General features: G+C 37.5%; 5 protein-coding genes across 6 annotated transcripts in view; 1 reads left to right on the top strand and 4 right to left on the bottom strand.

Moving 5' to 3' along the window:
• The window catches only part of LOC112049437 (60S ribosomal protein L36), a 2,661-nt gene extending 2,254 nt beyond the window's left edge, over positions 1 to 407 (bottom strand). Inside the window, exons 1-2 of one of the 2 annotated variants that reach the window (XM_024087312.2) lie at positions 281 to 407; positions 9 to 132 (exon numbers count right to left, since the gene is read on the bottom strand). In XM_024087312.2, the coding sequence (XP_023943080.1) occupies positions 9 to 131 (123 nt within the window). In that variant the 5' untranslated portion in view covers position 132; positions 281 to 407. Of the gene's footprint in view, positions 1 to 8; positions 133 to 217 lie in introns of both variants that reach the window. The other variant, XM_024087313.1, reaches the window with a different exon arrangement.
• Positions 408 to 632: 225 nt separating this feature from the next.
• LOC112049439 (serum response factor-binding protein 1) lies at positions 633 to 3,841 on the top strand. The gene is made up of 3 exons (XM_024087314.2): positions 633 to 918; positions 1,344 to 1,505; positions 2,563 to 3,841. The coding sequence occupies exons 1-3, from the start codon at positions 880 to 882 to the stop codon at positions 3,784 to 3,786; spliced, it is 1,425 nt and encodes a 474-aa protein (XP_023943082.1). The 5' UTR covers positions 633 to 879; the 3' UTR covers positions 3,787 to 3,841.
• A 12,847-nt stretch (positions 3,842 to 16,688) lies between these two features.
• On the bottom strand, positions 16,689 to 33,203 carry LOC112049445 (organic cation transporter protein). The gene is made up of 6 exons (XM_024087322.2): positions 32,887 to 33,203; positions 30,227 to 30,440; positions 26,267 to 26,522; positions 20,071 to 20,703; positions 19,156 to 19,334; positions 16,689 to 18,530 (listed from the first exon to the last, which is right to left on the bottom strand). The coding sequence occupies exons 1-6, from the start codon at positions 33,057 to 33,059 to the stop codon at positions 18,303 to 18,305; spliced, it is 1,683 nt and encodes a 560-aa protein (XP_023943090.1). The 5' UTR covers positions 33,060 to 33,203; the 3' UTR covers positions 16,689 to 18,302.
• Positions 33,204 to 53,787: 20,584 nt separating this feature from the next.
• On the bottom strand, positions 53,788 to 82,331 carry LOC112049435 (organic cation transporter protein). The gene is made up of 7 exons (XM_024087310.2): positions 82,078 to 82,331; positions 68,826 to 68,999; positions 64,796 to 65,015; positions 63,497 to 63,752; positions 61,998 to 62,618; positions 58,858 to 59,036; positions 53,788 to 57,594 (listed from the first exon to the last, which is right to left on the bottom strand). Exons 2-7 carry the CDS (start codon positions 68,984 to 68,986, stop codon positions 57,430 to 57,432), a joined length of 1,602 nt encoding a protein of 533 aa, XP_023943078.1. The 5' UTR covers positions 68,987 to 68,999; positions 82,078 to 82,331; the 3' UTR covers positions 53,788 to 57,429.
• Positions 82,332 to 89,009: 6,678 nt separating this feature from the next.
• Positions 89,010 to 127,187, bottom strand: LOC112049444 (organic cation transporter protein). Its single transcript, XM_024087321.2, has 6 exons — positions 126,767 to 127,187; positions 110,813 to 111,017; positions 104,258 to 104,513; positions 97,602 to 98,261; positions 93,101 to 93,282; positions 89,010 to 91,100 (listed from the first exon to the last, which is right to left on the bottom strand). Exons 1-6 carry the CDS (start codon positions 126,919 to 126,921, stop codon positions 90,936 to 90,938), a joined length of 1,623 nt encoding a protein of 540 aa, XP_023943089.1. The 5' UTR covers positions 126,922 to 127,187; the 3' UTR covers positions 89,010 to 90,935.
• Between the last annotated feature and the right edge of the window lie 10,923 nt (positions 127,188 to 138,110).

The following is a 138,110-nucleotide window of genomic DNA, read 5'->3' as shown; positions in this document are numbered from 1 at the left end:
TTACTTACACCCTTTAGCCTGGCTGGTCTGATTTTGATGGCTTTGTCTGTAATTCCTTTTTTACCAGCCGATATTTTGGTTGTTTTGTGGCCTTTTCGCAGGCCCACTGCGATCTCAAACCGGGGTGCCATGCTGAAAAACACAAATAACCACTTTCTTCAAATAAAATATCTCGATTTATAACACTTCAGTATAAAAAGAAAACTGATTTTATTACTATTAAATGAAAAAATTAAGGGATTTTAAAGATAATTTCGAGTTTGAAAAATATTTTACGTACTTTCCGGATTGACAATTTTATCGTAAAAGAAATTGTCAAACTGAAATGACAGCTACTGAGTACTGACATTGACAAACGCACAGATTAATAGATACCAGATAAAAAAATAACCTGTGGACGTTCAAAATTTCTTTAAAAAAATTGTAAATCTTAAATCTAAAAATAAATCGTTGTGATAAATTAAAAATTAATGATTAAGCCGCAAGCAAATGTAAAGAATAACTCCGTCAGGAAAAATTGTGGCTGTGAGCGTGATGTCAACCGTTACGATAATACATTTTACTCTATGGATCAACCCTATACTTTCTGTCAATACTCATAGTAAATCAAATGTCAATTATCAACACTCAACTGTCAAAAGAGTAAAGTTTTGAGGTTATTTTGAATTTTCCATATTAAACTTCGTATTTCTTATATTTTTAATTTTAATGAATAAAAAGTCAAGATAAACACTTAAGTTTATTCTTATGTTACGATCTTAAAGTCCATATATAAATTATCGATTTACTTTAAATAAACTAAAAAGTAATGTTCAAGCTTTGAAGGATAACCTTATTCCACACTGTAAACTTTATTTGTTTTTGATTTTTTGAGTGGAAATGGAAGTCGGTGCAGTGAAACAAGCCTTCAACAACGAGGTAAATAGGAGTCACGTGTTTTAGATAAGTTTAATTGTTGTAATTTGGAACATTTGGAAGTCTCTAGTAGTTCCCGGTTTAAGCGGCTGGAAGGCCGAGAGTTTATGGCCCAAGGTTCGATCCTCAATTCCTCATTCATTAGACTGTTGTTGTTGTTGGGCCTGCAACTTAATAGATGCAGAAATGCACTTCGTACATTGAAGACCTACAACAACCTTACAAAATACAATCAAAATAGGGCCTACCCTACTTAAAAACTTATGCACGCCACTGCTGCCTACTCTTGGCAAAGGTATCACTTACTTTAAGGGGAAAGTGATTGTGATTCATGTTGAAAATATAGCTTATAAATAATATATATTATAATCAAAATAGAATGTATGAATGTGTACACTAAATAATGTTCAATGACTTAATGATTACAGATAATATTGCTGAAAAAGAATCTAAATCAAGCTAAAATACAAATCATACACAAGCTTACAAGGAAAGCTAAGACATTCACAGAGAAGAAATTACCTGAACCGCATAAAGAAAAATTAAAAAGAAAAGCAGAGTCTGCAATCAAAGAAGTTTTAATTATAAAGGTAAAAATAGTATGTCAATTATTCATGAAATTGCATATTTGAGGTAAAAATATTTAAGAGTATTTAAGTCATTCAATACTCTTTAGAACTATGGTATTTTATGTCATCTAGAGATTTACTAAACATGTATTATTAAAGTGTGGATGACAAGAGCATTTTTTTATAACTGTGTTTTCTTATGTACTAGCCAACTGTATCTAATTTATAAAATTCTCATGTCACGATGTTCATTCCCACACTCCTCTAAAATGGCTTGAACAATTGCTATGAAATTTTTTATGCATATTCAGTAAGTCTGAGAATTGGCTACTGTCTATTTTTCAAACCCCTAACTGATAAGAGTTGCCCACCCATATTTTTCTATCATCATCATCATCATCATATCAGCCAATGGATGTCCACTGCAGGAAAAAAAAAGATCTTAGACTACTAGAGCAGGCTAAAAATTTAGCACATACTATAATTGATACCTGAAGATCTATTCTTAAAGTTTCTTTACAATTGATTTGGCTGTTCAGTCCTTGATAGTAGCAAGAGACAAAGTCAGAAGACAGAATAGTTATATGAAACTGAAAAAAATTACTCAGCATTGTTACACCTAGTCAAATCTTTTACTGTGCACTAGTTCTTCAATCTTCTTCTCTTGTCTGACAATGGTCTGCATTGAATTTGTACATTAATATGTGAACTGACACCATTCCCCTCAGTCTAGACTCTAGATGTATCGGTCACATATAATATACTCAGAGCCAGAATTATCTACCCACTTTAATATGACGCGAGTATATTAAAGTGGGCGGATAATTGTGCCTCTGAGTATATAATCCTGAAGGCTATGTTGAATTGTGATCCAACAGTCCGACATGGCCATCATCAGAATTGATTTCACACAGCCCAATGATGTCAGTTCCATTCGTACATGCAATGTGTATGGATCTTATATGGAAAATATGCAAACTAAAAATGTTTGGTCCAAGCCTAAATCTTACCATTAAAGTTAAGCAAAATTTATTGTATTTTGTTGTAATTTAAATTTATGTATTTTTTATTTTTACAGAAAATTAAAGCAAGGGACATAGCACGATTTATAGTGACACACAGTGGTAAATTAAATGATTTTCTAAACAAGCCTACAGTAAACAATGATAAAGCATGTGCAAGATTACTCCTTCACAAAGCCTTACAAGAAAAATACAAACACATAAGAGAAAAGTTCTCAGACATATCAATAAAAGATTTGTTTATGTCCAGACAAGAAAGAAGGAAGCTTAAACAAGAAGCAAGAGAGAAACAGAAGAATAAAAAGAAAGGAAAAGACAATAAAAATAAATCTGATGCTGTTAATGTTCAAGGAGAATGGGATGTAGAAATGACTGATGATAAAAATGTTACACCTGGTGATGATAATAAAATGAGTGATGACAAATTTGAATCAGAAATTGATCAATCTGATGACAGTGACGATGAACCTGATGATGAAATTGAGAATGATGATCACAAAATTAGAAATGGTAGTGAATCAGAATCTAAGCAGTCAGGTAGTGAAAGTGATGGTTCTGAAATTGATATCAAAGAGAAATCTTTAGTTTCTGTAACAAATGATAGTGATACTGAAAATAGCAGTAATGATGAAACAAACATAACAAATGTGTCTTTTAAAAAAATAGATGAATCAGTGAAACCCATCGCAAATGATAATTCTAACAGAGCAGTTAGTAAAAAGAATGATTCACAAACTAAAATCATAAATAAAAAACTTGGTAAAAAGGATAAAAATAGTAATAAAAACAAAAATCTTAAAAGTAAACTTGAGAAAAGAAATTTCCATAAAGAAATTGATGAAACACCAAATGCAGTTACCAAAATGGTTGATCCGTTTTTTATTACATCATCAGGTGATAATTATATGTCACTCGTTGAACCAAGACAACCAGATGAAGTGAAAGAAGTCCATAAACAAGGCAATAGACAATATAGAAGAGCTGTCATGTTCGGACATGTCCCAAAAGTAAAACCTAAAAGAAACTTTGAACCTAGAAATAATAATTTTAAGAGAAACAATAATTCAGAAATGGACAATACAAATTCTAATAATAATAAATTTAACCAAAATAAAAGAATTGGTGGAAAAGAAGATTTTAATAGAAAAACAGATAGAGGTAATAATATCCCTAAAGTTGATACATTGCCAGAAAAACTGCATCCTTCGTGGGAGGCTAAGAAAAAGCAATCAGGTATTTTACCATTCAAAGGTAAAAAAATTGTGTTTGATGAGAGTTGACATAATATGTAAATTAAATATTAATTAATTTAAATACAATTTAAATTAGCCACTACTAATTACTTTAATTTTATATATCCTCACAGAATAATCAATAATAGGCAGATAGAGCGTACGGAACACGACAGTGTCATAGCCGCTCCAAATACAAAATTCAAAAACGAATACATTCTCGAGTCAGTACGACACGAAGCGTCGCATCAGTAACTTTCAATATTATTGAAGAATAATAAAAATTTTAATAAAAAAAAATACAGCCGACTTCAAAACCTATAAACGTACCCACTAAACTAAAAAGTGAAAAATAACATCATAATATGTTTTACCTGCTGATCAGTATGAAGGCGGTGTTAAGCCGGTGATGTATTAATTCAAGCCATGTGAGAATATCTTATAGATTTAGATTTTGCAGACAGTGTTGTTTCATGTGGTCCTGTCAGAAATGGCTTAAATTAAGACAACACCGGCTAAGCACCGCCTTCATACTGATCAGCAGGTAAAACATATTATGATGTTATTTTTCACTTTTTAGTTTAGTGGGTACGTTTATAGGTTTTGAAGTCGGTTGTATTTTTTTTTTATTAAAATTTTTATTATTTTTCCATTTTTAGTGTAAAATTTCATCTCAAACGAATACATCAGACCCCTAATGACAGTCACAACCTATCTATGTGGAAAGTTCTCATTAATACAAATTAATCAAGCCCAAACACAAGATAACTGCTGTAAATCGCCGAGGAGTTCCCTCGTATGTTTTATGGCTCCATCATCAGATCAATTTGAAACCTTCATGAAATTGTAGTGCTTAAAAGTGCTAAATGAAAAAGTATACGAACACACTAGACACCCATATAATTTTCGAAACTTCCCCTCAATTTCTCCAGGATTCCATCATCAGATCTTGACATAATGGCAATGGGACCAAATGGGGGCTATACCGTTTCAAACAAAAAAATAATTTTTGAAATCGGTCTAGGCGTCTTTGAGTAATCGGTGTACATACATAAAAAAAAAAAAAATACCGACCGAATTGAGAACCTCCTCCTTTTTGAAGTCGGTTAAAAATGGCGTCTTATGTTTATAAAAATTTTTAAAATCTGTTTGCAAAAACTAAAGAAATAAGAGGAGTATTTATTTATTGGTAATTATTGATTATTATAATATATTACGTAATTGTTGTTAGTGTTAAACTTTGACATACAAATTATGAAAAAGTTTGTATATGCGGATGTTAAGGAGACGCGATGCGTGACGTTTGTTTTTTTTATGGGTTTTGCAGGCTTCACAACGCTGCTTTTAAAGACTCACTCTGTATTGTATATCTTTACCCTGTGTATGTCCTAAAATTATTTGGACAGGTATGGTAAATTAAATTTAATTCCCATTTAAACTATGAATTATATAATCTGATAACATATTATATCTACCGGTCGAGCACATCAAGTTATTGCAGGGCGCTGCTCGAGACTTTTTTGTTCTCTGCAGATTAGCCCTTGACTAAAATCTCACCTCATGGTAAGTGATGATGCAATCTAAGAAGGAAGCGGGCTAACTTGTTATAGTATGAAAGGCGAAGAGGGGATTTCTGCAGTTACTCGAGCGAATATGATGATCATAAGGCAGTATACCTTGCATGTTGTTGATTACCTCCACCAAGTACGAGCCCTTGATATTGTTGGATACGCTTAGGGCAACCAAAAACAAACACTAACTTCAGAAATACTCAACCAGCACGTCTGATTAAGATAAGGTTCGAAATGCACACCTTTTAGTTGATAGCTAAAATGTGCATTTCGAAAATCTGACGTGAGCGAAACGTAAAGTTATGTTAGTTCTAAAGTTATAAAACAAAATCCTTATAATTCTGTTATAGAGCAATTAGCGCGGTTAATTTTTTACTATTTTGAATGAACTAATCTCCTGAATAATCGCTGATGTTGATTTTAGTAAGCCGAAGTTATAAAAAGTGTCTTTAAAGTCTGTAATTTTTTTTCCCACCGCTGAAAGCGATAATAGTATATAACCTTCTTAAATTCATTCTATCATTTAATCTACCAAATCCAATCAATTCCAATGACGCTTTTGTAACTTAGCCTTTCGGTTTCTACACATTGTACTACAACGCTAAATCGTTTGGCGGTCTGTACGTCTTTGTTGGTAGGGTGGTAACTAGCCACGGCCGAAGCCTCCCACCAACCAGACCTGGACTAATTAAGAAAACATCATTCAAACCTCAATTTCATAAAGGTTTGGAGTCGGTCTGTAATGGAGCCGGAACGTTAAACTATGAACTATTAGTTTTGTAACTAAATTACTAATACTAAAACGATTAGAGCAACTAGATTCCGATTTGTAAAATGGAATGTTCCACTTTACAAATTTCAAAAATTTTTAAATTTGTTGCAGATTTACAGCCAGTACAAGTATACAACGTGAAGCGCCCGTATACTTATACTATACCCTGTATTTTTACCCTGTAACTTGAAAATAATCTGCATTGAGACTTTAGGATATCGAGAAAGCTACTCATTAGCGCGGGTTGTTGTACTACTAGCGCCATCTATATTACATTCGCGTAATATGGCGTGAATTTCAACCTAGGCGAAAGCGAAACGGCAGATACCGTGCAATGTCGATATCCGTGTGCCCGTCTGATTTTTAAGAGAGTTTCATGCCCATCCATGTGATCCATCCATCCATTTGATAGTGTCTTTGTTCTGCAGAAGATAGCTGTTCGTGCGATAAAATGGGGCCTAGAGACTCGTTAAGGGAAAAATTTAAAGAAATAAAAATATTTACTGTGCATAGTCAGTATATATTTGAAAATTTAGTAAATATACATTAAAACAGCAGGACATCTTAATGGGATGAGATACGGCATTTTTTTGCGTCTTAGCCTTGGCGGCGAGTTTGTTTCTTCCCCAACAACACGGGTTGTTGGGGAAGAAACAAACTCGCCGCCGAGGCGAAAGCAAAGCTGCGAAAGTGTCATCAGATGTGATTCGTCAGGCAATGGAATATTTTATTCCTTTTTCTGACGTGTCACCAAATGACAAGGTTTGTCCTTGGTATAACGATGATTGCGCCGCTGCGGAATTTAGGCATCCTAAATAAGGTTAAGTTAAGTTAAAGAAGGTATTTCACTTCTAAACAGCTTCTTACCCTATATCAGGCACAGGTTAGAACAAACATGGAATACTACAGTCACCTATGGTATGGGTCTGCTAGATATCAGCTTTCTGCATTACTCAGTTGATCGTCGCGCTAGACGTATCATTGATGATGGATCTCTTACTGGAACGAGTCTGCAAAGTCTTCAGCACTGCCGTAATGTTTCGGTTTCTACCGGATATATTTCGGAGGTCCATAGTTTCGACCAAGTTTGCTTTTTGCTTAGTCGCTAACTATGGACCTTATTAGAAGGCTCAAAGTCACTCAGCGGGCGATGGAGCGAGCTATGTTTGGAGTTTTTATGCGTGATCGAATCAAAAATTAGGAGATCCGCAGACGTACCAAAGTCACTGACATAGCTCAGCGAGTCGCGAAGCTGAAGTGGCAATGGGCAGGCCACATAGTGCGAAGAGCCGATGTACATTGGGGTCCCAAAGTGCTGGAATGGCGACCTCGCACCGGAAAGCGCATTGTTGATCGATCCCCCACTAGGTGGACCGAGGACATCAAGCGGATTGCAGGAACCGTTATGCTTGGAGGTCCATGCAAGAGGCCTATGTCCAGCTGTGGACGTCCATCGGCTAATAATGATAATGATAATGATGACGGAGAGTGCGCACAGGATTTCTTTCAATCTAGCCCCTCCACCCCATTCTACCACAGAACAGCGAGACACCATGCAAATTGGCATCCTTTTGTTGTCGATGTCCAGTCGACTCGCACAAAACGTTACGCATCGTTAGAACAGCGAAGATGTGGAATTCCCTTCCGAAGTAATTGTTAGTTCGATTTTAAAGTAAAACTTTTTATTTATTTCGTGGACGTAAACGATCAAACATTAAGGAGTGTACAGCTCGTGCGAATTAACTTACAGCTAGCTCGAATGATGTTTGTACTGTTGTTTTTTTTTTCATAAATATCAAGCTAGCTTTTAACCACGATCTCACCTGATGGTAAGTGTAGATGTGGCCTAAGGTGGAACGCGCTTGTCAAGAAGATGTCTATTCACTCTCATCTGAAGAATGCCCAATTGCCCAGGTTGTAAGAATTAGGAAATACTGACTTTGAGAAAGAGTACCATACCCTAGCCATGCATATAAGAAACGGAGAATGAAATCGCTTCGTATGAGTTCTAGGCATGTTAATGACGTAGGGATGGACACCTATCCGGTGTCTTGCAGTGTGTTTATTTGGTTGTGTTTGATTAAGTGTCAAGTTAATGAGCACTAGCTATATACTCTACAGCTCGCAGAGGGACGGCGATTTATAGCGTTCATATTGGGTTGGTGACGCGCGTGACGTATGGCGGCCATTGTTGTGGTGTTAACCGCTCAAATTATTCACCGAGTGAACACCAGTTTGTGTTGCCATGTTATTGTGTATTAAATAATCAGAACTATTATCATGCTATTACTGTTTAGGTTATTGTATTATGATTGTGATCTATGTTAGACGGGGTATATACAGGGTGCTGGGGAGTATTTCCCATAACTTTGGGGTTATATTCTTTATCAAAAATTAATTAAAAATCTTCAAGGAACATGTGTTCTACAATTATTATTTTCGGGGTAAATAATATTACTTTCGTAAATAGATCTTAAAATGTGTCTCTTATACATACACATCCTTGTAATTATGACATACCCAAGTTTTACGTATTTTAAAATGAGTATACATAAAGGCGTGTGTTACATGGATAGTGGGATTATTTGAATTACTTTGTATGAAAACATAAAAAAAAATATTTTTTAGTTAAAAATATATAGTTATAAAGTTCGGTTCCTGAACTCGTCAACACTTAGAAAATACTCCCGAGCACCCTGTATATTTTTGCATGGAGGATATCGCTCCTAATTATCCGGCTATTTCAACGGATATGGCGCTGTAACCCACCATGTTGCTAAAATGCGGGTTAGCGTTATTCGTAACGATCAGAGATGTGGCACGTCGAGTCTTCGGGAAAAAAATCGGGAATTACATTTGCTATCGACAGACACGATCAAGTTGTCGATCGGACCTGTCATTCCCATATATGTTGCTAGTTTTTGAAGCGTTAGCGATTGTAGAAAGAGAATCGACGTGCCACATGGCTAGAGGCCCAGGATGATCGACCGACGTGAAAGAAAGAAATAAATTGATTGATTGATTGATTGACGTCTTAACATGCTCTCTCTTGGTCGGATGGTAACTAGCCACGGCCGAAGCCTCCTACCAGCCAGACCTGGACCAATTGAGAATACCTCAATCGGTCCAGCAGGGGATCGACCCAGGACCTCCGTCTTGTAAATCGACCGCGTATACCACTGCGCCACGGAGGCCGTTGATATCAAGAAAACTGTTCCTTTTTATAATCGACTTACAAGGATAATGGTCTATGTTCGACTTTCTTTGCTTGAAATGATATAATATTATTGTTTTATGGCTTAGTATTGCATTCAAACGAGTAGAGTTGTGTTTTCATGAAGTGTAAAAACTATATACACCATACTAATATGTAATGGAATTAAAGACAAAGTTGTGTTCGCTCAGTTGAGTAGCTAAATTCGGATCACTTTTTGCGGTGATTTTGTAGGCACGTAACCTATCTATAGTATAAAATTATCATTGACTACACTACATAGATGTCCTACGAAGCTAGCTATGTGATCTGAATGTTCCACGCAAACATGTATGGAGCTAATAATAATTAGGCGCAGGTGGAATTCGTAATTTCTCATACGCGGTCAGCTATTAATTACCGGGTTCACTACTGGCGCTTGATCTACATATTAATATCACCACTAATGACTTCATTGTTGATGTATCAAGTACCTACTCAGGTATATATAACGATAATCTATTTATCTAAAGTTATTCCAGTGGTATTTTGTAGAGACAGTGATAGTTCATCATAGAAAGTATCTTTAGCTTTCTTCAAGTTCTTCTGCTTTTGCGTAATTTTTGTTAGTATTCTAGTAATATAAAATTAAGAATTGTGGAATGCCCTTCCGACTTCGGTGTTTCCTGCCACTTATAATTTGTGCACTTACAAAGCAAGAGTAAATTGGCATTTTCTAGGCAAGCGCGCTCCAACCTAGACCTCATCATTGCTTTCCATTGCGATTGTTGTCAAGCACAAGTCTATTCAGAATAAAAAGAAAAACCAACTTTGCAACTCCGGGCTGAGAATTATTACTGAAAATTTCTTAGAAGAAAGAAATGCCCAGTGTGCATTGGCGTATCTAGGATTATTTCCTAGGGTGGGCCCAGGCAGGTGCACCTTAAGGGGTCAGCCCCTGACATACCACTGAACAGAGTCGACACTCATTATAGAAACATCGTTTACAATGTTTGTGGACGCTGGTTTCTGAAGCGGGTCGACTGATTTTATTGATTTTACTTTGTATATTTTGGCGTCCATCATACAATTTTAAATCGGTAGCCCAGAATTCTAGAGTGGGCACTGGACTATTCTAGGGTATGCCTATGTCAGTGTGTTTCCAGACCAACGAGGCAGTAGATTCTCCTACTTCTACTATCAGCTAATGAGAGAATTCAAATCAAGTGCCATAAAAGTCTGCACGATTTGTCTTCTAATGAAAACACATAACACCTTCCTGCAGTTATCGCGTATTCAAGAACGCGACGCTGCTGCCACACGGCATTCCTCGGGCGATTTATAGCCGCGGCTATATTGCAAATGCCACTTGCATAGCGGACGTATGAAATTCGTACACCTGCTTTAGCACTAGAATTGCACTGTGACAAATTGCCACAGTCGTATATCAATTGTTATTGCGGTAATACCATACTGAAGTTTATATTGCCTGAATTATAGTTGTATGCCGTGATGATTCAATTCTGTTGCTATCAAAATCAAAATCAAAATCAAAATTCATTTATTTCAAGTAGGCTCAATTTTTCAAGCACTTTTGACACGTCAGTTGACTATTTGTAAAGATTCTACCACCGGTTCGGAAGGCAGGTTCTGCTGAGAAGATACCGGCAAGAAACTCAACAGTTGCTCTTTTGAAATGAAAAAGTCATACAGTATTATAATATGCTATGTGACAGTCGAGGAGCTTTACTATTAGAAATCCCAGCTCGGGTCTATTAAAGGATATTAAAATCGACAAAACTCCTTCATCATCATCATATCAGCCGATGGACGTCCACTGCAGGACATAGGCCTTTTGTAGGGACTTCCAAACATCAAGCGGCTCAGGATCGTGATGTTTCGAAGTCCCTAAAAAGGCATATGTCCTGCAGTGGACGTCCATCTCCTGATATGATGATGATGAAGGAGTTTTGTCGATTTAAACCTCCTCTAATTGACCCGAAATTCCTCAATGCTTGAAGACGAAAGTGTTCGAACATTGCGTGTTGCCAGTGATGACCTACGGATCTGAGACTTGGTCTGAGACTGGGCCTTATTAGAAGGCTCAAAGTCACTCAGCGGGTGATGGAGCGAGCTATGCTTGGAGTATCTCTGCGTGATCGATTCAGAATTGAGGAGATCCGCAGAAGAACCAAAGTTACCGACATAGCTCAACGAGAAGCGAAGCTGAAGTGGCAATGAACAGGCCAAGGTGGTGGAATGGCGACCCCGGACCGGACAGCGCAGTGTTGGTCGACCCCCCACTAGGTGGACCCAGGGTATCGACCGGGTTGCAGAGATTCGCTAGATGCAGGCGGCTCAGGATCGTGCCTTCTTGTGAGGCCCATAGTTAGTTTTGGGTAATACTGAATTCAATTTAATAATATAATCTTTGTTTAATTTTGGAAGTAGGTACCTATAGGTACTTTTATACCTAAAGATACGAGTAGTTAAGTCTTTACTGGTATAATGTCCATCACATACATATTAATACAAGAGGGCAAGCAACAAAAACGTTGGCCAAAGGGTCGGAGCAAAGAGCAGAAGCGCAAAAAACAATTTATAAGTTTTTGCGACTTTGCGAGCCCCTCATGCTGAATACATGAATAATAAAGAAATCTCGCTTTATATCCCTTATTATGCTTGAACGAAAGTTTCATCAACAATTTATACGGCTCTCGGAAAAGAATAGCTTTCAATTAAGCGAAACCTTGTTTATTAAGGCAATATTGCTTCATCAAATGTGGAAGACAACGGAAATTACTTATAGTAGAAGAGCCGTATTAGAATAGATCTTCACCCATCTGTTCATGTGATGAAAAGTGTATTTTATAAAAGGAGATGGTCCAAAATTGTATTGTACCATGGCGGAAATAAAAGCAAAAATTTTTTTAAACTATTTTTGATTATATAAATGTACGAATTTACTTTATTTCTTTCGAAATAATATTCTTTCCCCCTTAAGAAATACAACATTATTTATTATTATTATTATTCAGAAAAACGGAAAATAAACTGATAAAGTGTTCCGTTTACTTCTTTTTGGGGTACGGAATCCTAAAAAGCATTTACGGTTGTAAAATATTTTAGGTTTTTATCATGATAAAAACCCTCGTTGCAGTATAAAACAGGATTTAGATTTTTTTTAGGTAATATTCATATATTCCAAGTTCCAGCAAAACGGACAGAGGGTTCACAAAAACTGATGGAAATTGTTTTTGCACTCATAATGTCTGGCTTTTCCTTTGGAGATTTTGGTTTTACCTCTCTATTTGTTTATCCTTATATCATGGGTATACTTTTATACTTCTTTCTTTTTAGAGTTCGTTTAGTTTTTACACTTCCTGAACACACAACTCGTCATTGTAGACAATAAATATTTAGGTATTACGTATTGAACTACGGCCTAAACCCTCTCATCCTGAGATGTGACTCGTGCTCAACAGTGAACCGGATTCATTGTGATGATGATGGCAAAGCTGAATCATGTGCTGGTAACTCTTTGCGAGCATGACACGAGCCATGGCCGAAGCCACCATGATGCTAGAGTGATAAGACAATTTGATTTAAGAATGCAAACTTTCCTTTGGACAGTAACAAATTCTATTGACAAATGTCAAAAATATGGGATGATGATAGTTTTTTAAATTGTATTTAAATTAGGAGTATGCAATTTTGTAAAAGTAACAGGGTATCTGTGATCATTACTTTCGGAGGTACAGGGATTTAAAGGGTCAGATTTGCGGCGTTGTCATGGATCCCTGAAAAACGCTCCATACAAAATGCTACGATTTAATGACGTCATAGGTCACAATGATCGTTAGATTTCTATGGATGTTGAAACAAAATCTATACTAATATTATAAAGCTGAAGAGTTTGTTTGTTTGTTTGATTGAACGCGCTAATCTCAGGATCTACAAGGTCCGATTTGAAAAATGTCACATTTAGTGTAAGGAAGCTAATACTGTATGAATTCATCTAATTATGGTAAAAGATTTTTAATAGAATTTCATAATCTTATTTATTTTGCAAATATCCAGATAATCTTTGCTTTTTATGTAAGCATAAATTAATTAACATATTTACCCAAATGAATCATAAAAATCAATATATTCAAACCTAGTCATCATCCCCATTATGTAGGCTACCAATTCTGCCAAAAAGTATCAAACTTTTTTAATCACTCTAGTTTCATTAGTTAACCCATTTTCCTCTGTAGGTACGAACTAGTATAACCATCCAATGTTATAAAATGTAATCAATAGTAAAAACAAACCCACATTCTGTGTTAAATTGGATTACGGGTCAAAACTTGGTCAGTAAAGTTTTCAATTCACATTTTGCTTTGTTATCGAATAGATAAAGGTCAACGCAGACGTTAGACTAGACTTAAATGTCGCATGAATTATTTTAATATAACTCTTTAGGTAAACATTACGATTTAAAGCCTAATTTCAAAGAAAGTAGGGCTTGCCTTTGTAAAAATTCAAAGAATGTTTTGTTCAAAGGTTTGTTTCTGTTGAGGATACATACTATAAAATTAGTAACTTTCTTCAAATACGTTATATTTTAAAACTTATTGTACTCTAATTCTCTACTATACTTACTAATATTATAAAGCTGAAAAGTTTGTTTGGTTGAACGCGCTAATCTCAGGAACTACTGTTCCGATTTGAAAAGTTATTTCAGTTTTAGACTTATCGAGGAAGGCTATAGGTTATATATTATCCCAGTATTCCTACGGAAACGGCAACCACGCGGATGAAACCCCGCTTCGTCAGCAAGTAGGTAGGTAGGCAAAACACAAGACACTAGACACAAGACACGTCTGATGTCTGCGCTGTATTTTCACGCGTTTGCATTTCGCTCCGGTTTTATTTTCAAAATCCTGGTCCAGTCGGTCACGTAGCCGGGAATGGGATCACGTTCTAAACGAATAATTATGATCGCGAAGCGCAACGTACCTACGAATTATTTTAGTATTATGTCACTGTTAATCCTATTTGAAAATTAAAAAAAAAATACGTGACCTGAGTTATAAAGGATTTTCCATTGCAGCGGACATCGTTTTTGACAAAAATCTCCATTTTTGCTCTATCGATAATTTAATTACTACAGCTCCTGGATACTTAGAAGATAAAATAATTTATTAAAAATCTATGGACTTAGCTGTATATTACATATGCTTGATATTACCTTTTGCTTTTATATATTTAGGTCATCATCATCATCATCATTATCAACCCATATTCGGCTCACTACTGAGTCTCCTCTCAGAATGAGAGTTGTTAGGCTAATAGTCCACCAATGCGAATTGGCAGACTTCACACACGCAAAGAATTAAGAAAATTCACTGGTATGCAGGTTTCCTCACAATGTTTTCCTTCACCGTTTGAGACACGTGATATTTAATTTCTTAAAATGCACACAACTGAAAAGTTGGAGGTGCATGCCCCGGACCGAATACATTTAGGTACCACTGTTTAATTACAGTGAATCATCAAAATATAATACAACTTCAAGAAAACCAAACAAAGAAATCGCATACAGTTGGAAACAACGATAATTTTAACAGTTATTATTGGTTGGAAAAGGTTCTCAAATCAGATGTTATCAATAAAACATCACATGATTGACTGAAAAAAAAGTGTCAAGACGTAATGTCAGCCACTGACGATCAAGTAAGCTCACATGCCTGCAGCGCTATATAGAGTGGCAAGTTCGGTGATGACACTCCCATGCTATGCGGGCGACGGGGGAAAGACTTGCAGGTGTGAAATCGTGCATGCGGGAAAGTGAGGTGCATCAGTTGTGGGGTTTTCATTCGTCACTACACGCCCTCCGGCCCGCGCGGACCATCGGGAGTGTTACGAACGAATTTGCCACGCTATAACGGCTTGACGTCCCACCACCTTCCATGGCCCACCCGACTTCGCAGTCATACCAGCCGATTCAGTGGGAGGGTAGCCCAGTACTTTCTTTTCGCGTGTTCGCGTGTTCTTGACTCCCTACAAATTCTTTACTCTTCGTCCTTGTGTCTTCGGCTTGACGTCCGATAAAACTAATCGTGTGTTGGTCGCAATGTGCATGACATCATGCCGATCAAAATCAAAAAATCAAAATTCATTTATTTCAAGTAGGCTCAGTTTACAAGCACTTTTGACACGTCAGTTGACTATTTGTAAAGATTCTACCACCGGTTCGGAAGGCAGCTTCTGCTGAGAAGATACCGGCAAGAAACTCAACAGTTGCTCTTTTGAAAAAGTCATACAGTATTTTAATTTACAATTGATAATAATTACATTTCTTATAGTTTTACTTCCTGTGTGAAGGTGGAAGCTGATCCAACGGCCTCCAACCATCTTTATCATTAAGGAACTCATCAATGTTGTAGTACCCTCGACTAAGTAAATGTTTTTTAACACATTGCTTAAAGCTGTGCATTGGCAGGTCCATCACAGTCTTGGGGATCTTATTATAGAAGAGTACACCCAAACCTACAAAAGATCGCGACCAACACACGATCAGTTTTATCGGACGTCAAGCCGTTAGCGCTGCAGGCATGTGGGCTTATCAGATGGAGAGTGGCTAGCTTATAAGAAATCAAGCGTATTAACGTCCAGTTACATGCACAATATTTTTGATAAATTGAATGTAAGTATGTTTAGATATTTGCACCTTTAAATATATATGCATTGTGACTGCATTTGTTATGACATTGACGTGTTTGCAAATTATTGAGTCGTGGTAGATTTATATATAAATGATTATTGATTTATTATTAATAAATGAAACTGTCACGCCCGGATACACAGTAAATATAAGGAGCCAGATATATTATACTTATTTAAATACACACATTAAATAAATAAACTTAAATGTGATACCTGTACATAAATAAATATCATCATCATCATCATCATATCAGCCGATGGACGTCCACTGCAGGACATAGGCCTTTTGTAGGGACTTCCAAACATCACGATACTGAGCCGCCTGCATCCAGCGAATCCCTGCGACTCGCTTGATGTCGTCAGTCCACCTGGTGGGGGGTCGGCCAACACTGCGCTTACTAGTGCGGGGTCGCCATTCCATCACTTTGGGACCCCAACGTCCATCGGCTCTTCGAACTATGTGCCCCGCCCATTGCCACTTCAGCTTCGCAACTCGTTGAGCTATGTCGGTGACTTTGGTTCTTCTGCGGATCTCCTCATTTCTAATTCGATCACGCAGAGATACTCCTAACATAGCTCGTTCCATCGCCCGCTGTGTGACTCTAAGCCTTCTTATGAGGCCCATAGTTAGCGACCAATAAATAAATATATTATCTTTAATTTAAATTTAGGGTGAAATAACACACACGTACTTTTTTATTTATATTTTTTTTATAAGTAAGTATTACAAAATTGCAGTTTATAGCTACTTAAAATATTTAAAATACTAAGGAAATGAGAAAGGCTTATAAGTATCAGTTAATAAGAACTCCATATAAATATATAAAAAAATAAACAGATTTCTTTATTTTTCAGCTATTTTACCCCTTTCAGCAAGATTTGATTCTAATAATTTTGTTATATTAGGCCACAGAATACAGAATGAGACAGAATGAGTCTTTACAAGTCGCGCAGTGAGGCCGGTGAAACCCAAAAAAAAAAAATGTCACGCGCCCCCGTATTTATAATCCGCATAAACAAACCTTTTCATAATTTGTATTTCAAGACAACACCTAAGATAATTACGTAAATTGATATCCTAATAGACCAATAAATAATCAAAATACAGTATACCTTATCCATAAAATAATAGTAATTCCAACTTAATTTTTTTTGTTTTTGTGATTTTTTTTTTAAATATTAAAAAACATAAGACGCCATTTTTCTTGAATAATATTGAAAATTACTGATGCTTTGTGTTGTACAGACTCGAGAATGTATTAGTTTTTGAATTTATATTTAGAATGACTGCCGTGTTCCGTTCGCTCTATCTGCCTATTATTCTTTAATCAGTGTATTAGGTACACATATTTGGATATCAATCGTACAATAACTATAAAATTAAACCATAGATAAACTCTCTGAATTAATTATAGTAGGTATTATTAGTACTCGTATTTAGAGTACCTATTTGTGACTCTTAGGGCTGAATGTAATATTCAATTGACTGTAAAAGGAATATTCCACATTCGACCCATATGTATTTATGGCTTCAACTTTTTTAAAATATGCTGACAATGATTATTTTATACCATAGATATGTTACGTGCCTACAAAAATGTTACGTGCCTACAAAATTACCGCAAAAAGTGACCCGAATTTAGTGAGTGCAAACATGTACAGTTTTGTGTTTACTTACATTATATATTTATGTGTTTATAGTTTTTACACTTCCTAAACACACAACTCGACATTGTAGACAATATTTAGGTATTATGTGTTAAAATAACTTTCGTTGTTTAATAAGCGACTAAATGAAATTAGGACAATTATGCACAGTCCGCCTCAGTTTCGATGTGTTAGTGCCCTATGATATAAAATACTGTTAGATGTATTACTAACGCATGAAAAATGAGGCGCTCAAAAGAGGAAATTTGCAGTCAACTCAATGTTAGTTGTGGTCAACAACGAACGTTATTTAAACAAATAATACCTAAATATCGTCTACAATGACGAGTTGTGTGTTCAGGAAGTGTATAAACTATATATACATAAATATATAATGGAATTAAAGGCAAAATTGTGCTTGTGTGCCCTCAGTTTTGTATTCGGATCACTTTTTGCGGTGATTTTGTAAGGACGTAACCCATCTATAGTATAAAATTATCATTGGCAGTGCCCTATCTCTAGTAAATGTCATTGCATGCTATAATATAAGTAGCAACCGAGTATTGAAGATAATATTGAAAACGCACTGCCCTATAACTTTATTAATTCAGTCTTTAAATTCACCAATTCTCTCACACAATGAAACAAAGCAAATCTTTCGATTCATTCATAAACTAGTCCTCTTTTCACCGTCTCTATGGTCTCTTTTTATTTCATCAAAATCTCCTTCTCTTTGACTCTCGTCTGTTTGTCTCTTCCTGTCTTGATCCTGAGCATCTTTTAGAGAGTCTGGAAGTTTTTGATTGTTAGTCTCCGGTAGAGTGAGTACAAGGAATCCGGACATCGCTGACATTACACCAAACAGTAAAGTTGGTAGGAATTCGTAGAACTTTGACTGTAAAAACAAAAATTATAATTATTAAACATCGATCTCCTAAAAATGGATGCACAATCAGCGACTAAGAAACGTCCCCACTCATGAGTGCAAAACACAACCTCATTCATACAGTTTTAGCTTCCTTACATTAAATGTGACATTTTTCAATAAATAAACTATAAACATAAACGCACAAATAACAAAGATATTAGTGATTTTGTTTGAACGCCCGTACAAATCTAACGATCAGCGAGCCAACGACGTCACTAGTTCCTGCCATTTTGTATGGAGCGTTTTTCAGGGATACGCGGCAGCGCCGCAAATCTGACTCTCTAAATCCCTGTAACTCCGAAAGTAATGATCGCAGATATCCTGTTACTTTTAGAAAATTGCTTTACTATTAGGATACTCCTAATTTATATACAATTTTAAAAACTGTCATCATCCCGTGGGTGCTACAGAAACGTGAGAATAATTGACCGTTAGTGGCTAGCATTAGACAACAAAAACTTCACCGATCATCTGTCGGTGAGTTCTTCCCCTTAATAATTAAGTTAAGATATATCTGTTATTTTGTTCCTTGTGTGATATTTGACTGTTTACTGTTTACATGTTTTTTAGTTTTTAGTGAATGAAAACTTACCAATAATGGTGTCTGCGGGGCGACGGCCGAGCCTATTCGTCCCACAGTGGAACAAATCGCTAACAATGTCGTCCTGTAATTGGTGGGGAAAACCTCCGCCGCGAAAATGTACAGAGAGTTGTATGCGAGGGTGATGAAGAATTTCCCGCCCAGATAGAAGGCTGTTGACCAGTTTCCACCTGTAAAAGTAAAATTATTTTATTTAAATAAAATAAACCTTCTGAATTTATAACAACGAAAGGTCACTCAACACGAAATCTGGAAAACCGCTAGACGAAAAAATATTAAATTTGGCAGGGAGGTAGTTTACAGTCACTAGACGTCCGCTAAGAATGATTTGGCAACGAGTAAATTATTTAATTTGAATAAATTAAATCTTCTAAATATATACCTAAAAGCGAAAGGTCACGAAATCTCGATAGCCGTTTGACGTTTATTGATGAAGAACTGATTTTGCAAGAATATTTAAGGACGGATGAAGTCGCGGGCGCTAGTCTATATCAATATAATAAAAAGTTGTTTGTTTGCATTGAATAGGCTCTGAAACTACAGAACTGATTTGAAAAAAATCTTTCACAGTTAGGAAGCTACACTGTTCCCGAATGCTATAGGATATATTTTATCCATGTTTTCCTACGGGAACGGGAACCACGCATGTGAAGACAAGTAACATCTGCTAGTAATTAATAAAGTAAATTATTAGTAAAGATTAAAATCTTGCCACTTCTATGATAATACTATAATTCATTAGATTTCTTTACTGAGCAACGTTGTAAATTCCTTGTTTTCTTAACAACTTTCGAAAATAATTAGCTAACTATAAAACTAAAATTGTCATATTAAGAAATTCCATAAAAAACTAACATTATCAGTTCAAAGAACATCGGAAGATTGTCAATGAATACTTTTATTTACCTGGTATAAATCCATAGTTGATAAGTATAGCACCAGTCAACAAATATGCAATCGCTATAACCCTCTTCCTTCCGAACCTGTCCAGGCAAACCAACTTGCAGACATTGGCTGGAGCTTCAATCACAAGAACCACGATGTAATTCAAATAACTATTCCCAGATAGTTCTATAGCATTGATGGATAAACCGTAGTAAACCAAAGTAGACGTTGTCCAGAGGAAAGAACAAGTGAACAATCTTTTCCAAATCATCGGAGACATTAGAAGCTGTTTGAAAGTGGAACGGTTAGTTGCAACAACTTCGCGTTTCCTCGCGTCTCTCTGTTTCATTGCTTCTTTCTCCACTTGGGCGTAATGGTCTTTGGGGACTGTGACATTGTTAATCTTCTCACATTTAGATAGAACGTTTATACCTTCTTCGTACCGTCCTTTGCTGAATAACCATCGGAAACTTTCGGTGAGCGACCACAAATAGAAGAACACTAATATTGCTGGTGTATAGATGATTAATAGGAGATATCTCCAACTCTGCAGCCACCAAGACAGAAGCGTGACAGTCACTCCGCCGAGTATGAACATTGTGTTGAATAGTAGACTGATGAACACTCTGCCTTTTGGACCAACAAGCTCCAACGCTGTTGAAGAAACAAATAACAAATGTTAATAAAGGGGAATGCCCATCCCCGTCCCAGGGCTATCCTTACCACCCGGCAATTTACTTGTAGCTAAAAAAATCTTAATAATTCTACTTTAATAATGATATCATTACTTTATCAAAAAAAGTTTGTTATAGGTACGGTTTTACAATATTTTTAATTTATCTTTCATTTGTCCACAATGGGAACAAGCTAAGATCGTTGACTATACAGCCTGAGCTTTACGATACTTTTTGAATACTTATGATTGGTTTGTTTGTTCATTTTCTTGTCAACCAATAGGCTTGTTGGTTACAGAAAAAAAAAAATACAACTTCAAATGTTACTTCGGCGCTTTGGTACACCGGTGAACATTTTGCCCTAGAAGAGTGATAAAAAAAATTTGTTTTTCTTTAATAAACATACTTTTACTAAGCCAATTTATTAAACCAGATTCTTATTTATACATCATATTATCATATCCATATACTTTTAAACAGGGGTATACCTGCCTGGGTTCCCTGGGCCAACGTTGTATGACCTTTAATTCTATTAGATTTATTCGAGACGTACCTAATAGCCCAATGGATTAACCTCTTCCTTCGATTCGGACGGCCGAAATAATACCGAACCGATTTTAATGATTGAGGTGTCAATAGATTCGTAATAATGGCCCGATACTATATAAATTTTATATGGCGGAATTTTTCAGGTCCTGGCCTCCACCTCATTTAAACATACAGGTATACAGTAGGAGGACCACGGCTTTACCTTTTTTGTACCTATGCATTTCTCTATTTCTGTCTGAGATATTTTCTTGTTTCGTTCTTTTTAGACCCCTTTTCGCATAGTCATGTTATAGTTTTTAAGTTATTTTTTTCAATACTTTTGATGAGCTACTTCACCCACTGCATCACGTTAAATAAATTCTTTCGTAGAAATAGCTTAACTAAACTTAACTTAAATCGCGTAAAATAAATAAATTATATGGTAAGCAGACAGTTTTATAAGGATTAACCACAGTTTTTTATTTTATAAACGTTGTTTTTATACTCTGCAAGTCACGCATGTTAGTAGCCTAGATGGAACACGGGTAAGAAAACAATGGTGACCGGAAACTCAACAAGAAGTTTAATTAATCGCTCAAAGTCGCAAAGAAGTAGTGAGCCATGTAAACGGTTTTACTAATGGGGCTAAAATTGCTATTGTTTCATCATTATCAGCCTATTTTAACGGCCAAGCCTCCCTTATTATAGGTGAGGAACTGAGAAGGATGCTATTAGAGCAGGCCCAGTAGCGTGCACTTTATAGATACCTACCCTAATGACTCAATACAAAGCTATGTTGGACCACAGAATATATAGTTGAACAAGGAATATATTTAAATTTTTACTTATAGTGCATATTCTAGTTGAACACCTTATGCACGCCACTGAGAGCAGCGTCTAAGCTCCATATCGTCTGTTCTTTATGAGGGACGCCTGCGTCCTTGCGGCTAATAAAATTACGATTGTATTCATAAATTCGTATTTATTAATTCACTAGCGGACGGAATCGATGTAAACTCTGAACCCCTATTTCACCCCCTTCTACTTAAATTTTCGCATAATTTAGGTAAAATAAATAGTCCATTTATTATTTTACAAAATTATAACTATATCGTTGTTGGTTTATATTGAAAACTTCAACCTTTTTTAACTATTTAGGAGTAGAATTTGGAATGACATTATTTTTGGTAGTAGGTACACCTAGTTACCAATTTTTACATAATTATGTAAATTGAAAAATGTAGGACTTCCATACAAACTTTCAACCCCTGCTTCTCCCTCTTCTAATTTATCTATCCTCTAACCATTTTAAGGTCTAAAATCGTGCCAAGTTTAATTGTCATTCAATAGTTTCAGCATAATGCCCGGTCAAAATTAAATACGGACAGACAGACAAACAGTCAAAAAATTATTAAAAATATATATTTTTTTAGTAGCATTGACTATATAATTTCCCCCAACAAACAATTTCAAAATATCTTCAAAGAAAAGTAACTAACTACTAGTAACTCTTAAAATATAGAGTTCACATTAAAACTTATCCAGTCCTTTTTGTGTTTGAAATAAATTACTAACTATTTAATTTTGACGGCCTCCGTAGCGCAGTGGTATGCGCGGTGGATTTAATGACGGAAGTCATGGGTTCGATCCCCGGCTGGGCCGATTGAGGTTTTCTTAATTGGTCCAGGTCTAGCTGGTGGGAGGCTTCGGCCGTGGCTAGTTACCACCCTACCGACAAAGACGTACCGCCAAGCTATTCAGCGTTCCGGTACGATGACGTTTAGAAACCGAAAGGAGCGTGGATTTTCGTCCTCCTCCTAACAAGTTAGCCCGCTTCCATCTTAGATTACATCATCACTTACCATCAGGTGAGATTGTAGTCAAGGGCTAACTTGTACAGTAGTGGACAATTTTATTATACATGCAATAGGCATTATATCGGCAAGGCCAGATTCACGTATTTATACGTGTTTAGTTATAAAATTAGTTTAGAAAGACACTTTTCATTGATTCGAACTACAATAGTTACTTTAAGACGTTTTTTGTAAATATACTACGAGCGATCAACTGGGAATGTACGTTTCTTCTGTTAGTATTTTTTATTGCGATTTTTTTATAAACTAGGTTTGAATTTAGTTTAAAGAGACAGTTATTTTCTTCATTAAAAGTATTTCTAGAAGCTTAACGATTTAAATTTGGATGTGTTCTTTTTAACCCATTAACAAAATCTGCGGTTAAGGTTTTCATCATCATTAACGACTCATGTTCGGCTCACTGTTGAGCACGAGTCTCCACTCAGAATGAGTGGGCTTCTACTAATAGTCCACCACGCTGGCCCAATGCGGATTGGCAGACTTCACACATCTAGATAATCAAGATTGTGATGTGAATCGTGATATTTCTTAAAATGCATATAAATAAAAAGTTGAAGGTGCATGTCCCGGACCGGATTCGAACCTACGCCCTCCGAATCGAATACAGACGTCATATCCACTAGGTTTCCATTTCACCTGGGGCAATTTTGGTACATCTCCTTTCGCTCTCTCCTTCGTCGCAACGCAACGAAAGTACCGCGTTAATGGTCGATTTGTCTTCATGTTAAAACATCGTGGGTCGCATGATAAGCCTATAGGACTCGAACTTAGGACTTCATTATACGAAGCCACATAGGCTAACCATTGGACAAACGAGGCATTAATTTTAAAACCCGCTACACATAAATGGGTTGAAAACAGAACCTTTTGACGACCCCCGTGGCGCAGTGGAACGCGCGGTGGATTTACAAGGGTTCGATCCCCGGCTGGTCCAATTTATGGTTTTCTTAATTGGTCCAGGTCTGGCTGGTGGGAGCCAAAGACGTACCGCCGTGCAATTTAGCGTACCTATACGCTGTCGTGTAGAAACCGAAAGGGGTGTGGATTTTCATCCTCCTCTTAACAAGTTAGCCCGCTTATACCTTAGATTGCATCATCACTTACCATCAGGTGTTTTAGTCAACTTGTAAAAAATAAAAAAAAACAAATAAAAAAAACCTACTTTTATGAACTCGGTAAAAAAAATAACAGTGCAGTTAATGTTTATAGCATGGGAACGACATAAATAAATAATTTGCACACGGAAGGTATGCTGTATTTAATTGTATTCATGCTATTTGTCTTGACGTAAACAGCTTAATATGGCATACGAGTTGGCGACCAGTTTTAGCTGAAAGAGCTGGTCAACATTTTTGGGTAGGTATTTTTTTTATTACTTTATATAGCAGGTACAAGTTAGCTAGTGTCAACTAGCTATTGTAGGTAATTCTTGAGTCCCATGATTTTGTATGTTCACTATTTATTTATTGCTAAGTAATCAAAATGAGTTGGACATAGTGAATTTCGGCTTTGCGGAATACGAAAAATGTTAATTATATTTGGTGACCACAGACTCAGAACTAAAGACCTGATGGGGGGCTAGATCAATCAAAATATCTTTAAATTTAATAAATAAAAGTAAAAAAATATGCCACTCGGGTATTTCTAAATAAAGATCAAATTAATTAAATGCAACATACGTAGTTTCGTCGACTAAATAATCAGGCTGATTTTTTTGCCTCCTTAGATATAAAAATAAAATTTCAGATTGCCCCAAGGATATTTTTTGCAAAAAAAGTCTACTAGGCTTTCGTCGCAACGACTACGGCGTTAAATGGCCGATTTTTCGTCACGAAAAAATGTAAATAATAATAAATGCTACCCCAGCAAAGACCTGGCTTTGAAGTAGTAAAATCAACCCTTTTAACTCTTGTTACATTTTTTCGTGACGAAAAATCGGCCATTTAACGCCGTAGTCGTTGCGACGAAAGCCTAGTAGACTAGAAAAGGTACAGTTCCAAGCTTGCCTGAAATATCTGTTATCGCCGCGTTGCAACGACGCCGCCGCTTTTTAAATTTACATGTTTTTAATAAATAGTGTAGGAAATACTAGTCTGTGACGGATATGACGTCGCTCGATCTCGTGTTGGCTTCAGTGTGCTCGTGGCGTTCGAGCCGTCCACATCTCTTGTTGTGTAATTCTTTATGGGTTACTTGGGATAGGCGGTGAAGGCGACTTGAGTGGAAAAGGGGAGTGTTTGTTAACAGTCAAAGGTACCTTTAACCCTACACACAACGTTCACAAGTGCGTGACTTCGCTCAAGATCATTCTCTGCCATTCTAGGGTCTTAATTTGGTTTGACATTAATTTCCTTTTTTTTGTAATCACTTCTGAGTCTGCTTAAATACCTAACCTAAAATGTCTATCAGCTCTCGGACCATTTATGTATCTAAAGAACCTTCCTCCGGGTTCTTAATGAACTGTTTCATCAATATTGATTAAAATAACTAAGTTAACATAGGAAGTGAGCATTTACTAGTTATAGAATATTTATATTGTAGTCTGAAACTTTTCCGCACATTTTGTCCTCTATTTTATTTACTTTGATGTACCTATCTTAATTTTTTTATCCACGACGGTTCGAAGATAATTTGGAGTAAGAGAATGATTCTGCCTCCGTGGCACAGTGGAATGCGCAGTGGATTTACAAAACGGAGGTCCTGGGTACGATCCCCGGCTGAGCCGAATAATGATTTCATAATTGGTCCAGATCTAGCTGGTGGGAGGTTGCCACTCTACCAGCAAAAACCTTTTTTCATCTTCATCTTCATCATCCCGACATCAAGTCTTTAGCAACTGTTGTAGTCTCTGTAGTAAGTGTAATACTATTCGGAGAATGATATTTATTTATTTATTTAATGTTACACTCGACTGTTTTGCGCAAGTCGCGGGAAGTGTCTGACGTATATATGCGCTTTCCATTACACAATGGTTACACTATTAATATACGTCAGCATAAACGAACTCCTAAAAGTCCATTATTAGTAACATAATAGAATTCCATATAGGTAGCCCAGAATCCTAGGGTAGTGGCAGAATTCTAGGATGCCCACGTTCCTCCCTCTATGTATGCTTATGCTAAAAACAAAAAAAAAACTTACCCAAAACGAAACAAGCAGTATAAACTCCACCACCCAAAGCAGGCTCCAGAAACTCAAGCACGATAAACATTTCGTAATTCAGAGAGAACGCTCGAATTACTCCGAACACGCCATTTGCAACGCTCGCGAAGACCAGTGCCAAGCGTCTTCCATACTTGTCGGAGATGAGACCAGTCAGTGGTATGGAGATGAAGAAGCCGGCATTGTGGATGGTACCCACCAGGGATCTCTTCCAATCTTGACAGCCGAGGTTAAACTGAAAAAGAAAGAATTTACCTATAAGGAAGGCAATGGTGAGGTCTTATTACCGAAACCTCACTGTTTCACCCGCGTAGTTCCCGTTCCCGTGAAAATACGTAGATAAAATATAGCCTTTTTTATTCTTTTACAACTTAGCCCTTGACTACAATCTCACCTGATGGTAAGTGATGATGCAATCTAAGATGGAAGCGGGCTAACTTGTTAGGAAGAGGATGAAAATCCACACCCCTTTCGGTTTCTACACGACATCGTACCGGAACGCTAAATCGCTTGGCGATACGTCTTTGTCGGTAGGGTGGTAACTAGCCACGGCCAAAGCCTCCCACCAGCCAGACCTAGACCAATTAAGAAAACCTCAACCGACCCAGCTGGGGTTCGAACCCAGGACCTCCGACTTGTAAATCCACCGCGCATACCACTGCGCCACGGAGGTCGTCAAAAATAATAAATAAAAGCCTAATGGTAAAAGTGGCTTTCTAATGGTAAAAGAATTTTCAGTATCGGTTCAGTAGATCTAGATATTACTCCCTACAATACCACAAACTTTACCTTTTTAAGATATTAGTATAGATAAGTGCTTACAAATAAGATACCATATTCATTCTTGCTAAACTATACTTAAATAGTTACTGTGTTGCAAGTAGACATAGACCAAAGTGTAACTGAAAGTTTCAGCTATGGGCTACATTTCATTAGGTATACGTACGTTTTACGGCCTCCGTGGCGCAGTGGTATGCGCGGTGGATTTACAAGACGGAGGTCCTGGGTTCGATCCCCGGCTGGGCCGATTGAGATTTTTTTTTATTGGTCTAGGTCTGGCTGGTGGGAGGTTTCCGCCGTGGCTAGTTACCACCCTACCGGCATAGACGTACCGCCAAGTGATTTAGCGTTCCGGTACGGTGCCGTATAGAAACCGAAAGGGGTGTGGATTTTCATCCTCCTCCTAACAAGTTAGCCCGCTTCCATTTTAAATTGCATCATCACTTACCATCAGGTGAGATTGTAGTTAAGGGCTAACTTGTAAAAAATAAAAAAAAAACGTAGAATATAATTGTCCAAATATTAAACGTTATTTTTGTATATTTTCTACGGGACATCATGAGGAGTCATGTCTCCAATACGCAGACCCTAAGCTGACAACTATTCCTTACGGACCCTTAAATGAAATGATGATTTGGTATCGGAGTTTTTCTAAAGGTCACAGCAAAGCTAAGTGACTTGAGACTACGGTGTTCTTCATATTTGGACGGGGATGGAAATCCTCCCCCCCCTCCCCCTCCCCATATACGCCTATGCTCTACACTCTACAGTCATCTACTAGGGTAGTAAAGTACGAAAAACACGTGTAAAAAATTTAAACGCTTTTGATTTGGTTGAATCACTTAAATCACAGCTAATAGCTATAAACCGCCTTGAAATACCGTGACGATAGAACGGAGTACAAAATCAGCTGTACATAAAACTGAAGTAAATATGTATTTAAGAAGTAAAATTTTTTTTTTTTGCGTTTGTTTTCCTTTTTTAAACGATCAAAAACACGGGGGTTCTCAATTCAACGCGGTAAAAATAGGTTGATAATAATGATGATGCTCGTCAGTAGAGGTCGCAACCATCAAGTTGTCATCTATCAAATAATCGATTTGTTCTGAGAATTTAATTATGGACCATACAAACCAATTTGTCAACCCTTGAACTTGAGAATAAATCATTATTATCGAAGTAAACAATAAACTCTGCTATACGAGTAGGTTTATTAAATCACCATTCAGAAATTAGTACCTAGATTTGATGCGAGATTTGATTGCAATTGGAAAGTTATTACCTACAGCTAAACTAAATGTAACTATGATTTATGTTACTCAGGCAAATGCCTCTCAGAGTGCTTTATTTATTTACCTATTTGTAATCAACAGCGTTACAATACATGATTATTAGAATACGTTAACTTACACATAAGGCCACAAGGATTACAGTATTCATGATATTGTAACTGTACAATACAATACAGTTTCAACTAAGTATAACATCCTACTAATATTATAAACGCGAAAGTTTGTATGGATGTTTGAATGTATGTTACTCTTTAACGCCGCTACTACTGAAGAGATTTGGCTAAAATTTGGAATGGAAATGGATTTTACTACTATGGACAGACACATAGGTTACTTTTTATCCCGAAAAAATCCATGGTTTCCCGAGATTTGCTAATACTGATGATTTTAATGATATGAATGTTTGTTACTCTTTCACGCCTCGACTACTTAACTGAATTAGCTGAAATTTGGTATTGAGATATACATTATAGCATGGATTAACACATAGGCTTTTTATCCCGAAAAAATCCATGGTTCCCGAGGGATTTGTGAAAAACTAAATTCCACACGGACGAAGTTGCGGGTGTCCGCTAGTAAAACTATAAGTAAAGATAAATTACAAGTTTTACAAATTATAAATTACCAGTTACCATTATCAATATTTTTTTAACTTACTTTAATAATTCACAATGTAAGTGTAATTATGTAAAAATATATGTGTGTATGTTGTGCGTGTGTGCGTGTTGATTAGGGTAGGTGCCTACCCTAATTTCTATGTGTGGTATGTACTGGTATGTATTGTGGATTTTCCTTCTTCCTTCTTCCAATTTAAGAGCATTTTCAAGGGAAACCTTTTTCCATTGCCTTATATTTTTTTGCATCTGTCTTATATCGCATTACAGCTGGTCGTGGTGTAGGCGAAAATTGTCAGGAGCTCGGCATAGCAGCCAAGGCCAACATGGCGGCGCCCATAATTTTACTTGCATCGATGATGATCCACACAATGTTTTTTTGAAAATGTATTTTCTATTTCCAAGTTTCCAACTTGTTGTTTGTATAAAATTTTAATACACATGTTGTTCTACGATGTTTTTTCACTCAATGGATAGCGAATGCAGTATTACATTCGCAAGGTCACTGTCACTTAGTCGTAATATGCTCATTATGTCTTATGTCAGGGTTATGTCTTATTGACATAACCCTGATAATTCATAATAATAGGGCTTAATAATAACTGGTTAAATTAGCCTGCTATAGCTTGGCGACTTCGTTCGTAACACTTCCGATGGTCCGCGCGGGTCGGGGGGCGTGTATGAATGAAAAACCCACGACTGATGCACCTAAACCGCACGCACGATTTCACACTCGCGCAGTCTTTCCCCGTCGCCCGCATATCATGGGGGCGTCAGCAACAAACTTGCCAGACTATAATTGCAAGCCTAGGCCGTACAGTAAACGCCGGAATTCCATAGGTTTCAATATTTCATAAATTCAGGTCTTTCATACAGTCAGTCTTTTATATTTGCGATATGATAAGACTAATCTTACGACAGTTATTTTTATAAGAAATTACAATATTAGCAGTCTTTAAAACAAGCCGAAATTCCCTTATCTCCTGAAACAAGCATTAATTCTGTTCAAGGATGAATCTAACCTTTTCTTGACTTCTCGGTGCTGAAGAGTTTGTTTGTTTGTTTGTTTGTTTGAACGCACTAATCTCAGGGACTACTGGTCCGATTTGAAAAATTCTTTTAGTTGTTGGTCGACCCCCCACGAGGCGGACTTACGACATCAAACGCTTCCCTGAGATTCGCTGGACGTCCATCGGCTGATATGATGATGGCCTTTGCTCGAAGTTACTGTTGAATTGAAGTTGGCAACTCACCTCTTTGACAATGGAATGTTCCTCGAAGTAAATATAGGAGTCGCACTTGACCTCCGTGGACGTGTCGAAGTAGTGCGGCGAGCACGTGTCGTTGGCGACGTGCTCCGTGGAGTTAGTAAAAGGCGCGAATCGCACGCACTTCGCGAGCGTGCCGTCCGCGAGATAAGGCGCTGTGAAGTTCGCCTCTTGGTCTTGGCATTCTGGTACTGCACACCTGTTTAAAATAGACGGTTATGTCGCGGTCACCTGGTTAAATTAGCCAGCGATAGCTTGGCTACTACGTTCGTAACACTTCGTCCGCGCGGGCCAAACGCGGGAAAAACCCACGACTGATGCACCTCACTTCTCCGCACGCACGATTTCACACCCGCGCAGTCTTACTCCCTGTCGCCCGCATATCATGGGAGTGTCATCAACGAATAAGCCGTACAGTGAACGCCGGTATTCCATAGGTTTGAAATATTTAAAACTTCCAATCGAAATTATGTTGGAACAGAGAGTGAGAAAGTCGTTGATGTGCGAGCGAGACAGCATCACCGGCACAATCGTTCAGAAACCGATAATATTTTGAAATTCAGTAATATAGGACACACCTACAAAAAAAGCCATATCTAATTTAACTACATTCCGAGCTCCTAATTCAATTACAAAAAAATTATTCCGTAATAATTATAATTATGACTTACATACTTGTATGTTACTCCATATACCTAATATCTAACTTTAATTTGACATACTATCACGTTCCTAGAAAAAGAAATTATTATCATAATAACTGATTTCTTAATTTTTATAACCTACGTAATTATAGGTTAAATATCTAGATGATTTACGTGACTTTTCATAAATTGATAAGCTTAGTGAAACGTTCTTGTAACACATTCTATTTTTGAAATATAGTCATAAATTATCTGCCTATTTTAATAGCCCACTGTAGGGCCATGTATTTTTTATTTAATGTCAAGTCTTGCCCATGATTGCGAACGCACTTCATGGTGAGTGACGATGCAGTATTAGAAGGTAGAGTTTGGCTAACGAAATTAGACTGAAATCGCCCGCTGAATGTAAAAAATCATCGCGGCATCGTACCGGAACGCTATATCGCTTGGCGGTACGACTTTGCCAATAGGGTGGTAACTAGCCACGGCCATGCCTACCAGCAGATCAGACCTGAGTCAATTTAGAAAATATAAATGTTAATCTGACTTGTGCTGGGAATCAAACCCAGTACCTCTCTGTTGAGAACCACAGCACTACCAATTGCGCCAGAGAGGCCGTTGAAAGGGATTTTGAGCGTGGGTCTGAAACCAAGCAGGCACGTATTGACGGGCTTAGAATAATAGTGTCTAATTCTTATCTGAAAGAACCATTATGATATTAATGGCTGAAATAGTCTTACTATGCTCTCTGAGGCAAGCCAACTGTTTCTCAAAAAAAATGTCTTGAAAAAGAAACTAATTATTTTCATTGCCTGCTGTCTGAACCAAGACTCGAAGCAAGGACCTTATGATCCAAAGCGGCTTAAACTAACCACTGGACCTTTACGATACATACTACAGACTGAGCTTATATGATCAGCTTTCCATAATACTCGTAGAACTAATTAGTGTAGTAAATAGAGACTGCAATATATCGTTAAATAATAAATTATCGAGATTGCGAATTCCATATTACAAGTACATGCTAATTAGCTCGCGCTCGATATCAAGGGGATGATGATATAATTATAACAACAAAAGTCACAAAAAATCAATGAACTTCTACATAAGGAGCATGATGAAGTATCTCTTACTCTATAAAGACTGCCTCTATGTTAGATACTATTATAATTACGAGTTAGTTTTAGCGTTCTAACGTTCTTTTGTACATTTTGTGATAATTAATAAGTAGATTTTATTAGGATTTTCACAGTATTTTATTAAACACTTGAGAAAAAAGCATGTTTTTTGGTGTTCAGAATTATATATGGTACCTATTTGAACCAAGGATCCGAATTTGTAACTTAAATGACTTTGATTTTTTTTTACTTTTGGCTATACCTACGAACTTTACAAAATGTAATCCAATCTATACTAATATATATAAAGCTGAAGAGTTTGTTTGTTTGATTGAACGCGCTAATCTCAGGAACTACTGGTCCGATTTTAAAAATTCCCCGATATATTCTCTCCGTATTCCTACGGGAACGAGAACCACGCGGGTGAAACCGCGCGGCGTCAGCTAGTATTTTATAATCGCCTATCGTCAGGTGACCGTCAGGCTTAAAGGATTAGCCTTGCCATCCAGAGGTGTAACCGTCAGCGTATTGGGTACCTACCTTGATTATGGGTTTACAATTACAATGATTTCTTGCAATTATTTTATTTATTTTATTATTTCAATTCTTCTTCTTTATTTTATTATTTCAATTTAGATTTTATTATTTTTTTAAATCCTTAGTCTTAATTTATTTTAATTTAAAATAAGAATTAGTATTCTTCAAAGGTATACATCCATTTCTGATAATATCACAATAAACTCTTTATTACTTACGAGTTTAATGAGAATTCATGCAAGAACAAAACAAACAGTACTGTAACAAATCAGCAGTGGACTTTCGAAGCAACTTGTTCCGATAACATTTTGCTCTATACTTCTATACTATAGAAATAATATCTCACCTGTATCTAAGATCCATCGCTTCGAAATTATACACAGACGAATACATCCCCGCCAATAACACGGGAAACAAAATAAGTAAATAATTCCAAACGTTGAACTTTCCAAACGGTCCCAGTATTTGTAGAATATCGTCCACTGACACCTCTTTTACTTTATTTTTCTCTGGATCCATTTTATTTATTTTCTTTTCTATCGATATTATTTTTGATTAAGTCTAATTTAAGCACATCACTATTATTGTTTGATGAAGTATTTAAAATTTTATTCCAAATTCGAATGTTGTGTTTGAAATAAGAACGCGACGTGATTGGCTCGCCCGCCAAGGGTATAGTGCGCGTGAGTTGTTAGATCGAACAATTTTATTGTAAAACATTTTTTTGCATTGCAATCGCTTATCGTGAGTACTCAGTGACCGAGTCATAATTTTCTTTTACCATAAACTTTCGTAATTGTTATAATCTAGTAGGTCAAACAGTTAACTGCTTTATTGGTATATTGGTTATGGTCAGCCTATGCGGTTTCAGGTCGTGAGGTTGTAGGTTTGATTCCTGAAATGGAATATGAAATTTTGATTTTTTTCCGAAAAGTTTTTTTTAGTAGAATTTTGTGGTGTTATAACACTTGTGTGATTCAGATAACACGTATCGGTTTTTATAATTTTCATCTTTAAAGAACTGACTGTGTATTTCTCGGAAGAAAGAGAAACCCACTTTTTTACAGCTCAGCTCAGCTTTTTTACATGACTTTTGACGGCCTCCGTGTTGCAGTGGTATGTGCGGTGGATTTACAAGACGGAGGTCCTGGGTTCGATCCCCGGCTGAGCCGATTGAGGTTCTGAAATGGGTGTGGATTTTCATCCTATACCTAACAAGTTAGCCTGCTTCCATCTTAGTTTGCATCATCACTTACCATCAGGTGAGATTGCAGTCAAGGGATTGCAATAAAGGCGGGAGGCCTGGCCCTACAGTGTGCCGTTGAAATAGGCTGATAATAATGATGAAGTAAAACGAGCCGTGATAGCCTAGTGGATATGACCTCTGCCTCCGATTCTGGATGGTGTGGATTCCAATCCGGTCCGAGGCATGCACCTACAACTTTTAAGTTGTGTGAATTAAAAAAATTAAATATCAAACGGTGGAGGAAAAACATCGCGAGGAAACCTCTGCCAATCCGCATTGGGCCAGCGTGGTGGACTATTGGCCTAATCCCTCTAATTCTGAGAAGAGACTCGAGCCATAAAGATGAATGATGCAGTCACATTGTAACATGTAGTCAGAGTTTAGCTAATGAAAGTAGAGAAACTGAAATCGCTCGGCAAAGTAAAAAAATATCTACTTAAAATAAAAAAAAAAGTATATGTGTGGAAACATTTAAAAAAAAAAATTAATTGCAATAGGGATGATGACAGTTTTTAAAATTGTATATAAATTAAGAGTACGCTAATATTAAAGCAATTTTGTAAAAGTAACAGGGTATCTGCGATCATTACTTTCGGAGCTACAGGGATTTAAAGGGTCAGATTTGCGGCGCTGCCGCGGATCCGTGAAAAACGCCCCATACAAAATGGTACGAACTTATGACGTCGTAGGTAATTAATGATCGTTAGATTTGTATGGGCGTTTAAACAAAATTACTAATATCTTTGTTATTTCTGCGTTTATGTTTATAGTTTATATATTAAAAAATGTCACATTTAATGTAAGGATGAATTTTCATCTAATTACGATAAAATATTTTTAGTAGATTTTTAAATTTTATAATCTTATTTATTTAGCAAATATTCAGTCAATCTTTGTTAACATTGACCTTATTTACCGGAATGTATCATAAAAAAATCAATATATTCAAACCTAGTCATCATCCCCATTATCAAACTTGAGTTATTTAAATATTTGCATTATTGTTATTGGAACGCCCTCCATTTTGTTTTAAAATTGCCAGTTGGTTGGTTGGTAGAGCCAATCTCTATGTATCTACATTGTAACAATGTTTCCAGTATCTAGATCAAGAATACAGACGGTCCGAGTATATGTGAATAAAGTATTAGTGCAGTTTTATTTCAATCCCCACTTTACCTATTTGGAGGCGCATGCGGTACTTCGGATAGAGATCCTCGGAGTCAAAAAGTTTCAATCCCACAAAGAGCTTTCTTTCGTTTACACGGGCGTAGTGTTGTGACGCTGTGTTATCGATTTTTGTGAATTTATCGATTTAAAATAACTTGTCGAGATTTTCTAGCAATAAGTAATATAAAATACCATGTGGTCTATGTACCATAAATGTAATGTGCTTTATTAAAATTACGTTAAATCTATCTACTACTAACTACATCATTATTATAAGGATACGTATAAATCCTTATAACAATGACGTACATAGACGTAGATAGATAAAGGTATGTTACATGGATAGTCGTTTAGTTAATAACATATTAGTTATGCAGTTTGGGACACATTTTAAGATCTATTTACAAAAGAAATATTATTTACTCCGAAAATATTTATTTTAGAACACATGTATGTTCCTTGAACATTTTGAATTAATTTTTGTTAAAGAATTTAACCCGTGGCGTGGCGCAATGGGTAGTGACCCTGCTTTCTGCATCCACTGCCGTGGGTTCGATTCCCACAATTGGAAAATATTTCTGTGATGAGCATGGGTGTTTTCCAGTGTCTGTGTGTATTCATACATTATATAAGTATTTATATGTAGAATAATTGTATATTATTATTATAATATCAACTATCTTAGCACCCATAACACAAGCTACTCTGTATGCTTACTTTGGGGCTAGATAGTGATGTGGATTGTTTAAGTATATTTATTTATTTATTTAAATGTTTTTATCGACATTACAATATCGATGTTAGGTTTCTGCAATCACTATACTTTTAGCCGGAAGTGCAATATCGGATACGTGGTCGGCTACGGGACAAATACACAAATCCTTATACAAAGAGTATTCTTATACATGATCAAATTTAAATGTGTGTTTATTCTATTTTCCTAGTATCTCGACCTGTTTCCATATATCGGTACGTAAGTTCATATTGAAGAGACTGTATTGTCATACATATGTTTAGGAATATAAGAGGTATAGTCTTTCTACTTATAGAAGATAGGCTTTATGTGGTAGACATTAGATTAGACTATAAGCTATTTAAGCATTTGCTTAGGGTATCCCGTCTAGAGGGGCATCAAAATTCGCGCGTTTTAAATTGATCTGGATTGATACATATTCCATCTACGGAATCGACGCTATAAAGAGTTTGTCGTTAAATCGAGTGAGTTAATGGAGTTTATATTCTCTGCAATATAAGATATATGTGACTGAAATCAAACCAATAATCTCCCAAACTGACGTCCGCAGCCATTAGAAGTAAATTTTTAAAATTACAGCAGTACCTACGTAGCGTAGGATACCAACGTAAGTGTTAAATCAAAATCATTAAAATAATCCTCTAATACAGAGGTGTTTATGTATTGTCATTTTGTTGAATTTAAGTAGCTTAGTATTTATCTTTTCCATTAATCTACTATGATTGCTTACGATTTATTAGATACTTAAGGCACCTAATACGTAATAGTAGATACATCTACTTACTTAAGATTAAGCTGCATAGCATTTTGAATTAATCTTCAATTTTGTTCATACTCGACGCATGTAAGTACCAAATATCACTATGTTATGCACTTCTAGCTTTTAGCTAAACCATTTGTTGGTATTCATCATCATATAATGACAATAAATATAATCTATACTAATATTATAAAGGGGAAATGTTTGATTGTTTATTTATTGCATTGAATAGGCTGAAATTACCGAACCGATTGAAAAAAATTCTTTCACTTCACTTTATTTTTTGATTCATCATCATCGTATCAGCCGATGGACATAGGTCTTTTGTGGGGACTTCCAAACATCACGATACTGAGCCACCTGCAGGACATAGGCCTTTTGTAGAGGTGTAAGGGGGAGGCTAGTACCAGTCAGTCTTCCCAACTGCCAACCTCACCTGCTCGTGGTGCACCCTGCAGATGGACCGACGAGGCTCTGGCGACCGACGAATGGCGGTATATCCATTCCCACAGGCTAGATTACGAAATGCCTCAGGCCGGTACGGAGCTCTTTAATCGACGAACACGATTACAACTATTTAACATCGATACTATAGAGACAATTTTTATAATCGCATTAGATCGTTGATCATATACTTCGACAGAAAAGTAACGTCTAGCGAGGCAGGTCCTATACAATAATTGGTCTGAGGGCATCAGCGACATCGGCGCGAGTAATCTAGCACTGCGCTGACCAACCCGCATTTCCAGCGTGGTCACAGGTCAATACTGGGCAAAACTTTGTATGGACGACAAAAAACATTATTAACAATGCATAGACGTAATAAATAAGCAGACGGAGTAATCTCGCTGTGTAAGTACTGAAACAGCCATAACATGTCGATATTAATGCGCTCCGACGAATATGGTGTGAAAGTGTCGACTTGTGCGTTCATGCGAATGAAACAATATGGTTGCCTCACTTTTTAGTTCAGTCTGCCTATTTATTACGTCTATGTAACAAAATTAAAAAACCCTGAAATCGAACCCCAGAACTGTAAATTGTAAGCCAAGCTAACCAACGCCAGAGTGATCATCAAAATTATCTTCAGTATTATCCAATCCAACAACAAAACATATAACAACACATAATAATGATGTACAAGGATGTCACAATGTTTATTTTACGTAAGCTTTATGCGACCACAGCAATCACGAGATTCATAATCAAGATAATCTAAGTCTAGCTCATCACAGAAACTAGGTATTATGTTGTCACCACAACAATACAGATAATACATTCTAAAACCTAAACAGATCTGCAGATCTATGTTTTTATTACGTTTTGAGTTTTGCTAACAATAATGGGGCATGTCCGCCGACCAATACAATGTCCGCCCCGGGAAGCTATACCCAGGTATAGAAGTACTAGCGGACGCCTGCGACTTCGTCCGCCCTTAGAACTCCTTAATCCGGCCCTCTCGCAAATCGACGGCCTCCGTGACGCAGTGGTATGCGCGGTGGATTTACAAAACGGAGGTCCTGGGTTCGATCCCTGGCTGGGCCGATTGAGATTTTCTTAATTGGTCCAGGTCTGGCTGGTGGGAGGCTTCGGCCGTGGCTAGTTACTACCCTGCCGACAAAAACGTACCGCCAAGCGATTTAGCGTTCCAGTACGATGTCGTGTAGAAACCGAAAAGGGGTGTGGATTTTCATCCTCCTCCTAACAAGTTAGCCCGCTTCCATCTTAGACTGCATCATCACTTACCATCAGGTAAGATTGTAGTCAAGGGCTAACTTGAAAAAATTAAAAAAAAAATCCTTTGTTAGCGGACCTCTACTAACAATAACCTACGTCCCTGCCAAATATCATCATTGTACGTTAAGTTGTTTTCGAGTATTCTTGATGAATCATTCGCATTTTTTTTTTTTTTTTTATTCTTTACAAGTTAGCCCTTGACTACAATCTCACCTGATGGTAAGTGATGATGCAGTCTAAGATGGAAGCGGGCTAACTTGTTAGGAGGAGGATGAAAATGCACACCCCTTTCGGTTTCTACACGGCATCGTACCGGAACGCTAAATCGCTTGGCGGTACGTCTTTGCCGGTAGGGTGGTAACTAGCCACGGCCAAAGCCTACCACCAGCCAGACCTGGACAAATTAAGAAAATCTCAATCTGCCTAGCCGGGGATCGAACCCAGGACCTCCGTCTTGTAAATCCACCGCGCATACCACTGCGCCACGGAGGCCGTCAAAATATATATTAAGATATGAAGGTGACATGAAATATTTAGGAAATTACGTAATAAATCGTACCCACACCTAGCCATAAAACTAAAAAGCAAAAAATAACATTACACTCGTATTATGTGCCGATCTGATCAGTTTGACGATATCAATCAAACCCAATAGGGCACTTACTGTAAACCGTTCAATAATACGTTTTCCTTGATAATTTTTTTCCTTAAAAAGCTTTTCATAATAGCTTGTAATCTTGTCCGTACATTCTTGCTTATAGTATTTTGCAACATCTAAGTAGTTGCGTGTAATAATAATAATAAGCCTTTTTATTTCCATAAAGAATGTAACAAATGATGTGCAGGCATAAAATAATAAAAGAATTTACAATTTTTTATTTTTTAAAGAAACATTAAAAAAGAAATATAAGCTAAATATTGTGAAATTTATTGGAGTAACTGAACGCAGTTGTATTTTAAAGTAGTTGCGTCTATGAAAACATAAGACAATATGTTATATTCCGGAAGTCTTTAGAAACAGCTCCGAATTCGATAATATTTAAAAAAAAAATACATTTATGTTTAGCAATATCTATGCTATTTATGTATAAATAATTAAAAAAGTTAAGTTTTGCCCAGTACTGACCACGCTGGGCATGCGGGTTGACACCGGCCTGAGGCATTTCGTAATCTAGCCTGTGGGAATGAATATACCGCCATACGTCGGTCGCCAGAGCCTCGTCGGTCCATCTGCAGGGTGCACCATATGAGGTTGGCAGTTGGAGAGACAGACTGGTACTAGCCTCCCCCTTACACCCCTACAAAAGGCCTATGTCCTGCAGGTGGCTCAGTATCGTGATGATTGGAAGTCCCTACAAAAGGCCTATGTACTGCAGTGGATGTCCATCGGCTGATATGATGATGATGATGATTGTTAATAGTCTATGGTCTGAGAAAGAGATATTTATCACATTTCGGTAAGTATGTGCAGAGTATTACCAACTACTATCACACTCTGGACTGCTGTTCACGCTACGCTGCCCCAATGCTGGTTAGTGGTTTTTTAAGGTGAAAAAGAAATTCTAATTCTAATGCAAAATAAATATTTAAACAAAGTATTTTTGTAACTTAATACTTGAAGATGTCACAACGGATTCTGAACCCATTCCCCGTTGTAAAAACGTTCTAAACCTTGTCAGCCCAGCCTCTGGAGAACAAAACAGGCTGTTTCGCATAATAGCAGGCTGACAAAAATCCAAATCTGGTGAATTTAAAGCTCTTCCGAGGGCGATAAGGGCGCGCGCACACTGTGAAATTAGATACGTGTTTAATGTTTAACACGACGCAGCACTCCGCCTTCACAGTGTTTGTGTAGAGTAGGGAATACGCAGATGCTGTAGTCTCCGTATCATCAAAAGAGCATTGATAGTCCAGTGGATCCAATAAAAAAAAAATCAAAAGTCATTTATTTCAAGTAGGCTCAGTTTACAAGCACTTTTGACACGTCAGTTGACTATTTGTAAAGATTCTACCACCGGTTCGGAAGGCAGGTTCTGCTGAGAAGATACCGGCAAGAAACTCAACAGTTGCTCTTTTGAAAAAGTCATACAGTATTATAATTTACAATTGATAACAATTACAATTTCTTATAGTTTTATTATCCAATGGCCTCCATGCGCTTTTATCATTAAGGAACTCATCAATGGTGTAGTAAACTCGACTAAGTAAATGTTTTTTAACACATTGCTTAAAGCTATGCATTGGCAGGTCCATCACAGGATATGACCTCTGCCTCCGATTGTGGCAGTGGGTGGGTTAGGATCCGGTCCAGGGCGTGCACCTCTAACTTTTCAGTTGTGTGCAATTTAAGAAATTAAATATTACGTGTCTCAAACGGTAAATGAAAAATATCGTGAGGAAACACGCAGAGCTCAATTCTCTGCGTGTTTCAAGTCTGCCAATCTGCATTGGGCCAGCGTGGTGGACTATTGGCGTAACCCCTCTCATTCTGTGAGGAGACTTGACCTCAGTAGTGAGCATGATGATGATGATGATAGTCACCGGTTCAACGCCCACTTTACGTTAGTGACGCTCGCAAAATATTATACAACCAGCGGACGCCCGCGACTTCGTCCGCGTAAAACTCGATGTAAACTTTCAACTCAATCAATCAACAGACATATGCTGTCGCGACATTTTTTGTAGAAAATTATGTGTTCTGCAAAGTTGTAGTACATTATTTTATTCTAACATCAATAGTTTTCGCAGCGCACGCCATGTAAACAAAACTTTTGTACACCTTGGGTTACATTATTGGAATTTCAGGAAGGAACCCTAAATTTTTTGAAAATATAATATAGCCTATAGCCTTCCTCGATAAATGGGCTAACTTTCACTCAAAGTATTTTTCAAATCGGACCAGTAATTCCTGAGATTAGCGCGTTCAATCAAACAAATCCTCTCTTTACAATAAAAGAATTTTTTCAGTAGAGACCCCTCACTTCAATACAATAGGTATAAAAGGAAAATCCTATACCTAAATATACAAAATTGATGCCTCCGATAAAACAATCTGACTTGAGTAAAGCCAAAAAAAAAGAAGAAAAGAAGCTAACAATTTATAAGTTAGGCAATATTAGGATGTTTTAAATCCAACTTTAACTTACCAAACTTGTATAATGAATTTAAAGTAGTGCCGCTAGATGGCGCTGTTTCAATTCCTTAGAAATTCGCGTTTACGTTTACGCGATGGTCACAGTGTGAGAACATTGATAACTCAGACAAGGCACTCAGATAGCAGGTATTTATCTATGATCAAAATGTTGTCAAAAAAATCCAATATAAACGCCATGCCTTAAAAACTTAAAAAACTTTTGCTTGACTGCTAAACTAAGGGTCGATTACAGAAATCCAGCGTCCAACGATTGACCAGCGGCTGTTTGTTTATCTTTATACTGAAACCTTAAAAATCCGCATTATTTTGAACAATGTTAAAAATTATGGTCAAAACTTATAAACAAAATAATTTTAATTAAATTACCAGCTCTGAGTGGTAGCTGCTCTGCGTGGCGTTCAGGATTTATTCACCGCTAGGGGGTAAGCATTAAGCGAAACACTCGTTTTCTTATGAACGTATTACCAACTTCATTCATATTCCATTAGTTTTATACATACCATGTACATATACCACAGAGTGCTTATAATTACAGAAGCCACATAAGAGAAGGAAAATGATTTATTTTGACGGCCTCCGTGGCGCGATGGATTTACAAGAAGGAGGTTCTGGGTTCGATTAAGATTTTCTTAATTGGTCCAGGTTTGGCTGGTGGGAGGCTTCGCATGTGGCTAGTTACCACCCTACCGGCAACGACGTACCGCCAAGCGATTTAGCGTTCCAGTACGATGTCGTGTAAAAACCGAAAGGGGTGTGGATTTTCATGTCCTACAAGCTAGCCCGGTTTCATCTTAGATTGCGTCATCACTTACCAGATGAGATTGTAGTCAAGGGCTAACTTGAAAAGAATAAAAAAAAATGTATAAATCTTCTGCTTTCTAAAAACCGTTTGGCTGTGGTTGAAAAGATATAGAGTGCCTAGTGGGAGTTTTCAATATTTTCATACTGTTACTATCGCGTTGACGTAAACGCGAATTTATATGGAAACGAAACAGTTGTACAGTAGAGCCAGTAGATGGCGCTGTTTCAATTGCTTTCAAACAAAAAAAAAGAATTATCAAAATTGTTAATAAATGACGAAGTAACGAGTTAACAAACATTAAAAAAAATATACGCGAATTCAGAACCTTTTCTATTTTTTTAAATCGGTTAAAAATGTATGCGACGACGAACCTAGTTGTACAACGAGGTTCTAACATGCAAAATTAATAATTCACTTCTTATTTAATTCAATCAATGAAAATTATAATAAAATTTGAATATAATCACAGAATACATAGTAAAAATATATAATTAAGTCATAAATCTCATTACTTAGTCATTTTAAGGTTTATGTTAATTATTAATGTCAAGTATAGATTATTAAATTACAAGCCAAGTACCTTCTTCTTTAAAGGCGGTCAATTATTCTCACGTTTCTGCAGCGCAAACAGCAGCGATTACGTTTCAAAAGTCGAGCCGTCCTGCACGCAGCGACCAATACACGGTCAGTTATAGTCGTGGGTGCTGAAGAAACGTGAGAATAATTGATCGTCAATGGCGTGCATTAATCCTTTTACACCTAGTGGTGCATTGCCGAAATTAATTGAAATTTCTCATTTGTACAAGCCAAGTGCATTCGATTGTAAAATAAAATAAACCTAATAAGAGACCACAAGAATTTTTTTAGTGATTAGGTTTTTTAGGAAGTAAAAAAATTTTTTTGGGGATTTTATTTTACCACTACGGATGTTTCTAGTAGATACTAGAAATCACAAACTCAAAAACATTAAGAAAAAAACTGCGGACACAGGCAGAGATACTCCTTGTATAGCTCGTTCCATCGCCCGCTGTGTGACTCTGAGCCTTCTTGTGAGACCTATAGTTAGCGACCAAGTCTCGGAACCATAGGTCATCACTGGCAACACGCACTGTTCGAACTTCGGGCATAGACCTATAATTTAATAAACATCCATAGTTCGAAGAGCCGATGGACGTTGGGGTCTCAAGGTGCAGGAATGGCGACCCCGCACCAGAAAGCGCAGTGTTGGTCGATTCTCCACCAGATGGACTGAAGACATCAAGAGAGTCACAGGTATTTTCTGGATGCAGGCGACTCAAGATCGTGATGTTTGGAAGTCCCTACGGTCTATGTCCTGCAGTGGATTTCCATCGGCTGACATGATGATGATGATGAATTAATATCTTCCTTCTTTCAATTACGTAAGTAAGTATTAAAAAACATTAAAATTGTCTTTAGATTTTACATCTAAAGACAATTTAGCGCGACGTACATCAATAACCCATCTTGATAAATTCGCTATCAGGCAAATCTCTTTCTAATGACATCTTGAATCGCTTTAGGAAACTACGCCACTTCGATGTTCTAAGACTTAAACTAGACTTAGGTATTGTAAAATAAATTATCTAGGAAGTATTAGCAAGAAGTTTATAACTGTCTTAGAGTCTTATGCTAGCCGCTCACCATCCGATAAGCACACATGCCTGCAGCGCAACGGCTTGACGTCCGATAAAACTGATCGTGTGTTGGTCGCGATCAGCATGATGTCATGCACATTCGACGACCTCCGAGGCGCAGTAGTATGCACAGTGGATAAGAGGCTTAGGCCGTGGCTAGTTACCACCCTACCGCCAAGCGATTTAGCGTTCTGGTACGACGTCGTGTAGATACCGAAAGGGGTGTGGATTTTCATCCTCCTTCTAACAAGTTAGACCGCTTCCATCTTAGATTGCATCATCACTTACCATCAGGTGAGATTGTAGTCAAGGGCTAACTTGTAAAGAATAAAAAAAATGTTCATTAGCACTGTAGTAGTTTGTTTATTACGCTTTCACGCCTAAACCACTAAACTGAATTCTTTTGCCAATGGAAAGCTACATTATCAGGGAATAACATTGTCTACATTTAAACCCCGTATTCCCACGGGAACGGGTACTACGCGTATAAAACCGTCGGGTGTTTGCTATTAAATAATATTTGTGATATCACATGTATACTTGGCAACTTCGTTCGTAACACTCCTGATGGTCTGCGCGGGCCGGGAGGCGTGTACCGATGAATGAAAAACCCACGACTGATGCACCTCACTTCCCCGCATGCACGATTTCACAACCGTGCAGTCTTTCCCCCCGTCGCCCGCATATCATGGGAGTGTCATCAACGGACTTGCCAGACTATAGGTATGTATTGTATGTAATAGAGTCTGTCATTACCATATTGTAATCAATAGAAAAGTTTCTACAGAGTTTCTATTGAAATCTTCTAGAATACAAATGCATATTGTAAAAATTCCAATTTTGAATATTCGCAAGCGAGTAGTCTATCTCCATAATAACCCTTCTCATTACCCAAACATGCACTGTTTAGTGAAAAATGTGAAAAGTTTTTTTTTTAGGTATTATCAGTCCAAAAAGACACGATACAGCGGTGTTGAATATCTTAAAATTGCTGCTTTCAATCACACAAAGAGCCTTTACAGTTTACTTGCAGATAGTGATGGCAGTCGAGCGTATCGATAAAATTATTCGATAAATAATTTTTAATATGTTTAGAAGTAGTAGGACTTTTTCTGGCAGCGCTTGTCAGCCGACAAGTATGCTTGGGTTGGGGATAATATTGGTATCTTTATGTGCATAGGAATCTTATAGGCAAACGCGGTTCACCATCGGCTGTGCATCAAATCTACTGGTGTTAAGAATTTCTGTGTTCCGTCTTAAGAATATGGTATGCCGGTGTAATTACTTATGTCTCGAGTTGACGGGCTGCGTATTTAAATATGTAGGTACTCGTAATTCTATTGAAGTTGCAGTTTTTCTTAGAGCTTGGCTACCATGGCTTGTTCCATAAACTACTTCTTATGTATCTACTTTAAAATATGATAAACAGTAATTAAACCGTACGTGGGTTGAAATTTTTAAAATGGTCTATTTTAAATAGACGGTAAACATGCATTTTTTAAAAATGAAGTAATAGTTACTTTACTACCAGTTATAGAAGTAGAGTCTACCGAGGTTAGCAGGCAATACCTTAGCAGCTGTGCTATAAAGTCGACAGAAGTGATACGAGTAAACCTGCTGCCAAATGCGTGAGAGAATTAATGGAAGAAGGCTGTAAGGAAGAAAGCTTCCGTGGTTGCCTCAAAACCTTATTAATAAAAATACATTATATTATAGAGGCAATATTTTTATAATTTGCACTTTTTTTTTCATTTTTATTCTTTACAAGTTAGCCCTTGACTACAATCTCACCTGATGGTAAGTGATAATGCAGTCTAAGATGGAAGCGGGCTAACTTGTTAGGAGGAGGAGGAAAATCCACACCCCTTTTGGTTTCTACGCGGCATCGTACCGGAACGCTAAATCGCTTGGCGGTACATCTTTGCCGGTAGGGTGGTAACTCCCACCAGTCAGACCTGGACAAATTAAGAAAATCTCAATCTGCCCAGCCAGGGATCGAACCCAGGACCTCCGTTTTGTAAATCCACCGCGCATACCACTGCGCCACGGAGGCCGTCAAAACACTAAAACAATCTAGGTATAATAAAGGTTCAAATTCATATAAATGTCGATATGTGTGCACATTTGTCGACATTTTATCGTATACAGATACATATGGTAAGCGCAACACTAGAAGGCGATCTAGAGAAGTGCAATATTTCGGCCGCGACCCGAGTGTTGTCTGAACAAAGGGGTCGAGCTCCAGCTTAGTTGCAGTTGGAAATGTCTGAAACCTACTCCTGCGATTGTATACCCAATGTCGGTGCTTGGCGAAAGAATAGCTACCATTGTAGCATTACCTGGAGTTTGCGTGTTTTTGAAATAGAATATGCATTTCTAGCATTTTTGCTGGACTTAATATGTGACGAAATAATGTATTTTTAAGCGACTTCCAAAAAGGAGGAGGTTCTACGTTCGGCTGTATGTATGTTTTTATTATTTTTCATTTATTTTTTTATGTATGTCCAGCGATAATTCCGTCAATTATGGACCGATTTTGATTTTTTTTTTGTTTTGAGGGGTTTACTTCCAGGGTGGTCCCATTTTTTTCATGTCAGGATCTGATGATGGCATCCTGGAGAAATTGAGGGGAACTTTCAAAAATTGTAGAGACGGCTAGTGCATTTGTTATTCTTATTTTGCAACGTTAAGTTAACTCAATGATAATTTTATACTGTACATAGGTTACGTCCCTACAAAATCACCGCACAAAGTGATCCCAATTTAGCTACACCACTGAGCGCACCCATCCATAATTTTGTATTTAATTCCATTATATATTTGTGTATATATAGTTTTTACACTTCCTGTGCTCGCCATTGTAGACGATATTGGGTATTATGTGTTTAATTAACGATCGTTGTATAAATAAACGACTAAATGAAATCTAGTCAATTTTCCACATTTGTCCGCCTCAGTTTTGAATTTTGATGCGCTAGTGCCCCATCTCTAGTACAAAATATCATTGAGTTAATAGTCAGGGATCCCTAAAACATTTTGTACACCTGACTTCTTACAAGCAAATTTTTCGTGAGTAGCTTCATCTCGATGAGACGATCAAGTTTTTTATTTATGAAAATTCTTGATTTTGGTAACAGAGTTACCAGGAAATGAATATTTCATAGCGTCAGAACGAGATAATGTACCACGCAATTTGTAGGACATTGTGGCTGTTAAGTTCTGAAATTTTCATTTCTCAGTACCTCAGTTAGCTACCAGAATCAAGAATTTTCGTTAATAAATCACCTTGCGCTCGCCGCGTGCATTGTAACAGCGTGGTGGGCCTAACCTTCATATCCTCTCTCTTATATCTTTGGAGTGGTGGCATTGGCCCTATTGTGGGTCATTAAAATATGACTGCTTTATTATTAAATCTATGGACTATAAAATGACGGAATTATCGCTGGACATACATAAAAAACATACATACAGCCGAACGTAGAACCTCCTCCTTTTTGGAAGTCGGTTAAAAATGGCTCTTATGTCCGGCATCCGTGATAGATAATGATTGATTTACATTTAATTGAAAGATATATAGATACACGAAGATTGTCTACACACACCCCAGGCTCGTAAGCGTAGCTTCAATGCTTTATGTTCTATGGTCATATACATACTCGTTTCTAATATCTATCTATACAGAGATGAGATTAATCTCTCTAGATCTCAGAGGAATTATATTATATAGCCTTACTAAACGTTACCTCTCTGTCAAAGTATAAGATCAACGATCTATCGTGTTTATGAAAACTGTTTGTATAGAATGTTTCATTGTTGTAATCATTTTCGTTGAGTAAAGATTTCCCTAAATATGCCGATTTGTGTGGTTGAATGGCATAAAAAACTGCCAGCAACTTTTAGTTTACTAAAAGATGAAGTTAGAAGAAGTTTCATGTGTAAGTATTTCTAACTTATTTATATCACAAATTTGTATTTGTAACGAAACAATATCTAAAAAGAATCTATTTTTCAGCTGGAACATAAAAACATCTATTAATGAGTCGATTATAAAGCGATGTGTCGATTATAAAGCGATGTGTTTATTAATTTGTATAAAAAATACTAGTCCATATGATGTAGTTTGTGTGAACTCTAGATATAGATAGATGGTGATAGGACAGAACATATTAATACAAGCTGATGTGTCTACATGGGTATAGACAACCGCAATCAAACGCACAGTGTTTGCGGAATTATGAACATCGTGAATAGGAACGTGAAGCGCTCCGTGAAACGAATACATCTTGCTCTTTTGTGCTCACACGTGTGCTCGCTTTCACACTCTGAAGGATATTGCAAAACCGAGCAACGTTTGTAGGGGAGACATTTGATACTGTACCTCTGCCAAAGTAAAAGACCAAACGGGCCATAATGATAATACTAAAGTTAGATATACTTACTCGTAAATAATAATAAGTTGCATCATCATCAATGATGATCAATGACATCCACTCTGGTTTGACATTGGATGTGATCATGGACACTAGATATAGGGCTTTTGTGAGTATTTTCAAATACCAGTGTCCAGCTCCTTACAATCTGCCCGATGTGATCGGTCCACCTAGTGGATGGTCTGGTTGGAGGTAGCTCGGCTCTTACGACTATGTGCTGCACCCATTGCCACTTTAGCTTTGCGACTCGTTGAGCTATGTCAGTAATGTAATGGTTCCACTGCAGATCTAGTTATTTCTGATCCACTCACGCAAAAATGATTCAAGCGTAGCTCTCTCCATAGCCCGCTGAGTTACTCTGAGTTTTTTTTGCAAACCATAATCGAATCGTTATTTTTTGAAGCATATGATACAATACTGATACCGTTTTGTTTATTTCTGCCGCCAAGCTTACAGTCTCATATTACACGCACCTCAGATTGAAGGGCGTATAATAGATACGACACGTTATAATAGTTGATTCTATTTACCCAGACTAAGTATTTTAATAGTAATAGTAATTAAGTAATAAAAAAAGCCATGTTAAAATTCAAAGATAATCATAATACAATAGGAGTGTATACCTACTCGGGAACGTGTTGCTTGTTGGTAACTTTAAATGAGACTGCAAGAGGTATATTATTTCCCATGTTTTAAAAACGGTTGATGAAACAGGAATAGCACTTGCAAGTATTATTTTGCAATTATTGTGCAATTTGTTTTTTTCTTTTGATAACATTTTTCCCTGTATCCATCCATCTCAATAAAATAACGCCAACTTTTTACCAACTTCCGGTACTGAAAATGTGTTAGAAGAAATAAAACCTCAGTAGGTAATTAATACATGCTCTAGGATTTCTAACCCTCCTCGTGATCCGAAGCCACATAGGCTGACTACTGACTTAACGAGATAACTAATTGTACTATTATGACGTACTAGCGGACCCGGTCAAGCTTCGCTTTGACCTATGTGCGCTTTTTATCTACCTACCCTACCCTGCTCTACCCCTACCCTACCCTACAAATGCTCCATACAAACACCCCCCATTTTAGGGAAGTGGGAGGTTAGAAAGAGACTAAAAGTAGCCTATGTCACTCTCCATCCTTTCAATTATCTCCACTTTAAAAATCACGTCAATTCGTCGCTCCGTTTTCCCGTGAAAAACGGAAAAATAAACAGACAAACTGACGGACACACACACACTTTCACATTTACACTAATATTATAAAGCTGAGAGTTTGTTTGTTTGTTTAATTGAATCTCGCGCTAAGCTCAGAAACTACTGGTCCGTTTTGAAAAAATCTTTCAGTGTTAGATAGCCCTTTTATCGATAAAGGCCGTATTATCTCCGTATTCCTACGGGAACGGAAATCACGCGGGTAAAACCGCGCAGCGTCAGCTTGTTTATTATATTAGTATGAATTCTGTAGTGCAGTGTAGTGCAGTGTTGGCCGACCCCCCACCAGGTGGACTGACGATATCAAGCGAGTCGCAAGGATTCGCTGGATGTAGGTGGCTCAGTATCGTGATGTTTGGAAGTCCCTACCAAAGGCCTATGTCCTGCAGTGGACGTCCATCGGCTGATATGATGATGATGATGATGATGATGATGATGATGATTCTGTAGTATCACTGCCGATTTATTCTACAAATGTTTGTAAAAGTTACGTCAAGTTTGGAAAAATGGCCGACAGAATAAATAAAAATTGCAACCACTTTAACGGTCAGTATCTAGTGCCTTTACTTGGAAACTGGAAAACTTGCCAATTTTATTTAAACCTCTCTTACTTGGAGCTCTCTACTTTGAGCACTCTTGCGAACTACCGCTGAAACATTCCGACCAGAAAAAGGCCGAAAAACTGAATTTCCCAATAAAACTGTGACAAGTTTTGTAACAGAGACTGTTCTTTTAGTAGAGGAGCCCAAGAGGGGATTTTTGCAGTTACTCGAGCGCGGCAGATAAACATAAGGGACTATACCTTACACTTTGTCGAGTACCTCCACCGAGTATGAGCCCTTAATATTGGTGGGTACGTTTAGGGCAACCAAAAAAAAAACTAACTTCATAAATACTCAACCAGCACGTCAGATTAAGATAAGGTAGGTGAGTTGATAGCTAAAAACTGCACATTTCGAAAATCTGACGATTTGAGCGTAACGTAATGGAATGGGAGGGTTTCAAAGTTACAAAATTAAACCCTTATATTTTAGTGCTCGAGGTACGAGTGCGATTAATTTTTTACTTATTTTTAAGGAAATAATCTCCTAATTAATCGCTAAAATTTTCTTACAATTTCAGTAAGCCAAAGTAATAAAAATTGTTTTAAAGTCTGTAGTTTTTTTTCCACCGCTAAAAGCGGAAAAAGTAAATAACCATTTATTCTTCCTATAATTTAATCTACCAAATGTAATCGGTCTCAATGACGCTCGAGTAACTGCAAATTTAGCATCCCGGGCTCCCCTACTATTTGATTCTTTGGAACCCAACTAGGTAACTATTTAAATGAAAAGTTTAAGCACTTTAGTCTGTAATGTAACACTAGTTAGCCCTCATTCGTACGAGGGTTTTTTTAACGGTCGTTAAAAAAGCGTTCATAAATAACAAATGCATTCCCAAGTAGGTATATGTTTACACGACAGCATTTTTAAGAGTGTGCAATATGTATTTTGGTGGTTACAAATGCTTCTGGATCTCAGATTCTGGAAAAGTTAGGAGCCTGATATTTGGTAAATGATATTTCAAAGTGTTAGCTTCGTTATGACTATACAAAATATACAATTTGTAAAAATTTTTTCGATAGTTTATTTTTTTTGAAAAATACATGTTTTGCTCACATTTTGCTTTCAATCTCAGGAAAAGCAAACTGATTTTCTTAAATTTTTGTTTTGTATAGAAAATTAGGTATATATCTTGAACATGGCTATTTTATGTTTCGTTATGTTGTTTAATTTACTTGCAATTAGGTAAAAATAGTTTTGGCACTCACGTCATAAAATTTGCGTCGCGCGTCAATCGCTCCGTGCTTTTCACTCACGTGAAAGTCATAATTCGGCGTCTCGTTTGCGCTTCGAATTTTATCAATATCGTACCGACGTGCTGCGCGCTCTTAATACACGACGCTTTTTTATCGAGCAGTGTTGCATTTTCAATTTTAGACGTTGGAAATGGACCATGAATAAAAGTGCTAACGCTGGGTTTTTAAAGTAACGCTTTTTTAACTCTCTTGCGAATGAGGCCTTACGGGTAAACTGAAAGCTACGATATTTTTTTTATTCTCATCTGTAGATCACATTTCATAATTCAAAATTAATTTATTTCAAGTAGGCTTAGTTTACAAGGAGTTTTGAAACGTCAGGTCTGTGGGCTTGTAGTGACTCTACCACCGATTCATGAAGCAGGATTTGCTGAGAAGATGATGTCGAGGATATCGATCTTGCGATGATCTTGTAGTCGTAATAACCAGCCCCTGTAGCCAAGTGAAACGCAAACGCTTCGACAACTAGAAAAATGTACAGGAATGACATGGCAAAGACCCGTGATCAAGATCTGTCATTCCCATTAATTTTTCTAGTTTTCGAAGCGTTTGCAATCGTAGAAAGAGAATCGACGTGCCACTTGGCTAAGTACAGGAGTTGGTTTCAGAGCTATAGAGAATGTGAAGTAGATACACCCAATGTACCTACACGTACCTCAGTCTTTCACCTTCGCATGGCTCACATACTGATGCGCATAGCTAAGTAATTACTTAAGCTCGGTTAAATATTTAGACTCGTAACTCCTGAGACGTGGGCGCTAGCTAACGTGCATATAATTATGACCAGTTTATATGTTACGATAAACTCGAGGTTTTGAACGACTAATATATGATCTCATACGATAAACTCGACCTTTGGAACGACTAATATATGATCTGATGCGATAAACTTGAGGTTTAGAACGACTAATATATGATCTCATACGATAAACTCTAGCTTTAGAACGACTGATATATCATCTGATGCGATAAACTCGAGCTTTGGAACGACTAATATATGATCTGATACGATAAACTCGAGCTTTAGAACGTCTAATACACTATCTAATATCGTGTTACGATAAACTCGAGCTTTAGAACGACTAATATATGATCTGATACGATAAACTCAGGAATTTTAACGACTAAAACACTACAGATGATACCACAGTTTACCTAGAGCGTGAAATAAAAATGAAATACACACTAAATATTTTTTTTATACCAGTCAGTAATGAATGACTTTAAATCCTATTGTATAAGAACTTGCAATCTTAAGCAATATTTATAAAACTACCTGACACTAGTAACGCCATCTCTTCTTTCTGATGTGTACTCAGAATGTGATAAAGTGACTGGTAAATATAACACCTAATAAAGCTGGGTCCAGACGTGTGTAACACGTAGTGTAAGATTACGTGTAATTTAGTGTCAACAGTGTGGACGACACACGAACTTAAAGCGAACTGTCTACGCGAATTTATTTCAAGAACAGTTTTCAATAGATCGAGCACTGCGAGCGCCTTTGTGTTCGCGCAAAAAACCGATAGCTGATGGATCAGCCCGAACGCCGCGCCGCGAGCGTTACATGTAATGCCCGTAGTGCCGTTCACACGTAGAATTCGCATTACATTACACGGTGGATTACATTACGTATTACACACCCACCTTTAAACTATTTAAGCCGGATTTATATTTGTGTGACGTGTCGTGTCGTGACGCGTCACAACAGAATCGGTATCATACATTTTGTATGCTAACGTTTACACTTATGTGTTGTGACATGTCGTGATGACTTCTCATGCGTTGCATTCAAAATGTATGAAACTTATTCTGTCCTGACGCGTCTAATACGACACGTCAGACAAATGTAAATCCGCCTTTAGTCGTACCGTGTAAAAGGACTTCACTACTCTTCATAGTAAGAGCTATAATAGTTGATACAATATGCATAAGCTTAGTGGAGTGTTGGCTTTAAAAAATTAACTTTATGAAGTAACATAAGAACACTTTAGATGTGTAAAAATTATGTATGATTTTTGTACAGTGAAAAGGATTTAATGCTTAAGATAAGTGGTGCGATTCGATTGTTGGTAAATGTGATAATTTAAATTAATATTATTTTAATGGTAAATTAAACTTAATTGTCGGGAAACTCTGCGACATATTTTCGTCGAAAACTCCTCATTCCCTAAAGATGAAAGTTGTCGAATAGTGCATGTTGCCAGTGATAACTGGTTCCGAGACTTGGTCGCTTACTAATTTACTATGGACCTCATCAAAAGGCTAAAAGACAACGGGCGATTTAGCGAGCTGTGTTATGAGATTTGCAGAAGGAGATCCGCAGTTTTTATAACATCATCATCAATTATGGTTAGGCCAATAGTCCAGCACGCTGGCACAAAGCGGAATATTCTCAAGTATGGAGGTTTCGTCACGATGTTTTTCCTTCACCGTTTTTATAACGTTCACAAAATAAAACATCTGATATATTTTTATGTTTATTTTATTGTGAAATTATTACATGTCTGTAAACAATGTGATTGGTTGATTAGGAAAATAATTCGAGAGTTTTAAAGAATAACTTAATAACTTAGACTAAATTAAAATCGTCTGGGTGCATTAATCTAGAGTAGATTACAATTATTTTTCAAGTAATTAACTAGTCTGATTTTAGTCTGAATTTAATTAAAATTAAATGCAGACTAAAATCTAGATTTAAATAATAAGTAATTTGTCACCACAGGAAAGGTTTTATAATAGCATTGACATTTAGGTGTACATACACAGAATAATTACTAAAATACTGTAGATAAATGTCTGTGTTCTTGAATAAGTGTGTCATTTATTTAGTTATATGACTACACAGCAGCGGCGTGCAAAAGGTGTTTAATTAGAGTCGGACATATATGTACAAATTGTACAAAATGGAATATTCCTTCTCGAATAGTCGAGTCCTTAGGGTAGGCAAGCATTTTATGCACATATGAAGTGCACGTCACTGCTATACAGTCACACAATAGGGATGGTGACAGTTTTTTTAATTGTATATAAATTAAGAGTATGCTAATAGTAAAGCAATTTTGTAAAAGTAACAAGGTATCTGCGATCATTACTTTCAGAGCTTAACAGGGATTTAAAGGGTCAGATTTGCGGCGCTGCCGCGGATCCCTGAAAAACGCCCCATACAAAATGGTACGAACTAATGACGTCGTATGCAATGTAATGATCGTTAGATGTGTATGTGCGTTCAAACAAAATTACTAATATCTTTGTTATTAGTGCGTTTAAGTTTATAGTTGATGTATTAAAAATGTCACATTTAATGTAAGGAAGCTAAAACTGTATGAATTTTCATCTAATTGCAATAAATTTACATTGACCTAATTTACCCGAAAGTATCATAAAAATTAATATATACAAATAATAAACCTAGTCATCATCCCCATTGACTTATTGTTCAATTATAGATTCCAAATTTTATTGAATATATTGTATACCTAATATTACTTATCTAAGTTACGTTTAATCTTAATACTTAAAGCTATTCAACAGCCCTACTCGATGTATACTGTAAGAACATACAAATTAGAAAATATGAAGGTAGAAAATGCACGTCATTTCATAACTTGTTAATTTCAAATTATGAATTGTTTGTTTATAAAAAAATATTCAAAATATATATGATTAATCGAATTTATTTTCATTAATTTAAGAAGAAGTTTAAGTAATATATAATAATATTATAATTTTGAATTATAATATTATAATATATAATGATACTATTAATCCCTACCGTCATTTATAATTTGTTTGTTGGTAAACAGTACAGATCGAGTAGGGCTGTATAGATAAAATATTAAACACATCAAAAATGCTTATAACTACTAGGATTCGAACCTGGATCTCGGGTAGTTACAATGTTTTCAAACTCGCCCACAGTCCACTTCTTTAGAGAGTTCCGGGTTCCATTCCCAGCGGTTTCAAAATATTTCAAAAAACACAAGTATAATATTAAAATTATTCTAAGTACATTTTTCACAGAAAAATATTTTTGGTTTTCACCCAGGAAAATCCTGGAATGATTTTATGAAGTTCATATTATATTTCATACATTTTACAACCAAATTAAAACTTGATTTGGTAAGTATTTATTCATTAATTTTAAGTAACTTTATTAAGAGCTTATACTTTTATACTGTTAATTAGAAGTTAATAAATAAAACGTTAAATTTAAATTACATTTTATTTTAAGTTAATTAAAAAGAAATAAATAAAATGCGAATTTGTCAGAGTTTCATTAACTACGAGTAATTTAAAATGCAGGCGGATTTGCTTAATTATGAACTTGTTCATAACATAATTGAAATATACAATTATATATCTGCCTATTAAGTTTTTAAACTACATACTACATTTATGAAAGTTTGAACATTTTTACTAGAAGATCCGAATTGGAAACCGCCTACATAACTGCCAACCCATAATAATAATAATATTTAATGTAAAACACCTTACATCCAATAAACAAATGGGTGAAGATAGTTTCTAATTGATAAATAGTGATTTTAGACTATTTGAATCAGTTGAAATTTCTGAATTTTCAAATAATACGCTTACTAACTTTAAAACTTGTATAATCTTTTTAACATAAAAATCGATCCGACTTCAAAACCTTATTTAATTTATTTTAATTTTAACAAAACCGATTTTCATGAAAATTAAATGGGACCAACCTGGAAGTAAGTATACCATTTCAAAGAAAAAAGAATTATCAAAATTGGATCATAAATGACGAAAAGCGGATGCCTACGTCATAACATCTACCTGCATGCCAAATTTCAGCGCCATCCGTCCAGTGGTTTGGGCTATGCGTTGATAGATGACTATGTCAGTAATTGAAAAATCAGAAATTTCAACTGATTCAAATAGTCTCTTTTTAACGTGAAACTGTAAATAGTAGGGTAAATAGCTGCTAGAATAACATCCCAGATGTGTTTACTTGTTTACTGAAAGATGAGAACATTGTTTAATCATAATTGCACCCACAACAATATTGCAACAATAGAAACTAGTCTGAATTGCTCCATTGTCGACTTTACGGGCAACATAAAGAAAAGATAAAAACCCCATTTGAAGAACTTATTAAATTGCCTTTGAGTGAGCAACTGAGAACAAAGGTAAATGAGGAAACTAAAGCTTTATATCATTGGTATACAAGAACATATAAAAGCTTTGTATGGTTAATTCCATTTATAAACCTTTTTTGACTTTTTCTGAAAGGGAATTTCTTTTGCCATTCAACATAGCGCGTACCCTATATGTGTTTTAATGTATCGTAACTTTTATTTATAGCTTTCGACTAATTATTATCACCATTATCTATTAGTATTACCTGATGTTTCAAAAGTGCTTGTAAGCCTAAATTGAAATAAATAAATTTTGATTTTGGCTTATTTACTGTTAGGGATTTAGAGATTGATTTTAGCAATAAGGCCGCCTTTGCCTGCTAATTTTTAGTTTTAATTATGTTTTATAATTTTCAATTTGTTTTATATTGAGTGCAATAAAATATTTCTTCTTCTATTATAATACTTTTTAATATTGACTCTATTTCTCAGCTAATTACTTAATACTTATGCCATTTTCATAGCAGAATTTTCGTAGTAGAAAACTACTTCTTTTTATTTATACTATATTTCTAAATAAGCTTGTACGGGGTGAGATTTTTTCATTTGTCATGACATAAAAATGGGCTTTGAAATGACAACACATAAAAACCAATCATACATAGTCATCAAAACATAAAAATGCATTAAAAACCTTTTGGAAAAACTGTTCTAAAATTCAGTCTATACTTGGCCCAAATTGGCGTTTTTATCTATTGTTTTTTTTTTTTTTTTTGAAAAGAATATTTAATATTACCAATAATCCCACCCCCCTATAATTAGTCGGGAAAGATTGTGCTAGGAGTGGGTATGACAATAGATCAACGGAGCGAGGATCGAACCACCACCTTTCGGTGATGAGTCCGACCGCTCCTACCGTTGAGCTACTGAGGCTCTAAAAATAAAAGTTTGTAAAAAGGAATCCTTTTGAAGTAATCTAATTTTATCAACTCTTCTCTTCTTCACATAGCGTCTTCTTTTGTCTTCTTTCTGGATAGTGCTTCGGCCTCTTCTATCGTGTCGGGAAGTCTGACATTCCTTGTTTCCGGCAGCATTAGCACCAATAAACTGGAGATGCAGCACATACCCCCAAAGAGGACCGTTGGCATCGATTTGTGGTACTCAGACTGAAAATAAAGTTCTTTTTTTTAATTTTTTGTGCAAAAAAAAACAAATAGATTTCCGGCCAGTTTCTTCATCGCAAGTAACAGTCAAAGTAACGTCATAAATCAAAAGTGACGGTCTTATTCACTGAAAAATAAAGTCTTCTTTACTAATTACTACTTTTACTGTTACTTTAGCTTTACATGAAGAAACTTGCTAGTCTGTAAAGCAACTATGACAATATGCATCAGCAGATAGTCTGGAAAGTTCGTTGATAACACTCCCATGATATGCGGGCGACGGGCGGAAAGACTCCGCGGGTGTGAAATCGTGCGCGCGGTTTCGTGTAAGTCGTGTAGTCGGTAAGTCGTGCATCAGTCATGGGTTTTTCATTCATCGCTACACACCCCCCGTCCCGCGCGCAACATCCTGATTGTTACGAACAAGGTTGCCACGCTTATAACTCACTAATTTTGACGTATGTTACTTGAGATATACGAAATTAAGATTCTGTGTAACAAATGTCATCCAATGCTTACTGACAACTCATATTGGATATCATACATAGGTAGATGACATTTCTCAATTGATTTGATGTTTATTTTAATATGTTGATAATAAAGACCAAAATAGTAAATAGTCCAGCAGATAGTTCGTCTAAAAAATTGTCATTGATAGTTTCAGTGGTTTCGAGTTTACTTGCACTAGGCCACGTCCCACGGTTTTATTTGTTCGCGTAGTTTACATCCCCGTGAGTATACAGGGATAAAATATAGCCTATAACACTCAAAAATGACGTAGCTTTCTAGTGGTAAAAGAATTTTCAAAATTGGTTCAGTAGATCCAGAGATTAAATACCACAAAAATTTCCTCTTTATAATATTATAGACACAGAAAACATATGTTAGATGGACAAAGTACTTTGAAAACGCTTATTTAGGTACCTATATTTTTGCGGCCGGCTTATTAGGCGGCCTCCGTAGCGCGGTGAATATACAAGAGGAGGTCCTGGGTTAGATCCCCGGCTGGGCCGATAGAGGTTTTCTTAATTGGTCCAGGTCTGGCTGGTGGGAGGCTTTAGCCGTGCCTAGACGTACCGCAAAGCGATTGAGCATTCGCGAGCGATGACACTCATGCTCCTCCTAACAAGTTAGCCCGCTTCCATCTTAGATTGCATAATCACTTACCATCAGATGAGATAGTAGTCAAGGGCTAACTTACTTACCTAATTACAAAAAATAGAACAATCTGACACTTAATCATGTTAGTTCAGTAAAGAATGTTACCAGTAGCGGAGTCAGTGGTGCGATCAGCGATCCTATCCTGCCGGCAGTAGAACACACGCTGATGAGTGTTTGACGCATGTTCGTAGGGAACACCTCTGACACGTAGATGTACACCGAACTGTACGTCAGTGTGACACTCCATTTGCCGATCAGATACAGGGGGATGGACCAGAGATCCGCTGCAAAAATAATAATTAATTCATTTAAGTTTATCATTTCAATCAATCAATCGATCGATCATTCACGCGACTCCATAAAAATACAATCTGAAACTTAATCTATCAGTTACATTCTAATTTATCATAATAGTTATTTATCATCATCATTAGCAACCCATATTCGGCACGAGTCTCCTCTCAGAATGCGAAGGGTTAGGTTAGGCTAATAGTCCACCACGCTGGCCCAATGCGGATTGGCAGACTTCACACACCTAGATAGTTAAGAAAATTTTTAGGTTGCCTTTCTTGATGAGTACTGTTTACTAACAAAGAAATTAGAAATGAAGGTAGAAAACACATGTTATTTCATAACTTATTTATTTTAAATTATGTTTGTTTATAAAATGTTATAAAAAATATATTAACCATATCATATATATATATTTATCATATCATATATATATTATTGTTCTAAGCTATGTTAATTAATTTAACATTAAGTTTATTATTATTAAAAAGACTAGCGATTTATACCCTCATCTTTAATTTGTTTGTTGGTATACAGTACTCATCAAGATAGTTGAGGACTCTGCGCTCGAAATTCTACATGGTAAATTTTAACGACCGTTGTGTTTGGATATCTATGCAAGAGGCCTATGTCCAGCAGTGGACGACCATCCATGATCAGCTGTTGATGGTGATGATGATTCTCAAGGAAACGGGATCTATATTTGCATTGAAATTAATATCAAATGTTACCATTAATAAAAGTATTACAAAAATAAAATTATGGTAAAATCAAAATCCTCAGATAATGTTATCAGGTTTGGTGTCACTAAAAATAGAGATAAAAACCATGCCGTCTGAGAATGATCGGATATGTATCACACACGTGTAGTATCATTTCACAAGAACAAAACTGGGTCAGACGACGCTTTAGTCACAATACACTAGTAATCAGAGATCCGTTTGATAAAAAACCATTGGTTCCATATAGCACAACCGATTTTTTTCACTTTTTGTCTATTACCATAGCAATGTGGCTTTGAGTAAACGCAGAAGCTCTGCCAGAGTCAAGCCTAATGGCTAGAAGAATGTAGTAACAGAAAGGTTCTTTAAGGGTGTTCCCTGTAAGTGAGAATTGAAGTTTTAATTTGGAGATTTTGAACCGACAAAGATAGCGTAATAATCAAAGATCCGTTCGATAAAAACAATTTTTAATTTTTTGCATGTGGTTTACCACAGTGATATCGCTTTGAGAAAGCGCAAAAGCTCTGTCAGAGTCAAGTCTAATGGCTTGATAAATGTAACAGAAAGAGTCTTTATGGGTTTCCTCTGTGAGCGAGCATTGAAGTTCTATTTTGGAGACTTTAGACTGACGGGGATAACGTAGTCAGCCTAATAAAACAATGCCAATTACCAAAACCTGTGGCAATTATTGTAAAGTTATGAGAAGTTCACAACGCTTTCTTAAATCAGTAGTATATTGTAGTGGGGTTCCCTTTACAGACAGGAGAAAGAAAGGGTCGTGAGTCAATAATCTTCAGTAAAACCACCGTCTCATCATTTAGACAAAGTTTAACGGAAGAGTAAAACTACCTGCCATCGCTTCAATATCGTTTGAGATAGTGTTTGAGATGAAGTTTGTTCAGCTTTTTTGTTACTTTATAAGGCCTCTTTCTTACAGTGCATTGCATTAAATACATGTCATATATTTCATTCAACACATGACGGGGCATTAGATATAGACCTCTATACAGCACTGTATATTATACATAGAAAGCTTACTTTAATATATTCCGTTCCTTAGTAGAAAAGGAATAAATTGCTTATTACACAACCTTCAATACATTGCTTCAAAATCATTGAAATTCTTAGCCATTTCTAACAGAAATCTTCTTAAAAAATGTGTACGGAACCAAGCTAATTACAGTATTATTCTAAAAATAGATTGTAGTCATCAAATTGGCGAGTATTCGTAACGAGATCGTGTCACAACAGGTAGCAGTAATACGTGGAATGAAAACGCTTGCATTAAAAAAAAATATGTAAACAAGATAAAGTTCGAACGCCCAGACTGCTACTGATTAAATTCTTGTAAAATCTTATTAAATCGGTACTTTGATAGACTATTAATCTACTTTGACTTCCTCGAAAGTAGGTAGTAAGGTAAGGGCGGCAGATATAAAGACGAATCGCAGCAGCATTGCCTTTGTAGCATTTGTCTAAATTTTCAAAGGTGTCAAACTTTTGGTTGTCGAACATAGAAAAAGCATGGTTGCAGGATACACTATGTGCGAGTACAATCTGTACTTAGTCTAGAATACTCGGTAATTATTACTTATTTTCCCCATAGACCATTTGTATTAAAATATTAATATAGAACAAATTAAATTCGAAAGATATAATGGTTTTAAGTCTTTGGCAAGATCAAGGAAATAGGCGTAGACAGAGTAATTTATTGGGAACGTTGTTTCAATATTTTAATGAATCATAATTACGTATCAATTAAATTCCGAATCATGTATGAAACTCAATGACATTGTGAAACTTGATTTAGCTTATAGAAGATATATAGAAGTAGAAGATCTGAATTAGAAACGACTTTTGCCCATCACGAAATGTGTGTAAAAAGTCAAAAAAATCCTGAGCAAACTATAACTTTATCGATAGTCAGCTCCAGATGGAATTTTTGGGCAACACCTACCCACAATACCATTGCTAAAATTTGTATAAAATACTTATCATCCATTAAACAGATGGGTGGAGTAAGTTTCTAATTTAAATCTTTTAATAATTATATTTATAAGTTAGGCTCGTATTAATCACTGCTGAGCTTGAGTCTAGTCTCAGAATGAGAAGGGTTTGGTCAAATGTCCACTAGATTGGCAAACTTCACACACACAGATCATTAAGAAAGCTCTCTGGTATGCAGGTTTCCTCACGAAATATTGATATTTTATGTAATCCTAATGTACTTACATCTTGGTAAAAAGGCGAACAGCAAACTGGTAAGCGCACATGTAGTGTAAGTCACAATCATCGTCCTCTTCCTACCGTATTTGTCCAACACGATCACCACCACGATATACGCTGGTATCTCCACTAACACAACCAACATGAAACTCACATACTTGTTCGAACTCAACGACACTGAGTTAATCGACATTCCGTAGTAAACTAGAGAGCACGTCAACCATAGAAACGAACATATCAACAACCTCTTCCATATAATACTCGAGCGTATTGCTTTCGAGAACTGAGATTTCTTATCCTCGGGTTGGTTTATTGGTTTCAACAGTGGATCACTCAAGGCATCTAAATCTAACATCCGAGGATCTAAATTGTTGATTTTGGCAGCCTTTTTCAGTGTGGATATAGCTTCGTCCTTTCTGCCTTTGCTTAGCAGCCATCTTGCACTTTCGTTCATGAACCACACGTATATACCAACAATGATGGCTGGGCTGTATAGGATGAGGATGTAGGTCCGCCAGTTGTCCACGAACCAAGCGAGGACGGCGATGAGGACGACGCCAACGACGAAGGTCATGTTGCACATCGCTGAGACGATGACCCGCTGTTTCAAGCCGACCAGTTCTACCGCTGGAAACAAAAGAGATGATTAGTACTTGTGAAAGGAAAAGCATAACCCTATTACTGTGATTTAAATGTGAAATATGCTTGGATGCTTGTTACTGATTAAACTCGAAATTTATAAGTTAGCTAGCTAGGCTTAACAGTAAAGACACCGGACTCGTCGGCTTCCGTGGCGCAGTAGTATGCGCGGTGGATTTACAAGTAGGAGGTCCTGGGTTTGATCCCCGGCTGGGCCGATTGAGGTTTTCTTAATAGGTCCAGTCTGGCTGGTGGGAGGCTTCGGCCGTGGCTACCTATCGACAAAGACGTACCGCCAAGGCGCCAAGCGTAAAATATCGTGTAGAAAACCGAAAGGAGTGTGGATTTTCATCCTCCTCCCAGTAACAAGTTAGCCCGCTTCCAACTCAGATTGCATCATCACTTATCATCAGGTGAGATTGTAGTCAAGGGCTTACTTGTAAAGAATAAAAAAAACTCGCCATCGAGAGGTTCTGGATCGATCCTCGTTAATTATTGAACCCACTCTTAATTTTGTCTTTTCCGAATAATTCGAAGGTTTAGTCTTTGTTAACAACAACAACGATTTTGGACTCACTTGCCCACATATACTTTATAATCTACATTCTTAGGGTAGGCTTGAAGCAATTTGATATTGGACGTAAGAATAAGAGAAATGGCTTTTACGCGGATCTAAAACAATCATGACCTTTTTTTTTATTGTTTACAAGTTAGCCCTTGACTACAATCTCACCTGATGGTAAATGATGATGTAGTCTTAGATGGAAGTTTGCTACTAGCCTTTGTTAGTAGCAGCATAATGCAAAGTAACCAATAGAGGACTCCTTTAATTACGATAAATATTAAATACAAAAACAGATACTCACCAAAGACATACGCAGATGGATATAAACCTCCACCAAACGCAGCTTCCAGGAAATGCAACACCAGATACGTGATGTAATCCGGCGAGAACGCTCTGGATATGCCAAAGACGAAGCTGGCAGTGGCGGCGATGCCAACAGCCACTCTTCTGCCATATCTGTCTGACACCGCGCCAGTCATAAGCATCGCTGCGAACATTCCCGAGTTATGCACGGTCCCTACCAATGCGCGCTTCCATTCTTGGCACCCTAGATTGAACTAGATAAAAACATGTTTTATACAGCATTTGTTAGGTTATTCTGGTATGTTGTGAAAGCTCTGAAAAGTTGATAATATTTAAAAGTGCTAAAATATCACACAATCAGTTCCTCATTTGCGCTACAACTGCTGAAGAGATTTGTCTGAAATTTAGAATGGAAATAGTTTTTACTCTGGATTAAAACATAGGCTTCCTTTCATCCCGGAAAATTTCATGGTTTCCGCGGTATTTCTGAAAAACTGAATTCCACACAGACGAACGCTAGTAAGGTATATTTTAACACTTTTTAAACATTAATGTATGCAGTGGTTTCTTGTTTTTACTTTAAACATGACCAATATTTCGCTTTCCTTTCCAACTGAGTGGAAATCCTCTGTATTTAAATCTTATCAAATCAAGTTTGTTTATTTCAAGTAGGCTTGGTTTAGTTTACAAGTACTTATGAAACTTCAAGTTATTTGTAGGCTACAACCGGTTTAGGCTGGTTCGGCAAGGCTGGTTCTGCAAGCTTCAAGAAAATCAACAGTGCCGGCAACAACCGACGTTTGATGAGTTCCTAGAACTTTCGGATTTTCATTAATATTGGAAATATTGACTTGAGAAACTAATCAGGATTTACATGAAATCTCATTGTGTAATTAGGACCCAATTACTACTATAATAGAGCTTACATCCATTCATTCACATAACCTAAAAAGTATGGTTAAATCACAGGCACATATCCAAGTATGAAATCCACATCAGTACATTAGGATGGAGGATTCTGAGAGGAAACTCGAGCTCAGCAGTGAGCCGAATATGGGTTGATAATGATGATGATAATGAATGATGACATTAGAATGATGAAAGGCAATTCAAATTGGCTCATTTGAAGCAGACTAAACACAACTTTCGAAACGTCATCTCTCTCTCAGTTAAAACTTTTGGCGTTCCTACTACGTAACATAGAATTTTTGGTGACTTGGTCAGGAAAAGGAAATATTAGTCATGTCCAAACCAGCGGAAATTAAACTCTCCTCTCTTACTCATTTTTGCTTCCTACCTCTTTAACCAAAGACTGTCCTTCTTCATAGACGAAACTGTCGCAAGGTATGGTTTTGTTGGTGAATTCGTCCGGCAGACATTGTTCAACGATTGTCCTGTTGTTTATAGGGGCATATCTCTCGCAGGATTCTGGGAGATTCTTCTCCGCGTTTGTGGGCACTGCATACTTCAGCCATGATGTGTCGTTGAATCTTTCTTCGCACCCGTGGACTTTGCATCTGCGGAAAAAAGTAGTGTTGTAGAAACAGATGAAACATCTATCACTCTAAGGGCCGATTTGCGAATTAAGTTACTATTTGTCTGACAATTATCAGAATGTGTTCACAACCTTGAATCTAAATATTTTGATGAAGCAAAAGCACCACTTGGTTAGAGGTATTAGCAACTAGGGTCTATACAACTAGGGTCCTATTCTGGCAAGTTGTAAAGTACAAATATTTCATTGGCTTCAAATCCCGAGGTCCGTGGCTGTAAATTATGAAGTCTTATGAAGATTCAGTTCTGTGTCGGGCTATGAAATATTGAGCTTTCCAAGAAATTTTCACACAAATTCTCGGTTTTAGTTAATGGTATCGTGTCGCCCTCATGCAGGAGCATGTTACGCCGTCGGTCCCGATCATTATCATTAATATCTGATTGTGATCATCACAATATCAAACGTTATCACCCTAAGCTTACATCGGAGCAGGATGTCAGGTTCATAAGCCTTATAAGGAGAAAGGCCGGAAGCCTTACCACAAGCACTTAAATCCGTAGCGATTCCATCTATACTAATATAATAAAGCTGAAGAGTTTGTTTGTTTGTTTGTTTGTTTGATTGATTGAACGCGCTATTCTCAGGAACTACTGGTCCGATTTGAAAAATTCTTTCTGTGGTAGATAGCCCATTTATCGAGGAAGGCTATAGGCTATATATTATCCTCATACTCCTATTGGAACGGGAACCACGCGGGTAAAACCGCGCGGCGTCAGCAAGTACCTAATATTTCGACATTTTGTAACGACATTTTGTTGATTGTTTCATATAGCGATTTTGGACGTAATCGACCGTTTTTTAATTGAGATAACATTACTTACGCCTTAAACAAGATGGACAGACATCATCTATTACATGTTTTATATAGCATTTGAAAGGTTATTCTGGAAGTATGTTGTGAAAGCTCTGTAAAGTTGATAACATTCAAAAGTGCTAAAATAACACACTAATACTATAAAGGCGAAAGGTTGTGTGTATGTTTGTATGTTTGTTTCTCTGCGTTGCGGCTACTGAAGCGATTTGGCTGAAATTTGGAATGGAAATGGATTTACTCTGGATTAATACATAAGGTTGTGGTAAGCCCCCTAGCTTTGTGCGGATGTTTAAAATTTGCTGATAATGATTTATGCATTTGTTATCTATTGAAAACAATTTAACATAGACTTTTCATAGCAAACTAGGTATAAGCCGAAAATCGCATCTGAATGATTCACAATCCAAATGCAACGTGGACAAATTATGCAGATCAGTAGGCATCATGAAGCGTAATCTACAGCTTGCAAGCATATTTGCCATCAATTAAATTTCGCTAATTAATATGCGAAGAGTCCACGATCGAATTAGTACACAGAGGTTAGACATTTATTAAAGCGCTTGTCTACTTGCAACCGGGTATATGACTCGTCACTATAAACGAAATAGAAAATATCGTTGGTCAATCTATACTAATATTATAAAGCTACAAAAGAGTTTGTATGTTTGTAAGTTTGTGAGGTTTTACAGGGTAATTACTAAAACCACTGAAATTATTTAAAAAATCTTTTAGCCACCTTATTTGCGAGTGTCATGAGCTAGGCATATTTAACGCCGTATTGGGCAACGGGAGCTACGCGAGTGAAACTATGGGGTATCTGTTAGTAATGAATAAGTTGAATCATAATCACTTTAAAGTCATAGGCTCTTGCACTACTAATAAGCAATGCATACTGAATATCAAATATACAATAAGCATAATATAGATTACAATATTACAGTATTAATAATCATGAAATCTGTAACTTCTGAGACAACAGCTCTGTGTCGTATCTAGAGGGGGGTTGTGAGTAAATGTCACAATGAATAAAACTTAATTTTGTTCAGCATCATTCAACGAGTTAGCTAGGAAAGACGAATCTCCAAGTGATCAAGCCTTCGCAAGCGTTCTAGCAAGCGTAGAAATTAGTTAAGCATTTAATAGAATATAAAATTTTCTCAAATTAGCCTGATGCTATCGTAGACTGTATCGTTGTTAAAAATTCTTTAGCGACTGTTTCTACGTTATATCATATGGAAACATGAAATCGCTTGGAGGTATCTCATTATTATACACCATTAGGTTGGTAACTAGTTATGGTCGAAGTCTACCACTATACGAGATCTGATTCAATAAAAAGAAAACTAAAATAACAAGTTTATTTTAAAATAATATTAAAACTACGTGCCTGTCTTTATTAACTGCCAAAAGCTATTACGTCATCAACCCATATTCGGCTGACTGCTGAGCTCGAGTCTTCTCAGAATGAGAGGGGTTAGGCCAGTAGTCCACCACGCTGGCCCAATGCGGATTGGCAGTCTTCACACACGCACAGAATTAAGAAAATTCTCTGGATTCCCGACCGATTGAGACACGTGATATTCAATTCCTTAAAATGCACACAACTGAAAAGTTGGAGGTGCATGCCCCGGACCGGATTCGAACCCACACCCTCCGCAATCGGAGGCAGAGGTCATATCCACTGGGCTATCACGGCTCTAAAAGCTATTATATTAACTAATTAAATTATAATAAATAATAATAAATTTATAACTAATTTAAATTATATCTAAAGATTCGTACGAATCGATGTTCATTGATAAGATGTCCAGAATACTTAATTTAACTTAAGTTAGAAATCTAACCCCAGAACTACTAAAGCAATTAGCCTTGCCAAACAATCCCCCTGAAGTAGTATCTAGCTACGTCCCACGTAATAGTTGCCGTTACTGTAAGTTAAGGCACGATATCTGCGTATCGATTTCCGAACATGCATCTAGATAACCTTTATAGGCTTCATGTTGATAGTGTTATCGGCGCTACGCGTGAGATTACGTTTATTACAGCGATTACTACTGTCCAATATTGATCTCCTCTACCTCTATGGTCAAATGGTTAGCGTATGGTCTATTTGATCCAATTTCTAACAGTATAGTAAACAATTAAAGTTATTTAAACAAATAATACCTATTGTTCACAATGTAATAATATGACTATCGTCGTTATCAACCCATATTCGGCTCGAGTCTTCTCTCAGAATGAGAGGAGTTAGGCCAATAGTCCACCACGCTGGCCTATACGGATTGGCAGACTTCACACACGCAGAGAGTTTAGAAAATTCTCTGGTATGCAGGTTTCCTCGCGATGTTTTCTTTCACCGTTTGAAACACGTGATATTTAACTTCTTAAAATGCACACAACTGAAGAGTTGGAGGTGCATGCCCCGGACCGTATTCGAACCCACACCCTCCGAATCGGAGGCAGAGGTCATATCCACTGGGCTATCACGGCTCTACTAATACTATATACTAGTATAATAAGTAAGTACTAATACAATATAGGTACTAGTACTAGCTGACGCCGCGCGATTTCACGCGTGGTTCCCGTCCCCGTAGGAATACGGGAATAAAATATAACCTATAGCCTTCCTCGATAAATGGGCTATCTAACAGTGAAATATTTTTTCAAATCGGACCAGTAGTTCCTGAGATTAGCGCGTTCAAGCAAACAAACTCTTCAGCTTTATAATATTAGTATAGATAATAGTAAATAAACACAAAATTATATATGTATGCGCTCTGTGGAGTATTTAAATTCGGAACACTTTGCGGCCAATTTGTTGGCAGGTAACATAAAATATCGTTGATGGAAAGATGAATATGTCTTAGCGCTTAGCGATGGTTCGTTTTATTCCATACTAACAAAGTCAACAATGAACGAGTAAATCCTTTTGTACAACAAACAACAAAGCATCAGTACCTGTATATCTGTTCCTGGGCTTCAAAAATGAATCCGCATTCGAAGAAACTGGTCAAAAGTACTGGGAACAGTAGCAAGACGAAATTGAATAGATTGTAGCGTCCGTACGGTCCCAGACTCTCGAGCACGGAGTCTAGATTGATTTCTTTCTTCTGTTCCATCCTTTAGCGGTATCTGTAAAAGGATTGAATTTTTGAGCTCAGTTTGATTTACTTACGTTCGTTTCATGTAGGATGGTGCGGGTGACAGTTCTTTTCATTCTTGAAAATTTGCAGACTGTCACCGTATCCATGCTATCTGAAAAACACTTTAGTAAAAGTTGCACATACTATTAAATTTTTTAGCTTGGATTATATAAATAAACTAGCGGACGCCCGCGACTTCGTTCGCGTTAAACTCGATATAAACTTTCAACTACCCCTACCCAACTCTACCCCTACCCTATCCCTAACCTACCCCCTACCCCTACCCTACCCTACTGTAGTGTTGTAATGTCTGGCATACTATATTCTTTGGTTATTACTAAGTGAGGGTGAGTAAATAAATCAGTTAGCATCCGACCGCTGTGTTTCATTGACGTACATTACACTGTCGTCGAGTCGGGATTTTTAATTATTTAGATCACGCGTGCTTAAAGTTCTTAATTAAAATGCCTTACGGTAAAATTGAACCGTTTGATCTTTATTCCGGGAAGTGGTCATTGTATGTTCGTCGAGTGGAACAGTTTATATTTCTTAATGACATTCAAAGTACACACAAAGTAGCCACGTTGATTACGTTAGTGGGTGATCGTACATACAATTTAATGTGTGATTTGTGCGCGCCGACTAAACCGGAGGAAAAGACGTTCGACGAATTGGTGAAAATCGTGAAGAATCATCTGGAACCTCAACGTTCAATTTACGTGGAGCGAGAAATATTTCGACAACGAAAACAAAATGTTGGGGAGTCCATACTCGAATTTTTACAAAATTTGAAACATTTGGCGACCGACTGTAATTTTGGACAAAATCTTGAAGAGAACCTGTGTGAGCAGTTTTTAACTGGGTTGCGAAATTCGGAGATTAAAGCCAGATTATTAATGGAGAAGAATTTAACATATAAGAAGGCGGTGGAGCTAGCTCTCGGTTTAGAAGCCGCGGAGAAGCATGTAGACAGAGTCAGCGGCCGCAACAGTATGGGCGGTGCTTATTCTGGAGACTTCGGCGGTAACGCAGGCGCGAGCGGCGTCGGCGGTGGAGCCGGTGCGCCCGGCGCGCCCGGCACGAGCGGCGCGCCCGGCGCACTACCTTTTCCTGATTTTTCTTTGCTATAAACCTCACGGAGCCTGAGACCTTTCCAACGAATGCAAAACCGTGGAAATCGGTTCGTGCGTTCTGGAGTTATAGCGTCAGGAAGGGAAACCCGACTTATTTTTATATAGTAGAAGAATAAGTCATTTTCATCAACATAATATTATTATATCCTATTTTAACGGATTAATTTTCAATAATGACCGGAACCGGGTGCGGTAGGGAAGAGGTAAGGCAGGGGTAGGATAGGAGTAGGGTAGGGGTAGGTAAGAAGTGCACATAAGTGAAAGAGAAACTTTTTTTTTATTCTTTACAAGTTAGCCCTTGATTACAATCTCACCTGATGGTAAGTGATGATGCAACCTAAGACGGGCTAACTTGTTAGGAGGAGTATGAAAATCCACACCTCTTTCATCCACACACAGCCAAAGCCTCACACCAGCCAACTTAACCGAGTCTGAGGTTAGGCCTTAGTCCACCACGCTGGCCCAATGCGGATTGGCAGACTTCACATACGCAGAGAATTAAGAAAATACTCAAGTATGCAGGATATCTCACGATGTTTAACCTTAATCGTTTGAGACACGTGATATTTAATTTCTTGAAATGCACATAACTGAAAAGTTTGAGGTGCTTGCACTCCGTATCGAAGGCAGAGGTCATATCCACTGGGCAATCTTATCTCACTATAATTCTAAACTAGAATATGTCTTTAAAGCAGAAGAAATCTGAGCAGATTGCTTCTGTGAATCTTTATCATTGAATTCGTAATGTAAACTCGATACTAGACTGTAGGTCGACTAGTTACTTCAAGATAAGTAGGTTGTAACACGAGTAGGTCCAGCTTGGTGGTAGATGATTGTTTGGGCTGTAATGTGATCGAGTGACATATGTCACCAGTGGTCGAATGTTCGCGGTTGGGTTATGGGCATTGATTTGTTACGGATAGATATCCAATCACCGAATACGAAAATTCAAACACAAGAAACAAGATGTATAAAAGAAATGTATGAAACCTAAACTAATATTATAAGTGATGTGTCTGTATTTGATACGTTTTCACGCCTAAAGCGGTTTTAAATTTCTTTTGCAAACAGTCAGCGAGCGACACAGTCTGAATTTTAAATATATAAATGATATAATTATTAAATTACATTTTGCTTACTCAAGTTGCATGAGCAATTAATACTCGTACATACATTGATTTATTTTGCTATTCTATGCAAAATCGCAAATGCAGTGACGACCCAGTAGTTATGACGTCTGCCTCCGATTCCGGGGGGTGTGGGTTCAAATCCGGTCCGGGGTATGCACCTCCAACTTTTCAGTTGTGTGCATTTTAAGAAATTAAATATCACGTGTCTCAAACGGTGAAGGAAAAACATCGTGAGGAAATCTGCATACCAGAGAATTTTCTTAATTATCTGCGTGTGTGAAGTCTGCCAATCCGCATTTTACCATTGTGATGGACTATTGCTCTAACCCCTCTCGTTCTGAGAGGAGACTCGTACTCAGCAGTGAGCCGAATATGGGTTGATAATGATGATGATGATGATGATGCAAAATCGGCTGCAGTAGCTCTAACCGATTGGTTTAAAGACGTGGAAGAATATACGCTAGCCGGGTGCATATAACCCGTAGTAAGAAATCTACGTCTGGGTGAAATTCGGGTAGCTCCCATTTATGGTAGGCGTCCACAGATCCGGATCGTACGCAACGGACGCATCGCATCGAATGGAGTTTAATATACTTTGTATAAAAAGTCATAGAAGTGCGTCCACTGATCTGCATGATACAGATCGCACGCGGATTTTATCTACCGTCAAATTTAAACAATCGTTTTCGTCCGATACGTACGATGTGTATAAGTGGACGCCTACGTTTGAACGCCAGCCTAAATTGGTTTGCGTCGACCTTTTCGCTTTTATTTGTTTGGGGTAATTGCGCTTCTATGGTTTTCAACTCTATGGTACATCACAATGGCTATATACGATGCGGTCGAATGTGTTGATACACCGTTGTTATTGAGGTATTACCTTGAATGATCGATGTGGGCATGATGTGGGTAATAAAGTATGGCCATAAAACAGGTTATTACTTAACCGACTTTAACAAAAGGAGGAGATTTACAATTTGATGCGTATTAATGTTTGTTACCTCATAACTTTGACATTTATTTGGAATTATTTAATCTCATCATTATTTTTTTTATTATCAGCCTCTTTTTATTCTTTACAAGTTAGCCCTTGATTACAATCTCACCTGATGGTAAGTGATGACGCGATTTAAGATGAAAGCTGGCTAACTTGTTAGGAGGAGGATGAAAATCACACCCCTTTCAATTCGTGAAATTGAATCACGTACCTACCGGAACACTTAAACGCTTGGCGGTATGTCTTTGCCGATATAGTAACTAGCCACGGCCGAAGCCTCCCACCATAATGACCGGGACAGACGGCTTAAAGTGCTTTCCGAGGCACGAGCGAGTAACATCAACAATTTTCCTGAAAATTTATTAGATAAAAGAAGTAGTACATTATTTATTTTAGTTACAATTAAAAATAGCCATCGATTAGCTCTGTTCTCGTTAACCCGCCCACGTTCCACGTGAAAGGTCAATTGAACAGTTAACCGCACTAATTAAGACACTAGTTAACCCTTTAATCTTAATTGCTACATCCGACGGCTCTGTAGAAAATGCAATTTCCACTGTGATCTTTATCTCGTATTTTATCTAGAAAAATCTACTTGTAAAGATTTACTCTAATAGTTTGGATTAAAACCTTAGTTATTAGGTTTTGATCCAAGAGGCCCTTTCTTTTCTTTTAGAAAGTTTTCCTAAAAACTTACCTAATAGATGATATACTATCTATTCTACCGTACTAGAAAGCTCAGTGTTGGTCAACCCGCTACAATATGTACTGACGACATAAAGCGAATCGCAGGGATTCGCTGGATGCAGGCGGCCCAGGATCGTGATGTTTGAAAGTCGGCAGATAGTGATGATGAATCATGACAATCATCATCATCACCATATGTAGGTACATAGGCCTCTTGCAAGAGCTCTCATCATTTGGAGCCGCATGCATCCAGCGTTTCCCTATTACACGATTGACTCCAACGTCCATCAGCTCTTCGAAGTTTGTTTAGCTCGCTCCATCGCCCGCTAAATGACTGTGAGAGGTCCGATCAAGTCTCTGATTCATAACAGATAGATCACTAGCAACACGCTCTGTTCCAAATTTCGATGGATATCTTAATATAAATGCGAAAGATCATTCATCAAGATATTTCGAAAAGTTAAAATTTGCCAGGGATGTAGTTCATAGGTAGTAGACATCCACTAACAACGGATTTTGTGAGAGGGCCGGATTAAGGAGGTTTAAGGGTGGGCGAAGTCGTGGGCGTCCGCTAGTTTCATAATGTAGATAATCAAGATAAGATTACAGAAATAAAACACAAAACAGTTGTACAACACGTAAGTTAATCTTTAGGCGTAATTTGCAAGATACACGTGTCTCACGTCTGTGTCTAATCGCTGATGTGTTTATCTTTACGTAAGAGATAATTTGTCGTATTTAATAGATAACATCAAATCGTCAGATGGACATGATTGATAGATGTGTGTACATTAGATACGCGTTAGATGACGTATGGCTACTTAATGTTTAATAATTGTTTAATGGCGTGCATAAGGTTTTCAACTAGGGTATGCACTATAAGTAAAAATTTAAAAATACCTTGTTTAACTAACTATCTATTCGGTGGTCCAATATAGGTTTGTATTGAGTCCTTAGAGTAGGCAGTGCATTTTAGCATCTATGAAGTGCACGCCACTGTTCATAGGTCCTGTGGAAAGCTGGTTCGGCTACGGACATTGAGGTACAGAGTTCGAATCTCTGATCAGGCCAACAAAAAATACGTTATAGAGATTTTTATTACAAGAAAAATCTTATAGCAGCCAGGAGTTGGGAAGTTTGCGGTGTTAGTATACCCCCGTGCCTCGCAGAGCACGTAAAGCCTAATCTCTCACCGTTCGTGTCGGTCTCCCATCGAACGATGAGAGTGGGGAAATAGAGAGTGCACCTGTGCTTTCGCACACGCTCTAAATTATCTCCTGTGTATATGGTTAATCTCAACATGAGATTAACCACATACAATCTCATGTTGAGATTAATCATATACGTTATCAACCCATATTTGGCTCACTGCTGAGCTCGAGTCTCCTCTCAGAATGAGAGGCGCTAGGTCTATAGTCTACCACGCTGGCCCAATGCGGATTGGCAGACTTCACACACGCAGAGAATTAAGAAAATTCTCTGGTATGCAGGTTTCCTCACGATGTTTTCCTTCACCGTTTGAGACACGTGATATTTAATTTCTTAAAATGCACACAATCGAAAAGTTAGAGGTGCATGCCCCGGACCGGATGCGAACCCACACCCTCCGGAATCGGAGGCAGAGGTCATATCCACTGGGCTATCACGGCTCCTAACTTGATTATACATTTGTTATATTAACATAATGTTGAAATTAATTTGTATGTCAGGAAGTTATAACATGGTTTCAGTGTTTGCTCGTGCAATTAGCATACACGTACCAATAGTTTGTGGACCATTCGCTAAGCAAACATGTTCGTGTGACGCACAAATAATGACTGTTTATATTCGGTTAACATTGATAAGGATTGTGAATAGGTATTGGATTATTATAAACTACTAGCGGACGCCCGCGACGTCGTATACTACGTTGTAATTTTTCCTGAATTTTCTTTGCTATAAACCTCACGGTGCCCGAGACCTTTACAATGAAAGCAAAACCGTGGAAATCGGTTCGTGCGTTCTGGAGTTATAGCGTCAGGAAGGAAAACCTGACTTATTATATATAGTAGACTAGCGGACGCCCGCGACTTCGTCCGCGTGAAACTCGATGTAAACTTTCAACTACCTTACCCTACCCTACCCCACCCTACCCCTACCCTACGTTTCCTGAATTTTCTTTGCTATAAACCACGTGGAGCCTTTCCAACGAATGCAACACCGTGGAAATCGGTTCGTGCGTTCTGGAGTTATAGCGTCAGGAAGGAAAACCCGACTAGGAAGTTTCACTCGCGTAGGGTCGCATTGGGCCAGCGTGGTGGACTAAGGCTTAACTTCTTTCATTCTGAGAGGAGATTCGTGCTCAACAGTGAGCCGAACATGGGTTGTTAATGATGATGATGATGATAGATTAATTTTACCAACGTTGTGCTATCGCATTACAATAGAACAGTCAACCAGTTGGTTTACCGCTAACCATGTTTTTACTACATCACCATTTAAAGACCATTGACAAACTACGGGTTTTAATTTAATTCCTTTGAAGTATAAATTCCAAAAAACTGCAAAATAGTATTGTTGATTTATGAATAACGGATAAGTGATCGAAGATATCGCTGTATAAATCCGATATCGTAAACAAGTAGCTATAAACATTTCGCTCCGTGAATGTGGGTCGCATAGCTAATCGCCGCCGCGTGATAAACCCACCGTGTTAGATAAGGCGCAGACGGGCCGGACAGACCGGTCTAAGCGCAGTGTACACTATTGTGTACAGTGGTATATAGGGTGACAGGTATCGAAAAATGCCAGGGCTCGAAGGGCCATTGCGCGTGAGTAGAATCTAATCTATATTTTGGCAAGTTCCTTGATGACACTCCCATGATATGTAGGCGACGGGGCACCAACTTCCGGCCCGCGCGGACCATCGGGAGTGTCACGAACGAATTTGCCAAGCTATAAATATAAAAAAGCAAAAGTTCGGGCGAAAGGTTCTCATTACGTAATCTCGAAAATCGCTTGACGTATACAGATGAAATTTGGCAGGGAGGTAGTTAGTTTACAGTTAGTAGAAGTCCGCTAAGAACAGATTATGCGAGAGGGCCAGAATAAGGAGGTTTAAGGGTGGAAAAAGTCGCGGTCGCCCGCTAGTCTAACATAAGAAGAAGTAAACTAGCATCATAAATACAACGTGATGATTATTGTAGGGCCCCATACAATAAATGTCTCTGATATCCACTAACTGCATTTTGTTTGCACGAAATCTTGCTTCGTCATCATCGATCGAGAGACTATGGGGCAAGAACAAGATAAAAATACCTCTGAAAAAAAATCTGTAATTCTGTAATCTGCTATTATAAACCAACGCCACAGCGTGGCATCGTGCTGAGGTGGATACCTTTTTTACGAATCACGTGTCCACGACCAGATTTTTGTATATTCGGTTTGTTTATTTTACTACTTGTGTGTTAAAAATATTTTAATTGTTTTGTTTTTTGTATCAAATAGGTTTCGAAACTTCTGGACCGATGAAAACAAAAAACATGTGCATCTCGGGACGCTCGATAGAAGTGATAACTTAAAATAATTGCTTTAATTAATTGAATCTAATTAATAAGTGTGTGAGGTGTGAGTGAGTCAAGGAGTTCAATGATTTCTCACTTCAGTGTTTTCTCACTTTGAAAATCAAAGTATTTTACGAATGAGAACTATGTCTAGCCGCGAATAGTAGAATGTGGCTCGTGTGCGCCAAACTTTAAACATCTATAGGTTAGGTATTCAATGCAATCGGAATAAACAATGCATATTCATTTATATTGGTCACAGAGTAGTTAAACCGGGCAGGTAAACTGACTGTTTTGTTTTCAAAACTTTGGCGTCTGTCTGTCGCGACGTATATCTACTGCTGTACATCACGCTGACGCTACTGGCATCAACTTTATTTTTAATCTTTACAGACCTCAATAGCTCACCGGTAAGATCGGTCAGATTCATCAGAGATTAATTCGATCCCCGCCCCGTTAGTCTATTGTCGTACCCACTCCTAGCACAGTCTTTCCCGAATAGTTGGAGGACAATGGGAATATTGGTCATATTCAAAAGATATGGCAAAAGTTAACCCTTGACTACAATCACACCTGATGGTAAGGGATGATGCTATCTAAGATCTTTAAGGTTGACTTGTTAGGAAGAGGATGAAAATTCACACCCCTTTCGGTTTCTACACGACATCGAACTGGAATGCTAAATCGCTTGGCGGTACGTCTTTGGCGGTAGGGTGCTAACTAGCCACCCTGGGTTCGATCCCCGGCGGGGATGATAGATTTTCTTAATTGGTCCAGGTCTAGCTGGTGGTAGGCTTGTTACCACCAGCCTTTAAACGGATTTAGCGTTCCAGTATGATGCTGCGTACAAGCCTCAGAAATTTGGGGAGAATAAACTTTTACCTCTACTAAGTAAGCCTGCTTTCATTGTAACTTCACAACACATCGCAACATCAAGTGGGATAGCAGTCAAGGGCTAACTTGTCATAGCATAAAAGAAAAATTAAAACATGATGAAACTATAAGGTTCCTTGTGGACTATGAAATCCTAAAAATACCCTGTAAAACACGCCAAAAAGTACCACCTGACCTCCGCAACCAGTAAAGGATGAACCTGTACATGATATTCATTGCCAAACTAATTATAACAGCCACATAAATGTGTGAGAGGTTATGTACACAGCTGTTACTGGCCACACAGGTCTAAATGAATACAATCAATTGGTCACGACTCCACGCGTAGATTGCAGGCGATTTGAATTATAAAGTTACTTCTGCGTATTACTTTAGAATGTCTGAGTGACTAGCGAACACAGAAAAGGTCTTATTAAGTGCCTTTGATAGCCAGACCCTTTTTCTGTGGTCCTAGCATGGGGCCAAGTAAAGAGAAGGACTATAAAAACTTGCTACCTTCCAAACACTCATTATTTTAGATCTAGATCTAGACGCCCAAAAAATGTCATATACAATCCTGACGATGACATAACGAACGACAATCCTTACCAGGCAACAAAAACACAAGCTACATGGCGTCTTCGCCGGTGAAGATGTGGACCCCGATATCGAACGTCACCCGGACGTCGGCTTTTTAAGTGTCGGCGTTTAAATCACGATTTTGGGAGCGCCCGGACTGATACACTTAGGCCAAAACACCCTTCCCGAACGGCCCTCTAAGCCAAGGTCCGAGTCTCAGAAAAGACGCCCTTAGAGAGTCGTTTCGCTCAGCTACTCTGCTTCTGCCTTCGGGCCCTATCAGGCCATGCTTCTGCGCTCACCCTAACCCTCCTGTGACGCCGTTGAGGTCTCATTAGAGAGACTACGTCACTTACACAAACAGAGAGAAAAAGTCAACCTGAGATTTTAACCAGCAGTATTCATTTATTAAATAAGTTACTAAATAGAATTGCTCTTAAATAAATTAGGTACATTATAATTTGTCTATTAAATATATAAATCCAAATAAATAAATTTACATAGCTGGCAATTAGAAAGCTGTTAAAGAAAGCTCTGTATTCAGAATCATCAATAAATCAATTATCAACGGAAACTTAAGCAATGAACTCTTATCTAGAGCTTAAACAAAGTTGTAGCAATAATTTATGTATTAATAAACATCGCTCCAGCGTTTATTAATTTTATAATAAGCTCTTTATTCTAATTATTGAATGGGCTTCAGTGTTATACAATTTTATCATGATAAATGTTATTAAGTAGCTTTTAAGTGGAATGGAGTGGGTTGGCATTTAAGTTCTTGAAACTCTGTTAAATTTAATTTTAAAACGGTTCAAGAGGCGTTCTTTATTATATTTTAATTATGTTCTTTATTATTATAAAACATTATCGATCATTACAACAAAACCATTATTAATAATTACAACATAGAACATTATTGCACAAAATCACTAACACGACTAGCGGCGTGACGGTGTTCACGCTGCTAGTCGTGTTAGTGCATACCTGAGAATTTTTCTAATTCTCATTTCAATTCTCTCATTCTGAGAAGAAACCCGTGCTCAACAGTGAGCCGAATATGGGTTGTTAATGATGATGATGATGAATGAATCCTCAGGGCAGTGTATTTTTGCATCTATTATGTGAACGCCACTATAAAATTGTGTCCGTGGCCGGAATAATCAGAAAGGTCGGATGTTAGAAAAAGTACAATGCTCATGTCTGGCTCATTATCACAATTGTCAAGTCTTGATAAATCACGAGAACAATGTGCTGGCGGAGATAATAAACCACATGCTAAATGCTTGTCTTGTGTATTTTTAACAGATAATGCAGTTTTTTAACCGACTGTCAAAGGCAGGTTATGTTTTCCGAGCGAATGAGAGGTTGGAAACTGCATGAAAGAATGTTTTTTTTTTAATTTAAGGGTTTTCCCCGAGGACTACGCAAATGTCTGCTAGTCTTTATTTACTAACTAGCGGACGTTTGCGACGTGGAATAGTTTTCAAATCCCGCGGGAACCCCTTTTCTGGAATGAAAAGTAGCCTATATCTTAATCCAGAGTTAAATCTATTACCATTCCTAATTTCAGCCAAATAGCTTTAGTAGCCGCAGCGTAAAGGAGGAAAAAACATACACACACACAAACTTTCGCATTATAATATTAGTATCTATACTAATATTATAATGCGAAAGCTGAAGAGTTTGTTTGTTTGTTTGAAAAAGCAAGAAAGAAATATGCGTTTAGTCTGTGAGGGGCAATCTTCTGGATTAACCAACCGATTTAGAATAGATATTCTTTTACCAATGGATAACCACGTTATTTTTGAGTGGCATAGGCTATATTTAAACCCCATATTCTCACGGGAACAAAGTGGGTGGAATTGGACATCTGGTAGTATACTATAATATGAATGGCGTGGTTTTAAAAGAAGGTATGCAGTACGCACTATACGTTAAAGTTGGGAGATTCCTTGTCCAACAATATATTCTTTGGTCCAATATAGGTTTGTATTGAGTCCTTAGGGTAGGCATTTTGCATCTATGAAGTGCACGCCACTGATAATAATATGAAGACACAGGGCTATAGTTTAAAAACTTAACTAAACAATGGCCGTCAGATAACACGACAGAGTATTTAATGCCATTGTAGTCCCAAGTTTGCGAACGGTGCATTGTTAACTAACAATTGAGCGCGCTTTCGGGTTATTTCCGTAGGTATGCGGTTGTCGAACCCACGGAGCGAGTGATTGAATGAATGGAACGATGGACTGTATGGAATGGAGACTGTCGAACCCACGGAGCGAGTGATTGAATGGGATGGAACGATGGACTGTTTGGAATGGAAACTGTCATATTTTACTGAAGTGTTTTCTGTTATTAACCCCACAAAACGAGGGGTGATAATTCTAACGTATAACGGTTGGGATATTGTCTCAAACGGTGAAGGAAAACATCGTGGGACACCTGCATACCTGAGAAATTTCTTAATTGTCTGCGTGTGTGAAGTCTGCCAATCCGAATTGGGACAGTGTGGTGGACTATTAGCGTTTCACATTCTGAGAAGAGACTCATGCTCAATAGTGAGCTGAATATGGGTTATTGATGATGATGATGGTAAGGAAGCATGGCTTTTTGCACCGAATAATGACAGCAGTTGCGGCGTGGCGATTATGACATCATAGAAACTACTCATTTAATTATTGTCATTAAACAATATTTTATACTATAATCTGGCAAGTTTGTTGATGACACTCCCATGATATGCGGGCGACGGGGGAAAGACTGCGCGGGTGTGAAATCGTGCGTGCGGGGATGTGAGGTGCATCAATCGTGGGTTTTTCATTCATCGCTACACGCCCCCCGGCACGCGCGGACCATCGGGAGTGTTACGAACGAAGTTGCCAAGCTATAATAACAACACCTACACGGACAACAACAACGTGTAAAATGTTTCGGATAAGCGTCAAAGTGTCACTCATGATCTAGCTCGATGCAGAAAACCTATTTAAAAACATCAATCAGCAAAAGTTTTGAGAAATATTAAGCAACATGATAGCTACCGTTTGCTGCAACCATAAATGATGGGATGATTAAAAGAGGAGTAGGAAGATGGAAGTTGCTATCTATGACTACGAAACACATGGAAGTAGACTGGACTGGTAGGTAAAGACAGTCGGAAGGAGAAGTTCAAGACGTTGACTATAGACCTTCAATTTTAATGGCATTAAAAGAAGAATTTTAACGTGTATTAGAACAACAAACGAAGGGAACAAAGAGGTGCAAAGATTTTTGTATGCGAATTTTTTCATTCATTTTAATTCATTCACCATGGAAGAGATCGTAAATCTATTCAAAGAATCAAAAATAAATTCTACGGGACAGATCGCAAATCACTATTCAAAGAATCGAAAATAAATAATTATGTTCGTTCAGTTTTTTTCAATAAAGAAATAACATACGGGATTAAATGGGTACCTATGACAATTGATTATTACAGATTACATTGATTGATTAAAATAATTTAAATTCTTTAATCGACTTCAAAAACTCTTTTTTTTTCAAGTTGTGAAGTGATTTTAAAATTTTCTTTTTTAGGGTACCTTAAAGGATTTCTTTCTATTATCTGAAGGTGATTATAATTTGAAATTTGTTCGTCATTATTTCATTTTTTTGTTTTAATTTTCATTTCATGTTAATTTAAATAACAGCGAGCTAATTTATTTAATTATAATACAATTGTAATTTGTAGCTTTGTGATAAAATAATCGAAATGCATTTTTGTTTAGAAATGAAAACCAAACAGATAAAATATGTAAATAAGACTTGAATTATTAATGTTATTTTTAAAATTTTTGTGAACTTGTATGATACCTACGTACCTCAACTTACGTAGATTATTCCAAGGACAGTTTTGGTGTAAGGCTTAATTTACATACTTAAATATGTACCTAATTAAAACGATAATCGGTAATACAGTCCGTGCGTAACCATATTTTTAATGAGTGCAATCTAATTAATGACAGTTAACGCATGCGCAGAAGTCTAACATCTGTTTCATTTTCTCAACGTTTTCAATGAAACTTAATTTTCTTTAACAATTTTCTAACACAAACACTCATAATTTATTAAAGTAAAATGTACTCACGTGGAAAAAGTTCGAGAAATTCACGTTAAAAATAAAAAAGTATAAATTAACTATCTTTATTTGTTTAGTTTTTTTATCACACTTGATTTTCAATACACTCACAGTCTGTCTTCAAAAAAAAAACAACTATATTGGTTATGGTAGGATTTTTAAAAATCGAATTTTAGAAATCGAACGCAGCCGGCCGGTATGCAATCGCGTGTGTCACGGACCGTTCGTTTCGGCTCACTCATTGGTCGGGGCGAAAAGACGCCACACCGTCCTACACTACCACGAACTATATTCACACCACGCGCTTACGCCGGCATCGCTCGCATACCACATTCAATCATTTCACACACATCCATTGCGGGTTTCTTCCAACTTACTATCAATTTTTTCTTACATTGTACGTAATGTATGTCAATATTTTTTTTTCAATAAGTTAGCAGTTTTAAGTAAGTAGTTAAGTATCATGCGAGTGCGACTTAATGCACATGTTCCCATCATTCTTTATCGAATCGATTTATAATAATACCATTGATACTTTGGTTCATGGTGATATTTTGGTCATGAGTGAGTGCATAGAAGCACATAGGGACATCGAGTGCACACGTGTGGACTTGTCACTTGTCAATAGTTTCTAAAGGGTGAGATTATATAGTTGACATTACAGTCTGTCAGTCAGTTATTATTGTGCATTATGAAACATTTGCTTAGAGTTAACATCACAGAGTATTTAGTTGGTAGTTATTACATTTCGTTAAGCTGATTATCCCGATCATTATCATTAAAATCATTGTAATAATTAATGATATTTTATACTTAAGATGGGACACTAGCGCATCAAAACTGAGGCGGACAAATGTGGAAATTTTACTTAATTTCTTTTAGTAACAACGAACGTTATTTAAACAAATAATACCTAAATAACCATGTGATGCGCTCTGTGGTGTAGCTAAATTCGGATCACTTTTTGCGGTGACTTTGTAGGGACGTAACCAATCTATAGTATTAAATTATCATTGGTAATAATCGTAAATAGGCAAAACAACACCAAGCATTAACCCACATCGGAACAGCATGGTGGGAATAAGCTTCATATTACGTCTCCTATCCTTTAACAAGGTGAACCTGGCATTGTAAGAGGGCCGTTAAAATAATGATAATAACGTTAAATCATAATGGTGAGTAGCTAACTCAAATCCATTCAGCCAGTTCCTTAAATCGAGTAAAGTATTCTAAAAATAAACTCATACCCATAGACTTATAAAATAGGCAGACGGTATTTTGCTGTCAAACAACTGAAGCACCTTAATGGCATGGCGGCGAGTATATGTACCTATGTGTGAGTATGAAGTGTGAAGTCTTCATAATTTGTGTCGTTGGCATCCGTGGTGCCGTGGTATGCGCGATGGACTTACAAAACGGAGATCCTGGGTTTGATCCCCGGCAGGGCCGAATGAGGGTTTCTTATTTTTGTCCAGGTGTTACTGGTGGGAGGCTATGGCCGTGACTAGTAATCACCCTACTAGCAAAGAAATATCGCCAACAAATGCCATCGTACGATGTCGTGTAGAAACCGAAAGGGGTGTGGATTTTCATTCTACTCCTACCAAGCTAGGCCGCTTCCATCTTAGATTGCATCATCAGTTACCATCAGGTGAGATTGTAGTCAAGGGCTAATTTGTAAAGAATAAAAAAAAATACATTGTACGTACTTATATGGTAAACTGTTAGAATTAGGGTGCGTCACTTTTTAGTACAGGAGACGGTGTCTGGACTTTTTATTACGTCTTTGGTCATATAGACCATGACCCAGTTGAAACGAAGTTTATATACTGAACGCGTTGCCTAATATCGCATAATAATGAGACAGACTTGATCATGTTCACGAACGCTTGGCAAAGACAGAACAGTTTAAAATCATTAAAGACAGAACAGTCTATTCTACTACTGAAAAACCCACAATACAGACCAGACTACACTAGGGTTGCCATAATTTCTTCAGAAATATATTTTATACTATTTTTCAGACTAATCTAAATATAGTAGGTATACTCAGTGCTGGATCAAGAAAACTTAGGGGAACTTAATATAAACAAAAAATAATACTAATATGTATCAACCAATGTTTTTTTTATTTTGTTTATTGGTCATATTTAAAAAATATGTGGCAAATATTCTTTTTTTTATAAAAAAAATGTCAAATATCAAACGAGCGGATTTTGAAATTGCTATAACATTTGTGGAAGGGAAAACATCTTGAAGAAACCTGCATACGTGAGAATTTTCTTGATTCTCTGCGTGTGTGAAGTCTGCCAATTCGCATTGGGCCAGCGTGGTGGACTATCGGCTTAACCCCTCTTATTCTGAGAGACTCGAGCTCTGCAGTGAGCCGAATATGGGTTGAAAATGATGATGAACATGGCTAAAGCGAAAATAATGTGTAACGCTCATGTATCGCTCGACCCAGTTATAGTTGAGAACGCTGCACTCGAATTTCGAAATTGTGGACAAATACATATACTTACCTAGGACATATGATCCAGTTAGGTAGGTCCAATTTCGAGAAAGAGGTGAACCGTCGAATACACTTCGGCTGGGCTGCATTCGGGAAACTTCGCGACATCTTTTCGTCCGAAATACCTCAGTGCCTGAAGACAAACGTCTTCGAACAGTGCGTGTTGCCAGTGATGACCTATGGTTCAGAGTCACACAGCGGGCGATAGAACGAGCTATGTTAGAAGTTTCTGCGTGATCGAATCAAAAATGAGGAGATCCGCAGAAGAATCAAAGTCACCGACATAGCTCAACGAGTTGCGAAGCTGAAGGCAAAAGTGCTGGAATGGCGACCCCGCACTAGTAAGTGCAGTGTTGGCCGACCCCCCACCAGGTGGACTGACGACATCAAGCGAGTCGCAGGGATTCGCTGGATACAGGTGGCTTAGTATCGTGATGTTTGGAAGTCCCTACAAAAGGCCTATGTCCATCGGCTGATATGATGATGATGATGTTCTCTGAAACCCAAATACCCAGTTAAATAAACTCCAGTGCACCATTCATGTTGCACTATTGCAGTGGGAATGCACATGTATGCATGACCCCCGCTAAGATACCGCGCGGTACAATGTAGTAGCGTGTGATACCTACCGTTCTAAATATAGCTCAGCCTCCGCAGCGGTCTACCGTTAGCGCGGGTTGCCGACACAAACAAACTGTTATTGATGTTAAGCGCATTTTTGTCCGACTTCGAAGGAGGAGGTTATTATCGAATTGCCCGTCTATGGACATATCCCAAAAACAATAGGGATGATGACAGTTTTTTTAAATTGTACATAAATTAAGAGTATACCAATAGTAAAGCAATTTCGTAAAAGTAACAGGGTATCTGCGATTATTACTTTCGGAGCTACAGGGGTTTAAAGGGTCAGATTTGCGGCGCTGTTTCGGATCCTTGAAAAACGCCCCATAGACATTCCATAATGAACGTTAGATTTGTATGGGCGGTAAAAGAAAATTACTATATCTTTGTTATTTGTGCGTTTATGTTTATAGTTCATTTATTAAAAAATGTCACATTTAATGTAAGGAAGCTAAAACTGTATGAATTTTCATCTAATTACGATAAAATATTTTTAGTAGATTTTGAAATTTTATAATCTTATTTATTTTGCAAATATCCAGTCAATCTTTGCTTTTTATGTATAAATTAGTTAACATTGACCTTATTTACCCGAATGTATCATAAAAATCAATATATATTTAAATCAATATATATTTTTAGTCACCATCATCATCATTACAAAGGCTTAATATTAGTCTCTTCACATTGATACTACCTTAATGACGTTAATTGTAGATGAGAATCTCCTCAACATTTTTTGTCAAATCCAAATCAATCAATCCAAAAACCGATATACACAAGTTAAGCTTGTTGGGTTGCTCCTTACAGTCTCTCGAATCATGTAATTCTTTTAGTCATATTTCCTAGATTTATAGATCTACTGAACTATTATGAAAATTATTTTACCACTAGAAAGCCACGTTAATTATGAGTGTCATAGGCTAAATTGTATCCCCGTTTTCTCACGGGAACGGGAACTACGCGGGTTAGATTGATATAAAATAGTTTTCATAAAGTATCCAGCTCGATGAAGGTCAACTTAGTTTAGACGTGATCTTATTCCAATAGGAAAAATGAATAAGATTGGCACTTCTTTATACTGTCTATTTTAGAATGTAAACCATCATGAGTGCTTTCCATTACCCATACCAAAATAGATGAACGGCTCAACTCACGTCATGAAATTGTCTTAAAACACTTTGACTAGCTGACGCCGTGCAGATTCAACCGCGTGGTTCCCGTTCCCGTAGAAATACGGAGATTAATTTTAGCCTATAGCCTTCCTCGATAAATGGGCTATCCAACACTAAAAGAATTTTTAAAATTGGACCAGTAGTTCCTGAGATTAACGCGTTCAAGCAAACAAACAAACTCTTAATATAATATTAGTATAGATTAAGACCACTAGAAGTCAATGATAATTTATCAAATACCTGTAGGTATATCTTCTAGCCATTGTACTTTTTGTTCTGTAATTATGGCCAGTTGTCATTCTACCGGCTAAGACATATCGCCAAGCGATTCAGCGTTCTGGTACGATGCTGTGTAGATAAGTACCGTCAGAGTTATCGTAGAAGAAACTTGTACATATTTAAGTTATCAGTTGAGATCGTAATCACTAGTTTTTGATTGCGATCTCAACTGTCATTCATTAAAATTAAAAAAAATTGGAAACATATATTCTAAATTTGCCTAAGCTGAGAGTCGAACCTAGTCACTTGTAAAGCAAAGCATTATAAACAGCACCCAAGGGGTCGTTAAAAGACCTATCAAAACATACATAAAGTGGTAACATTTGATTTTTTTGTTTGTTTGTTTGCTCCAAAACAGATTTACCGATTTTTAAAACTCCTTTACCAATGGAAATCTACATTATCTGCGAGTAACATAGTCTATATGTCGTGCCCGTTTTCTGACGGGAAGTGGGATTACGCGGGTAAAACCGCGGGGGGTCTGCTATCAATAATAATAAATAGTAATATCTACCAGATTGATTGGAGTGCACTGTAGGTGTGTTTGGTTAGGTCGACCGCTGTAGCAAAAGGCAATCTGTATTTACAATGATACAGTAAACATTTATTTTAAGCCGACTTTAAAAAAGGAGGAGGTTTTTAATTCGACGCGTATGATTTTTCAATTTTTTTTTAAATGTTTTTTACTCCTTATCTTCATCATTTACTTACCAATTTTGAAAATTCTTTTTTTTGTTTGAGATGAAAGAGTATGCTTCTAGATTGGTCCCATTTCATTTTCATGCAAATCGATTTAGTAATTTTGTGTTAAAAGAAATACAACTGAAATACGTCTTTGAAGTCTGTTCCATTTTTATGTTAAAACGGATAACGGGACGGAACGGATAGATCAACGAGTCATAAAGCTGAAGTGACAATAGGTGAAGCACATAGTTCGAAGAGGTACATAGTTTGATTGAGATTTTCTTAATTAGTCCAGGTCTGGCTGGTGGGAGGCTTCGGCCCTGGCTAGTTACCACCCTACCGGCAAAGACCAAAAGGGGTGTGGATTTTCACCCTCCTCCTAACAAGTTAGCCCGCTTTTATCTTAGATTGCATCATCACTTACTATCAGGTGAGATTGTAGTCAAGGGCTAACTTGTAAAGAATAAAAAAAAAAGAGTCGATGGACGTTGGGATCTCAAGGGTGCTGGGAATGGCGACCCTGCACTAGAAAACGCAGTATTGATCGACCACCAGGTGGACTAAAAACATCAAGCGAGTCGCAGGGATTCGTTGAATGCAGGTGGCTCAGTATCGTGATGTTTGGAAGTCCCTACAAAAGTCCTGAATTCTGCAGTGGACGTCCATCGGCTGATATGATGATGATGAAGATGAAACGGATTTACGCCGATGATCATATGAGTCAAACATATTACATACAAGTAGATTTAAGTCTTTCCTATTTTTATCACCGACGCAATACTGAGGCGATACCACTAAACCTTTACGATTTGTAACGCTCTGAGGTCTGTCTCCCAAGTATAGTTCCCAATTCCATACACAGTGTAGAATCGTCTGTTTTCCGCGAATAATTTTCATTGTTATATTTTCGCCTTCTTATCAGCGCCTAGCAAAATTTTCATGTATTATAAATTATGAATAAGAAAAATCAGGCGCGTTTATTTCAACTTAACGGCTTTACTTACAACCACATTACAATAATGTAAATAATGTATAAAATATACATTATTGTTATATGGTACAGCGAAAAATGTATGCTTAGCCCAGTTTTTTTAACGGACGTTAACGCTTTTTAACGTCCGTTAAAGAAACTTTCGCACGAATGAGGACTTAGGGTATGTAAGCCCTCATGGGCAGTAGTTAGGCAAAGATGTATCGCCAAACGATTTACAGTTTAGGTACGATGTCGTGTAGAAACAAAAAGGAGTGTGGATTTTATTCTACTCAAGTTGAGCGCTTCCATCTATCATTGCATCGATCTCTTACCATCAGGTGAGATTGTAGTCAAGGGCTAACTTTGTGCCTCGGAACTCCGAGCCGTTTGCGTTGGGCTTTTCTTCTTCGAGGAGGATGGCCCTGTATTAAAATACTAGCTGATTCCGCACGGTTTCACCCGTGTGGTTCCCGTTCCCGTAGGAATAATATATAGCTTGTAGCCTTCGTCGATAAATGGACTATCTAACACTGAAATATTTTTTTAAATCGGACCAGTAGTTCCTGAGATTAGCGCGTTCAATCAAACAAACAAACTCTTCAGCTATATAATATTAGTATAGTTGCTGATTATCTCAGCCTTTTGTTATCATCATCATCATCAGTATTATTATAAGGTATTGAAATAAAAAAGAACAGATTTTCGAAATGTATAATTATTATTAAACGAAAATAATCGAAATAGGAGTACCATTTTAATTCATCAAATAGGTAGTAACAGTAATTATAAAGCTTGTACATTAGGTACACAATACAAAATACATATATATAAATACTAAAACATACACTTTTACAATATACACAACATAATAATACTTATTCATTAGGAATAATTGAGCATAATAAAGGTTTATTTAGCAAAATCGTTAAAGATGATCGTAATAAGTAGATACAAAATTCTTACATAATGACATTGTGTTTATTATCGTATTCGATATTATAGCTGCTATTATCATTAACAACCCATATTCGTCTCACTGCTGAGCAGGAGACTCCTATCAGAATAAGAGGTAAGGCCAATAGTCCACCACGCTGGCCCAATGCGGATTGGCAGACTTCACACACGCAGAGAATTAAAAAAAATCTCTGGTATGCAGGTTTCCTCACGATGTTTTTCCTTCACCGTTTTATTTAATTTCTTAATTGAAAGTATTCAGTAATAACAGTTAATAATAATCTATTTATACATATAATGTAATATCAAAAAATATCTTTTGCAAAATAATGCTTGTGCTTGAAAATCATTTAAATTACATAGATATAGTAAAATATAAAAAAAAATATATTCAATTGAGGTAGACAATTTTAGTATCCTACTATCATAAATGTGAAAGTGCGTATGTTTGTGTGTTTGGACGTTCGCTATTTAATTATACAAAACGGCTGTATGGTATAATAATAGTATTATAATAAGCTGGCCCCAATACAAACAAAAATAGTCAAAGAATTAAAAACAGCGTCCCTTTTCTTCTGTAAATCTTGTACAAATACAAATCTAATGGCTCCTCTACACCATCAGCCATTATAAAAAACCCTCAGAATACAAAAAAAAAACACCACAAAATGGCGCTTGCTTGCTGTCAATCATTGCTTAGCTGTCCATACAGTACAGTGTCAAATATTATTTTTTATTCATAATAGTAAAATGCTGTTTCTTTTGTCATATATGTTCTAAATCTATAACTAATATAATATATGGCTGTCCATAGAACTAATTATAGGGTAAAAGGGATTAATAGTGGAATACAAGGTAGTAAGAGTACTTAAGACTATAGTCCAATGAGCGGGGATCGAACCCGAAATCTTGTTTATGTCATTATTAGTACATACTTCCTAGAAAGTTATTCATGACAATAGTCCCTAGATAGTCCAAAAAAGAATATATCTCGTATTAAGCTTGGTTATAACTGATCAGGCCTTACATAGCTCGGAATCGCTTGCTATCGCTCATACGATGGTGTAGATAAGCCATAATATATTATTAAAAGAAAAACGTAAGAACATTCTCACTATGGGTCATCGCAGTCTTAATCCTCTAAGTCAACAAGCGGTGGGGAAAAGGATTTTAAGATATAAAATCGGCTACAATATGTAAAATGAATAATATCATAAAATCACACCAGAAATCTATACTTATAATAAATCTGTAGAGAGGTCAATACTTTACATGAAATATATATCCAAAATAACTACGAGTAACAGCGGGTTATTAGTGATCGATACTAATGCCAAAAATTCAATCAGTAAATTTTTTGTCTGTCTGTCTGTATTTTCGTTATAGAAACAAAAACTACTCGACGTATTTTAACGAAACTTGGTGCAATTATTCTTCATACTCCTGGGCAGGTTATAGTATAATTTTCATCACGCTACGATCAATAGGAGCAGAGCAGTGAAGGGGAATTTTGGAAAAACGGGAGAAGTTACTCCATTTTAACAGCGATACCTACGATAGTAATTGGATTAAAGAGGTCTAAAAGCGATCGAAGTCGCGGGCGTCCGCTAGTTGAAATATAAATTGATATTTGTACCAATACAAAAATTTGTACTATAAATTGTTTGCATTAAGCTGGCTCCTTCTTGCTTCTGCTGTGTGAGAGTCTCTCTGCTTCTTCCACGGTGTCTGGCAGAGCCACGTTGATGGTCTCCGGTAGAGAGAACACCAGAATACTGGCCACTAGCGCCATGCTGCCGAAGAATATTGCCGGCAGATTGTGGTAGTAGTGATTCTGGGAATAGAATAAGTATTGGTTAGTGCCAATGATGTTAGAAGAAAAAAGAGGTAGATAGAATATACGCGGATCGCAAGTAGCACATTAAAACTATGCTAATTAGCAAACCTGAGATGTACGTACGTACGTCGTGTAGAAACCGAAAGGAGTGTGGATTTCATCCTACTCCTAAAAAGTTAGCCCGCTTCCATCTTAGATTGCATCATCACTTATCTTGTCAAGGACTAACTTGTAGAGATTAAAAAATAAATAAACTGTCTTCAGGCCGTTGACAACGCCGCTGAAATATTTTTTGTTTATGTAATCTATCTACCTTTTTTCTTCTAACATCATTGGTTAGTACCCTCAGACTAATTTGCATAAGGACCTGCCCCGCTATATGTTACTTTTCTGTCCAAGTATATGATCAATGATCTAATGCGGTTATAAAATCTATCTCTATAGAATCGATGTTTCATAATTGTAATCGTGTTCGTCGGTTAAAGAGCTCCGTAAAAATAATTCTTTGTGTAGTCGAATGGTTTAAAAAACGGTCAACAACTTCTAGTTTAGTATCACACTAATATTATAAAGGCGAATTTTTGTCAAAATTCACAAAATATCATTTACCTACTGTGTGATATCCACCAGTAAGCACCGGATGACATTTTCACATATAATCTCAATTTCGTATATGTCAACTAGCATACGTCAAAGGTAGTAAATAAGCCTGCAGGACTCTTAAAACCTGCTATCTGCCAAAGCCACCATAGTCCGAACTCCTTGATTATATACTATCAGAATATTTATAATTTCGATTGATAAACCCAACCAGAGTTTATAATAAGGTTATTAATTAACCCGCGCTGTTGTTGTTTTAATGATTGCAATGAAAACTTTGTTACATTGTTGTTCGTAACTCGAATAACTGGGATTAACTTTAATACTGTTCGGTTACTTTCTGTGGGAGTAGGTATATTAATTGGATTATTACGGTTTAATTATAACTTCGGATTTTATCCACGTTATATAAATACGATAGCAAGTTGTGTTCTTTGTTGTTTTAAGCTGGGATTAGTGTCTCAAACTTGAATCTTAAATCTGAAGTTTTTCATTCCGCTGCAGTGTTTTATAGTTATTTTAGCGATAAGACCCCACGTAAAGGGTAATCTATGTTTAAATATGGGATTATTTAAAGCGCAGATAAATAAAACTTAACTTAAAATCGGTATCGCTTAAGCAGCGATTATGTTTGAAGTCGTTGCAAGAGTATACTGTTGCATATTCCGTTGCATCATCATTATCAACCGATGGACGTCCACTGCTGGACATAGGCCTCTTGCATGGACTTCCAAACACAACGGTCTCGAGTCGCCAGCATCCAGCGGCTCTCTTCAACACGCTTGATGTCCACGGACCACCTAATTGGGGGTCGACTAACAGTGTACTTTCCGGTGCTGGGTCACCATTCCAGCACCTTGGGACCCCAACGTCCATCGGCTCTTCGAGTTATGTGCCCTGCCCATTGCCACTTCAGCTTTGTGACTAGAGAAGCTATGTCAGTGACTTTGGTTCTTCTGCGGATCTTCTCATTTCTGATTCTCGCAAAGAAAATAGAAGCATAGCTCGCTCCATCACCCTCTGAGTGACTTTGAGCCTTCTTATGAGGGCCACAGTTAGAGACAAAGACCAAGAGAAGGTATATGAGACGTACTAATAATCACTCATCATCAAGTGATTGGCACCTCATGGCATTTGCTATGCTACATTAATGGTAATCATTTGTTCTGGAAAATGCATTTGCTAAACAAATATAAAACTGTGGATTTCTATACTTACGAGTAACGGCGTCATGGGCGCCAACGGTGACCCGACCCTGCCCAACGAGGAGCAAATAGCCAACGACGACTGTTGGACGTGGGTGGGGATAACTTCCCATACGTAGATGTAAACGGAGCTATACGCTACTGTGATTGAGTTTGCTGAACGAATATAAAACTAAGGACTTCCATACTTACGAGTAACGGCGTCATGGGTGCCAACGTTGACCCGACCCTGCCCAACGAGGAGCAAACGGCCAACAGCGACTGTCGGACGTTGGTCGGAAACACTTCCGACACATAGATGTAAACGGAGCTATACGCTACAGTGATGGAGAACTTTCCCGATAGATACAACACTAATGATAACCATTTTTGATCTGTGAACAAACCAAATGAAAATTTAATTAGGTAACGAAAAAATTCATAATCGGGGATCTCAGACTAACTACATAAGGACCTGCCTCCCGACGTCACTATTTGCCAAAGTATATGATCAATACTGAAGCCAAAGAGTTTGTTTGTTTGCTTGAACGCGCTAATCTCAGGTCCGATTTGAAAAGTTTGACAAACTTCACACACTTAAAGAATTAAGAAAATTTATGCAGGTTTCCTCACGATGTTTTTCCTTCACCGTTTGAGACACGTGATAATTAATTTTTTAATTTCTTAATTCTGAAAAGTCGAGGGTGCATGTCCCGTACCCGGATTCAAACCTACGTCCTCCGGAATCGGAGGCAGAAGTCATATCCAATGGGCTATCACGGTTTTAGTTAGGTATACTAGTTAAGTGAGGCATACTATCATTAAATTAAATAACCAATTTAAAATTTTCAACCAATGTAAACTCAAACAGTAACAAGTTTTCTGCGACTAAAACATGGGACTCCCTTTCTTCTGAAATGTATTTAAATTCCGAAGATTAAGTATACATTAGGATTTCACCCGGAAAATTCAAGTGTAAGTCGCTAGAATTTTCAATAGCACACGAGAGCGTGGCAGGGTAATCCGACGAACATAAAACTCGTACAAAATCCTATTCCATATAAAATTGTGTTTAATTTACAAACACAGTGATGTACGCAGTTAAATCTAAAATTTCATCGCCATTAAAATTGCAATATCAGACCAGAGACTAACTGAATGATAGATGTTAAAATAGATATATTTTCTTACGACTCATTAAATTATTTTTAATCAAAATGTAAATTAAGATTTTATGTTAAAAAAACTGAGAGTCGCACATGTGTGTGTGTCTAAAAATATATCATAATCTCAAGTTAATTAAATCTAAAAACCTCTAGCACTCTATGAATTTATGCCATAATTAGTACAAAATATTATTTAGTGCGTAAAACTAATTTATTACTACATAGTCGTAATAAATGATATGAACACATACTATGCACATTTTATGCCATTACAATTTACTTATAATTTTATAATTTTAGTTTTATGTTATGAGAATTCATTATTTTTTATAGTTTTATGAAAAAAATAACGTTAAATTTATATATTTTAGTACCTACATCATAAAATTAAGAATAAAGTGCGTCGCTAATGTTGTAAGCTGTATCTCATAAGGCGATGCAATCCCGTGCACTTAGAAAAAAGGTTAAGCTTAAAAAAATTTAATATGAAAACCGTATTTATAGCTTTCAAGAACATGGTCACCTGGAGGGTGCCATCTACGTTGTCCTTTAGTCTGTGTTACAAACCTATACCAAAACGTTTCCACGTTCATTCATTTATTCATGAAATGTTTGCTAAATAACCTTTCGACTGGTCCACCGGCAGGTAATTCGTACAATTTCCGTCTATAGCAGGCGAAGAGCTAAGAGCACATTTCTCCAGCCCATCGTGACGAAGTCTATCTATCATAGATTCGATCGATTAAAAATCACAAAAATGTAAAAATAGTGACAAAATATGTCAAAATATACGTAACAAGAAGACACGACGTTAAGAAATACGGATATCTTAGCATCCCATGGATTCACCGTGAGGGTGAAATTACAGGATCATTAGCATATTCTACTGTGATGTCCCAAAGTTTTCACCATGCGTCGCCGCCAATCTTTTCCCGCCCTAAATTAAGGTGGGAGTAGGTGCGCATATCAGCGCCTCCTTATTCTCAACCTTCGTCTGCGTATGAGGGACCGTGAGGGTGCCAGGTCCGTCGTGTGGCAGAGAGAAAAACTCAGCCCAGGTCTTTTGACCCAGGTGTGGGGTTAAAGAGCTTCTTCATAACATGTTAACACTCCCATTTCGTGCGTGTTGTTTAAATATCGTATGCTTGTATGCTATGAGCAGCTTTTCATACTAATATAGAACTTGCTGCAGTTCTAGCGACGCCAAGGTCTTTAAGCAGGTTACAGAGAGATTTTGCTGATATTCTTTTCTCACCCATTTTCCATATATCCCCCATCGTAATAATCCATAGTCGTAAAGACGCCATGCTCGATATTGTAGGGGGCGCGCATTTCTTTTAAATTCTTATCTCTTTCGTAGAATAGGTACTGGTTGAGAATCACTGGTCTATTTCACCTTGATGATTCACCTTTGTTTTAGTTTAGTGGACAATTGCTTAAAATATTAAAGCATCACCTAAAGTAGCATTCGGTTCTTGGCGACCCGCGATCGCGACCTGAGAACGCGACTAGGTCGCACGACCCACTGCTTATCATGAATTTATATGGAGCACTAAATAAATCCTGAGACGGGTCATACGACCCGGTCGCGGTCGCCAAGAACTGATTGCTACCTTAACAGTCTACGCGATAGTTTTATAACGCAACTCAGGCTGATGGATATAGGGTGATGTTGTATAAGATGTTGTCCTTGCAAGCCTTGCGAAGCGTTGTTCTGTTTATAGCGGTTGATTTTTCAATTTCCCAGTTGAACCATTTTCTTGGTCCGTCAATAAATCAACTACTTATTAAAAAAAGTAAAAGACATTCAAAATCCGTGGCCTATTCTGTTACTGATTCTTAGACTATAAGAGACCACATTTCAAGGGGGACTGCTGCCGAAATCGGCTTAAGTCGAATTCCATTAATTCAGGCCACTGAGCAAACGTTGATCGCCACTATGTAAACAATAACAAAGCGAAGTACAAGATGCTAAGATGCTAAATTAAGGCAAATTAGGTACTTTAATAAAGTATTATTCCTATAAAATTTGTTTCCTAAACTTTATCAATCACCATGCCGTCAGCCGATAGACGTACATGATGAGAGACTACTTCTGGACATTTGTCTTCTTCTGGGTTTGTCAGCGATCTGTAAAAGAACTATGAGCTGATGCTTTCCATGAAACTTCTGGACTATACTTCTGGACATAGTCTGGATATTAGTCTTTAGTAGGATTGCTGATATGGGTTCTAAGTCACACGTATTCAGCGATAAAACTAAACGACTTATAGGCGACCTTTTACACATCTGGTAATGCAATGGTTTTCTACAAGCCGTTTTCTTTCGGTTCAAGCTGGAATATATGTAATTTAGGGTTTTATATTTTCTAAATATAAAACTCTAAATTACATGTAGCCACTGGATGCTCGCGGCTTGAGACCGTTGTGTTGGAAATCCAAGTTAGAGGTCTATATCCAGCAGTAAACGTTCATTGGCTGATGATGATGATGATTTATCAAATTAGGTCTAATCTCTTTCATAAACTGCGCTGTATTGTATTACAATCTAAGGAATGATTTGTATTTAGATTAAGACAAACTCCTCAACGTACCTAAACAGTTTTCCGGATTATCAAATCGGCTTTTGTACGCGACAAATCGTGCTCGGAGGAGATTTGGAGATACTTTCGTCTTTGAGTGTTTGTAATATGATTTTATCATCCTTGAGACTGTATTTGGGAAGGGATTCCCTTATTTGATATCTCGATATAATTTGTTTACCTTTAATCTTGACGAAAACAAGCTTTCGAGATTAGTACGACAGCTTTTGATAGAGGATTAAATATATAAATTAATTTATCTAAAGTTATGGAGTTATAATCTGGGGAAACATCTGATTTAAATGGAATATTATTGTGACAAATTCTATGGAATTTTAAACGAGTAATGGTTATGAAAGGTTTTGAAAGGTCTATTACTAACACTAAATTAGTAGGTACTTGACCTAAGGAGCTACAGGGTCCAGTGTCGGGATCCCAGAAAACAAGTATAAAAATAAATAAACTGTATCTAAATGTCAGACCAAAGTCTCGTTGTGCCATCCAAGATCTTGTCGTGCGTCGGGTTATAAAATACTAGCGGACGCAAGCGACTTCGTCCGCGTAAAAATTGAAGTAAACTTCCCTACCTCTACCCTGCTCGTAAACCTACGAGCAGAGAGCATGAATCTCCAACTTTTCAGATAAGTTTTAAGAAATTAAATATCACGTGTCTCAAACTGTGAAGGAAAACATCGTTATGGGTTATATAAACCGCCATACCTGGGAATTCTCTTAATTTTATGGGTGTGTGAAGCCTGCTAATCCGCATTGGTCCAGTGTTGTGAACTATAGGCCTAACCCTGCCCCATTCTGAGAGGAGACTCGTGCTTAACAGTAAGCGGATTATGGGTTGCCAAAGATGACGATAGTGCCTAAAACCTCACTGACAACCATAACCGTCAACCCGAAACAACGGTTCAAACTGGTGGCAGTAATAGTGACAATGATTTACAGAAATAATGCTTACCTTTAGGCAGAAAAGACAATCCTATACACAAACAAGCACTCAACACGTAAGTTATGATCAACACTTTCTTCCTCCCGAATCTGTCCAACACCAACAAACACACAAAGTTCGCTGGTATCTCCACAAACGACACCAACATAAAGTTCACATACTTATTACCAGCTAAAGACACCGAGTTAATAGACAACCCGTAATAAACAAACGTACAAGTAATCCACAAAAACGAACATATCACTAAACGTTTTCTTATAATACTAGATTTTATCACTTTCATGAAATTCGATTCCGTTTTTTCTTCTACTTTACACTCTAATTCATCTTTAGTTTTTTCATTATTTGTATCTGTGTTAAGTTTTTCCAGTTCGTATAAAGGTGATAAAACTTCATCGGATAGTTCGACGCGATTCATTTTTGCTGCTTTTTTCAGAATCGCTGCAGCTTCTGTGTTTCTTCCTTTGCTGATGAGCCATCTAACGCTTTCGTTTAGGATCCAGTAGTAGGATATCACGAACATCGCCGGGATGTAGATGACTCGGAGGAGGTTCCTCCAGCTCTGCAGCCACCACGCGAGGGCGGACAGAGTGATCAGACCCATCACGTAGACTCCGTTTAGGAGGGTGTTACCAAATACCCTCCCTTTAGGTCCCACAAGCTCCATCGCTGAAAACAAATGTTAATATTAATACATAATGCGGTGATTTGATATTAATTTTGATCAGAAATTCCTAACAAAGAAACTTATATACTCAGACTTGTTCAAACTGAACAAATAAAAACTAGGTCAGAAAAATAACTGAAATTGTAAGCAATTTCAGATGTTTCTCTGACATGGTTTACATAGTTGAAACCTAGTTGAAATAAGTTGAAATTATAATAAACTTAACGAAAATAACGAAATGTAGTAAATATTATTCTTGCATTTCAAATAAAGCAAATGAAACTTAAGAAGTTTACAAGCATATTTAAACCGCAAAATAGAGGACATATTATTAAATGTCAAGTTAGCCCTTGACTGCGATCTCATCATACGTTTAATGAAGATGCAATCTAACAGTGGAATTTGTTGGGGCAAACTCACCCGCCGAGTGTAAAATTCTCAAACGGATAGTTTAAATTCGACACTCAGCGGGTGAATGATATAAGAAATATGAAACGTTTATTGAAAAGATACCCATTATAGTATAAACAATGGCATCCTTGGATAGTGTAGTGTATTGTTAACATAAAATATTAAACATTAATGTATGTGAGGGTATGACAATAAATAATCAGTATTGAACTAGCAAGTGGCGTTTCATTACATGGTGGCAGCGGTGCGAGTTATTTAATTAGTTTTTAGAAGTTTGAGGCAGTGAATTATTGAAATAAGTGAAGATTTAACGTAAGCGACTGTTAATACAAGTTTGTATTACGGTAAAATGGAGCACGCTCGCCCACCGGCTGAGTTAAACATCGATGGCAGTCCAGCCGCGCGAGCGGACGCGTGGACAAAATGGTGGAAGCAATTCGAGATCTTTTTAAAAGCATCGGGGACGATTAAGGAACCACTAGATGTACAAGCCAGCTTGTTAGTGAATCTCATCGGGCCAGAGGGTTATGAGATATTTTCAACCTTCACGTATGGTAAAGAGGAAAGTGCAGAGGACGTGAAATGTCTTAAAAGTAAATTTGATACTCATTTTGGAACAAAGAAAACTAATGTTACAATGTTACGGTTTAAATTTTTTACGAGAAATCAATGCGAGGGTGAGCCGATAGGAAAATATGTTACCGCGCTCAGATTGCTCAGTCAAGATTGCAAGTTTGAGCATCTCACAGACGACTTAATCAAAGATCGCATAGTATGTGGCATTTCTAACAACGTCGTTCGGGATCGTCTACTGAGGACTGATGATCTAAATCTCACGAAGACTATGCAAATCTGTGAGGCCGATGAGATATCGAGGCATGAGAGTAAGCAAATAGAAGAGGCGAGTTCGAGCGTTCGTGTGGACGGAGTGGCCGGGCGCGGCCAGACCGGCCGGAATCGGGACCGCGGCGGAGTGCCGGCGGCGAGGCGCGCGCGCGGCTGGTGGCGCGGCGCCGCACCCGGACCTCGTGACCGCGAGCGCGGGGCCGCGCGCCAAGGGGCCCGCGCGTGTCAGCGTTGTGGTAGTGAGTTTTGTGAAGTGCAATGGTGTCCAGCGGCTCACGCGACCTGTTACACCTGCAGGGGCAGGGGTCATTTTTCAAGGGTATGTAGAATGCCAGGGAAGAGGGTGCACAACCTAAGTGAGGGTATTGAATCTGAAGGGTCTGATGATGAACTAATCTTTGTGAATGTGATAGGTAACTGTGAAAGTGATAGGAAAAGATCGAAGGAATGGACAGATTTATTGGAGTTTGGTAATGGTAAGAAGTTAAAGTTTAAGTTAGATACCGGTTCGATGTTGAATATATTGTCTAAATTAGATTATTTGAATCTAGGTCTTAGTTACAAAAAATTGAGCCCTTACACTGGGCGAGTGCACTCTTATACCGGCAACATTGTGCCGATAATAGGACAATGTAACCTATCTGTTAAATATAAGGAAGTGTTTTATAATCTGAAGTTTGTTGTATGTAACATGCAATGTCAAAATATATTAGGATTGAGTGCTTGTGTAAAACTGGGCTTAATACAAAGAATAGATAACTTAGATATAGACAAAAGTTATTCAGATTTATTTTCGGGTATCGGGAAATTGCCTGGTATACATAGGATAGTTATAGATAAAACGGTGCAACCCAGTATATGTCCGTCGCGGAAAATACCACTAGGTCTCCGAGAGAAACTCCACAGTGAGTTGCAGCGCATGGAACAGCTGGGTGTAATTCGCAAGGTACAGCATCCAACAGAATGGGTAAACGCTATAGTAATAACAGCGAAGAAAAATGGGGATATACGCGTGTGTTTAGACCCGCGGCAGTTAAATCGCGCGATCCGGCGTGCGCACTTCACGTTACCCACGGTGACCGACCTCGCGGCGAGACTGCGCGGGGCGAGCTGCTTCAGCGTGCTCGACGCGCGCTGCGGCTTCTGGATGCTCCAGCTGGACGACGTTAGCGCGGACCTGTGCACGTTCAGCACCCCTCACGGCAGGTACCAGTTCTTGCGACTACCCTACGGGATAAGCTGTGCACCAGAAATATTCCACGCGAGAGTGCGTCAGCACCTGGAAGATCTGGAGGGAGTCGACTCATTCATAGACGACATCGTGGTCTGGGGTAAGACTCGGGAGGAACATGATCTACGATTGAATCGATTATTAGAAAGGGCGCGCGAAATAGGAATGAGATTTAATAAAGACAAATGTAAATTTGGGGTCAATGAGATAACGTATTTAGGACATATTTTCGATGAACGGGGCATGAGACCGGATGTTAACAAAGTTAAAGCTATTCTGGAAATGCCCGAGCCCAGTGATAGAAAATCATTAGAGCGGTTTTTAGGTATGATTAATTACCTTTCAAAATTTGTACCTAATTATTCACAGGCGGTGGCTTCGCTTAGAAGTTTACTTAAAAAAAATGCTGAATGGGTGTGGGACTCGGTGCATTCGGAGGCGGTGAAGTTATTAAAAACAAAAATTGCAACAGCGCCAGTGCTCGCATTGTATAGTACGGAGCTCCCGGTTGTACTTTCGGTGGACGCCAGCGCGGAGGCCCTCGGCGCGGTGTTACTGCAGTCGGGGCGCCCGGTCGAGTTCGCGTCCCTCACGCTCACTGACACGCAGCGTCGGTACGCACAAATAGAAAAAGAAATGTTAGCAATTGTGTTTGCGTGTGAACGGTTTCATCAATATATTTTAGGGCGACGCGACGTGACCATACAGAGTGACCATAAACCGCTAGAATCGATAGTTAAAAAATCGTTATCTTCCGTTCCGGCTAGATTACAGCGTATGATGCTTAGACTGCAGAGGTATGATTTTAAGGTCGTATATACTCCTGGAAAATATATGTATATTGCAGATACTTTATCTAGGGCCCCGTTACCGGAATGCATGTACGAAAAGTTAAATGAAAACATTGAAGCACAAACTTGTTTTATGATTAGTAATTTGCAGTTTAGTGATAAAAAATTGAGTTTAGTTAAAGAAAACGTAGCTAATGATGACGAATGTCGAGACTTAGTGAAATATATAGTAAACGGTTGGCCTAAAAATAAATACGAAGTGAAAGTTAATCTTAGGATATTTTGGTCGTATCGTGAAAGTCTACAGTATGTAGATGGATTGATAATTAAGGATTATTTATTATATATACCGGCAGCACTACGGCGCGAGATGCTAGAAAGGATTCACGAGGGTCACCTAGGCATCGACCGCTGCAAGCGGCGCGCGCGCCAGGTGATGTTCTGGGTAGGCATGTCCCGCGACATCGAGCACGCCGTGCGCGCGTGCGCCACGTGCGAGCGGTACGCGCCCGCGCCGCGCCGGGAGCCGATGTTGCCGCACGCCATTCCCGACGTTCCGTGGCTCAAGGTAGGCTCAGATATATTTGAATATAGAAAAAAGAATTTCCTTATCCTAGTAGATTATTTTTCGAACTTCGTTGAAGTTAATGAATTGACGTCGGTAAATAGTAATTCTGTGATAAGGGCTATGAAGGAGCAATTTGCTAGATACGGAATTCCCAATGAATTGATCACAGATAATGCAACAGTTTACTGCTCGAAGGAATTTCAAACCTTTCTTAGTACATGGGATATTAAACACGTGACGTCTTCACCTTTGTATGCCCAGAGTAATGGTAAAAGTGAGCGCAGCGTCCGTACGGTAAAAAATTTAATAAAGAAAAGTTTCGATTCGGGAAAAGATTATTACATAGGATTATTAAACCTTAGGACTGCACCGCGGGAAAACATAGACTCCCCAGCGCAGATCCTTATGGGTAGGAGGTTAAATACGCGGTTGCCAACACATCATAAATTGTTTAATGATATTGTCGATCGCAAAAAGAATCACGATGCCGTGTTGGACCAACAACATAAACAAAAAATTTATTATGATAGTCGTGCCGCGAAACATCTTCGACCTCTGCGTGTTGACGATAAAGTGGTGATCATAGACGGTAAGAACCGAAAGAGCGCAAAAATTATTCAGCCGGCCGCGGAACCCAGGTCGTATATCGTAGAGGATCAAGTCAGACGTAGATATCGACGTAATCGGCGACATTTAGTGTGTAGGCAAAATATAAAAGAGGGCCAAGAACAGTACGAGCGGGCGACAGACGGGAGATTCGCTGAGGGCGATAAAACTGGAGCGAGTACAAGCGGTACCGGGGCGGTTAAATCTGAAACGGCTCCGACAAATATTCAAACTCGTGATGTGGATACTAGGTCTGTGGAACACTTCGGGGACTCGAAAGATGCTTCAATACATACGCGTCCGATAACTCGTACAAGGAGACAGGCTCGGTTGAATGCGCAAAATAAAAATACAGCCTGAATAGGTATTTATTTCAGTTGAGTTTACGCATCATGTAGGTATTTTATGTTTAGTTGCATGGTTTATTTATAGTAAGTACTAGAATTTCGGTCTGAAAAATATTAAAAAAAAAAAAAAAAAAAATAAAAATTAAAATTAAAAATGTGAATGTAAAAGAGAATTATAGAAAATTGTAATCTGAATTATTATATTATATATGCATGTAAAGAATTATTAAAATGAAATTGTATTGTTGTGTATGGGGTAAAAATATAAATATTGTATTTTTTTTTATCACTGTACCTATACTTATATTCCTAATCCTGGATTATGATTATAATAAGTATTGATTTAATAATGTTTAGATGTATTATGATTCCTTTTCTAGTAAACATTATAAGAAGGAAGGAAAATAATTAATATGATATTGTAATTGTTGTAAATGAATAAATGTTTGTCTTTTATTGAAAAGGGGAAAGATGTAGTGTATTGTTAACATAAAATATTAAACATTAATGTATGTGAGGGTATGACAATAAATAATCAGTATTGAACTAGCAAGTGGCGTTTCATTACAGATAGCAAATATATTTAAAAGAGTTACAAGTTTATTCTAGCCATATCTCTCACAATTTCCACGCGGCATCGTACCGGAACGCCAAGTCACTTGGCGGTACGTCTTTGTCAGTAACCAGACCAGATCTAACCCCAAGTTAAACTTATAAAATCCCTGACTCGGGCTGGATATCGAACGCAGGACCTTTTTTCAACATTATCAACTACACCGCGTAGGTCGTCAATTATACCCATTATTTTTTTTTTCTCTCTCATTAATTTATTTATCTTTTTGTTTGTCGTGACAACGTCTTACAATTCGATGGAGCCGGCCGATCCGAAAGAAATATGACGTCATGCGTCGTTCCCTCGATTTAGGGTTGCCAACTTTTTTCACAAGATATAAAGTATATCCTGGTCTATGACATGTTTATTAAATATTATATTTGAAAAATGAATATTTTCTTTTGTAAAATGCAACCATTCCATCAGTATTTTCTTATGACGTTGTCACGTTCAACTATCGTCAGTAAACCGACTTTACAGACAACCGATTTTTTATTTTTAATTTTTAACAATGGTAATATAAAAATATAATACAAAACACTATTAGAAATTAAAAAAAAAATAAACCATTATTATTATAATTACCTATAACAAAAGCAGTACTATAGGCGCCAGCTCCCAACCCAGCTTCCAAGAACTCAAACACCAGCATCATGATGTAACTGGAGGAGAAAGACCTCAGGAACCCAAAGACTCCATTCATCAGCGAGGCGACAGCCAGGGCCAGCTTCCTGCCGTATCTGTCCGAGATGACACCAGTGAGAGGCAGCGATAGGAACAGCCCAGCATTGTGAGCGGAGCCGACGAGAGTTCTCTTCCAATTTTGACAGCCGAGATCAAACTGAAACAAGGAAAACGCATTGTTTCATCATCATTACAAGATATTTAGCGTTCCGGTACGATGTCGTGTAGAAACCGAAAGTGGATTTTCATTCTCCTCCTACCAAGTTAGCCCGCTTCCATCTAGGATTGCATCATCACTTACGATCAGGTAAGTTTTTAGTCACGGGCTCCGTGGCGCAGTGGTATGTGCGGTGGATTTACAAGACGGGGGTCCTGGGTCCGATCCCCGGCTGGGCCGGTTGAGGTTTTCTTAATTAGTCCAGGTCTGGCTGGTGGGAGGCTTCGGCCGTGGCTAGTTACCACCCTACTGCCAAGCGATTTAGCGTTCCGGTACGACGTCATGTAGAAACCAAAAGAAGTGTGGATTTCATACTACTCCTAACAAGTTAGTCCACTTCCATCTTAGATTGCATCATCACTTACCATCAGGTGAGATTGTAGTCAATGGCTACTAAGGGCCTGTAGAGAATAAAAAAAAGAAAAACTTGTAAAGCATAAAAAAATTACTTTAAACTATTTCTAACGTGAGCCGGGATTTATGACCTCTGCCTCTGATTTCGGAGGATGTGGGTTCGATTCCGGTCCGATGCATGCACCGAATATGGGTTGATAATGATGATGATTATTTCTAACGGCCTATTACAAGGCCAGGCCTCCTTAGTTATATAAGAGAGGATGGAGCTTAGACCCACGCTGTTTTAATGCGGGTGACGGACGGATAGGGTGATAATGTTAAATTAATTAAAGACATGGATTTTTAACACATTCATAGTATGTAGTCACAAGATTCGTAAGTTGTTTTATGTGCCCCGAAATGGGAGCCCATATCTACAAAAACTGACAAACACATAACCCTTTGCATTTCGCACTCGGGTAAAAAAATCTTCTCCGCAAGAATAAAAACTCACAAATATAATGAAACAAGCACTTTATAATATTAATCTCGTCCTACTTTTCCTGATAACTGCATACACGCGTATTGCATATGCACAGAATTTGAGTGGTTATTTTTTAATCGGGTAAATTGCGAGAGCATATCGTTCCCAATTTTCCGATACTTTTAATGCGCTCAGCGATATTGATTGATATAATTTGGGCAGTTATCGTGGATTATTATAGACTAGCTGACGCCACGCGGTTTCACTCGCCTGGTTCCCGTTCCCGCAGGAATACGGGGATAATATGTAGCCTATAGCCTTCCTCGATAAGTGGGCTATCTAACACAGAAAGAATTTTTCAAATCGGACCAGTAGTTCCTGAGATTAGCGAGTTCAATCCAACAAACAAAGAAATAAACTTTTCAGCTTTTTAATATTAGTATAGATGTATCACAATCATTATGATATTCGATGTTATTTGAGAGATGATTAAAAAATGAGTGTTAAAAATTGTTAATTATTTCATACTAGCGCACGCCCGAGACTTCATTCGCGTGGAATTTCATCATCATCATCATCATGTCAGCCGATGGACGTCCACTGCAGGACATAGGCCTTTTGTAGTGACTTCCAAACATCACGATACTGAGCCATCTGCGTCCAGAGAATACCTGCGACTCGCTTGATGTCGTCAGTCCACCTGGTCGACAGTGCGCTTTCTAATTAATGCGCTCTGTGAAATTTAATTTCTCTCAGATGGAATGGAATGGATGAATGGATTTTTCCGGGATGAAAAGTAGCCTATGTGTTAATCCAAGGTAATATCTTCGTTTTAAGTTTCAGCCAAATCGGATTAGTAGTTGCGGCGTTAATGAGTAACAAACATTCAAACAAACATCCATACAAACTTTCGCGTTATTAATATTAGTAGGATGTATTACGATCAATTTCTTCTGAAATTACATATCACGTGTCTCAACGGTGAAGGAAAAACATCGTGAGAAAACCTGCATACTAGAGAATTTTCACAATTATTCTCTGCGTGTGTGAAGTCTGCCAATCCGCATTGGGCCAGCGTGGTGGATTATTGGCCTAACCCCTGACCTGAGACCCGAGCTCAGCAGTGAGCCGAATATGGGTTGATAATGATGATGAATGATCATTATATTAAATGTTTTTTTGATAAAGTACTTAGTAGTTAGCCTTTTACTTGTACAGTTTTGTTCACTTAATGCTTTTTCTTTAAAAACCGCATTTAAATCGGTCCACTCGTTTAAGAGCTACGGACGCTCACGGCACATACATTCGTTCAAGTAACAGGGCTTTGAGTTATCTTCTCCGCAGAGTCATACTGAGTTTTATGTTTAACTAGCGGACGCCCGCGACTTCGTTCGCGTGGAATTCAGTTTTCACGAATACCGCGGGAACCATGGATTTTCTGGGATGAAAAGAAAGTAGCCTATGTGTTAATCCAGAGTAAAATCTATTTTCACTCCAAATTTCAGCCAAATTGCTTCACTAGCTGCAGCGTAAAAGAGGAACAACATACTTACACACTTTCACACTTACACACAAACTTTCGCCTTTTACCTTTCGCCTTTTTTTTATTAGTAGGATAGTAGGATAGGATAGGATTAGTAGGAAGTAGGATAGGATTAGTAGGATAGGATATAAAGATTATTAATGTATTATGTATAATACTGTAAGATTTTTTTTAAAAGAGCAACTGTTGAGTTTCTTGCCGGTTCTTCTTAGGAGAACCTGCCTTCCGAACCGGTGGTCGAATTTTTACAAATAGTCAACTGACTTGAAATAAATGAATTTTGATTTCGATTTTGGGTAACAAAGAGCTCTACTACAAATAAAACAATAAATACATTAAATGTTGAAATTTTTACTCCCAAGTCGATAGTCGAATCATTATAGGCTGAGGTCAAATCGACCCAATTTTGTTCAAACTTGAGATAAGATATCGCCATGCTTCCACCACGCGTCTGAAACACACGACTATCACGCGTTTGATATATATGCAGTGGAAGAGACCACGGTTAAAACTTTAATCTACACATTCAGTATAATTTTATAATTATTTTGACAGTCAAAATGAGCAGCATCCAAATTAAATTTTAATCTTCCATGAAAAATATTCATCAAAACAACAAAAATCTATTCAAATCGGACTTTTTAGAGAAAACCACGGACACACTAACATACACATCTAATACATACATGCGGATCGAAGACAGAACTATTTTTCAGAAATCTTATAGAAGCTTTTTTGAAAAAGTCTATAATTAAGCGTCTTTCACTAGTAATACACTAATCACATTTATCATCGTCATCATTGTTAATCCATATTCGGCTCACTGCTGAATACGAGTCTCCTCTCAGAATGAGAGGGGTTAAGCCAATTGTCCACCACTGGCCCAATGCGGATTGGCAGACTTTACACACGTAGAGAATCAAGAAAATTCTCTGCTATGCAGGTTTCCTCACGATGGTTTTCCTTCACAGTTTGAGACACGTGATATAAAATTTCTTAAAATGCACACAACTGAAAAGTTGGAGATGCATGCCCCGGACCGGATTCGAACTTACGCCCTCCGATATCGGAGGCAGAGGTCATATTCACTGGGCTATCACTGCTAGGTATATACCGTTGTGTGGTTTTGTGGCTATATTAGATAGGATTGAGAATTTTTCTTAATTCACTAGGTGTGTGAAATCTGCCAATCCGCATTACCAGCGTGGTGGACTAGGGCCTAACTCCACTCATTATGAGTGGAGACCCGAGCTTGACACTGACCCGAAATATAATGATGATATTACTTTTGTTTTGTTTAATCAATTACAAGTTAGCTCTTGACTGCGATCTCAACAGATGTTAATTTAACATGTAGTCTAAGATGGAAAAGGGCTTCCTTGGAGGAGTTAATTCTACCCAGTACCCATAAAAGTTTAATGTACGGATGATCATGACTGACTATGACTATCGACAAGAAGATGGATCTTCGTGACGCTGGCTCTTAGCCTAGCTGATGATTAATGACCATCACTACAATGGGCCGGAGCGGTTACTTGTGACCGATAACAGTTTTTGCCGCGCCATGTTGTAATCTCGTGATATATTAAGAGTTTTTAAGATATTGACAAGCCTATAGTGTAGAGATAATTTATTTGTTAACGCAGATACCACTACTAGAAAGCCATTTAATTTATTATCTATACTAATATTATAAAGCTGAAGAGTTTGTTTGTTTGTTTGATTGAACGCGCTAATCTCAGGATCTACTGGTCCGTTTTGGAAAATTCTTTCAGTGTTAGATAGCCCATTTATTGAGGAAGGCTATAGGTTATACATTATCACGTATTCCTACGGGAACGGGTACCACACGGGTGAAACCACGCGGCGTAAGCTAGTTTATTATATGTATGAAAATTAAAAATTTGAAAAGTCGCAAAATAAAATCTTGAATAAGTATTTTTTTTTACTACGTTTATTTCATAGTGTGTTGGATAGGTATTTATAAGTTATGAGGGGTATTTTACAATTAATATATATCGATTTAGGAATCCGTTTGTAAAATATTAAGCTTTTATGAGCTAATTTTTGTCCGAGTCAAGTTAAGTCACCCTCTACTGGTTAAACGGTTATTTATGGATAATTGTAAAAATTCACGAGAGTAGGACCTAATATAATTATTAAATTACAAGGAAAACTTTTTTGTTTAGTTTTTTTTAACTAACATCAAAATAAAATTGTAAACACCAAGGAGTTGCTTATATCACTGAGGTAGGCATAGATTTACGAGTCGGTAGAAGTACGAAGTAGGAGACTTATTGGGGAAGACTCACGTTTTCTGGCAAAACTTCAAAGTCTAGACCTTTAACCGGAAGTTTCCTCAGTAAGGCAGTATGGTCTTTCGATATTTTACACACAGATTAAGGAATAATGGTCTTGTAAGGAGACACACGCGGGACGTTGCATTGTCTATAGGGCTTCACCGCGCGGATTTTAAAGACTCATTCTGGATCATTCTCTATTCTGTGATCTTAGTGTCATACTATATACTATTACAGCCATGGGAGGTGGTGGATTGTCCCTAATCCTTCAAAGGCTTTTGACGGCCTCCCTTGCGCAGTGGTATGCGCGGTGGATTTGCAAGACGGAGGTCCTGGGTTCGATCCCCGGCTGGGCCGATTGAGGTTTTCTTATTTGGTCCAGGTCTGGCTGGTGGGAGGCTTCGGCCGTGGCTAGTTACCACCCTACAGAGAAAGACGTACCGCCAATCAATTTAGCATTCCGGTACGATGTCGTGTAGAAACAGAAAGGAGTGTGGATTTCATCCTACTCCTAACAAGCTAGCCATCTTCCATCTTAGATTGCATCATCACTTACCATCAGATGAGATTGTAGTCAAGGGCTATCCTGTAGATAATTAAAAAAAAAAGCCTGCTCTGTAGTTGTCCGTTAGAACAGCCTGATAATGATGATTGTTTGTTTAGATAAGGCGCGACTTAACGTGATGTTATCCGGGATTAAAGAGTAGGTATATAAATGATAAATAATCTTATCTAAACATAATAACTCAGTAAATTGCATCCATTAGGTACTTATTTGCAAAGCACTATTACTGATACAGTTCTATTGCGTTATAAATGTACCTACTAGAGGACGTATTCATTAGTCTACTGGTTAGAGTGAGTAGCTATGGTTTATAAAGTCCTAGGTTCAATGTAGTTTGTTATGAAATAGGCTCGCGCTTGACTACAATATCACCTTTTAGTCTAGATGTAACGTTAAGTGGAATGCGCTTTTTTATTCTTTACATGTTAGGCCTTGACTAAAATCTCACCTGTTGGTAAGTGATAATGCAGTCGTATTGTTACGTTCCCAGAATGATCTGGAAGCGTTCTGAGTGGGTATTCATACGCGATGGGGACGATGGCAGTTTACTTCGGAACGGAGTGAAGTGAATATTAAGTAACAAGCGATACAAGTGAACATAACTGAACTCGGCTACGATTTCGGACTACGAGTTGCCTACGTTTGGAAGTGTGTATTGATACTTGGATTCAGGGGTGGAATAAATCGTATACGAGTCACCAGATCAACGTTTATTTCCAAATCCTTGAACCCTAGTTCGTAACAGTATGATGGAAGCGGGAATTTGTTAGGAGGAGGGTTAAAATTCACACCCCTTTCAGTTTCTACACGACATCGTTCCGGAGCGTTAAATGGTTTGGCGGTATGTATTTGCCGGTAGGGTGGTAACTAGCCACAGCTGAAGCCTTAAGAAAATCTCAATCAGCCCAGCCGGGGATCGTACCCAGTCTTGTAGATCCACCGCGCATATCACTGCGCCACGGAGGCCGTTAAAATGTATTTTTTAAATAAATAAAATAAAAAAGATCTTACATCCTTAACAGCAGAATCTTCATCACTGTACACAAAGCTATGGCATTCCTCCTTAACCGAAGTGTTGAAGTCTCCTATACTGCAAGACCCGGTGTAGTTGTAGTGTTGGTATCGTTTGCATTTCGACAATTCTCCATCTTTCAGAGGTATCGCGTGTTTGAGCCATGTATTGTTGTTTACTCCCTCGCACTCGGTGATGTTGCATCTGTAACAGAAGAGTATATTTAAACTCGTAGCTTGGCAAATTCGTTCGTAACACTCTCGATGGTCCGCGCGGGTGGAGCTAGCTAGCGATGCCACGCGCTCACGACTATATCCCGCGCAGTCCTTCCCTCTGGCCCGCATAATTTCACACCCGCGCAATCCACCCCCCCGTCGCCCGGATATCATGGGAGTGTCTCTGTTGCTGCGGCTACTGAAGCGATTTGGCTGAAATTTGGAATGTAAATAGATTTTACTCTGGATTAACACATAGGCTACTTTTCATCCCGGAAAAATCCATGGTTCCCGCGGGATTTGTGAAAAACTGAATTCCACGCGGACGATGTCGCGGTCGTCCGTTAGTAGTGTCATATGTTAGTTACTAGCGGACCCGTTCAAGCTTCGCTTTGACTCATTCTATACCTATCCTATTCTACTCCCACTCTGCGCCTCTCCTACTTTTTAGTCTACTACCGACTTTTTAGTCACAAATAGTCTGCATACCAATTATTAGCTTTCTATCCTGAAAATTGCGGAATACTCCATACAAACTTCCACCCCCAATTGAATGGAAGGGGGAGGGGTTAGAACACAATAAACACAATAAGTGGCCTATGTCGCTCTCCATCCTTTCAACTATCTCCACTTAAAAAATTACATCAATTCGTCGCTCTGTTTTGCCGTGAAAGACGGACAAACAAACAGAAAGACAGACACACTTTCACATTTATAATATTAGTATGGAGTTATACAGTTTGGCTAGTTTTAACCAGCAAAGAAAGAGCAAGTAAAAGTAGAAGGGTACGCCCCATGGGTAGTGCATTTTTATGGCGACATATGAATATGACGATAAAAATATGAATGGCGACCCCACATTACAAAACGCAGTGTGCGATCCCTCAACAGGTAGACTGACGACATCAAGCGAGTCGCAGGAATTCACTGGATGCACGCGGCTCAGGAGCATGATGTTTGGAAGTCTCTACAAAAGGCCTCTGTACTGCAGTGGACGTCCATCGGCTGATATGATGATGATGATGAATCAAAACCCACAAAGGCTAACGAGAAAGTTACGACATGACAATAGTTAGTAGTCACAAAAGTAGTAATTATTGCAAGACAAAGAACTAATTGGTCTGGCAACGTCCAAGACGGGCGCTTAAGAATTTCTCTTTTTTTTAATCAGAACCACTTTGTTTAATGGAATACTGAGCGTTTAGATCACTGAGGGGGCGATTTAAATACGAAAGGGTGAAGAATTATTGGGTAAGGGGTGAAATGGGTTCCAAATAATTCTAATTTCTTTTATCTATCGACGAAATAAAAGATGGAAAGATACGTTTGCAACGCTACAGATATTACAGACGCAAGCGATTATTATTACAATCAAGTTATAATTTCATAAAAGGGGTTCCTAAAACTCAAGTATAGTTTATAAAGTGAACTATTGTCGAATAAAATATATATATATATATCAAACAAACTCCCTTGACGTTTAATAATTTTTCATTGAAGATATTATTAGAAGATTAGAATTGAGTTTCACCCATCACTTGATTAAAAGCGTTTTCTATCAAGCTATTCTCGTGGCAATACGGGGATAAATTGTTACTAATTGTTAAAGTAAAAATTTAGGTTTCTATTGCTAAAAGAATACCCCTTCAACCTCACAAACTTTACCTCTTTGTAATATTAGTATAGAATGAATAAATTAAAAAAATATACCGCGAGTGGATTGCCTAAAAAGCTCCCGACCAACTACCACTACTTATTAAAGGAAGAGTTATCAATGCTACGGTTTTTTTGTATAACTCAATGGAGCTGCAATGTAATTACACCATAAAGGATGTCTCATGTCTTTAAATCTCTTCTTTAAATAAAAAAATAAACGCATTCCACAGACAAGAACGCTACATTTAATTCCAATTTATACAATTAAAGTTTTTTATTAATTTTTCAAAACAATCAGGGCCTTACCTATAAAGATCCTATTTTCGAATAAAACCTCCTCCGTTTTATAGTAGGCTAGTACTCGTAACAGACAAAAATTAAAAAAACAAAATTACTTAAGCCTCTAGAGGCTGAAATGCTTATTTAGCCCCGCTGTGGAGTGGTAATATGACAGTGTTTTTGAGGAAGAGTAGTGAAAAAATAATAACTATGTTGGTCCACGGAAAAAAGGGACTAAATTATTTTATTAGCTAGCATACTATCCGCATTGCACAGACTGCTAAAAATACTTGTGACGTGTAATCCAGGTTATTACTCTTACATAACCTAAAATATTTTTAACAAAAAAAATTAACCGACTTCAAAATGACAAAAATAAACTAATAAGTGAAAAATAACATCGCATGTGCTACATTCTGATCACTTTGAAGGTGCCAAGCCAGTGACGTTTTAATTAAAGCCGTTTCTGAAAGAATTTTAGAATTTCAGGGAAATTACCGAATAACCCATTTGAGACGATTCTCAAATGGGTTATTCGGTAATTCCCCTCAGCATAAAGCCAGAGTGAACTTAAGCGAACCTCCGTATCAAAACTAACGCAATCACTCCTGCTGGTAAGTAACCGCGTTTGACACCAACAGATTACCGACGCCATCGCTCACATCTGTTCTAGTGCCGACACTATCAATCATGAGCTCCGCGAGACGGATATTAATTGTATTACTTGTATGACGCGTTCCGTATAATTCAGTAAACATACACTGGAATTTTGGTAACACTTTACCGGTGTTTGACGAGTCACAAAACTTAAGTGACAATGGGCGGGGCACATAGTACTGATGGAGGTTGGGTTTCCAAAGTGCTGAAATGGCGACCCTGCACTAGAAAACGCAGTGTTGGTCGACCCCCCACCAGGTGGACTGACGTCATTAAGCGAGTCACAAGGAGTCTCTAGATGCAGACGGCTCAGGATCGTGATATTTGGAAGTCCCTACAAAAGGCCTATTTCCCATAGTAGTCGTCCATCGGCTGATATGATGATGTTGAACAATGAAGAACTGCATTTTTCAGGGTTCCGTATCAAATGGAACAAACAGAATCCCTATAAGATCACTTTCTTGTACGTCTGTCTGTCTATCTGTCAAGACCCTTTATCTCGGGAATATGTCAAGGTATCGACTTGAAGTTCAAACCATACACTGACGAACTTATAGACCTTTTACAGTCTCTTGAAACTGTTAAATCAAGCTTAAAAATATTATACGCATACAAAATCAAAGCAAGATTTGGAATTGCTTATTGTAATCGAACTTTAAAAAGAAGTTATCCAAAAAAGCCCAAACCTCACGCAGCTGCTATTTAATTATTAAAAAAAAATACTTTGTTTAAAATAAGAATGTCGATACGCTGTAAGTTCTGTAAACATGCAAGCGTTGCTATTTTTTTTTTGTATTAGCAGCATATGCAAAGCGGATCACGCGATCTTAAAATTAGAAATGAAGCTGGTTAAAACTAGGGCAAGGTAGTTTATATTTTGACGCTGTGTTTGAAGCATTGTATTGGGAACGTAATAGTATCACGATAATCTATATCGGATGATTGTAAAGTAGTTCCTAGCGCCTTTTAATCTTGTTACCTTATAGTAGATGATCCGAATTGAAAACGTCCTTCACCCATCTGTTTATTGGATGTGTGCAGGTACAAATGTACACAACTGAAAAGTTGGTGGTGCATGCCCCGGACCGGATTCGAACCCACGCCCTCCGGAATCGGAGGCGGAGGTCATATCCACTGGGCTATTACGCCTCTCTTACTATATACATTGGGCATAATGAGAAAGCTCCTTTACTGGAAGATCGTCCATTTCTTAGAAACTATTTATCAAATTGACGAAGGTAAATCATTATAAATCCTCACGTGGATTACGGTCGTATTAGCCGCGCGGACAGATCTGGGCTTACACGGGCTTTGTCAGGTTCGGATTCCAACGTTGGGGACAGTTGTGTATTCAACCGGTGAAAAGAAAGAAAATTCGTTTCATATAAAAACTTTGAGAACTTTTTATGCTAAAACTTTTTTATTTTTACAAGTTAGCCCTTGACTACAATCGTTGATGGTAAGTGATGATGCAATCTAAGATGGAAGCGGGCTAACTTGTTAGGAAGAGGATGAAAATCCACACCACTTTCGGTTTCTACACGACATCGTAACAGAACGCTAAATCGCTTGGCGGTACGTCTTTGTTGGTAGGGTGGTAACTAACCACGGCCGAAGCCTCCCACCAGCCAGACCTGGGCAAATTAAGAAAACCTCAATAGGCCTAGCTGGGGATCGAACCCAGGACAATCATCATGTAAATCCACCGCGCATACCACTGCGCCACGGAGGCCATAAAAAACAACATCCTAACAAGTTAGCCCGCTTCCATCTTAGATTGCGTCATCACTTACCATCAAGTGAGATTATAGTCAAGGGCTAACTTATAAAGAATAAAAAAAAACTTAGCATCCTGAAAATGATTACAAGCATTTGAGAAATATGGGTATTTAGAAATCGCAGACAGACTCTTCAATTTAATTTATTTTAAATTTAATTTATTTGTAGGTAATTTAATGATAACGTTCCGTCCAGTTTCCAAGTAACATCTTCACTTTCCATTCACTTCGTTCACTCACCGTAATTCGTATTGGTTTTCCAACAGAGCTGCACCAAAAGAAAACGTCAGCGAAAAAGGGGAAAACAAAATGACACTTTCACGGAAATAACATTTGACGGAAATCTGAAACAGGATTTGCAAACTCAAACCTTGCCCCGTGATCCGAATTATGATCGGCCCGGCGATAGGTGACGGGGAATCGATTCGTGTCCTCACGCCAATCGTGCTGGGCTTGAATTTATCGTCGGGCTGGATTTCGCACTATTGTGATTGGGCAGCCAGAAATATGCAAGCGAGTGGATTAGATGTATTGGGTGTTTCCGGCTTTGCTTGGACTTACGTTTATACAATGCCTTATGAATATACAATGCCTTAAAACAATTTTCATATGAATTTAATTAAAATAAAATTAATAGTTCTACAGTTATTGGACAGGATTTAGCTTTAATACGAATTGATTTCAAACCCCAATTCTCTTTTGGATTATTGTCTTAACCACTCTTAAAAGTGGGTATGCTCAAACCTTGCCTCGTGATACAAATAATAATCGTCTGAGCGATAGGTGACGGCGGTGAATTGTATCCTCACGCCAATCGTGCTGGGCTTGAATTTATCGTCGGGCTGGATTTCGCACTATTGTGATTGGGCAGGAAATATGGAAGCGAGTGGATTAGATGTACAGAGAAGCTTGGGCTTAGGAATTCACTTCCTCGTATGTTTAAACAATGTAAACTAATATTATATATAAAGAGTTAAGGTATCTTATGAACAACACTTTCACTAAGCGCTATATCAGTGAATAAAATAGCCGGCAAAAAATACACTGCTTACCCAGAGAACGCAGTGCGCTGTATTAGCGAAGGAATTTTCAATTTTATTTAATTTATACATACCTACTTACCCTAGTTAAAAAGCTTGTGCACACCACTGCTAGCAACGTTATAGTACGATAATCGGCTCGACTGTAAACTAAGGCAATGCTACACATGACATGCAAATTGATTCGTCACCTATCGCTCGGACCGATCATAATTTGATACAAGACGCGAGGCCGAGGGTTCACAAATTGTATACAATTTTCACGAATGTTTATATCGACACGGTCATTGAAATGTCAGCTGTATTTTCTTTTATCCTTTTGAATACGAACGACAAATGTAAATACGTACGTATAGTCATGATACGGATTCATATTCAAACTCGTTTTATTCAAATTGACCACTTCTCTTGAACCTCTTTTATGGTACTAGAAGCCCACTTTCATCTAAGAGTGCATCGTCACTTAACATCAAAAGAGATCTTTAGATCGAAGTCAAGAGCTAACTTGTTAGTAAAATAGACCACTAGACATAGAAAGTGTTTTTAGGAATAGATACGATACTAGTTCAACTTCAAACGGTAAGTTTAGACCTTTTATTTTTGTGTTTTGCCCAGTAGATATCACCCCTGCCTTTGATTCGGAGGCCGTAGGATCGAACCCGGCCCGTGTATGCACCTTTAACTTTTCACAACATTTGTCAGAACAACTTAATTAACAAATAAAACTGTTACCAAAATAAGACCCTAGAAAGGCAGAGAATGACCTTGAGTGAAGTCATGTGCACGTTGTGTGTAGGTTTAAAGGATCCTTTGACTGTTAACAAACACTCCCTTTTTCCACTCAAGTAACTTCCCCCTGCCTATCCCAAGTAACACATAAAGAATTACACAACAAGAGATGTGGAAGGCTCGAACGCCACGACTGAAGCCGTCCGTACCGCAAGTCGTTGCAACGCGGCGATAACATGCATTTTGAAGAAATTAAATATCACTTGTCTCAAACCGTGAAGGAAAAACATCGTGAGGTAACCTGCATATCTGAGAATTTTTTCAATTCTCTACTTTTGTGAAGTCTGCCAATCCGCATTAGGCCAGCGTGGTGGATTAAGGCCTAACTCCTCTTATTTTGAGCTACCATATTCGGCTCACTGCTGAGCTCAAGTCTCCTCTCAGAGTGAGAGGGGTAAGGCCAATAGTCCACCACGTTGGCCCAATGCGGATTGGCAGACTTCACACACGCAGAGAATTAAGAAAATTCTCAGGTATGCAGGTTTCCTCAAGATGTTTTCCATCACCGTTGGAGACACGTGATTAAGCACACAACTGAAAAGTCGGAGGTGCATGCCCCGAACCAGATTCAAACCCACACCCTCCGGAATCGGAGGCTGAGGTCATATCCACTGGTGATGGCAGTCTAATAAGGCTATACGTATAATTGCTAGTCATGAAAAAAAAATACCACAAATTTGTCACAGTTTCGGAAACCGAATCCAATTTCGCAGTGAAATATGCGCGGGGCGTGCGTAAGTCACTGCGCGCCATAAATCTGGGGCCGGTCACATCGGTGTACGTACGCAAATCGATTCAGTGGCACCTTTTGATCAACCAAACGTAACTCGATTTACTACGAGCTACCTGTATTTTGACTACTGCCTTAGATTTTTTTTTTATTCTTTACAAGTTAGCCCTTGACTACTATCTCATCTGATGGTAAGTGATGATGCAGTCTAAGATGGAAGCGGGCTAACTTGTTAGGAGGAGGATGAAAATCCACACCCCTTTCGGTTTCTACACGGCATCGTACCGGAACGCTACATCGCTTGGCGTTACGTCTTTGCCGGTAGGGTGGTAACTAGCCACGGCCGAAGCCTCCCACCAGCCAGACCTGGACTAATTAAGAAAATTTCAATCTGCCCAGCCGGGGATCGAACCTAGGACCTCCGTTTTGTAAATCCACCGCGCATACCACTGCACCACGGAGGCCGTCAAAATCCGAGCCTCTGCTTCCTTCCTATAGCTCTCGCCTTTGGCTCGAGCTGCAATTTCGCCTCGGTTGTAATTTTCAACTTACCTCACTTATATCATAATGTACTATTATATATCTTTCAGACACAAATACCAGATACACGCGAAAAACACAAATCTTCTTGCAGTCGCGTAAAAATGTATATTGCAGCTAGTATTATTCGTCGTCATCAACCCATATTCGGCTCACTGCTGAGCTCGAGTCTCCTCTCATAATGAGAGGGGTTAGGCCAATAGTCCACCACGCTGGCCCAATGCGGATTGGCAGACTTCACACACGCAGAGAATTAAGATAATTCTCTGGTATGCAGGTTTCCTCACGATGTTTTTCCTTCACCGATTGAGACACGTGATATTTAATTTCTTAAAATGCACACAACTGAAAAGTTGGAGGTGCATGCCCCGGACCGGATTCGAACCCGGAATCGGAAGCAGAGGTCATATCCACTGGGCTATCACGGCTCTCATTATTACGAGCAGGCATTTTGTTTTGCTCCAACAGTTACGTTTGGTGTTCGTACAATAACAATCATAATATTATTAGTGAATTCATCACTCACCGCCTCTGCCGATGCGGTGCTACAATCAATCTCCTACTGCTGAGTGCTGACTGATATTAATTACATTAACTCTTACCGGTTTCATCTTAGATTCTAATAACAACTGAAACGTAATCAATATTGGGTGTGTGTTGTGAATTATTTCTTTGTACTTTGTGGCAATAGCCAAAATAGGATAATTTTAGCCAATTCAGAAGTGGATTACAAAAATAAGAAAACCAATCATTCACATGACACTCATGACACTTGTCAGGACAACTTAATTAACAAATCAAACTGTAACCAAAGTAAGGTCCTAGAACGGCAGAGAATGACCTTGAGTGGAGTCACGCACTTGTGAACGTTCTGTGTAGGGTTAAAGATGTCTCTGACAGCTAACCAACACTCCCCTTATCCACTAAAGCCACTCTCCCTGCCTATCCTAAGCAACCCATAAAGAATTACACAACAACTAATGTGGACCTACCACGCTACCACTCTCTAAATCCCTACTCTTTAAGAAACAAGTTGCACCAATTAGCGTCGGCACGAGTCAACACGTGATCGAGCGACGTCATATCCGTCCCAGACTACTATTTCCAACAATAAATATAAAGATTTTTATAATAATTGTGAGTCTGAATGTTCAACGTACGAGTACAAATAGTTAACATGATACAAAATTGTAATTGAATTGAGCATTTGTAAATCACGATTTAAAATAAAAGTAACACTAAACTAAAAGTGAAATATTAAAAAAGAACGCCATATTTGTTTCACACAAAAAATATACAATTTCATCATTATTTTTCACTATGAATTTATACATGGTAGTCCGATTATGGCCTACGCAGACTGACGGGCAAGACGGCAGACTTTTAAAATCAGATGAATTTTATGTTTATCCAACCATCTTAAGGTAATTAGGTATTACAATATTCTACTCAATAGCTCAATACCTTAGTGGTTAACGGGCCGGACTCATCACCCGATACGTACCGTAGTACGTTCTCTGCCCGCTGGACTATTGTCGTATCCACTCCTCGTTATCTATCTACCCATATTCGGCTCACTGCTGAGCTCAGGTCTCCCTGGGAATGAGGGGTTAGGTTAATAGGTCCACGCTGACCCAATGCGGATTGGCAGACTTCACACATGCATAAAGGCAAGAAAGTTCTCTGGTATGCAGGTGTCCTCACTTGATATATAATTTCTTAAAATGCACACAACTCAAAAGTTAGAGGTGTATGTCCCGGAGCGAATTCAAACCCACACTCTCTAGAATCGAAGGCAGAAGTCATATCCACTGGACTATCACGACTCTGTACCTACTCCTAACACAGTCTTTTCCAAGGAGGATGCGGAAAAATATAGGTTACTTTAAGACGCGTGATATTTAATTTCTTAAAATGTACACAACTGAAAAGTTGGAGGTGGATGCCCCGGACCAGATCCGAACCCTCCGAAATCAGAGCCAGAGGTCATATTATCCACTGGGCTATCACGGCTCTCGTCCTCGTGATTATTCACTGTGTACTTATCTGAATAAGCTCTTTTGATTAGCGAATGCACTTCACGCGTCTTTATTTTTATCATCGTCCGCCAGTATGCGTTGGCTATTATTGGACACGTGTCTTTAAACAGATAGCTGTGATTCATTTTGAGTGCATATTTCGTATACAAATCAAATCGTCTAACTGTTATTTTAAATTTAACTATTCAGATCACGTACATTTCATTTTTAGCCACGCTAGTGGAATATAAATTTTGTCAGTCTATCTGATTTTGTGTACAACTTAGATAGTAATAGATACTATTATTATAAATGATTTGACCAGTTTACGTCTAATAATTCCCGTGGGAATATCAAAATTCAATAAAATTTAATATTAATTTATTTAAATTGGGCTTAGTTTACAAGCACTTTTGAAACGTCAAGTTATGTCATAATTTAATTTAATGGTGGTAATTATAGTCAAAAACTAATTAAAGTTACGAGGGTTCCAAAAGTGCTGACCCAATGCAGATTAATAGACTTCACACACGTTGAAAATTCTCAGGTATGTAGGTTTCCTCACGATTTGTTTTCTTCACCGTTTGAGACACGTGATATTTAATTGGAGGTGGATTCCCCAGACCGGATTCGAACCTACACCCTCTGAATTGAAGGCAGAGGTCATATCCACTGGGCTATCACGGCTCTGATGTCGAAAATAGTTGTTGTAGATGTAGAAAATAGTTCTATTAAAAAAGCAGAAGGAAACCAATGAAAATTGCAAAGAAGCAAATATGTGTCCGTTGCAGCTATTTATCAAATTGACGAAGGTTAATCATTAGACACCCATGCGAGTATTACATTTAGAGAAAGCCTCCCTATTAGCCTTGTAGACAGATTCAGGCTCAAGGAGGCTTTGTCGAGACCCTTCTATTATATCGGGGGGAAACACATTTATACGTGTCAACGGACGACATGGATGTTTCTTCTGTACACTTCTGTTTGTTGCTTTATATCTATAGTTAATGTTATAAAGCTGAAGAATTTGTTTGATTAAATGCGCTAATCTCAGGAACTACTGGTCCGATTTGAAAAATTCTTTCAGTGTTATATAGCCCATTTATTGAGGAAGGCTATAGGCTATATTTTATTGCCGTATTCCTTCGGGAACGGGAACCACTGGGTAAAACCGCGCGACGTAAGCTAGTTGCTTTATATTTTGAATGTTCTTCTGTAAAACCTATTTCATTTGAGTTGTTTTATCTAATAGGTCAAATCATGGAAGCTAAATTAGATCCAATTCGTAACTTTCGATTGGATTAATCTAGTAATTTCGTATTTTTGGTGACTAAAGGCTGGCCAAAAAGTAAAAAAAATCCTTGTACACTAAGAATGTATCAATTTTGAAAGTTGGTATTGAGTGGATAAATTGCAATAAGAGTTTATCTACCTAGATATAGTAATAATCCCTTGGAAGCACCTTCTTCATTCCAGTTTTGCACCGCGAAGTATTCATGGAATGCTCTTTCAGCTTCCGTTTTCCTTACAAAGCCAGCACTTTATGGGACAAATTTCTTGCATGCCCTGCGAAGTGGTAAGTACTCTATAGGTGAAGGATTTTCACTTACCATCCTTTACCTGGTGAATCAACTCAACCATAAAAAACAATCTCCTACGTCGGGTATTATTCATTAATTAATCGACAATTCAGTAGAAACTTTCGTAGTTCAATAGGTACTCAGTATAATCGGCGAACGCGTACGAATGTGTGTAATCCCCTTTAATTGGGGGATTTCTGGGTTAAGCGTTAATAACGCCGAATCACGTCAAATAACGCGCACAGCGACAATGACAACGGCGGGCAAAGGCGTTAAATGGCGTCATTATAATAAGGCTTTCATTACAACTGTCAAATTATCGCCCATTTGCGTACTTTTATTCAGCTTTTGTGCAATTGGTGGCATTCACGTTCGCATCTGGTTTCAATATTAATTCGATTCGAATAATTGCTAATTAATTTATTTATCACAAAATTAACAGGCTTTTCTGCATTAACTTAAAGTCATTCATCTATCATATCAAGTTAAGGTAAAAATGAAATTTAAGGTAAGGTGAAGAAGAAAAAAGTTTGTGAATTACAATAAACAAAATAATTGTGGGAACACGTCTTTTACAATCTCTTATAATTGATGATAATGATAATAATTGATGGTCACTTAAACTTGTCTATAGACATAATGAATTAACTTTTGCCAAATCAATAATCCATCAAAATCCAAAAACCCACCAAGCAAAATCTTCCAATAGAGCATAATAAAGACGCTTGAAAAGATTTTTATGATGTTCCTCTAAACAACATTGATACGACAATTTTATGAGTTTATATCTAAAAATTAGGTAAATTACATTACTCTGTATCACGACCCGTACATATAATCTCGGAATTGTATGGCAGATGACAGTTGAGGCGCTACTGAATGCAAATATATGTAAATAGATGCAACGGGCGTCGCAAATGCCGCTTGTGATACAGCGATGCATATACGTGAGGGTCCTTGCAAGATTTCATCCTTTGTTATGTATACAGCTTCATTTTCTAAGGACATATTGTCTATGTTGCCATTGATCCGAGAGCTATTGTGTTTGCTTGCGCAGCAGTCGAATTTCGGCTGTTATTCATTTTGAACAATGAATAATAATAAACTATTGGCATGAATAATCAAGACATAGTACTAAGAACCGACTGACGTTTGATTCCCAAGAAGCTAGAATGACGGCCACAGACCTCAGAGAAACGTTTTTAGATGAAGCCTACGTCCAGTAATCTTTTTTTTAATTTTTTTTATTGGATGATCATTGGCTGATAATGATGACGTTAATTAAAAAAATACAAAAATCAGAGACTAAACTAGACAGTTCGTTACTAAATGTGCGCAATTACAGATTTTAATTTGATCGCAATCTTTTCGTCGCGCGGCGAAGAAACTCATAGTGCGCGCCTGGCCTTAATCCTTCTGAGATGTTGACTCTACAAAGAATTTCCATTTTTGACCGACTTCCAAAAAAGAGGTATGTATGATTTTTTGTGGGATATTACCGTCTTTGTGGACCGGACCGATTATGAATTTTTTTTTTCAAAGGTAGTTCCATTTTTTTCATGTCAGGATCTGATGATGGCGAAATCCTGGAGAAATCGAGGGGAACTTTCCAAAACTGTAGAGGATACTCTAGTGCGTATGTTAATTTTTTAATTATGTATTTTTAACCAATACAATTTGATGATGATGGAGCTGAAACAATGGAACTCATCAACGATTTACAGCATTTAACTTTGGTTTGGACTTGATTAATTTCCGTCGATGAGAACTTTCTTGGCACTGCCTTCAAACTGATCAGAAGGTAGCACATACGTTGTTATTTTTCGATTTTTATTTAGTAGGTAAGGTTTATTTTTTGTTGGAAGTTGGTTGAATTTTTTGAAAACCTTATGGAAACTCGATGTAAACATTCATTTACACAAATCAGTGTAATATTATATTAGGAAAATAACAATTAATCATTATCATCATCATCATATCAGCCGATGGACGTCCACTGCAGGACATAGGCCTTTTGTAGGGACTTCCAAACATCACGATACTGAGCCACCTGCATCCAGCGAATGATGTCGTCAGTCCACCTGGTGGGGGGTCGACCAACACTGCGCTTACTAGTGCAGGGTCGTCATTCCAGCACCCAACGTCCATCGGCTCTTCGAACTATGTGCCACAAATCACAATTAATGATTAATGATATTAGTATGAAACTATAGACTAATAACATTAAATTTCAACGTGTGAGGCTGTAATGGGTAGATTGCATGATATTAAGCCAGGGGTTGACAACGTATATGTTATACGGAATCATATGATAATATATGCAGTCTCTTAGTATCGCTGCATGCAATATATTATTGAAATAGGTATTAGATCGTTTGCTCTCAAGATTTCCCTCTGCGAATAAGCTTTATTATACAAAGGAATGTTGATTAGACGACTGCTTGTCTTGAAGCTAGATTTTCATTACGAATAAGAAATATTAAATTCAAAACGACTCACTACAGTCTTAATAATAATAATAATAATAATAATAATAATCGTTTATTCTCTATAAAACCGTAACATAATAGGTAAAAATAGCTTAACACTATAATTAATGGATGAGTAACAGGTATCTAAACTAAGAAAGAACTTGTATTATAGACACCTGTGCTCTTCCCTGCTTAGATGTAACAATCTTATGTCACGTACAAAACATAGCAGCGTGTGTGTGTGTGTGTGTGTGTGCGTGTGTGTGTCTGCTTGTATGCTATAAATAAGAAAAAATTATTACTACCATACTTACTACCGTAACCATTTTGAAAACCATCATGATATCTGTTCATCTTATTTAAGGGCGTTAGTACCTCAGTCATCATCATTGACAACAATGTTCGGCTCACTGCTGAACTCGAGTCTCCTCTCGGAACTAGTCCACCACGCTGGCCCAATGTGGATTGGCAGACTTCACACACGCACACAAGAAAATTCTCTGAGCAGGTTACCTCACGAGGTTTTTCCTTCACCGTTTGAGACACGGCCAGTGATAGCCTAGTGGATATGACCTCTGTCTCCGATTCCGGAGGGTGTAGGTTTGAATCCGGTTCGAGGCATGCACTCCAGCTTTTCAGTTGTGTGCATTTTAGAAATTAAATATCACGTGTCTCAAACGGTGAAGGAAAATCATCGTGAGATTTTCTTTAGGAATAAGATTTATTAAATTCAAAACGCCTTAATACAGGGCCAGGGGTCCCATAACTATTTCCAAAACCATCAAAAACGTCGGCCTCATCATGACATAATGACGGCCTCCGTGGCGCAGTGCTATGCGCGGTGGATTTATAACACGGATATTCAAGGTTCGATCCCCGGCTGGGCCGATGGAGGTTTTCTTAATTGGTCCAGATCTACCTGGTGAAACACTTCGACCGTGGCTTGTTACCACCTTACCTACAAAGACGTATCGCCAAGCGATTTACCGTTCCACTACAATGTCGTGTTGAAACCGAAAGGTGTGTGGATTTTCATCCTACTCCTAACAAGTTAGGCCGCTTTCATCTTAGATTGTATCATCACTCGCCATCAGGTGAGATTGTCGTCAAGGGATGTGGCTCAAACGAAGCATGAAATCTACGTAGCAAGCAACTAACAACGTAGGATAGTCATTTGGGACACTCGATGCACTTATTTGCATGCATTTGCATATGAGGCATATGTTAGTTGGAACGATGATATTTCATATCATATCTGTAAATTGACTATCCTATCTAAATATAAACGTGAAAATGGGAGTCAAATTCAATATCACAAATTATTATGTGTGCCGTTATCGATTTTGCTAACAAAAGAAATGATATCTAAGTAAGTACCTAATTCTATAGTGTAAAAAATAGTAGTCTGAGACGGATATGACTTCAGGTCAGGCTTGTTTCCGCAAAGAGTGGGGAGTTAGAGAGGGGTAATGATCTGTTAGCGGGAACGACTTTTGATATAAGCACGTACAGTCGGCTTCAGTGTGGTCGTGGTGTTCGACCCGTCCACACTTCTTGTTGTGTGTGTTGTGTGGTTCTTTATGGGTTGCTCGGGATAGGCGGCAGGTGATTTCAGTGGAAAAAGGGAGTGTTTGTTGACAATCAAAGGATCCTCTAACCCTACACACAACGTTCACAAGTGCGTGACTCCACTCAAGGTCACTCTCTGCCATTCTAGTGTCCACACACAATTTGTAATCCATTTAACAGTGCAAGCAATATGTTTTCGAATTGGCTGTACATTTTATGATTTTTTTTGTGTTATTTCCTTGGAAAACCTCCGTAGAGTTTTATGTTAAGAAAAATTAAATTCACGCGGAGAATAATAATGTAAATTAATAAAGCGTACCTATTCAACAACATTTTTTACAAATCAATGAAACCTGTTTCTTACATCCTATCGCTTTTAAGAAAGCGTTGAAAAGCTCACGCATGCGTATTCTATGTACACAACTTTACTGGCATAACCTCAAAACTTTGAAAGCACGACGTAATTATTATTTAACTACTTACAAATTATTACTTTTTTACCGTTTTTACAACAATAAAAAATAGAACTATACTTAGAGAAATATTTGATACCAACTTGCACAGAAATTGGAATGAAGAAACATTCATGGCCTATGTAAATTGATAAAATAAATAATAACGCATAACATACCTGTAATTTATATCCGATGCCTCAAACACGAACGCCGAACCATACATTCCCGCCAAATATACGGGAAATAATAATAACGCATAGTTCACAATATTATACTTTCCGAAATAACCTAACTCCTGTAACACCGCGTCCAAACCAACATCTTTACTCATTTTTAAATGTTTTTAAAACGATTTTAACACATTTTTTTCATCACAACACGTTTTACTAAACTATTATTATATTTAGTTTACACACGCGCTTATTTTACACACTAGAATCGCACTTTGGTTGTTATTTGACGTTTTTACACGCATGCGTGTTGGTGAGTTATGAATATGACGTTTGCATGTAATTTTCGCGTAAATTAAAATCGCTTTCGTTTAAAAATCGACGAGCGTTCCCTACAACCGCAAAGGGGCAACAGCTGGCGACACTGACAATATCTCGAATTTTAAAAATAGTAGAAAGTCCCGCTAAAATCGTACGATCGTAGTTATGGTCATGTGTGATAGGGACAGACGCTTTTTGTTATGTAATGATACGTGAGAGTGAGCGATATGGATATATTGTGGTGGGTACGTGTACAAACAACTGTTAATCTGTTTAAATAGTGCGAGGAGTATTTATCGCATGTGGTGCCATGCATCATTATAAACGCGTTTTTAAATTTAATTCAAGTGCAAAGGTTAAAATGTGATTTGTTTTACTTATCGCACTAATGTTATAAAGGCAAAAGTTTGTGTGTGTGTGTGTATGTTTGTTCCCCTTTGCGTTGCGGCTACTGAAGCTACCTATTTGGCAGAAATTTGGAATGGAAATAGACTTTTTCATAGGCTTCTTTTCATTACAGAAAAATCTTTTAATGTAGAACTATAGAGTCCAAACCTATAATAAAACTACCTATGTTTTTTTTTGTTCTAAAGTGTTTTTCATAAAGCATGGGTACGGTGACAGTTGCCTTATGACCTTCATAATACGTACCATAATCGTGAATCGCGGCAAACTTTCAAGATTGAAACGAACTATCACCGTACCCATGCTATCTGAAAAACACTATAATAATATTCATAAATATGATATTTCGTAAATATGGGTGTCTACACTCTGCACTGTAGAATTAGGTATGTACCTACATTGTGTATGAAACATGAAGCCTAGGTAATAGAGCAAGGAGATTGTTAGCAGTTATTATGATACGGGTAGGGTAACCATGCTCTTAATATACACAAATTGGTACCTTCCAAAAAATTTACCTGTACATTGTAGAGACTAGTAAATTCTTTTATGTTATTTGCAATGGTTAGGATTGACACCTGGGCTTACACGAGTTGTATATGTCATAAGACTTAGGTATTCATCAGAAGACCTTCTACAGGCCCTGCTGAATTCACTAACTTGGTCTTTAATAACAACCTATTAAAATAAACATCAAATCAACTGTGAATTATCATTAACCTACTATATGATATCCACGAAGTGTTGTCAGTAGGCACCGGATGACATTTTGTTACGTATAATCTCAATATCGTGTCAACAACGCACGTCAAAGTTAGGGTATTTGTCTGCTGGGTTTGTCATCCTGCTAATAAATAATAATAAACGCGAAAGTTTGTATGGACAACTACTACTATGGAATCGAATCGGAATTGGCTAAAATTTGGAATGAAAATGGATTTTACTCTGGATTTATACATAGGCTACTTTTATCCCGAAAAATCCATGGTTTCCCGACATTTGCGAAAATTAATGATTTTGATTTTAAGAATGTTTGTTACTCTTTCACGTCTCGACTACTAAACCGAATCCATTCCATTCAATCCATTGGTATTGAGATATATAATAGCATGGATTAACACATAAGCTCCTTTTTATCCTGGAAAAATCTATGGTTCCTGAGGGATTTGTGAAAAACTTAATTCCACGAGGACGAAGCCGCAGGCGTTCGCTAGTTATTTATAAAGCAGTCTGATGTTTGTTAATAGTATTAACATATACGTCAAAGTTAGTGAATTAGCCTGCTGTGTTTGACATTATTTATGAAACAGTTTGATGTTTGTTATTATTAATTTTCGGGAAATTCTATTCACGTGGTCACCCTACATGTGCATTTACGTGCGGAAGTGTGTCGGTAATCTTTCAATTTAGTTACCTTACCTAGAGACGTAGACTTGCGCTTCCGAAATGTGCAAGGATGTCATGTGATCTTGAATACCTGTTTTGTAGATTCCAATCGTATTAAAAACTAGCGAACGCCCGCGATTTATGATATATGCACAAATTTTTAAAACTCTAACTCTAAAAATTAAGGACTTTCCATACAAACTTTCATCCTCTATTTTATTCCCTTAGGGGTAAAATTTAGCAAAATCCTTTCTTAGTTAGGCCTGACTAACGATTTTATACTATTTGATATATATTATTCTTAGTTCTCTCGTCTGTGAAGCCTAATTTCCCGTATATTGTTAGAAACGGACTTAAAGAAAGGTGTCTAATTGTCATAATTTCACTTAGAAAGTTAATTAAAGAAATAATACTTAAATATTGTCTGTAATGTCGAGTTGTGTGTTCAAGAAGTGTAAAAACTGTATATATACATAAAATATTATATAAGTTAACACAAAATTGTGCATATGTGGAGTACTTACATTCGGAATATTTTTGCGGTGATTTTGTAGGCACGTAGATAACTGTAGTGTTAAATGTCGTTGGGCCTGAGCCTGTCTGGGCTGTTAAAGTAGGCTATTAAGGATGATTGATAAACGTAAATTATAATGGGGTTAAAAGGGATAAAAACTAACACCAATTTTATCGCGGACAAAGTCGCGAGCGTCCGCTGGCACCTATTGTCATGATTTTTGTTAATTTTGTTATGTGGACGGTGTTCGAAACAGTGGCGTAGCATGCCTGATAGGCATATCAAAAATATTTGGGGGTCCAATAGATGAGCGGCAAATCCTCAAAAATCTCTTTAGTTTTTTGGTTTACTGTACCTTCACCCCATTTTTATTTTTAAATAAAATAAAAATAACTTCACCCTCACCACAACCTCAAAACACAGTAAAGCTTTTTTTACCCGGGAAGCAACACCAGATTAAGGGATATTGTAGATTACTTTTACAATTTTTTGTATTCACACGTAAGGAGCCCCTGTAGTCCGAAGGCCCCGTATCATTGATACGGCTGATACGGCGGTAGCTACGCCGCTGGTTCTAAATGATGAATGAAATTATAAAATATTCGCGCCGTAATCACTCAAGCAATGAAAATGTTTGTCTCGAAATCAACCAAATGACGCGGAAGTTAGATGATTCTATTTCCAGATCTTGACGAAGAAAGACTTGATTAATTCAAGCTCATCTTCGTCAAGATCTGGAAGTTATCAAGTCAAGTCAAGTTATATTGTGACACTGTTACTGTAACGATCAATGGTTCAAGATCCAGCATTAGAAATATATACCCTCATTTGTTATTCATTAGTGTTATGAAATAAATGCTAGATAATGTTTACAGTGGCACATAGGTTGCCTAGTTAAATTGCGGCCAAACACATTTTTCATACGAAATCTAGAAAATCATGAACTAGATCAAAGGCAACCTAATACAGTTAAATTAATCATAAAATAAGCTTTTATTTGACATAATAGACGGCTAAATAACTGATGAGGGTTTTATATTACATAACTGTTTATATCTGGCAACCCAACAGTTGCAGTGTGAAACCTTTGCTATTTCAATTCTTTTGGGTAGGAATATTCTATTAACTTATAGCAGAGTAAAGGCTTATGGTACAATTGTTTTTAATTAACCAATGAGGAAAGGAGAAAATAAATTAAAAAATATACGCATTTAATACTATCCGGCCGCAATTTAATTAGGCAACCCATGTGCAATCTGTCAATGTAAAATATTTTCTATAATTTATTTCTCATCCCAATTAAATAACAAATGAGGGTATATATTTCTTATGCCCGACCTCGTACTACAAGGTGAGTGTTCGCATAAATGGTACCTTTAAACCTGCTCCTAAGGGTTGCAAGCCCGAAGGCACCGCTTGTATGGTTTCACCCTTCCTGTCATTCCGTAACACTAATAAAAAAAACACATATAAAACACCAGTAGTCTGTCATATTAGACTTATCCGTGTATCCTATAGATTTAGTAGTGTGCTTCGTGGTTGTATTATGTAAAATCGCTAAGGAGATTATGGTGTAAAGGATGTGTGTAGACTTAGTCCTGGCATGACACGCTTTGATGCGAGCTTTCAGGTGATTACGAGCACAAAGATGGTGTTACGGTAGCTTATAAAGAGAGGAAGAGTGTTTATGGTTTCCCTAGAGTACTCTATAATCTATGGTGTAGCGATGTCTTATGCATGTAAATAAGTAAACAAGTTCTGTTCAATTTTGTCATTGTTGGATAATTACTGTTTTCCCTGAAAGTGTTTAAAAATTGTTATTTTTTGTACCTGCTTTTGTCCTTAAACATTTTTTTTATAATTACAAGTATCAAGAATACCAAAAGTATAGACACTCAATTTTTATTATCATTGACTTAAACGAAATAGAGATCCTAGGAAACAAATGTCATGCGGTGCCTATTGATATCCCTTCGTGGATATCATAAGTAGGTAGATGATATTTCTCAGTCGATTTGAAATTTTTAGTAAATAAGTTTTTGTGAGTAATCTGCGATTGTGTCTGAATTTAGGATTTTTACTATGTCTATAATTTGACATGAAAGTAGTCTATAAATATATTTTCATTTCTCATACTCGAAAAGTAGTATTGTTTTGATCTGAGTATTGGGTGGAAAATGCTGTTTCCCTACACAGGGAGGGAATAACTCATACAAATTACTTCCCACCTAAGGGCCGGAATGAACTTTAAAAATAGAACTGCTGTCATTAGCTGTGAAGAGTTCAAAGACCTTATACTTAAGGTCTTTGGAAGAGTTTTATGTTTTTTTTTTTAATTTGTCCCCTACTAAATTCGGTGACAGGCAAAGATCGTTGACTATACAGCCTGTTCAGACGTCAATGAAGTTCTAGAGGAAAACTTTTAAGTAAAAAGTAAAGTAATTATAAAAAAAAATGCTACGGCCATGTGAGTTTCTAAACAGCCAGTGTAAATTTAGCGCAAACTTCTTAATCGGAATAAGCCGCAACAATAACGTGTTGAGTTCACTAAATAAAATTTGAAAAGTCGACATAAATTGGCGGGATACTAATCTGTTATATAACAGTGACGGAGTTTAAAAAAAAATAGATAATGATTAAAAAATGTAATGAAAATTAATTTTAAATATTATATAGTATTTAATATTAAAAAAAAAATTAAACTGAATTTTGTCTAAAGTTATATTTATTTCCGAACGGCTATTTGCCGTCTCATTTCTTCTCGCGCTTTCTCTTCTCTCTTTCTCTTTATCCAAGACGGTGGAGTAGACAAGACGTTTTCAAGGTGCTTAATGCAATCTGAAGGTTTATTTTAAAAACCATATAAATGTGAAATTTTATCTTGCAATAAGCAATATAGGTATTCCACCAAAGGAAAAGTGAATTCTGTAACATTAGTGGTTCTTCTAGTAGGATGTAACGAGATTTTTACGTAAGTCATTCAACGTCGCACGACAAGCACAACGTCGGTAAAGCAGTCGTCCAATTTGACGACTGCTTTGCTTTACCGACGTTCCAAGAGCGGGTCAAATAAATAGACAATAATTATAATTTCCTCGTAATCGAAATGAAATTTCTTCATATTCGAAATGAAAAGTAGAGTGCTTAACACGGGTAAAAGAATCAATTCCTAAATAAATACCTCGGGAATTGATTCTTTCCACCCTCGGTTTACAATCTACTCTCAGAATACAGAAAAACACCAGAAGGGATGATAGCGCAAAGGAGTGAAGCCATTTAAACTACTCATTTTATGAGTTAGTACACTACCAAGCGATTACTCACTCTGTGTTTGTCGTGTTGTTTGACGTGCTTTACAGGTGACAAAGGAGATCATTCACGTTCCATACATTTTTGGGCTCTTTTTGAAAGTGCCGGCCAACGAAAAAAAATGGCACGACTCGTTAGAATTAGCTATTTGGAGCAATAGCTAATATGGCATAAAAGTTGTCAGGTGGCTCTGAACCAAGTTATACAGGTTCGACGAATCGTTATTTCCATACAATTTTGTCAATTTTTAAAAGTGCCCGATAAGAAAAAAACTGATACGTATCGTTAGAACTGCCCATTTGGAACAATAGTTAGTATGGCACAAATGTTGTAAGATTGCTCTGAATCAAGTTATACAGGTTCGATGACTCGTCACTTCTATACATATTTGTTGAGTCTTGTAAGTGCCCACCAACAATATAAATGATACTTATCGTTGTAACTAGCCACTTGCAGCAATAGTTACTATGGCATAACATTTTAGTATAGCTTTTTGTCCAGTTAAACAGTTTCGATGATTCGTCAAATCCATATGTTTTATTGATTTTTAAAGTGCCGTTTTACAAAAATATGCACTTATCGCTGCACTTATCGTCAGAACTGCCTATTTGGAGTAATATTTAGTATGTCACGAATGCTGTAGGTTTGGTCTGAACCAAGCTAGAAAGGTTCAATGTCTCGTCACTTATATGCATTTTATTGAGTTTTGTAAGTGCCCACCGACAATATTAATGATACGTATCGTGTAAACTGGTCATTTGTGGCAATAGTTAGTATGACACGAATGTTGTAGGATTGCTCTAAACCAAGTTATACAGGTTAAATTGCATGTCATCTCCATACATTTTATTGATTTTAAAAGGTGCCTGCCAATAAAATTCTTACAGGTATCATTTTAACTGATTATTTAGACATACTTTGTCAGTTAGAATGACAGACACGTTGTATAAATGCTCTGATCTAATTTATACAGGTGTGACTATTTGCAATATCCATACATTTCCTTGATTTTTAAGTGCCAACCATAAAAATGGTACGTATCATTACAACAGGCTGTAATAGGAACGGGGAATAATAGTTAGTAAAGTACAAACGTTGTAGGCCTGCTTTGAGCCATGTTATACAAGTTCAATGATTCTTAATTTCTATGCATTTTATCGATTTAAGCAATACAGTTAGTAGGTAGGTATGACAGAAACATTGCATGATTGCTCTGATCCAAGTTATTTGCTTTCGATGACTCGTCACTTATGTTTTTGTTGATATTTGAATGTAATTAAGATCTTTAAATCGGTAATAATGATGAATACTCAACTAATAATATGAAATAAATGTCATCATGGTGTAAGAGCTGTGTCATCATTATTTGTTATGTTCTTCCTTCTGGACCGTTTCTGCACTTGGCCATGTGATTGGCCGTTGTGCGTGTATTTGTTATGTTATTCAAGCTTGTAAACCAAAATTACCATTACTTGAAGAACTTCATAAAACGTTTTTATTTCTCTCAATGCAATACAATAACACGATTTTTAGTTACATTTGCACCATAATGTTGAATTTGAACAAATGCTTAGAATCATTATTTCTATATTTTATTATTGCTTTTATGTTTTCAAACTTTTTCGGAAATCAATGAATGAAAGTTATATAACTTGTTTCAGTACTAGAATTTTTCTGAAACGTGTGCAACGTGTTACTAACTATTGCTCCTAATGACTTTTAACGTTAGGTACCATATTTTAGGTGAACGGTACTTTAAAAAATCAGTAAAATATATGGATTTGACGAATCATTTAAACAGTATAACTTGATTCGGATCTATACTACAACGTTTATGCCAAGTAACTATTATTGAAAATGGCTAGTTATAACGATAAATAGCATTTACTTTGTTACTTACAAATCTCCATCAAATACATTAAAGTGACGAGACATCGAACCTGTATATCTTGGTTCAGAACAATCTTGCAACATTTGTGTTACACTAACTATTACTCCAAATGGGCAGTTTTAACCATAAGCATCATACTTTTGTTAAACGGTACTTTAAAAAATCAATAAATTAAATCGACACAAAGCTATACTACAATGTTTATGCCATAGTAACTATTGCTGCAAATGGCTAGTTATAACGATACGTATGATTTATTTTGTTTGCGGGCACTTACAAAACTCAGTAAAATGTATAGAAGTGACGAGTTATCGAACCTGTATAACTTGGTTCAGTGAAGTCCTACAACATTTGAGCCGTAGTAACTATTGCTCCAAATGGACAGTTTTAACGATATGTACCAGTTTTTTTTCTTAGCGGGCACTTTTGAAAATTGACAAAATGTATGGAAATAACGAATCGTCGAACCTGTATAACTTGGTTCAGAGCCCTCCTACAACTTTCATGCCATATTAACTATTACTCCAAATGACTAGTTCTAACGATTCGTGCCATTTTTTTTCGTTGGCCGGCACTTTCAAAATGGGCCCAAAATGAATGATCTCCTTTAATTAAATTAAGCCGTCTTGTGCCATTTCTTCGTGTAAAAATGCCGTTGGTAATAAAAAGAAACTGTATGGGATCACATTTCATGTGTAAGTAGCACATATAAATATTGTTATGATATAATAATGAATAATTTTACGTAAATTTCGTTGTCATAGAAACCGATGCCTCCATTTTGTAAGTGTTGCCAATGTAATGGTTTTGATTTTCCCTACTTTTAATTTCTATTCAAGGATTTATCATTTAAGTAAAATATTAATCAACTAAATAAGTAGGCATAGGTTACGGCAAGTAAGTTGAAATAAAATTGCGGTAATCAGCGCAGATAAAGAAAGTGCAAAATAATCTTAAAGCTTTAAAATTTTACAAATAACAATGGCGTACTATATTATAATAAGTTCGTTCGTTCTTACCTGTTTGTGTGTTTGTTTGCACATTTGTTTGTTTTCGTTTTTTGGTCTTTTGTTTTTTTGTGTACCTACTTGTTTGCTTGTTTGTTTGAGCAAGAGGAGTGATTAAATAAAATATTTTTATCTTCAAACACATTCTTATAAGATATTAAACCAATTATATGGCATTATTTATACATGAATTTAGAGAAATAAGACGAGATAATAATAACTGTGCACGCGATTGAAATAAATATTTATAATAATAATTTTATATAATTATATGGAATATATAAAATTATTATTGTAAATATGTATTTCTTTAGTTTGTTACTTGATAAGTATTATAATAACCGTATTATATCTATTATTTATTTGTCCTGTCTTGATTTTTTTTTAAATGTTAAAAAAATACAAAATACTATTAAAAATTTATAAAAAAAAATCTCCCGCTGCGGGACATCAGAGTGCCCAAGCAACCAGTGGTCAGGGTTCCATCGTGTCCAACCTCCTCGCAATTCGCGCCGTCTCAAGAGTCACTGCTTTCTATATCCGACCCTATAACCAGCTGTTAAGCGAATACTACTTAAGATGTTGGTCAAGCGTTTCTCTATAAGACCATTGTCTGAAAGGACTATCGAGACAATAATAGTTGTCTCAACATTTTACAATCTGGCTGTAAGCGGTTGTCATTCAATTTTGCAAAAAAGGTATAATAAATAATAATTATATTAATTTTCCAAGCAAGAGTTCATTTTCTTGCTGACTCTTAGCAATCACTAAAAAACCGGTCCCACTGTTTTTTTTTTTATTCTTTACAAGTTAGCCCTTGACTACAATCTCACCTGATGGTAAGTGATGATGTAATCTAAGATGGAAGCGGGCTAACTTGTTAGGAGGAGGATGAAAATCCACGATCCTATCGGTTTCTACACGACATCGTACCGGAACGCTAAATCGCTCGGCGGTACGTCTTTGTCGGTAGGGTGGTAACTAGCCACGGCCGAAGTCTCCCACCAGCTAGACCTGGACCAATTAAGTAAACCTCAATCGGCCCAGCCGGGGATCGAACCCAGGACCTCCCTCATTAAATCCACCGCGCATACCACTGCGCTACGGAGGCCGTCAATTTACCATATAAGTTAACATTTAATGTGATGAACTATACACTTATTGTTTTCCTTCTAACATTATAAACTTTTACCACAAAATAGGGAAAAATCGTCATGTACTAGCAACATTACGCGGGTGGGAAGTGCGAAGTATGCGGGATGTTGCTACAATTTTTGGACACACTGCGCGCTATATAATGACATCTAAACGTGGCTTCTGGTGTTTTTCTGTATTCTGAGAATCTACTATTCCTTTGCTGTCTACGTAGGTAACGTAGGTACATCTTTGCTGATAGGGTAGGAACTGGGTACGGCTGAAACTTATCAATAGACAAATTCTTTAATATTATAAATGCGAAAGTACGTCTGTCTGTCTGTTACATTTTCACGTCTAAACGGTTGAACTGATCAAAATTAATTTAAATATAATAATAGTAAATGGGACCTTGGAGCAAAATATAGGGTAGTTTTTGACCCTATAATAAAAATAGAAGGGTGTAAAATAGGGATTGAAGGTTTTTATGAAAGGCCTTCATTTTTAAAGTTACAGTTTAAAAAATTTGTTCATAAATAAATCCATACTAATGTTATAAAGCTGAAGAGTTTGTTTGTTTGTTTGATCGCGCTAATCTCAGGAATTACTGGTCCGATTTGAAAAATTCGTTCAGTTTTAGATAGCCCATTTATCAATGAAGGTTATAGGATATATTTTATCCCTGTATTCCTACATAAACGGGAGCCATGCAAGTGAAACCGCGCGGCATCCGCTAGTAAGTATATCTATAGTTATTTTCATTTCCAAAACGTCGAATTCTGAACGTCGTCTTATCTGATAAGTTAAGACATCGTGTTTTCTTATTCCAGTAATTTAATACAGAGTCGGAACTATTGAGGCGAGAAGATAATTTAAAGCTTCCATAGAGGCTCGGGGGAGAGTAAACAAGATCGGCTTGTGACGCGGCGCATTGTCCGGACTCGGCAAGTGGATTATCACGGGCGGCCATTGTACCGGACTCCGGAGATATTAGTTCTGATTGCGGTGCTACAGATTGTTTTTTCACTACTCTTGCCCAAACACGCTGTCTTAATAGAAAGAAGAAAGAAAGAAAATTAATTTATTCAAATCTAAAAGTTACAGACAGTACCCTATCCTTATGACAGCATGTCTGTCTATAACCCTTAAAAAGAAAGGGTGTACAACTCAGCATATGCCGTGCATACAAGTATAACACACGGCGCTGATTTTCAGCTTTGACCCGTGTGACGTCACAGCTCTACATCGGGGCTAAACAACCATTTCAGTCTAGGGGCTAAAGTAATTTTGTTTTTTTAATTTTTTTGTATGTTGCGGGTACTAGCCTACTCTAAAACGAAGGAGGTTTTATTGGTAAATAGAATCATCATAGTTACATAAATT

This window comes from Bicyclus anynana, chromosome 17 (genome assembly GCF_947172395.1).
Source record: "Bicyclus anynana chromosome 17, ilBicAnyn1.1, whole genome shotgun sequence".
In the NCBI taxonomy this organism is placed as follows: domain Eukaryota; kingdom Metazoa; phylum Arthropoda; class Insecta; order Lepidoptera; family Nymphalidae; genus Bicyclus; species Bicyclus anynana.
Note: the sequence above shows the minus strand (reverse complement) of the source record. Positions and strands in the feature narration are given on the sequence as shown.

Coding starts and splice junctions, on each gene's coding strand:
- LOC112049439 (XM_024087314.2), top strand. CDS start 880: ATGGAAGTCGGTGCAGTGAAACAAGCCTTCAACAACGAG. Junction 919..1,343: donor AACAAGCCTTCAACAACGAG/GTAAATAGGAGT, acceptor TAATGATTACAG/ATAATATTGCTGAAAAAGAA. Junction 1,506..2,562: donor AAGAAGTTTTAATTATAAAG/GTAAAAATAGTA, acceptor TTATTTTTACAG/AAAATTAAAGCAAGGGACAT.
- LOC112049444 (XM_024087321.2), bottom strand. CDS start 126,921: ATGAGTAAAGATGTTGGTTTGGACGCGGTGTTACAGGAGTTAGGTTAT. Junction 93,283..97,601: donor ATTGTCTTTTCTGCCTAAAG/GTAAGCATTATT, acceptor GTTTGTTCACAG/ATCAAAAATGGTTATCATTA. Junction 91,101..93,100: donor CACCCATGACGCCGTTACTC/GTAAGTATGGAA, acceptor TTCTATTCCCAG/AATCACTACTACCACAATCT.
- LOC112049445 (XM_024087322.2), bottom strand. CDS start 33,059: ATGGATCCAGAGAAAAATAAAGTAAAAGAGGTGTCAGTGGACGATATT. Junction 30,441..32,886: donor GCGATGGATCTTAGATACAG/GTGAGATATTAT, acceptor TATTTTAAACAG/GTGTGCAGTACCAGAATGCC. Junction 19,335..20,070: donor CAACTATGGATTTATACCAG/GTAAATAAAAGT, acceptor TTACTTTTACAG/GTGGAAACTGGTCAACAGCC.
- LOC112049435 (XM_024087310.2), bottom strand. CDS start 68,986: ATGGAACAGAAGAAAGAAATCAATCTAGACTCCGTGCTCGAGAGTCTG. Junction 62,619..63,496: donor TCCATCTGCGTATGTCTTTG/GTGAGTATCTGT, acceptor TTTTGTTTCCAG/CGGTAGAACTGGTCGGCTTG. Junction 57,595..58,857: donor CACCACTGACTCCGCTACTG/GTAACATTCTTT, acceptor CTTTATTTTCAG/TCTGAGTACCACAAATCGAT.